The sequence below is a fragment of the Akebia trifoliata genome, chromosome 7, assembly GCF_017979445.1.
Source record: "Akebia trifoliata isolate Shusen 1 chromosome 7, ASM1797944v1, whole genome shotgun sequence".
NCBI lineage: Eukaryota > Viridiplantae > Streptophyta > Magnoliopsida > Ranunculales > Lardizabalaceae > Akebia > Akebia trifoliata.
Genome location: NC_141381.1, coordinates 3,948,381 through 4,092,559, shown reverse-complemented (window position 1 = coordinate 4,092,559; position 144,179 = coordinate 3,948,381). Strand labels below are relative to the sequence as shown.

Genomic DNA, 144,179 nt, shown 5'->3' with positions numbered 1-144,179 from the left:
ATGCATAGGGGCATGTTTTTGGCATTGATCGCAGGTCCTTACGTACTTCTTACAATCTTCCTGCATCCTGAGCCAAAAGTAGCCCTGATTAATAACTTTATTGGCGAGCGACCGTCCTCTCGAATGATTGTCATAGATTCCCTTGTGGATTTCCACCATTATGAGCTCGGATTCTTCCTTAGTAAGGCATTTGAGAAGTGGTCCCCCGAAGGACATCCTATACAGCTCCTCCCCAACGAGAGTATACTTGCCGGCCTGCCGAAGCAATTTTTTGGCTTCCCCCTTGTCTGTTAGCAGAACCTTTGAGTGTAGATACTGCGTGAACTCTTCTATCCATCCTGAGGTTCTTCCAACCTGTGCGCATTCCCTTTCCTCGTGTTCGATGCTTGCTTTAGGCAGGTATTCCATCGGTAAAGACCGTCCTTCCTTTTTCCTTAGCATTGAGGCAATGTAAGCCAACGAATCTGCATGCCTATTTTCATCACTCGGTATTTGGCATATCTCCACTTGGTCGAACTTCTTAATCTCCCGCTTTACTGAGACTAGATACTTCGCCATGCGTTCGTCCTTTGCTTCAAACTTCCCATTGTACTGGTTTGCTATAAGTTGGGAAACGGTACATAGCTTTACCCGGCTGATTTTCAACTTGCTTGCCATTCTCAGCCCGTGGATGACTGCCTCGTACTCAGCTTCATTATTTGATGCCCCATACCCAAGCTTAATTATCTTTTCCAATCTGTCGTTGCTTGGTGTTACAAGTACTATTCCCACCCCCGAGCCTGAGTAATTCGATGAACCATTGACGAGAATTCTCCAGCCTGCCTGCTTGTCCCATAACTCCACTTCTTTCACCCCTTCGTCTTCGTTCTCCAACTCTTCCCAGTTCGGATCTTCAACCGGGAAATCAACGAGGAAGTCTGCCAATACCTGTCCCTTTAATGCTGTCCGTGACTCGAATTGTAAGTCATACTCGCCAAGGATTACAGCCCATCTCGCCATCCTCCTTGACTTTTCGGATCTGTGCATCATCTCTTTCAATGGGCTGTCCGTCACAACTCGGACACGGTGTGAAAGGAAGTAAGGTCTGAGCTTGTGTGCTGAGTAGACGAGCGACAATCCCACCTTCTCCGTCCTAGTATACCTCATCTCCGATAGGCCCAACGTTTTGTTGACATAGTAGATAGCGCATTCCCGTCCCATATCGACTTTAAAGAGAACCGAGCTTACTGACGATGAACTTGTTGCCAGGTAAATTCCCAACTCTTCTCCTTCTTCCGGGGAGCTAAGGATCGGTGGCTGCCCCAAATACTTCTTTAGGTCGCTGAACGCTGCCTAGCACTCTACACGCCAGGTGAAATTCTTCTCTTTTTGCAACAACGTGAAGAGCGGACGGCATCGATCGGATACCCTGGAGATAAACCTGTTCAGCGCAGCTATTCTCCCTGCCAATTTCTGTACCTGCTTTTGGTTAGTGGGACTCGGCATTTCTACCAATGCCCGGATCTGGTCTGGGTTGGCCTCAATGCCTCTTCTGGTGATAATGTGCCCGAGGAATTTCCCAGAGGAAACCGCGAAAACACACTTCTTCGGATTCAGCTTCATTTCGAAACTCCTCAGCCGATCAAAAGTTTGCTTGAGGTCTGTCAGATGGTCTCCTGCTTTCTTGCTTTTTACCAGTAAATCGTCGATATATACCTCCACGATCTTCCCGATTAATCCTTCGAACATCTTTGTCACGCGTCTCTGGCAAGTGGCCCCGGCATTTCTCAAGCCGAACGGCATAACCTTAAAATAGAACAACCCTTGCTCGGTGATGAATGATGTTCGTTCCTGGTCCTCCACTGCTAGGGGGATTTGGTTATACCCCAAGTATATGTCCATAAATGACATTCTCTCATAACCAGCAGTGGCATCGACCAACCTATCGATCCTTGGTAGTGGGAAGCTATCCTTTGGGCATGCCTTATTTAGGTTCGTAAAGTCGATGCACACTCTCACCCTCCCGTCTTTCTTCGGTACTACCACTATATTCGCTATCCACTCTGGGTACTCTACTTCCCTGATAAACCCAGCCTTTAAAAGCTTCTCGATTTCCTCATTTATCCCCTGCCTGAGGCGCGGAGACAACCTCCTCGGCTTCTGTCTAACAGGTCGGAAGCTTTTATCGACATTTAGTCTATGGCACGCCACCAAAGGGTCTATTCCGGGCATGTCCTCCAATGACCACGCAAACACGTCCTTGTCTGCCCTCAGAAGTTGGAGCAGCGCTGCCTTCTCCTCCTGCAACATTGTGGTGCCAATACTAACTAGCTGACCTCCGTCATCGCCGAGGTCTACGGCTTCGACTTCTTCAATTGTTACCCGCTGCTCCTGTTGTGGCTGCTTCTGTAATTGCTATGAAGCTTCATTCCCAGTTGGTGGCACCTTTCTCTTCTTTTGAGGAATGGCCTCGGGGCCTCGGTCTTGTTTCAAGGTCAGGTGAAAACACCTCTGCGCTATCTCCTGGTCACCCCTGATCTCCACTATTCCTTCTTTACCTGGGAAACGAATAACTTGATGATAGGTTGACGGGACTGCTTTCATCTCGTGTATCCACCTCCGCCCCAGGATCGCGTTATAGGCTGAGTCTGCATCTATTACCACGAATCTCGTCATTACCACTTTTGACCCCGCTGTGATCGGGAGTGTGATTTCTTCTACCGAACTGCTCGTAGCACCATTGAACCCATAAACGAGGGTTGGTGTCAGTTCCAAACTCTTTGAAACCCCCATCCTCTTTGCAGCTCTCAGGAAAAGAATATCCACTGCACTTCCCGAATCCACCAGTATCCTTCGGAGCTCGACGTTTCCTACTGGGAGTGCAATCACTAGTGCGTCCTGATGGGGCCTTGCCGTTCCCCTCAGGTCATCCTCCGTGAACACAATTGCCCGAGAATCCGCTCCGTTGCACGTCGTTCCTGCTACCCGTACTCCTGATGCCACACTGTTGACCCCGACCATATGTCGGATCTTTTTTACTCTCTTCCGAATCACCTACCTAGATGGCACTTCGGCCCCCAACACCTCCGTGATGGTGTGGACTATCTTGCGCTCTTCCGTCTCTCGACGCCCTCCTTTAGTCGACCTTCTTTGTTCGGGCTTCCGTTCGGCTCTCTCGGTAGTTTCCCCTCTCCTTCTTCTTCCCGCGGAGACATAACCTTTGAGCTTCTTTGCTTCGATTATATCCTGGATGATATGGCGCAGCCTGTAACAGTCCTCAGTAGGGTGATCCTCAGCCTCATGGTACTCGCAGTATGGTTTTCCGGGTTTCCCCTTATACCCCCGTGGTGGTTGAATGAAATCGGGTTCCCCCTTTATGTGCCTCAGTATCACGGATAGTTTTTCAATGAGCGGGGTATACACCCGGCCTCTCTTCCACCATGACTGCTCGTTCGAATCTCTCCGCCTTTTCTTGCTTCCTTCCCCTCCGAGGTGGGCCGGTACCTTTGTAGCATCCATTCCCCCTTCGCTGTTGGCCACTGTCTGAGCGCTTCGTTTCCTACCTTTCACGGATTCTTCCACCAGGATGTACTTTTCCACCTTTGCATACAAATCTTCCAGACGAGTTGGGTCAGACTTGATCAAGGACTCATGCAACCGTGTTCCCGGGATGACCGCAGCGATATACGCCGCGCAGGCTGTTTCCTCATCCATGCCTTCTACATCCAGGGCTTTTGTTCGAAAATGAGTTACGAACGACCTGATACTCTCCCCGGGCTCCTGTCGAAGGTTAAATAGAGTATTAACTCTGACTTTCTTCCTTCGCAGGTGCACAAACTGCCCAACAAACATTTCCTCTAGCTCGGAAAAGTTCGTAATGGACCCAGCTGGTAAGGCCTGGAACCACATCATGGCCCCGAACCTCAAGGTTGATGGAAATAACTTGCAGAGTAATGGATCATCGTTCTGGTACAGCACCATCTGACTTCTGTAATGCAGTATATGGTCCATAGGATCTCATGTTCCGTCATAGGTTTCAAACTTCGGCATGTGGAACGATCTGTGTGGTTCTGAATTCATTATCATCGACGAGAATGGTATCCCTTTGAGTTCCCGAATTGCGTTCCGTACCTTTTGTGCGGGATCCTTCCCTCGTGCGAATTCCTCATCTCTCCTCCTGAGCATTTCCTCCACTTCCTTCCTCGTCATTGTTTCTTTAACTTCAGAGCTTCCTTGCTGCGTTTTGACTGCTGTTGAATCTTAGGTCTAGTCTTCCTCTGTCTGTGCTGCTCGGACAATATGATCACTACTTCGCTCTGCACCTGGCCCTTCTTCGGTCTCCGCACGCTCACCTAGCCTTTGCCTGAGCTCCTCATTTTCCCTCCTTATGTTCATTATTTCATCATTTTGTTTCTCCAACCCCCTGCGCATTTCCTCTCTCATCTCCGTGAGTAAGTTGTACATTGCAAGCATTGGGTCTTGCGCGTTTGGAGGCGAGTCTGCTGGTAGCAGGTTTGATGGCTCTCCACGATTTTCGCCTCTAGCCCTTTCCATCTTGGTCGTTTTTCTCCTTGTAAGTTTTCCACGGACGGCGCCAAATTGTAGATGCTAGAAATTGCTCTACACTTTCCTTCTCTCTTAGCTCGGGCGAACCTGCAAACCAGCCCACTCCGACAATCAAGTTAGACAAATTGATTAATGTAATTTAATTTTTTTTTAGAGAAGAAGAAATCCACCCCCTTTTACCCATAACCCTCTTCCTTTCATAGGCATTGATCTGGTTCGATTTCTGCGCCACCCTTTGAGGTGACCTAGGGCAGTTAGCTCACTCCCTGACATGTCAGCTGCAGGAGTTGTTGCAACTACCCTGCCACTTCTGGGATGACGTGAGTTGTTAATGCTGTCAATCAACTGTCGCATATGTCAGATTCGTACAACTGACCTATGCTGCCATTACCCGTACTATCTTACCCATCGGTGACTAGGGTCCGAGCTCGATCATCCATTTGCACCCGAGGAGTTCAATCTACCGGGCGTACATATCAGTCCATCCGAGCTTTGGAGATACTTCCGAGCTCAAATTCCTGCCACGTGTCCATAATTCAGAATTTCCCCCACAAGAAAAATGGATCTAATCTTCGAAGACGATCCTAACGCTGGTGGTATCTCCTCATTGGATCTGAAATTTTTAACATAAAGTGTCGATAAGCAGTGAAGCCTGATAAGAAGAACATGACACCAAATATATAATCTAATTAAAAAATTATAAATAAATATAAATCGAATAATTTACACATGGTATAGATGCATAGAGAATCGTTATAAAACAACTCTGTCAACACATGGAGAACATTAAAAACAAACATAGAATATTTTTTATTTCCTTCATTATTTTTTAGCCATTTTATCCTTAGTCTAGACAAACCGCAATTACCTCATTCTGATATCTTCTTCAAGTATTTACGGGTCTTGCACTCAAGGGTCTATGCCCTACTTGCTATTACACCACCGTTTTCTCATAATTAAACATATAATCTATTATCCTTTACTCAACTCAAAAAATAAAATCATGTGAAGCAAGTATCTCGATCATGACATCTACACAATTATAATAACCTCTAGCATGTAACATCACTAAATATTATAGTCATGATCATTCTTTTGCAAATAAGAAAAATAATTGATCCAAAGATTAAAGGCAGTAGAGTTTTGAGAGTATGTATTAATTAAAGATCTTTTGAAAATATTAGAAAAAGAGCCATTAGTTCATTTTCCTTTTGTTTTCAAGTGAATTATACATTTAATAGACATGTTAAAATTACCAAATAATAATCTTAATAATTCTTCGAGTTGTGATTTTCTGACTTCTCCCTCTGACATATGATCCTTTGACGTGGTGTAGGTTAGAATCATAGATTTTTCTTGGGATACACAATTACACATTCCCATAAATATGTGTAATTGTGTATCCTGAGGAAATCAATGGTTTTAGCACATGCCATATCAAGAAGCGTATGTTAGAGGAGGCGTTAGAAAATCACTATTCTAATTCTTATTATTGCAAATTATATTTCAAGATCACCATAAGTGGATACTGTGTGAGAATCAGAAGAAACGACCTGAGAAATATTTATGATTCTCCATGATTTCGATTTTTTATTATGAAAAAATCTAGGATAATTTGAATCAAACATGCATCATATTCTAGAATACAATTATGAGTCAGAATCACGTTCTCGAATCTGAACCAAACACTCTTTGTTTAATTGTTGATTTAAAAGTGATCCAACAAACTAATTGAATCCTTGTCCAAACCAATATCCTCAATCTAGAGTATAAGATGTCAAATTAAGATGGATCTGATTTTAGATACGATGCTACCCATTAATAGGCCTGCAGTTAACCCCACAAGTTTCAGACTTAACTCAGAAAATAAACTTGATGAGCTGGTTGGTTTAAATAAGTTTCACTAACGAGTCAATTCAAAACTCAAATCAATTATATTTGACTCGGCCGTGTAACGAGTAGACTAACCTGATTTCTAACATAGGTTTATACCATTGGAATATTCGGTCAAAAAGAAAAGAAAAGGTTTTGCTTTTAAAATGCGCCTTCTCTATTACTCCCAGATCTTTAACGTTGCGTCTCGGCAAAGCAAGTAGTAGGGGTGCAACTTAATTTGGTTCAAACCGAGACCCGAACCAATCCGTGACTTTTGGATTGGGTTGGTTCGGTTTTAACTGAATAACAGTTCGGTTTCGGGTTAAAAGAATTAAAAATCGATAGGTTCGGTTCGGTTTTCGGTTCAGGATATGTAAATAACCAAACCAAACCGAGAACCGAACCAAAATTCTATAAATATTTAAACCCTAACCCTCTCTACTCTCTTGTCTCTGGTTCTCTCCGGCTGCAGCAGCGGCTGCGACCTTTGACGGTCAGAGCTCCAAAAGGTGCTATCGGTCAGTCCCTCCCTCTCTCTCTCGTCTCTGGTTATCTCAGGTTGTGGCTGCGGCTGCGGCTGTGACGGTGCGATCGGTCGGTCCCTCCCCCCCTCTCTCTCACTCTCTCTCACACTCTCTCTGGTTCTCTCCAACTGTGGCTGCGGCTGCGATCTTGACCTTCGACGATGCGAGCTCCGACGGTGCAATCGGTCAGTCCCTCCCTCTCTCTCTCTCTCTCTCTCTCTCTCTCTCTCTGGTTCTCTCCAACTGTGGCTGCGGCTGCGATCTTGACCTTCGACGATGCGAGCTCCGACGGTGCAATCGGTCAGTCCCTCTCTCTCTCTGCGACATACGGTTGCAGACCATGCCTCTTCTCTCTCGTTCGTCTCTGCCACCTGCGGCTGCTGGCCCTGTGTGTGTGTCTCTCTCTCTCTCTCGTCTTTATCGTCTCTGCGACCTACGACTGTCGTCGTGCCCCTCTCTCTTTGATAAGCTGCAAACAAATTCAGAGTTCAATCGAAAAAACGAGTGAATCTCGACAATCCGTGGAACCGAACCGAACCAAACCGAGTTAAGATCGGTTTGGGTTGGTTCGGTTTTAGATCAATTCGGTTCGGTTCTGGTTCTTATATAATAGAATCGATGTTGGTCGGTTCGGTTCTAATTTTGCTCTAAACCGAACCAACCCGAACCGAGTTGCACCCCTAGCAAGTAGCATAGATATCATTCATGTTGACACGTTTGCACAGTAATACATTCACGTGGAAAGTTTTGATTTGTTTGGAAAAATTATAAATTTCCCTTAAAATTTTCGTATTAATTTATAATTTATTAGTGCGGACCATGGTATCATTACATATGATTTTTTTAAATATCACTGAGGAGAACGTCCTCCTTAGGTCTAAACATATCATTGAAGCCAAATTTCTCCACGTGTCTACAAGATTTTATTATTACTTGACAACTGGCATCTTGAGGTGTCAATAATTTTCCAAGCCCAATTTCCTACTTTTAATTGGAAAAAACTTTAAAGAATTATGCATGGCATTTTCAAGGAGGTATTCCAAATTTTGACAAAAATATAAAGATGTGAAATATATTTAAAATGTCATGTGTCTTGTAACGAAGATGGTTTCTTCAAAATTTTAAAGTCACATATCCGCTTTCAAAGTCGGGCTCCTTTCAATTCCAATTTAAATACTTTTTCTAATTAATAATGTAATAATTCTTCATTATGTCCAAACGTTCCATCGTATATATAATAACTCCAAGATAACAAGATTTGTCTCTTTGAAATATTTTTAGATTATCAATTTTAATTGATTGATTCTATTCTTGAGTGTTGGTGTAAAATTTAGGCTTCACATATAATCTTGGATTTACTTATCATAAAGTCCTTAAATAATTTTAATTTTGTGGTGATTTCCTTTTATGATCCTTCATGTAGATGCGTTTTTCTAGATGTATTTCGAAAACCTCAACACTAGCTTTAATGGTGAATTCGACATTGTTAAAGAAAAGTTTTAATAATATATAAAGTTATCCATTTAAAAAAGAATGTGATTGATACCGTCAATCAATCCTAGATTTTTGGGATACTCTCCCATGCTGACTAGAGACATGGTTGAGCTTGTCCCAACCATTTGTTCTACTCCTCCAAATAAGTAATCAACTTAGTCAAGTTGAACTCATCTAGATGGGGTGGACTGCATCGAACTATGACCTCTCTTGCCTTGCCAACCTCCTTTAAATCCAATCATATGTAGGATCAAGATTCAATCCTATATACTTTTCTAGTCTCATCTATTTCTCTCTTGACTACATAATTTTACTTCCTATTTATAAGTGTATAGTACTTATAATTATTGCATGTTTATTATCAACCATAAATCATGTGATCTAGAAGTCAAGTAACGAGGGGATAAGTGAAAATCAAATCGATTATGAGGTTGGTGATAGTAGGGAGGACTTGGGTACAAGTGCATTCTTGAATATTATAACAATCCAAGAGGATTATAGACAACCTCGAGACATTCTCCAATCGGGAATGATGCAAATAAGATTAGCCCATTGAAGTGTGTAGGATTCAGATTCTTGAGGTGAAAACAACAACTTGCAAGTACTACAAAAAGTCAATGTGAATCCAACATTGATTATTAAGCGTAAACCCCCACATGGAAGGTGTCTGGATGGTCTAACATATTGTGATATTGTTTTAATATGATAAATACGAGAATTAAAATTCTATTAAATTTTTTTAACTTGGTCATCGAAATGTAACTATAAGTGAAATCAATTCACAACAAAAAAGATAGAGACATTACTTAGCATTAATTTATTGTCACATGGCATAATATATATGTAGACACCCTAATTTGGATGGGCCCACACTCGAAAGGGTCCAAAAATACTGATTTTTCAATAGGATTCGTCAACGGACCTCAAAGGTCCAAATCACTAAAAAGTGACTTTTTAATCGAACCGATGCTCCTAAGACCTCTTAATGGTCTAGAAGACCCACCAAAAGGATTGGACTTACCCCACGTTGTCCCAACCTTCACCACTCCACGTTTGTATCCCAAAAATCAATAAAATTCTCCAACGGGCCTAAAAAGCCCAATTTGCCAACACGTGGCATTTTGATTGATCTAATAATTCCTAAAAATCCTAAAAAGATCAAAAATGAAAAAATGTGAGACTTGGGATTCCTACCCCTCCTCTACTCCCATCGCTCCACTTCCGAATTTGTAAACACCTTAAGCCCATTCAAAACCCATGAACCCTCAAATCTACAAAAACCAATTTCTCACCTTACCCCTAACCTAAAGTCAATCCCACATCACCTAAAATCAACCTACACCCTCAAAACCCATTCCAAGATAACTCCCAACCAATCCCTAAAACCCAAAACCTCTCCTAAAATTCAAGCCCAATGCCTCTAAGCCCAAACCCATATCCAATTCATATCTAACCCGCAACCCTAACCCATAAATCACAACCCACATCAACCAATCACTCTTTTATTAATAAAAGGTGACATATGTCATCACCCCCTCTCACCTCCCTCATCAAATCACTCACCCCATCACTTTTCTCCAAAAAATTAATTATCAATATCACTTTTATCTAAAAAACCATATCAATCCACATCCTCCCCTAACCTACCCTCATTACTCCCTATAAACCTTCATTCTCTCAAATCAAACACATCAACCTACACCCCCTCCTAACCTATACTCATAATTCCCTAACCCCTATTCTCTCAAATCAAAAACATCAACCCATACCTCCCCCTAACCTATCATCATCATACCTCTCTTTAATCTACCATCATCATTTCCTATAAACTCATCTCTACAACCTAAACTTACACTCATTCTCTTAAATCAAACAATCAACCTCACCCATCAATTAAATCTAAACCCCTAACATCCACACATCTTGCCACATGTCACTATCTCCCTCACCCTCCTAACCACCATCTTACACCCTTCATTCTCTTAAACCAAACACCACTCAATCAATTAATCACCCTCTTAAACACCCATCATCTCACCTCACCAAGCACTCTATCCAAATGGTTTGGGTAAAATCCAAACCATTTGGATCAAAACACAATCTATTTACCCTCATTACATATTTACCCCTCTCCCAACTCCTAATTTTATACCTTCCACCTTTAAAACATATGTCATTCTCTACTCTCCCACATTTCACCCCATTATACCCTTAAGTACCCCCCAAACATCTATAAATACCCCTCTTTCCTCCCAAAAATGGTTTTCAACTCTCAAAAAAGAAATCTCTTACAAAGTCTCACAAAAATCACTCTACTCTCAACTCTTTACTCATCTCTTCACTACTCTCTCACACTAATCTCGAAAAAGTTACATTTTCATAACTCATCAATGACTCAACTCAAGAAGACATAAAAGAAGAAGAAGAAGGAAAAGGAAGGAGAGAAATGAAAAAAAACCTTGAAGCTTTAAGGTGGGTGCAACAAGAATAACCCCCTCTCTCTCTTTACCCTTTCCTTTTCCCTTTTCTATCATCCCCACTCCTCTTCACTTTGTTTTAAATGGATTTGGAATGAATGGACCTCAATGCTAAAGGTTCGTGGTCATTTTCATCAATGAAATGACCATATGATCAAGTCGAAAATGAATCTTTATCTAGGGTACAAAATGCACACACGTGGCATTGTTATTTATTTATTTATTATTATCAAATGACCGAGTTCTTTGAGGTTACCGCCACTTGGCGGGAAAAAAAAAATGTCTAACACCTTCCCTTTTCTCCAATCGAGTCGCTTACCCGAATCTTAAAATTTGATTACCCTTTATCCATCGTGAGTCACTAAATACCAAAAATGTCATTTTTTTGGAAAATGTACACCGAGTGACTATTCACGCCCACTTACAACATGAATGGTGACGACTCCAATTTTTAGTAGATGTGGCCGTCGTAATGACGAAAATCACGTATCTACCATATATATATATACATATGGGTCCCGTTCCCCACTCTAAGCTTTACCCTACACTTGAACAAACGTGTTTTGTCCTACATGGGTTAGAAGTTTTGGAATATGCTAATTTTTGACGAGGATGATCATCCTCACCAAAAATCAGCTTATTCCAAAACTTCTAACCCCATCAAAAATGGTTTACAAAAAATGGACGGTCCACAATTTTTCAACTTGTAAACATGAGGCTAAAATTTTTGGAATGGGCTGATTTTTGGTGAAAATGATCTTCTAATCATAGAGATCATCCTCACCAAAAATCAGCCCATTCCAAAACTTCTAACCTCATCACAAATGATTTATAAAAAATGGACAGTTTATGATTTTTCAACTTGTAAACATGGGGTTAGAAGTTTTGAAATGGACTGATTTTTGGTGAGGATGATCTCTACGGTTAGAAGATCATCCTCACCAAAATTCGGCACATTCCAAAGCTTCTAACCCATGACAAAACATGTTGGGCAAATGATTGGGTAAATGGTTGGGTGCTGAACATTTCTCATATTCAATAAAACACGTTTGTTATGGTGTAGGATAAAGTTTAGGGTGTTGAACATTTCCCTATTTGGGTTCCGTTCGCCATCCTAAACTTTACCCTACACTTTAACAAATGTGTTTTGTCCTACATGGGTTAGAAGTTTTGGAATAGACTGATTTTTTGTGAGGATAATTTCTATAATAAGGAGATCATCCTCACCAAAAATCAGTCCATTCCAAAATTTCTAACCCCATAAAAAATAATTTACAAAAAATGGACGGTCAACAATTTTTTAAATTGTAAATATAATTCTAAATTTTTTGGAATGGACTGATTGTTGATGAGGATGATCTTCTAATCATAGAGATCATCCTCATAAAAAATCAGCCAATTCCTAACCTTCTATCCCACGTAGGACAAAACACGTTTGTTAAGTGTAGGGTAAAGCTTAGGGCGTTGAACATTTCGCTATTTGTAATCCGCAATTATGCACACGAACGCCTTACAAGAGCATCTGTGGTCTGATGCGCTGTGCGTGGAATCGTTCTCTCGTACGTTCTAGTAATCTACTCATTAAACGGGCGAAATTAACAAAACGTGAGGACGTCATCCCATCCCTCCTCTACTAATGACACGATAAAGACGTCGCTGTCAAAGACATAAACGTTACACATTTTTCGATCCACCATAAATATCTGGGCGTAAATTACGAATATCGTTATCAAATTTTTGATAGAGACATCTTTATCTTATAAAAATTGTTCCTTTTCCCCTTCTCGCTAAGCTCTGATTCTCACTCACACACTCGTCTCTTTATATCTCGCCACCTTCCCTATTTAGTTCTCTCTCACTCTGTGATTCTTCTTCTAAGCTTTGAAGAAATGGTGATGTTTAAGGTTTCTCGAGTTCAAACCACTCCTTATCATGATCAGAAACCAGGAACATCTGGTTTGAGGAAGAAAGTAATCCCCAAATCTCATATACAGATCTTCTCTTTGTTTTAGTATTCCAGATCTTAGATCCATTTTTCTGCAATTCTTGCTTATATTTAACGCTTTCGATCGGTTTTCGATTCTAAATCTTAGTGTTGATCTGATCGTGTTATTTGATTTGATTTGTGAAGTACGGTTGAAGTTATCATATATTGTTCGAGATCAAGCTTCTCCATTTGTAGATCTATGTTTATGAATTGTTCTAATCAGGTTGAATTTTGATTTATTTATTAGTGGTTAATTTGCATTGTATAGGAAGATTACTTAGTTACTGATTTATTGATCTGATTTCTGTGCTTAAGTGTTTGTTTCGAACCGGTTTAGATATTGTCTTTACGAGGTGGCAAAATTTCCTGGATTTATCCCTAATTTTCTTATTTCATTCCTAAATCAGTAATATCCTGTTTCCTAGAGATTAAAATTAGTTAGAATATAACCTAACAAATACAATCTAATTGGATAGCTATGAAGTCTAATCTAAATATAATTACTACTTGCTAGTTGAGATAATAACAGCATTTCACAAAGTATTCTAATAGGAACCTAACTAATACACCAAAAGCGCCTTGGTGTTAGTGATGTGGAAAGTTAAGCCCTTGTCTATTTGGGCTCTTAATACACCGTCACACTTTCGCAGCCGATGTCCTGGATAGCTCACCTATGGTCCCAGGTGGTCTACTTTGTTACCCTTCTATAATACCTATTGATAAGAACATAACCAATCTACCAAAAACAACTAGATGTTAGTGATGTGAAAAGTTAAGGCCTTACCTATTTGGGGTTGGAGCATCTTTTGATGTCTTTTTTGATTGAAAAGACAATCACATTTTAATGCAATAATATCTTGTGAATTATCGGAGAGGAGTGTGAGATTCATTTTTGGGTGGTTTTTTAAAAAATATACTTTTTAGAGCAGTCATTCTATTGTTTTATTTGTCGAAAATATTTTCAGTTTCTTCCGATCAATGTAGTTAGTGTGCGCCTCTGGTGCCAGGGAACGTTTGCGCCTTTTCCCTTAATTGCATTGCTTTTGATCGTAATCACAAAGTTAGGATTAAAACGCAAGGGAAAGCTTTGGAAAAAAGGGAAAAATGATAACATATAAAAATTAAAAATATATTGTAAATTCATTAGATATTTATTCTAAGTTTTCAATAGTTTTTTAAGTAAAACACACACACACACACACACACATTGATAACATGTTTTCACACATAATAATACATGTTATGATGCTTAAAAAAGTTTAATCATTAACATATCTTTTGAGAAAAATAACACATAATTGAAAATTTAAAAACCATAACGCTAAAACATTATCATCAAATCTCATATTAAACTACATTTATGAATCACCAATCATACGTTATGTATCAAATACCATTGTAGAGAACATTCATTATCCAAATTACAAACAATCACAAGGCCATAAAAATCAATTACAAGCCCCACAAAAAATATGTTCAAAATTTTATTTTATTTTTTTGTTTGAAAAGAACGTGTTTAAAAAGTAAAAAAAGCACCCTTTTCAATAATTCATGTTTTTTTTATACTTGTTTTAGTAGTTAGAGGTGCAAAATCTGCTTTAAATGCATCTTTTTCAAAAACAAAAAACTTGTGACCATGCTTTTGATATGCACAGGGACACCCACAAATTCAAGACATCGTAATGCCTTTAATTAATTACATATTTTGAGAAGTGTGACAAAGATAAGTAGTGTGAAACAAATTGACACCTACAAACCCAACACACCAATATGCCCTTACATAATTTATTTTGTATTTTGAGAGGGATTTTTTTAAATACTCTAGTTCATGCTGCATTATTGTCATGCAAAAAACACACATTTCATGGTTAAAAGTTTTGTTCATTTTAGTTGAGATCGTCTCATTTTTTCTCCTAACCAAAATATTGCCTTGAAATGAGATTTTAATGGTGACTCATATAAATAATTTATATAGATAATTTTTTTTTTGAGCTTGACAAGTAAAGGTTAGTGGTCATTGTGAAAGTGGGTTCAACAATTTTTTTGAACCCACACTCGACATGCCTTACCAACTTAGCTCATTAATGTAGATAATTTTTTTGGCCTAATATATAGCTAAGTTGATGTACATTGAATTTGTATGAACAATATATAAATAATGCTTTGATACTAAATCTTTTTTTTATTATAAAATAAATAAAAATCTGATCCAAAATTGTGTTATTATGCATTGGACTTGGTGACAAACATGCTGATTTTTCAAAAAAGAAAAAGAAAAAGAAAAGGAAAAAAAGAAGCGTCCTTGTTACAAAGTTTGGATCATTTGGATAGCTAGACATTTGGGTTTTGTAAAAAAACGGATGTGGCCCTTGAATTGTAACATCATTCAAACACCAGCTAACCTATTAACATCCTAAACACTCTACTTGCTTTTAGAACAATTTTTTGGGTAGAGAATTCACTTTAAAATGATAGTATTACAAGAATACAATAACATAGCTATCGATGAACATTAGAAAAGTTCGCATCACTATCTTTGTCGTCATCATTAACAATGACTTATCCGAGCTATATGTGTTGGCAACATAAATCCATTTTGCACGTGGCTATTGTCTTAGTTGGTAAAGTCTATGGATGATGATACCATAGACTTGGGTTCAATTCTCGCTTTCATGAGTTACTGAACTCGGTAAAACAAGCTTACCGATAAAGGCAAAAACATAAATCCATTCTCATCATTCAATTTGATCTTGACTCTAAAGGCACGTGCATTCAAAATTTTTATTACTACCTCAATCCATGTCATTTTCATCTCTCTCCTTTCCCTTTTTGATTCATTAGTGTTGCTTATTGATTTCCTTTGCCCAACATTATGCTCTATCAAGTATGTCTGGTCTTATTGTTTTCTTGTAGAAGTTTTCTTTTGGTTTGAGCAATACTTGTTGCTCACAATTCTCTAGAAGCATATGTCTACTTCAATTACCTTGCTCCAATACTATGAGTAACAGCCTCGTCATTCTCACTCTCTTTATGGATAATTAGACTAGATAAAGAAAATGATAGCTTTAAGGGTATTTTTATGCCATCTAACTAATGCCTCATCCCATTGCCTGTTCTTACTGAAGTATTGTTGATATTCTATGCCTTGATTCTAGTTATTATTAGTGTATTTCCATTCTCCCATCTATTATTTAGAACCTGAACTTGAGTTTCATTGAGGTTGAATCTTCTTTATCCTTTTCTGTCACTAACTGGAATGAAAAAAAGAGAGGGAATGTCAATGCACTGGGAATAAGCGATTGATCTCTATCAATAGACCCGCAAAAGATCCTATGGCCCAAACCAGAGTACCATAGGGCACTCTTGTTTCCAAGCCATCTCTGCTTAGCTCTAGTTTTTTTGCATTTTCTCCTCTTATAAAGCAACTATAATCATTTGGGGATTACACACAACATTGGACTTCCCTTGGAATATTGGTAGTTAATTTATCCATAACTAGTGTAGAAACATGAAGGCTCAGGGCTGATCCATGGTGCAAACAATCTATACCAGAAAATTCACTTGTTTCACCACTAATTGGCTACTTTAGAAATTGCTCCCTTGTACGTGTCCTCAATGATGTGCACGACTCCTTTTTTTCATGAAGATCCACCAATTTATCTTTTTAGGGACTCAACTATGAATTTGTTCTACGTCATTGAAGATCATATGAATATCCTTCTTCTTTTCTTGAAACTCCTCCATTAGTTGTCTAATTAAGAGGATGGTGTCTATGGTTGAATCTCCCTGGCACAAAGCCAACTAATTTTTTAGTATCCTTGTTATTTGAGTTGACTTAGAATTTTTTTCATCAATTGCTCCCATAGTTTCATAGCGTGGCTCAATAAGTTTGTTTCCACTGTAATTTGTGCATTTTGTATATCTTTCCTGGTCTTGTAAATAAGAATGTAGTACTGCACTTCCATCCTCTGATATTTTCTCTGTCTCATCAGTCCTAGTGAATAACAAAGCTAGCCAGACAAATGTTCACAGCCTGTGTTTTAATTTTTTTGCTTTTCTGACATTTATCTTTGATTTCCTTATTAACTTTTTTTTTTGGTTCACCGCTTTGATATATTTTTACAGTGTCTAATGACCCTACAATGTCATGGAGCTGCCTTTTTCAGGTTAAAGTGTTCAAGCAGCCTAATTATTTGCATAATTTTGTTCAGTCAACGTTCACCGCCCTTTCAGCTGATAAAGTGAAAGGTAAGTGTTACATTCTTTTTTATATGCTTTACACGTGCAACCGATATCATGTCAGTGTTGTAGAAGGTATTTAGATTTCTTCTTGTAAAATAAGCATGATTCCATTTCTGTACCTTTTGAGTTTGCATCTGGTTTAGTGAAGTGTATTTAATAGATTTGTTCAAAATGTTTGTGAGCCACTTAGCTGCTCTGTTTACTAAAAAAAATAGTAAGATGTTGTAGCTCAGAGGATTAGAGCATGTCGTTATGAACCACAGTGTCGGGGGTTCGAATCCCTCCTCGCCCACAACCGGCCCAAAAGGGAAGGACCTTTCCTTTACCTCTGGGGGTAGGGAAATCTTGATCGGGATAGCGGACCCAAAGCTTGGATGTGGGTCTTTTGTAGAAATGGAATGGTTTTACTTTATTATTAAATTCTGCAGGTTTATATTGCAAGAAGCTGCCAATTTAGCTAGGTTGGTGAGGCGTGTGGAGAGTTGATCCCATGACGTAGGTTCGAGATGTTTTGAACCCACCTTCACGCTGACCACTAGCCCCTTGGTTACCTCTCAAATAATAATAATACTAATAATAATAACAATAAATTTATATTATTCCTTAATGTGCTTTAGGTGAAATACCATTTTGTCTATGATACATTTAGCGAAATTCTTTGATCTCTTGTTTGGTGAATACTACATGCCAGTCATTAATATTTTTTTTTTTGATCGGTAAAGATGAATTTATTGAAAAACAAGGAGAAAGCAAGGGGGTCGAGAGGACTCACCAAAAACAGAAAAAACAACTACAAAAGAACAAAAGAAAACGAAACTAACTACACCACAACTATGATTCTCTGTAGAATGCATGTCTCCAGTTCTCTTCTAGAGAATGTTTTGGATCTTTCACGTACTTTAAGTCAGAAATTTATATGCAAATAAATTTGGTTAAAAATATTGGAGTGTGACCTAAATAGAAACAGTTATTATTTCTTTTGCAAAGTCCAGAAACTTGTATGGATTATATGTCATTGAGGATATAAGCACTGTTGTATCTGTGGAACTTAGCTAGTGCATTGTTCCATTTATTCTCTTTCTAGCTTTTTCGAGATTTTTCAAATTTTTTATTTCCAAATGGTAATCTGTTCATGTTATGCTACCACCCTATTTTGATTCTTACTCAAAATTTTGATTCTTCCTCAAATTTAAGGTTAGTCAAGTTATTAGACTTTAAGGTCACCACTCTTATTAGTTAGTAGGTGAAATTGCTGTGGGAATTTCTTTTTGCCACTGAATAGACTTTGGTCTCAGACTGGTTGGTTGAATTAATCTGTTGTAGTCTGACATTATGTCTGTTATCGGTTTCTGTTTTCTTCAACATCGGTTCCTTAGTCAATTTTAAGGAGGCAGGTTGAAGAGGACCTAAAAGGGCGGAAGTTTACATGTTCCTTTGCGCTTCTTGCTTAGCTGAACTACTAGTAGAGCTTTTGCTGTTTATTTTGCTTATTCTATAAGTTTTCTCAATCAATTGCTCTCATTCTAGATGGTGATCGTGAACATTCTATGGTAGTTAAGGAGCTTCATGCTTATAGAGAAGGGATATGGGAAGAGAACGTAGAGGTGGAGATATGGAAGGAATTAGGGTAGATGGTGGGTTAGGAAAGTGAGATATATGGGTATGTTGATGCATAGGTGATAGGTAGGATATGCTTAAATTTCAAAATAAAATAATGTTTAAGTTAAAATGTAGGTAAGATGTGAATGGATATGTTTATGGTATAAGGAATGGGTGAATGGATGTTGATGGATGAGGATGCTTATGACTATGATAAAGATAGTATGAATAGTGACATGAATGGTAAAATACTTGAATAGTACTAGAGGAATGATGGTATGAATGGTTGATATGGATGGATGGATAGATGGTCCTTTAGGTAATAGTAAAAAAAGGGAAAATAGAAGGTGAATATGTGAAGAGATAAGAGGCTTGCATTGTATCTCTACAATGTAATTATACAATATTTTGAGCACATGCCAAAGAAAAGTTGGAAATGTATCATTCTTGTCCCTGTCCAATTAGCCACCGCACTTACTGGTAAATTGTTCTGAAATCCAAAGAGTACAACGTGGTATAGATTCAATCATACAAAACATTGAACAAATGCATGGTTTCCAATGTGTATCCAAGTGGAGACAAATGCTAAATGGTTTGCGGATACACCACTCTTCCTTCTTCAAGAGCTCATCACTCCATGAACCAAATCCTTTAACAAAATATGCCAAAATTCTACCAAAGTTCATCCCTCTATTACTATTCACATATTTCACTATTCATACCACTATTGTCATATCCATAAGCATCCTCATCCATCAGCATCCATTCCTTATACCACAAACATTTCCATTCACATGTAACCTACATTTTAGCTTTAAATATCATATCATTTTATCTTAAAATCTAAGCATATCCTACCTATCACCTACACATCAACCCATGTATCTCACCTTTACCCACCCCTCTACCATTACCCTTCACCTTACACATCCTTATCCACCACCTACTTACTTATCTACCTTACTTATCCGTAACCTACGTGGTTTAAAGTCTCGAATTGTTTCGTACAAAACATTTCGGTATTTTCACATACCGAGACAAAACAGTTGTGAAACCGAAATTTTTGTTATTTTCGGTGATTTATCTTGAAAATCAGAGAAAAAGAAGGAAATGGGGAACAAAGAAGAAAGAAGGCCTATAGGTTCTTGCCAAATCATTACAAGTTGTAAGGCATTCAACCACTGTCCGATCCATCTCCCAAACCCTTTTTCCCCATCTTGACCATACGATCCATGGTTTGTCGAATTGTTGGGTCAACAAAGAGGAATTTTCCTCCAAATAGAGAGAGAGAGAGAGAGAGAGAGAGAGAGAGAGAGAGAGAGAGAGAGAGTACTTGGAATTGGATGAGGTCACGGATTCTTCTTCTTTAGTTTTTTTTTTTCTTAAGAAAATGAAAGCATTTTCACATATAACATACCCTTGACCTTGGTTTTCTCTGGAAAACTCGATTATCTATATAGAAAACCATGTATTTTGGAAAATATTTGAGATACCTAGTGTTTTGAAATTGATGGCATGCCCCTTGACCGTAATCTTATGTGAAAGTCTCCTTTTAAAAGTTCAATATAATGTATCCTTTGTGTTGAATGTTCCGGTTTTTCAAAAAATCGAAATGAGATTTTAAACCATGATTACCTACTTTATTATCCATCATAATACCTTTCATATCTCCATATTGTCAATATATATATATCCCTTTTGCATAAGCATAAAACTTTAGTTTTGTTTCCTATCTCCCTTCTCTATAGGCATACACCTCCATGCTAACCTCCTTCCTTCCCTTATACTTCTCTCTCCAATTTGGTATCAAAGCTAACTGGGCTTTCCATGGTGCCATTCCGCAACGAAGCATGGTGGAAATTGTTGGTGGTCTCTACACCTTTGATGTTTCCACACCCAGTTCCCTAAAATTTTCCTATCCTTAAATGACTTTTCCTATACATAGGTTTTACACATATCGTCAAGGAAATCCCATCCTTGTTGAATCAGTGAAAGACTTCTGCAAAAATGATGAGTCATGATCAACCTTTAGAACCATTTACTCTCATTTTCTAGCATATCTTTTCACTTTTTACTCTTATGATGAAGGCTGAAATTCTTGACCAATTTCAGATCATTTTGTGATATCAAACGGGTCTATTCATGAAGAAGTTCTAATGTGCCATGAAAGAATTCCCAATTACTGCACTGTTTATATATATGTTGAACTCCTAATATTTCATCATAGATTGTAAAAAATATTGGAAATTCTTTCATGGCACATTATAACTTCTTCATGAATAGACCCGTTTCAAATCACAAAATGTTTTGAAATTGGGTCTTCTTCATAAGAGTAAAATGGAAAAAAAGTTGGCTAGAAAAGAGGAGTAAATGGTTCTAAAGGTTGGGTATGACTCATCTTCTTTGCATAAATCTTTTGATTTAACAACGATGAATTTTCCTTGTCGATACTTAACACCCCTATATAAAAAAAACCATATAAGGATAGGGAATTGGGCGTGGAAGCACTAAAGGTGTATAGGGACCACCAACAATTTACACCACATTTTGTTGCGGGATGGCATTGAGGAAAGTCCGGTTTACTCTGATAACAAATTGGAGGGAGAGGGTTTTAAGGGATGGAAGGAGGTTAGGAATGAGGTCGCATATTGTACAAAATAACTTTTGATTTCAAAAAAATAAATAAAAACAGTAAAAAAAAAATGTTAAAAAAACCAGAAAACTACAAGAAAATAAACAAACCTGTTACAATAAATTTGGATAGCACTCATTTTCCAAATTTATTACATTTAGTCATTTATATTTAGTAATAAGAATAAAAGAACTTAAGAAGCTAATTAGTCAATAATATATAAACTATTCATGATACGGAGGTGGCTTACTTTAATTATCAAGTTCTAATTTTAGATAATTAAGGTGGATCATTGGATATTATGATATTATGTTAGAATGCATAAACTCATTGTTTTGAAAAAATAAAGTAAAAATGAGACTCAAAGAATATATGCGAGTGAAAGAATAAAAGAAGTAACTTAGAATAATGCAGGAATATGGGGTGGAAATAGAGTATATGTAGGAGAAGATGGTTAAAAAAACTTGAATTTAATGCTCCAATAGTCAAGTTTTTGCTCATTGGAGTAATATGTTATCACATACTGTATATGCCATCACATACTTTTGTATGCCATGGCATAATGAATAAAATAGCATATGCGATCACATTTGATAACACCGGAGGTTAGGACACGTCCATTATTTTTGACATGTTCTCTTTTTGGTAAGATGGTATAATATTCATTGTTTAATTAACCCTGTGGTAACACTTCTATAATTCTTGTTGATGGATGAGCAAATTTTTACAAAAAGATTCTGAATTTTTATTTTTCCAAGTCAATGTATATTCACCTAAATTGCATAGAACCAATTGACCTAATAATTCTGCCTATTCAATAATTCTCCCTAGTAGGCATGGAAACAAAAATTGATCTATTATGTAGGCATGGAAGCAAAAATGATCTATTATGTAGGCATGGAAACAAAATTTTTTCTTTTAATCTGTAAACTCATGTTTGCTCAATGCAGGAGCCACACTTGTTGTGTCTGGCGATGGCCGTTATTTCTCAAAAGATGCCATTCAGGTACTTTTTTTACTCGAGAGCGTTTCTGTACCTACACATTGGTATAATTTTTTTTGCTGAATGACTAGGAATTAGAATATAAGTATATAAATTTAAATTTTATGATATCCTAGCATATCTATTAGCTCTAACTCGAATAACAAGGTTCGATTGTGAAATTTTAATTTCAAAATCGAACTGCCTGAAGTATGCAGTTTATCAATGAATTAATCTGATTCTCATTTTAAAATGAAACTTGACAACTGTTTTAAGTAGCTTAAATATTATTTTCTGCTTGCATGTTTCTATTGCATATTCTTGGGCATCTTCCTCCACGGATGGTGTGTTGATTGATGTCGAACTGTTTTCCCTCTGTGTCTCTATAGAATGTTTTTCAATAATGTTTTGGTGTTTTTTTACAATTAATTGGTGAACTTGTCTAATTGTGTAGATGTCTTATTTTTTTCGTTTGCTTCAACCAGGTGTCCTTTTTTAGCTGCTATTAGAAAACCAGTTATTTGTATGCCTGTGACTCTAGATGCCATGCTTTATTATAGAGAGCGGCTATTGGCACCCCAACTAATACGTATCACACCCCAATTTCTTAATCTATTTATCACACCCTAATTAAAGATTACAACACACTCTTCAGACATTACAAAGGTTGGCTCAAATTATAATCTCAATGTCACAAAACATCATGACACTCATTCAAACAATTTCAGCATTGTTTACAATTATGAATTTATGATTAGGCTCATATAAAATCCTAAACCCAAAAAAATAGAAATCCAGCAAAAAAACGAGAGAGCTTCTATTGACACCCCCGACTTTTACATATTCCCAACCATTCACTTATTTTCTTTATTTTTAATTGGGGTGTAATAAGTAAAAGTTGGGGTGCTAATAGCAACTCTCCCTATCATATTGCATGACTAAATATTGATGCCCAATCTTTTCAGTATCTATATATTAAGGTTAAATATTTCTCAGAGGATTACAAGAACTCCATGCTGTGCCATTTAACTGCTAAATTATGTTTTCATAATTGTCAGATTATCATTAAGATGTCCGCCGGCAGCGGAGTAAGACGTGTTTGGGTAGGACAAAATGGATTATTGTCAACACCTGCTGTATCAGCTGTTATACGTGAAAGAGTTGGTGCAGATGTAGGTTCACTTTCTTGCTTCACATGGTTTTGTTCATCAAATAGCCATAATGTCTGGGATTGTGCCTCTAAACAGACATTTTATCATATTTTATTGACAATTCCTCAATATCAGGGATCCAAGGCGTCAGGAGCTTTTATACTGACAGCAAGTCACAATCCAGGTGGTCCACATGAGGTATGCACAAGATGTATTTACTTTACTACTTAAGTTGCCCATTTGGTAAGTTCTTCGGTTTAGTGATCACGCCTGATCCATTTGTAATAGATACCAGGCAAAAGATGGAACATTTCATATTCTTTTGGTTGAAAACTGCAGGAAAAAGTGGAAAATTTTGTATTCTTCTGATTGAAAATTGCATGGATCCCTTCTAGTTATTATGTTTAGACAAAAACTGCTTGTTTGAAGGTCTAGAAGGAAGTAATAGTTAAAAGTATAATGAACTCAAATTAATCGCACAGCCCGAGCAAGTATTGGTTGAGTAATATCATTTCTTTCTGCCTTATATTAGTTCATAGATCTGCATATTATGCAAGTACTTTTGACTTCCATGATTTAGTTCCCCATTGGTAAGTTTAACATGCACGATTGATGACAAATACACAAATTTTCTTGATTATGCCTATGGTTGTTTTTGTCATTCTCCATTGTAGCTCCTATTAGGTTGTTTATCCCTTCCGCCCATTGTAATGACAGGTATATTACTTTTAGGTTATTTTGCTGTGTTGGTGTGACTGAAGTCACCAAATTTTGCGACTTATTAAAGAAGTTGTGATTAAATCATGACTTTTTCGTAGACTGATTCCATCAAAATTTAATCGCAACTTTTACAAACTCTGTGGTTAAATCGTGAACTTCTTGATTAAATTGAAAAAAACCCCCAAAAAACTAAAGATGACCTTGATGCACTGATAAGAGGAGATGACCCTGACGAAGATGATGGTGACTATTTACTAACATTAGATAATGAAGATGACATTGAATTTGATGATTTTTACCAGTTAAATCTTAAGTTAGACTCATGATTATAATAGTTTTATATTTGAACAACATAAACCTTGAATATGTTGTGAATTCATTCTTACTTTTTGTGGCCATCTAGCAGATATCAATAGGGAGTTTGGTTATTTATTATTATAATTTAATTTAGGATTTGATGATGTAATTGAGAACACCACTTGGTAGGAACAATCATAGAGCCTTAACCATAGCTTGACTTTTCCCGATTTTCCCGAATTTTCTGAAAATTTTCCTTGCCTATAGTCTGAACCGGACTTGTATGCGTGGCCTGAGAAAAACATTGATTAGTGTGGCAGTGTCACACCTTAATATTTATAAATAAATGATTTCTAAAAGAGGATTTTTTTTCCATCCTCCATACACCACTTAATTAAGTTAAACACAAATGTTATTGTCTAGTATTCTTTCCTCTTATAAATCTTCTTAACATGACATAAGTCATTAGGAAACTCTATGGTGGCTATTCTTATAGCTTTATATCGCTATTTCCAGTGCTCCGTAGTAGATACATCTTGGTACCTTCACCAGATGTTGATTTTAAGAGGTATGAGTATGACTACACATCAGATGCATACATAACGAGAAAATCTTTCATGCGTATATGTACAAGTGAAGTCAGATACAGAAAAGACCCCATACAGACCAAGCAATGACTTGAAAGAACTAGATGCCTCCATTCACATATCATCAAAACTTCATGATTTGAACAACAAAAATAAAATCCAAAATAGAAAATAGAATTTGGAAAGTTTGGTGGGATTGAAAAATGATAATGAACATTTAATTTACATTTTGAACTATTGACTGAGGTATGCATTGTTGTTTAAGTTGATCATCCTTGGATTGAAATGCTCAAATATGCAACATCCTAATATTCCCAATTGAAAATTTGGTGCTGGCTTTACTGTCTTGCAAAGCCAAGTTGACATGTTTTGGAGGATTTCTAATATGAAAATACATATGGGATTTTGCATGACTTCACTAAGTTCTTATGATTTGCAAAACACCATCCAGTCGACGTGATCGATATTTCAGTAGTAACACTTCATCCATATGTATTTCTAGTTAATCTTCCATTTTTGTTGTCCTCTTTTATCTTTCTTTACAGGACTTTGGAATTAAGTACAACATGGAAAATGGTGGACCGGCTCCTGAGGCAATTACCGATAAGATTTACGAGAACACAAAAACAATAAAGGAGTATTTCATTGCTGAAGATCTACCTGATGTACTATATCTCAAAAAGAACTATTTTTTAAATTGAATAATGTGCAGTTTCTCCAATCTTGTTCTGATGTTATTATTCTCAATATATGCTCTAGGTGGATATTTCTAATATAGGTGTAACAAGCTTTAGAGGGCCTGAGGGACAATTTGACGTTGATGTTTTTGATTCAGCCAGTGATTATGTGAAATTGATGAAGTAAGCAATTCTACAGGGATCAGTATAAGTTCTTACCTTCTATTATTTTTTTTCACTGTACTATACTCTTAAATGCATATTTCCTATCCTCTTGGTTGTTTGATCGGAAAATAAGCAAGTATTGAAGTAAGGGCTGATTATGATGATGCCCTGTTCCGGCGATAAAATATTGTTTCTTATGAATGTCCTCCCACTTTGCTTTTTTGGTTAGTTGAAACCAGTAGGTATACTAAATCTTGTATTTCCATTGATCTATGATTCTAGGATGTGCGATGATGGGAACAGACCCTGCTGAAAATTTTGATAGCTAGGGAAAGGTTGAGTACTGACTGCCATACTAATTTACAAAGAAATTGTCGTTCGGGTAAACATGGTAACAATATCTACATGAGCAAAAGGAGTAACATGTGCATGAGATGTTAGAATATGCATTCAAATATTACTCGAATACATATAGGGTGAGCAAATACTGTTGTCAATCAATGTGGCGTGGAGATAAAATTAATATTCCTGAAAATGTAGGAGTAGTTTCAAGAGGTGATGAACTAGGGAAAGTCAATTGAGATGGGTTGGTCAAGTGCAACGAAGGCCTATTACAACCTAGTTAAAAAGAATATGCAAGTTGAAGGTTCTAAAGATCTAGAGGAGGCCAAAAGAAGGGGATTGAGGCAGTGAGACTGTGAGAGTGGATGCCCACTTGAACTAACATGAGACATAGCTTTAAACAGAGGTAATTCATTCATGCAATCCCAAATTGCTGGATCAACAGGATATGGGTTTGTGTACAAGGTAACTCCCCAAACCCTTTGCAGTGTGTTGGGGCATTTGGTAGTTGAAGAACTCCTGCATCTTCGATGGTCGAGAGCATTCAAGTCAAGAGAGAATTATTTCCATTATGCTATTGTTTTTACTAAGTTCTCAAAGAGTTTAAAGGGGTGTTCTTTGGAGAGTTCTTGTTCAAATGGGATCTCATTTGTAATAATTCAGTCTAGTTGTATCGTACTGATTTGGCTGATTGCTAGTACATATGTTTGGAAGGACATACCATTTCCCCATGTTCATTGTAAAAGATCAGTAGTTTTTGCCTGGCCACAGCTTCGTTTTTTTTCATTTATAAGTTTAAGTGTCTGGCTATTGTTTTTCTTCTTTTCATTAGTTTATTCTGATCTTGTTGATTTTTCCAGGTCAATTTTTGATTTTGAGTCTATCCAGAAGCTGCTTACATCTCCAAAATTCTCATTCTGGTATGTTGAGGTTTTCGCATTTTTTTTTTGTATATTATATACATATATACACACACAATATAACTTAATCCGGCATCATTATCTTAGTCTCTGTAAGATAGAATAAATCTGTTTTATTTTTCTTTTCCAGTTTTGATGGACTTCATGGAGTAGCTGGACCTTATGCCAAACGTATCTTTGTGGAGGAGCTTGGCGCACAAGAAAGTTCATTAATAAATTGCACACCGAAGGTATTTCTGACTATGTATTTCGTCATGTGTTATAAAAATGTTGGACTATAATGTTTTAAATATCATTAGGAGTCCTTTTGATACGTCGCTTTGACAAACAGGAAGACTTTGGAGGAGGGCATCCAGATCCCAACCTGACCTATGCAAAGGAGTTGGTTGCACGTATGGGATTGAATAAATCGAACCCTCAAGATAATCCACCAGAATTTGGTGCTGCTGCTGATGGTGATGCAGATCGTAATATGATTCTTGGTAAAAGGTATTATTACACTTAGTGTTTGATGAAAATGATGGCCTTCCTATCAAATTTACTTATCGAATTTCTTTTGTAATGTTAGATTTTTTGTGACCCCATCGGATTCTGTTGCCGTCATTGCCGCAAATGCAGTTCAATCCATTCCTTATTTCTCTACTGGTTTAAAGGGTGTTGCCAGGTACCTATTATGTTCTTCCTAATTATATATTCTGGAGATTTTTTAACTTTTTTTTTTTTTTTTTGGTTGAAGCTTTGAACTTGAAATAAGTGAGAATAGTGTACTATCCTTTTTTTTGGTAAGCGTGTACTGGTAGTACTGTACATGGATAATTTTATATGCATGATAGTGTTTTACTACCATTAAGTGGATGTGATCATTTTATCTTGGTGTGGAGATTCCTTTTGTGGATTAGGAGATTCCTGTTCAATATGATTAAGAAGAAAATTGCAAAGAAAATAAAGAACAAACCAAAGAACACCAAGCTTTACGTGGTTCAGCAACGATGCCTATGTCCACTGATTGATCTAATCTTCTCCCCTTAGAAAATCAAAGGAGAACAATATAAGAAATAATCACTCATGTTTAATCCCAAACCCAGGCCCTAGAACCCTTGTACACCCCTCTCCGTCTCTCTCATAACCTAGAGGAAGAAAATCCTAATCTGGTCTAAAAAAACCTTTCAATATTACTATTTATAGGTGTACAAAACAAGAACCTATACTAACTGTTTGCTTAAACCCTAATCCAACAGCTGGGATAAAAGACCCAACAAATAACAATTTCCACTTTCCATGTATATCTTTCATGCTTCTAATTTTCTTCCATTATTTTCATGTTGCTGCTTGCAGGAGCATGCCTACATCAGCTGCTCTCGATGTTGTAGCAAAACATTTAAGTCTGAAGTTCTTTGAGGTATCTTTGTGCAAAACATCAAAGCTTCTTTTCTTTAAGTCCTCTTTCTTAAGTTTGTGTGCCGTGATTTAGGTCATTCCTCTTGTTTTGATGCCAGGTACCCACGGGCTGGAAATTTTTTGGGAACTTGATGGATGCTGGACTTTGTTCAGTTTGCGGGGAAGAAAGTTTTGGAACCGGTAAGCTTGTGTTTCAGTTATTCACAAACTTCCATTATAGAAACCATGCTTCATGGTTCATAGTACATTTTGAGATGCCACTAACATCTGAAACGAGCTTGCATGGTTTTTTGCTACATCTGTTTACAGGTTCAGACCATATACGTGAGAAAGATGGAATCTGGGCAGTTTTAGCTTGGCTATCTATTCTTGCCTTCAAGAATAAGGACAATCTCAATGGGGGAACGCTTGTGACTGTTGAAGACATAGTTTGTCAGCATTGGGCTAGTTTTGGTCGCCACTATTATACCCGATATGACTACGAAGTATGATATGTGATAGCTATTTTTTTAAATCATTTTGATCCTTCCCCTCCTAGTGATGAAAACCATAAACTGGTGATGTTCTTTTAACCTGTTCAAATTGTTGCTTGAAGAATGTTGATGCAGGTGCAGCCAAGGAGCTAATGGCTTATCTGGTCAAACTGCAATCTTCCCTTCCCGAGGTTAACAAGTATGTATGTTTACTTGAGAAATTTTCCAAGCTCAGGTTCTTCTTTGAAAACACTCAAGTTTATGGCCATGTTTTTAGTTACAGAAGTTATTTCATGCTGTAGCGTCCCCTAAAGAATCTTCTTCACTCTTTTTGGTTTAAGGTTTTTGTTCTCAATGTATTTGTTATCTATAGCAACATTTGTAAGCTAGAGTAATTTGACAAAACAATAATAAAATCATACATATTTTTCTTTTATAAATCATGGCAGCATGAAGTAATGCCCTAAATTTGTTGTAATGCTTTTAACTCAAATGTTAATTTTGGATGGTTTCAAAATTGCTTTCATCATTATCGTCTATGCCTTATCCTGACTACTTGGAGTTAGAGACATGAATCTTATTTTGTCATTCAACTCCATCTGGATTTATTCCTTCTGCCAAGGCAAATGTTGTCTAACTTTTCTTCCTACCTCAAAATCACTGCCACTTCGTCCATTCTCACACCTTTTTAGAATCTTCAATTTGCGCTAAAGAACTTCTCACTAGTGTGGTTTTTCTTTATTATGCATTCCCACATTTGGTTATGTTAACCTTTTTTCCTTTATTTTTTTTCTATTGGGGTCATTCCTAAAACCCCATGTGTGTACTCATTTATGTCAACATCCTGATCTCTAGCAAGTTCATTTCATGAATATGTTATGTGTCTCAACATTCAGCTCCACAACAAAGCTGGTCCTATTGATTTTTTCCCCTCTAATTTGATTGGTATGTTCATCGGTAGCATAACTTTACAGCTTGTACTTCAGTGGTTGGATTTTTTCAAGTGTTAAAGACCCTAAAACAAATTGGGTGGATTTGGATAGATGATCCTAGTTCGGTTAAGGCATCATAGCCAGCCTTGTCTCTCCTATAAAAGGAGCATTGGAGAGAGATCAGAATTACAAGTTAAGGAGTTCTAGAGAAAGGGTTTGCAACACTTCGAGAAAACGCAAGCCTCCATAAAGCTCAATAAGCCTATAATAAGTCGAGTCCAGTAAGGTTAAATCAAGCTCAATTCCTTAAGCATCATAACCCGCATGGTAGCCCACTTTTGCTGGAATCAACTACGAAGGAGTCTTAATGGACTATATGGTATCAGCCCTCTCAGCCAAGTGTTTATCCCATAGGACTCCTATAAAGTGAACTAATTGATTGCAATAAACTAGTGAAAGTCCTTTACCCTCTTTCCTCCTGGCCTGGTCTGACCTGATTTTTGAAATATTGCTCCATGCCAAACTTAGAGATATATTTTTCTCTATTTTAGCGGTTAACTGAAGTACTTACTATTGAGAGAATAGATTTCTTTAGTTGAATTCAGTTGATATGAGTGATTAGAACTAATGTTTTCATCTTAAGGTTAGTCTGAGAACATCTCTATCAAGTATCAACTATAAAACAAAACTCATCCTTCTTAAAAACGATTTATACAATTCATGTCATTGCAGAGTATTGTGCTCTAATCCAAGCTCTCCAGTGCTTGTAGATGTCACTGTCGATTATTACTTCATCTGGAAATTAGGAAGCTACAGCTTATCAAAAAAATAAAAAATAAAATAGGAAGCTTCATAATGTTGGTCTTGTTTCAAAGACATGCATTACAACAGCATTGGGACCAAAATTGCAGAGTTTCCCAAGACACTGCAGCTTTGTATCTAGAATTCATGTGGTCTGATTTCATATAACCTTGAGCACACACTGTACTGTGCACTGCAATGATATTCGAACTGCTATATAGTTATGACTTTTGGGTTTACTTTTCTGGGAGTTCTAATGTTGCTTTATACAGGATTATAAAGGGGATACGGTCAGATGTATCAGATATCGCCCAAGCTGATGAATTCGAATACAAAGATCCTGTTGATGGCTCCATTTCAAAGCACCAGGGTATCCGATATATGTTTCAAGATGGATCACGATTGGTACGCAATCTCTCGCACTCATTATTCAAATAAGTCTTTACCTGTAAACTAATTGGTTGTGTAGTGGATGATAAGCTATCACAAATATATAACATTTTCAAAGGAAAAATGCTATTTTTGAAAATTTAGCAGGGAAAAGGTTTTCTATTGTGCTAAACCACGAAACTCATCATTGTGTAGCACAGGCTTTTCTTTCCCTGTTGAAGGTTGCGGGGCAAATACTGACTGTCCATCTGATAGACGATGATCTGGATTTTGCTACGTGGACATTGCCCTTGTCCACAACATGCCTACATTTACCCTAGTACTATATGTTGTACTCTTTGCCTACAATTGCGGCCTCTGAGTATTAAATAGAAAGTGAAAGAAAGATACCACTTTTTGCTAGTATAGTGTTATTGGGACAAACCTTACCACATGGATAAGGTGCTGAGGTAGCAAAATGAATTGGTCCTTTTGGGTCCAATACCTCGGATGTCATGTGAAGAAAACCCCGCCAACCTCTCTTCTTTCTGAACAATTTGCAAGAACTTAAATTTTTTGTGGCGATGTGTCTGTGTCTAGTTATTTTCTAACTAAAACTCTTGTTACAAGGGAATCTTAACCATATTTTTATGGTTATAATTAGGCTACATTAATCCAAAGGAAAATGCTGGAGTGACTGCGTTTCACACAGTGCTGATGTGGAGGTGTGCACAGAACCATATATTCTTCTCACCTGTATCTCGAGGAAAATCATCCATGGTTCTGTGCACACTCCACTTCAGTGCAGTGTGAAATGCAGTCCCGTCCAGCACGACTCTAGTACAAAATAATATTTAAATTTCTTCATTTCGAATAGTTCTTTCCTAAGCTCAGTAGAAACCTGAAAAAACGAAAAAATAAGCTTGAAATCTGTCAAGACTCTTCCTATTGCCATAAACTTCACGGACTTGTTAATTTGACTTCTCGAGGGAATGTTTTTTTTTTCTTCTTTGAAAACCATGATCATAAGGAATTTAATCTTTATCCACCTCTCTAAAACCCTTCTTTGTTTCACAATGCCAGGTTTTCCGCTTATCTGGAACTGGCTCGGAAGGTGCAACCATCCGTCTTTATATTGAACAGTATGAGAAGGATCCTTCAAAGACGGGGAGAGATTCTCAAGATGCACTTGGTCCTCTAGTAAGAATCTTACATATCCTCCACTAACTTTTATTCCTTAGTTTTAGTCATCTTTTCTTGTGCTTGATCGACTGATGAATCTTGGTCACAGGTGGAGGTTGCTCTTAAACTTTCTAAGATGCAGGAATTCACTGGTCGATCCGCTCCTACAGTTATTACCTAAAAATATGGTATGGCTTTTTAAGCTGTGTTTTGTCTAGAATGTTGTCGGTCTTATGTGCAGGATGTCCTGTCTTGTACTATGAGAAGTTTTCTGAGCTGCCATACTCTCCATAACAAAATTTTCAATTACTATTTATCTTTCCCGACCAAACTTGATGATGGGTGGCAGAATAATTTTTGATCATTTTGGAAGGGTTAAAACCAGAACCTCAGTTATTTTCAATGTGCTTGATAACATGGTTTTAAGTTTAAATAATAAAACTCTCTAGAAATTCTAATTTTCTTCTCCATTCTACTGGTTAACTAAATTTTCCTTAGCCTTAAGTTGGATTTTCATGGAATGGGATTGTGATTGCCTTCTTCTATCTGCCAAGTCCATGAGAGGCTTTGCATTATGGTCATGTAGCATTGCACCAAACCCGCCTCGATCTCTTAGAGATCGACCCATTAGGGTTGAGAGTTACCGTTCCAATCTGACCCATCAATGTAAGAGTTACCAACAGCTTTCTCAAGTACATCCCATATAAATCTTGGATGCGATCTTTCCACATGGCTCGCCCTGAATATGGTGTACTATTAGAGAATGCAAGTTTTTTCATCCTAGCATGAAATTCCTTTTGGGAAAGAAAAAAATTGTTGAAATTATGAAATTCAAGTTTTTCACCCAAACATGAAATTCCTTCTGGGAAAGAAAAAAAAATGTTGAAATAATGAGAGATTCATATAAAAGCTTTCTCGAAGAACAATAAATTTCGTTCTTTAGAGATTCTACACCACACCCTAAGATATTCTTCAAATTGGCACGGCTTGTTTCTTCTATCTCATATGTATCTGGTTTGCATTTGGTTCTTAATGTACAACTTGTGAAATAATGAAGAAGTAAATAGAACAAGAAAATGAAATCCCATGCGAAAAATGAGGTGTACGTTGTTTGTTCGGTAATGTGCTTACATCCACAGATGAGACTAAGAACAATCACCATTTTCTTTCCTTGGTTTTTACAGTCTATATTATCTCAAATATTGTTATCCATAGCATGAATCATATTTCACCATTCAAACCTTAAATCCCTAGGCACATCAATAAACCAAGAGAACTATGTTCTATCAAATTTTCCATTACAACATCCATTTTATTCCCAGCCTGCCTGACTGTGCAGATCATTAATCTTACTAACTTAATCAACCTGATTGATGGTCATTGATTCGAGCATTTTCCACCGTGATCTTGAAAGCTATATCTTTTTACTCGTGAGCTCAGGTTATGATAATTCTTTTCATCGAGACCAAAATACTATTCTGCTTCACAACTCGACCCATGAAATATTTTGCATCCAATATGCAACATTGGACCCCATTGTCCACAAAATATCACTATAAACCTCCCTTTTTTGTCCATAGGGTGCCAAAATCAATCCCTCAAATTGCTTTCCTAAAATGACAAAAGCTGCCAAAATCAGTCCTCAAATTGCTTCACTAAAAAGACAAAAGCATTGTAAACAGCCAAGAAAATATGTATGAATAAAAGTCCCCGTGTCTACAAATTGCCATTTGACGGTCCTTCACACTTTGTTTTTTTTCTCACTAAAAAGCCAAAACTTAAAAGAGCAAAGCTACCAAATAATATTCTCTCTATATTTGTCCACTTATAACTTAAAACGTTTAACATTACTCAAAAAACTTGTAAAGCACAGATCGAACAAATATAAGGCTAATAATTATTTGCACTTTTCTAGCCTCAACCCCCCCTCTCCATCAAACCAACTGTTAGGATTTCCTAGTGATCAGTCCTTATATTCTAGAGGTTAGTACTCTTTTTTCGAGGAACTACATTGGTGGTGAGTTTTTTCCATCATATTTAGATTAGGGCTGAGATTAAATTAGAAAATAGCTATTTCCACACCAGTTTTTTCTTATATATAGATACCAATTAGAAACTTAAAACAGATGATGTCAAGCGAAGGAGTTTTTTTTAATCACAAACCATTCTCAGCAGCTAGAAGAGAGAGAGAGAGAATGTATGATTCATAAAAATTCAGAGAGTTTGTTTTCAAGGGAATATAAATTGAGTCATGATAATCTGACTACCCCACGTGGCAAACTCAATTGACTGTCTGATGTGACAAGTTTGGGAACTATAGATCTCTGCTCATCTCCTCGGGAAACATGATTCCCTCGAGATACACTTTTTATGAGGAAGTCCACCCATGTATCCCAAGGAGCGCAGAACTATGGTTCCCAAACTTGTCATGTCAAGGTAGTCGATTGAGTTTGCCATGTGGGGTAGTCAGATTATCACGATTCATATAAATTCCATAAAAAATGTTCATACGAAAACGAATTCCACTATTTGATTTTAAAACTGGTTGACTTAAAACTTAATTGAGTCGATTTGACTTAATTGGATTTCAAGTTTACCAGCCATTTGGTTCATCATCGTGGGATGCCCTTGGCCAGATGATAATTTATTAAGAACATGAAGAATCATGAAAATAAAGAAGATAAAGTGGAAGATTGAGTTTTTGAACTTGGACATTTTTCAAAACTTAAAAAAGTTGGAGGCAAGATTTAATCATTTTGGAGGAGTTGAGTGTAACCTTGGGAATTTTGCGTTGATAATGTAAAATGAAATAATAAAAAGAATAGGAAAATGTCGAATCCACCACGCAATAAAACTCTCAAAAAGAAATTTTATTAAATCGAAGGTGATTTCTGCATTGCAGTTACAACATTTATTATATAGAAAAGTCTTCTAATCCTATTAAAACATGAAAGTAGTAAAAAATAATAAACAAACTAACATGGACCATAAGTAAAACAGAATCGACTATGTATAATTCTAACTTCTATAACTAAAGTTATTATCAAAATAATTTTTTTCTAAAATGACAAATTTGTTAAAAAAAGGTTTGAAAATGAAATGTCCATTGCATATGGATCCTAAAGATCTTAACTATCTCCATTCAAGAGTGAGTCACCTCGCATGATTTTGACTTTGGAGCATGTCCAGGCTTTTCGCTTGAGCGTTTGGCAATGCAAGCATTTCACCAATTCTCCTGCAACTTGTAACTAGAACTATAATCTGCCTTCATTGTGTTGAACTAGATCATCTCAATAAACTTTCTCTTAGTATTTGTACGTTTCCAAATAATTCATTTTCAAGGAAATATAAATTTCTTGAGAAAAATAAGTTCCACCATTTGATTGCACCAAGAAAAGTGTTAAAAATAAAGTTTGATTTTAGTTTTGGAGATGAGAGAATAACATTGGGAGGAGAGATGGAAAAACATTTTCCTACACAATATGAAAATTCACTTTGGTCGGAAAATTGAAATCTAGACAAAATCGCGTCTAAAAATCGAATTTTCCATCTTACGTCGCGAGTAGGCTATAAATAATTGTAACTTTCTTTGTAATTAGAAAAAGAGTACTTATAATGCCACACCTACATTTTTATCCTAAAAAGATTTTCTACAAAAACAATAATGAAGTGAGCAATTGCGATTCAACGACCATCAACATTTGATTTCTTAGAGAAAAACAAGAAATTAATTCAAAAACGGCCTCCACCAACGGATTACTAACCACCTTAATAATAACACTATTATATATGTGCCTCCAAACACTAAATTCAAGAGTCGTGATTTTCTGACGCCCCCTCTGACATTTGCCCCCTCACGCTCCTTAACATGACATGAGTTAGAACCATAGATTTTTCCTCGGGAAACTTTGCACATGTGTATCTCGAGTAAAAAAAATCTAGGTTCTAACACATGCCACGTCAAGGAGCATATGTCAGACGGGCAAATTAAAAGAAAATCATTGCACTAAAATTCAATTGCATAATTAGGTGTGTTATAATAATAAATTAATGGCGTGGAATTTTTTTCTTTCACATTTGTTATATATATATATGTAACAAAATATGATTAGATTTGACTACATAATTAAATCCAATGGTCAGGATTCCATCAATCAAGTTGGTTTCCGTTGTGTCTGTTTCCTTAGCGACATAGCTACTAACCAACGCGAGTCCATTGCCTGTAAATTTCATCACGTTTGAAGCTTGATCACATACATCTGACTTTATCGGACAATCAGAAACTATATCGAATCCATCCGTACACGTGTCCTCGTATGTAAGAGCGGCACTCATCTACGTCTGCAAGTTACTCATTTGTAATCGAATCGATTCGCCCGTACTGATGTTAGGCATCTCCTCTAGTGACCGTCCTATCTGATCAACAGCGTCGCGAAAGGTGCTGAAGCAGTCATGCAGCGCGGCTACAGATCTTGGCTCGGCTCCTGAGTTGAGTAGGCGCGAAGAGGTTTGAAATGTAGTAGGTGGCCATTTGCCGTGTCTTGGAGAGACTGACTTTGACGGCTCCACGAGCCAGCTGGGCTGGGTTTTGTTGAACGGTGTTGGTGTAGTGGCAGCGAAGTGTAGCAGAGGTTAGGATATAAAGTTGCTCCGCAGCTTGTAGGGCTAAAATTGGGTGCATTGGGATTTGATTTGATGGATGGACGGTTAAGATTGCTGAGAGATGGAAGAGTAAGGCTGCTGCTGGGAGCAGGGGGAGGTTGGAAAGGATTTGTTGGGGTTTGTCGGCCATATCCTCACTTTTGCAAAAAATCGTAAATTTTTTTCGACACATTTTTAAAAGATAGATATAGTAGAATATTCCTTTTCGTCATAGGTATGGATAAAGATAGTTTAATTTTTGCTCTAACATTTATAATTGTGGAATCTGAAAATAGTGAGAGTTGAAATTGACGAAAACTTCATACAAGGTCGAAAAGTCATGAAGATAATGTTGACAAACTTGACCTAAACGATTGACAAGCCTTTGATTAGTCAACGAAATTGATCTAAGAAAAAAACTTGGCCAAAACGATTAAAAAATCTTTTAAATCTCAATTAAAACTTCATTTACAAGTCGAAAATTGTTAAGATTTCTAACTAGACTATATTTAAAAAAAAATATTACTTTGATGAAAGGTTTATTATATTGTTATCTTAAATAATCATATAAAGAGTTTTGATAGTCTTAAGATCATATGAATTTTTAAACATAATAAAATATTAGTAAACCTTGCTTCAATGATTAAATTGTGAATTATTTATGAATTCATAGTATTGACATATATGTCTTTAAGTATTGATGGAACTATTACATATTGTTGACAAATCATTTTTTAAGGGTTGACAAGATTAGTAATTTTAATTTTGTCTTGACATAATTCTCAGTCATTCCGTCAAGGATCATTTTTAAACATATTTAGGACTAACATCGCTCATAATATTTTTTTAGATTTTTTTTACTAATATTTCTTAATTATTTTTTGGATGAAGGCAAAATAATATGTATCTCAATAAAATTGGATGGTTCACAAATCCAACCACAAAGTCATATCATTGTCAATTTTTTTAATAAATATTAGTAATGATAATTGCTTTTTAATAATTTTTTTCATGGTATTTTTGTAGTTTTTATTAAGTTTAAAGGTTTCTTATGTTAATTTAATTTAATTTTTTAAATTAAAAGCCCATGCATATCTTAAGAAAATCAAACGATTTTTGAAGCAAATAACATGTCACATCATCCATCAAACATCTCATTAAACATATTAAAGTGAAAAAAATTTCAGATGCTTTTTATAGTATTTCAGTGATTGTTATAGAGTGAGTATAAGGGCATTATGATCCTAAAATAATGAAATGCTAAACCCAAAAATACAGTAACCTATTTTGATAATAAACCAAAATACCAATAATTATACCTAATAAAATTCATGTACTAAAAATGGTGTCTTCGAGATATTTTTAGACTCTTCATTTTTCACTCTCTTTTTGGATGTCACTATTAAATTTTCATTATGTACACTGAGAAATTCTATTACTTAGCGTTTTAAAAATCAGATTGAGCCGTGGCCCGATTGGAGATTAGTTAAGAATCACCAATTTTTATAGAGTTGTGGCTTAATTGTCAAAACAGCCTGGTTTTTTGAGCCACATGATCTTAGAATTGAAATAGAACTTCTTAAGTAAAATTGAAACCCCGGGCCAACCAATTAAGTAAAATTTTGGTTGCATCGTTGGTTCGGTTCTTAAAACATTGCTATTACCACCCCCAACTTCTGCTTAAAGCACTCCAAGATGTGTGTTAATTAAATTCTTTGCTGCTATAATATACTTGGGGTGCTTTGAGTAAAAATTGGTGTGGCAATAGAAGCTCCTTATCATAAAATTGGTGGGCCAGATAGTGAGGCATATCCCTTTCTCTGTGGGAGGTTATGGGATTCAAATCGCCTTCAATACCTTTGTGCTTAGTTGGAGCCTTGGAGGTATCTCCTTTGTAATAAAAAACAGTTTTATATTTTCTCCCTATTTTGTTTGGGTTATTTATACATACTCCTTAACGTTTTCGTGCATATTAGAGATACATCCCTTTATTTTCAAACTGATGACATTCTCCTTGGTCTAGGCCTACTCTGGAAGACTAGTAGAATTACCTAAATACCATCAAATCCAACTTCTAGTTAAAAGCCCGTTTTCTTATATTTTTATCCCAATGGGGTCGGTCCACCCGATGGTCCTAACTTCAAGCCCAAACCAAAACATGAATGGGCACTAATTTGAACTGGTAACTAACTGGGCCCAATAACACTATTCAAATGTGGTCCATTGACAAACCTACTATCTTGCATTTGAAGTTTATTAAAGGTCGAAAGTTGTACAGTCTTGAGGTTGAAAGACATGGGTATTTATGTTATTTTCTATTAATCTCTTATAAAGGACCAAGTTCAAAAGAGGTGTTTTGTCAATTTTAAAAAAGATAGGGGTTTATCAAATATTTATGTTTACCCTTTCTTAACATAGAACACCAAACAAAGATATAGACACACCAAAGAACTTGAGAAGAATAAGAAATTAAGAAGGGTTTGTGATCATTAAAAACTAGGACTATCTACACGCCAAATACTACTATTTTTTATGGGTGATTTAGACATACTCCCCCATGTTTTTCTGAATATTAGCGATACTCCCTATATTTTGAAATTGATGACATGCATCCATTGATCTCAGTCTTCTAAATAGACCAAGGGGAAATTAAAAGAATCAAATTCACTCATCTTTAATCTCTAGCTAAAATCTCAGATTTTTCTTCTCCAAAACCAATCATCTTCAAGCTCTTCAAAGTCTAAGAAACTTTACTCTACTCAACCTTATTTTCATCCATCATTTTTTTTTTTTAAATCTTGCCTCCTTCTCTAAAATATCTTAGATTTTTCTATAAAAAATTTCATTATTTTATACTTCTTCAAAAATTGTATCTTGCCTTGAATTTTAATGATGAAGACTTGAAGTAGATACAATCTTAAAATAAATAATGAGAGTTAAATTTTTTATATTCGAAAAGGTCGGAGATGACTGGTTTGGAGAGGAAAAATTTGGATTTTTTATATTAGAGATTAAGATGAGTGCATTTGAGTCTTTTTTCCCTTAGCCTATTTAAAAAATTGAGGTCCAGCTATGCATGTCATAAGCATAGTTAGCAATTTGATGGACGGGGAATCAACGGTACGAAAATAAATCGGGTACCATTTGGAATAGCAATGCACTGGTTCGCTCAAAAATTCGATGACAAAAAAAAAACGTAGGACGGCAAAAATACAATACAGAAACAATTCGAGAATGATTCGGATCCAACAATTTTTAAAAATTTCAAAATTTTGGATATATATAACATATGATATGGCCTAAAAAATTTTAGTCTACTAATCAAATTATCAATACTTCAATTAAAAATATCTTAAGCAAATAAGTAAACAATCCACAATCACATTCATCCAATACAATATATATTCACAATTAAAGATTTAGTTTTAATCCATCTAATAATCAGTGTAAATGAAAAGTATAAAACATAATATACAAATTAATGCCAAAATCATCATGTCCCATGACTTAATTAAATTCAAAAAGAAATTTTTTGTCGTTTCTAAAAAGTTATTCAGACGAAGTAGATGGACTAAATAACTTGTCAAAAAGAATATCTTTACGATTATGTGTGATTTTATTTTCCTTTTCAAACTCTTCACGATCATCATCAACAAATTCTAGAAACTCTCCAAATTGTTAAAGATTAATTATTTTTGTGAGGACGATTTTCAACTTAGAGTTTTTTTTCCCCCTCTCTTGAGTTTTGAAGTGAGAACTGAGAACAAGGAAATATGAAATATTTTATTAAAATACTTATGGAATATACGTACAAATCGCGATCTATTTGTTGGGATTCAAAGATCCATGAATTAATCTGAATCTTTGAAACCAACGATAGTTTTGATCGAGAAAAGTATTATTCGTTTAATTTGCAAATCAATCGCAGATTTACTAATTATGGATAAGACTCCCCCACACCACATACTCATTAAACTCCCCAGATGATGTGGGGTGTGCCAAAACCATAGACTTTATGCCTCGGGATACACAACCGCACATCCTCATAAGTCATTGTAGTTGTGTATCCGTTGAAAGGAAATCTATGGTTCTTACATTCCTCACATAAGGGGAGTCGATTGAGTATGCCACGTGGTGGAGTCAGATTATCACGTCTCATCTCTAATATTCAGCAAAACATAGTGGGGTATGTCTAAATCATCCATTTTTATGAGTCATGCGTAGATAACCGTAGATTTATTTCCTTAAGATACAAGTAAGAAAATCAGCGGTTCTCCATTCCCTGCCAGATCAGATCAGTGTTGAACCCAGAATACAATACAGGCAGTCAAGCATTTTCCATTTTTTAATGATAGATCAAACATTATTATTAATCGGATGCGTTATAACAAAAAGGTGGGTGTGTCGATATAACTTATATCATATAAGCCTCTCATGAACAAGAAGGATTCATTAACACTAATTTCTGAGCTAACAAACCCACCCTTTAGACAAAAACCACCTGTCCCTTTCAAATACTATTGTCTGCACAGAAATTCCATAGCCCTGGAAATATACAATCACTCCCAACAACAAGTTTGCCCATTTTTTTTTGTGGGCCGTACTAAGTCAACGGTTAGAAAACCATCAATCAAGTGTTTGTTCCCTTAGCAACATAGTTATTAACCAACGCGAGCCCATTACTTGTAAACTTCTTCACGTTTGAGGCGCGATCACATACATCTGACTTCATTGGACCATCAGAAACTTCATCGAATCCATCCGTACACGTCTCATCATTTGTAAGAGCGGCACTCATCCACGTCTGCACGTTACTCATCTGGAATCGGAACGATTGTCCTGGACTGATTCGACTCATCTCCTTGAGTGAGCGTTTTATCTGATTAGCAGCACTGCTGAAGGTGCTGAAGCAATCGTGCAGCGCGGCTGCGGTTGTTGGCTCGGTTCCTGAGTTGGGTTGGCGCGAAAGGTTTGAAATGTAAGAGACCATGTGCCGAGTCGTGGAGAGACTGACTGAGACGGCTACACGAGCCAGCTTAGCTGGGTCTTGTTGAATGGTGTTGGCATAGCGGGAGAGCGAGGTGAAGCACAGATCAGGATATAAAGTTACGCCGCAGCTTGTACGGATGAAATCGGTGTCATTGGGATTGGGATTTGATGGATCAACGGATGAGATTGTTGGGAGATGGAAGAGTAAGGCTGCTACTGAGAGCAGGAAGAGATGGGAAAGGATTTGTTGGGTACTTGATTTCTTGGCCATATTGTGAAGGCTGAGCTAATTGCAGAAGATTTGATTGAGGGAGGTTTAAGTAGGCTCAGCTCTTGTTCCACAATTACCAATTTACCATCATAATAGATTAAATATTACTAAGATACCATTCTTCTATTATGGGTCTGTCGATGCATCTGATTCAGATTGGTTTGATACAGATCTCGATAAGAAATTTATTAGACCTGAATCCGATTTGAGTCTATCATATTAAGTCCAAACCAAATTTTGGATCGATCCTATCAAACTTGATTTGATTTAATAATTGTGCATATATAAAAATATAGGGAAATGTTCAACACCTTACTATTTATCCTATATTTTGCTGAACGTGTTTTGTCTTACATGGGTTAGAAGTTTTGGAATGGGCTGATTTTTTGTGAGGATGATCTCTATTGTTGGAAGATCTTCCTCACCAAAAATCAGCTCATTCCGAAATTTCTAACCCCATGTTTACAAGTTGAAAAATCATTGACCGTCCAGTTTTTGTAAATCATTTTTGATGGGGTTATAAGTTTTGGAATGGGCTGATTTTTGGTGAGGATGATCTCCTCACCATAGAGATCATCCTGACAAAAAATCAACCCATTCCAAAACTTCTAACCCATGTAAGACAAAACACGTAGGTAAAGTCTAGGGTAAAGCGTAGGGTGTTGAACGAGACCCAAAAATATAATGTTGATCACATATCTAAATAAAATATAAATAAGTTATATATTAATAAAGGAATTTATTGTGATTCTCACAAGTCTGACGTGGGATGTGCACATAACCATAGATGTGTTTCCTCACAATATGAGTAAAAATCATCTACGGTTATGTATGCTTCTCCACGTTAGAATTGTGAGAATCATAGTAAATCTTGTGTCACCCCAACACAAGTCATTTATAAATGCAATATCAAATCAGGAGAAGTTCAATCCGAAAAGTTATTAAATTGGATTCTTACAAATGAGGTCCATACCGAAATTCAAATCGTTGATTCTGACCCATAGTTATTGAATTAATTGGATTTTAGGTCTGAACTGATCCATTTTCAACTCTAGTTCAATAAATATAATGTAGATAGAACATAGGTGTTATTATATCATTTAGTCTAGGGGTTTAAACTCATAGTTCAGTTGGTTTTCTCATCAGAGTCATCATAAGTAATCTCGAGGCACATTGGCCCATGGCGGTACTTTGGTCCATCCAAAGTTAATGGTGTTTTCGTAGGTTGGTTGAGAAAAAGCTCCACTTTTGTTAAATAATGCTCCATTAACATTAGTAGGAGTGGCGCGTGCGTGGGAAAAAGAGAAAAAAAACGGCTACTTTTTAAGAAAGGTATTCAAATTACAAATTACAACTTACGGTTAGGCAAGGTACAGTGCACCGAGGGATTAACGGTAAGCTCTGTTAACTAGTGCGAAAGTCAATGAGTAATGATTCAATACAGCGCGTGTGTATTAAATAAAGTATTGTCGCCGTCACGATCATAATGTGAAAGTAACAGAGATGCAGGGCCCACCACTATGAAATTGATGGTGGTAGTCTTAGTTTAAACCGACCACCTTTAAAGCCCAACTGAACAGAAGGTGATAAATGTTTTGATCTGATTCTTGAGTGCTGGTACTTTAGTAGGTGGTGGGCCCGGAACCAATCACTGTCTGTCCTAATCGACAACTATAGTCAATTTTATCACCTAAGATCTATAGATGGATAGATGATTCTGGAAATTTATGTCGCATGAATCCATTTCTAGTTTAGTAGAGCAATTAATTCTCCTTCTCATGAAAATCAAAGACTTATTGGGGTGAGTCATGATTGTGCCTGTTGGCTTATTAGTTTTTAGTGGGAATTGTTTGAAAATGAGAAAAAATAAATCAAATAAGTTGATTAAATGTATCATTTTATTGATTTATACAACTTTTAATTTTGAAAATAATTATCAATGATTTATGATAAAATTGGGGGTCTAACTCAAAATCAATTGATAATGAGTGGAGAGGTTCAATAGTTTAAAAGGGAAGAGATAAGCCAATGAATGTCTAATGTGGCACTAAACCCAACATATTCCCGTACGTGTGAGTCGAACTAGGCAAAAACATATTGAAATATGAGCTAGATGACGTAAAGGAGATAAAGACACACTTTGATGCCATGATAAATTTAAGGGTTCAACTCAAAATCAAGAGGTAGATTATATGGATAACCAATTACTCAATGTACTTAAAACCGATTAGTCATTTTGGGTCTCGATTCTAAGTAGCCATCTTAAGGACTTGATAAGAATCTCCTTCAAGTATTAGACAAGAACCCACCTAGTAGATTTGTTTTATTTATAACTACGTTAGTAGTCCAATTAAATAGAAACTAAGATGTGACTTTTAGAAAATGTACTTTTAACTAAAATTAAAATATAAAGAAAAAGTGGTGGGGGTTGGTTCTGGTCCCAAGGGTTTCGTATCCAAAACCAAAATCGATAAGAACCAGAACCGATGTTTTATTTAGGTTTCGATTCTAGATGTATGAGAAGTGAGATACTGACACCCCTAGTCATATCCCTTGCAAATTGAACTCTAATGGTCAAACATGCAAAGTTACACACGTTCTTTCACTTCGATCAATGGTCATTTCAGTAAATTCATTTAAACAACCAATGGTTGAGATCACATTGTCAAATAATCAAAGATGAGTGATTGATCATAAATAAATATGTTGAAGGGAATTCATTTTCTTTGGATATGAATTCCTTCGAAAATTGGTCATGAAAAGTGAATTGTGTGGAAAAATGAATCCCAATGTTTGCTTGCACCTAGGAAAATGTCAAAAGAGAAGTTGACTCTTAGTTTTGAGGGTGAGAGTAACTGAGAGAGAATAACATTATCACGGGAAAAATCATTTTCGTGGCAGATGGTTATCCCACACGAGTTGAAAAATTACTTTTGACTATGAAAATGCACAATCAAACACTTAAAAATTGAACCCCACGAAGTTATGAATTCCTTGGAGCTACCTCCTAAGGTTTAGTTGACCCTCGACTCAACCAGTTACACGTAGAACTTTTCAAGGAGGTGATGCGTGTGATCGTGGGATTAGACTCACTCAAAGGGTGCCCCACGATAAGGGGGAAAAAAAACTAGAGCATGAGAATGAGAATCTTAACTTGCCAGCCGCCTAACCCACCAAAACAGCCCCACCATTGATGTGACATTACATGGATACCTTTCGTCCTCGAGGCATTATCACAAATATTAGAGATCCATTGAATTTAATCATGTTCATCGATTCAATTCTATCTAAAGATATTCATTTATAGTTTATAGATAATAAAGTACAGAATACAACAATTATAATAATGGCTAAAGTCATATTAAATTATAGATAATAAGATACAAAATAAGAAGAATAATTATAATAATCGATCACTTTTGATTTGTAGGACACATGTGTGGTGTACAACAAGTCTTAGGTTACGTGAGGGAAATTTTAATTGGTTGCGTTAGGAGGAAAATCGGGCACCATATTTATTTAATTTTTCCCTAATAATGGAGATCCTAAGTCCAACTATTGGTGCAAAATATTATACTTGGTATCATTGCGCATGCAAAGTGGGTCAGAAAATAATTTCTTCTAGAAAATTTGATTTTTGTTTTTTGTTTTTTTTTTTTATTTATTTATTTTTTTGAAAGGGTGGGGGGGGTTTCCACATTTCCTAATGTTATTATCTTGTCACCCTCACCTCCAAAACTAGAAAATTATGACTTGAGTGGGATGTCACTCAATTCGAGTCAAGTTGTCGATCGAGTTTCTGCCATGACTCGATCTACTTTCAAGCTGACTCAATTGAATTGATGAATTGACGTGAAGATTTCCTGAGTTGACTCAACAAGTTAGTCCCTTGATAATGAATTTCCAGCAATCGTACAAACTCTTAGGGGGGCAAATCGTTGGGGTTATATGGACTTGTGGATTTATAACTCTCTTTTTTGTCCTCGTTTGGATTGGATTGGTATCATTGATCCGAATTTGATTTATCCGATCCGACTTGGATGAGTCAATCCCTCCCAAGTCTGTTCAAATCGATTTCGATATCAAATGTTAAGTGTACGTTATATATATATATATATATATATATATATATATATAGATATATATATATATATATATATATATATATATATATATATATATATATATATATAAGATAATTAATATTTCTTGTCTAAACTTGGATTAATAGATGCAGCAATTAGAAAATCTCATTTTTCGTCATTCATAAACATCTAAAGTGGTACAGATATTGAAATAAACGAAAAAAAAAAAAAGACATTGAAACAGATCTAAATGGGTCAACTCATTTTTAATGGAGATTTCTAAGCTCGGACAAGTCTAACTCGTATTTCAGATGAATCAATGGGGTGACTGATCATAGTAGAAAATCTGTTTGATGGCATTTGAGTCCATTTGCATTCGTCCGAGTTTCAAAACCATGGTTAGAGTTGCAATTAGCCAGTAATTGGGACATTCTTGAAAGAAAAATTATGGAATCATCTCAGGTCCGTTGTTGTCGTATAAGTCTAAGGTCCAGATAGGGCTGCAACTTGGGTGGGCCAAATCCAAACCCACTGGGTTGAACCCGATATTGGGTCACGTCTTGGCATAGTTAGTTTGGATTTGGGAAACAAAAAAAATATGCCCGACTCAAATCGGATTGGGTTCGGGCATAGGCATTGGCCAACCCGATTTGCCTGAATCCAAACTTAATATGATTATAATTTAAAAGTATTTCAATACATTTCCTTTTGTTTGTCAAAATTATTTTCATTAAGTAAATAATTGCTTTGTTAGTAATGCTTTTGTTTAAGTGTAATTTTGAATTGTCATACAATGATCGTATTAAGATTTTAAGTGTTTTTCTTTTGTTGAAAATTGTTATTATCAATAAATAATGATTATTTTAGTTAATCTTATTCTTATTCTCTCTTTTTGAATTTACTTATAATTTTATGTATCGTTTTTAGGAAAAATAATTATAAATTTTAAACTCTTTCACATGCCACTTATCTTTATATAAACCCTTTTAATACTAGATTACCTAGTATTAATGAGGAATGAATTAACCCGACAACCTGAACAACTAGACTAACCTGACTTGGGTTGGGTTTGGGTTGAGCAGTTCATGCCCAAGGTCGGGTTGGTGTTTATCAAGTTAGGGTTGGGCAGGTTGATCCCCAACCCGCCCGACTTGCAACCCTAGTTCCAGACTGTTGGTATATCGAGATTTTATTTTTATATTATATCATAAATAGAGTTCATTAAACACTTGTGTAATATCTTAAAAAATAATTAAATATATAAATATAATAGCATATGCATATATGTGTGTTTTCTTAAATATAATTTATAACATATAGATATAAATATTATTTTTATCATTTTCTGTACTTATAATATATTTTTTAGGGGTAAGAATGTAATTTTACTCAAAGATAGTTTAGTCACTTTGAAAATATCATTATTAAAAAAATGTTTATCCTTTTACATGAATTTGATGAGCGTTTGAATCCATAAAATTATAATTTAATTGAAAAATAAGAATTTCTTTATATTAAGGATGTAACCGTCATTTTTCTTTGAGTAATTTATATTTTTGGACATCCAAATGTCAAAATTTTACTTCGATAAAAATATTTTATATTTTTAAAATATAATTCTACAAACATATAAGATTTTCTAAATTTTTAGAAACAGAAGATTTTTGGACTATTTTGCTTTTCACTTTTTTTTAATGATTTTATTTTTTTTTATGAGTTACCTTGTGATAATCTTATATTTTATTATGATATGTTATATAATAAAGTTTTAAAAATAATATGATAATATTTTATGGTTTTTGTAGTTAAAAGTTGATAAATTTTTGAAAAAAAAAGTATTTTGGTCTTTTTACACGAAGTCAAATGAGAAAGGATTTTTCTAAAATTTTTAGAAGTCAAAAGGTACCTCAAAATATTGAATTCTGATGGAGAAAATGAGGTGATTCATTGGTGTTTATCTTATAAATTTGAGAATTTTGAATTTGTAAAATGCTTTCATGCCACTTAGCACTTTCCTATTACACATAATTCTTTTTTTTATATCTAAAATATGACATGTATTTTAATACTATTGTTTGATTATATTTAACTTTAAGATATTTCCATGTGACTCAAAAATCAATAATCAATGCCTATGATGAGGTAGAAAGTATTTTAACCTAAACGGGTGTAACCTATACGATCAAGGCCACACCAATTTATTTTATATCCAAAATATGACATGTATTTTAATACTATTGTTTGATTATATTTAACTCTAAGATGTTTCCATGTGACTCAAAAATCAATAATCAATGCCTATGATGAGGTAGAAAGTATTTTAACCTAAATGGGTGTAATCTATACGATCAAGGCCACACCAATTTATTAAAAACTTAAACTACTATTTGAGGATGAGAAAAACAAACTTTTGAAGTTTAAAAATCCTACATTCATGTTCACCTCACTCCACTCTAAAATACTTAAAGAAACACCATTATTTATTAGAAAAATACAATTGAAAAAGTCTTTTCACTCTACTAAAGTCATTTGCTTTCAGACGAGACACGAAAGTTATTTTTCTAATTAAGGTTTAAAATATATCACCTGTACTTTTTTTGATCTTTTCGTTATAATAGTGTTATCTTATTTTTTTGAAGTTTCTTGTGCATCTTTTATTGATGTAAGAAAAATTATAAGTGTTTCTTTTTATATATTATGTATGGGAAAAGAATTTGTTAATAATAAATAAATCATAATAATGAGATTTGAAAAATGATGCTTTTGGCATTGGCATAATTGTTTGGTAAAAATATTGATTGAAAGCCCTGTGTTATGTGCATGCTTGACTTAGGACTTATAGACCTATAGAGTGAAAGCCACAAACGTCCTGTCGAAGGTCCTGTGTTATGTGGGTGAATGATTTACTACTCACATGCCCCGTGTTATGTGAGTGAGATCTTTGCATAAATTATCATTGTATGATATATTTTATTTATTTATTTATTAAATTTTTATATCAATTACATAATAGAAGATTTGCAATATTCTTCATTTACACGATATGATTATTATCTCAATTAAATCATGAGTGAGTATGGTAGTACCTATGGAGATTTTGCTTACGTTGTTATTCAAAATTTTCAGATGCTCATCTCGATAAGGCGTCTTAGTCGGATTACAAAAAAAATTTATTTTTATATTTATCTTATTTCAGTCTTTATTTGTCTCAAATAATTATACAAAACAATAAACCATGTGAGGATTTATTTATTTTAATTTAATTTTATTTTTTGAACCATATGTAATATATTATCCTTAAGAATGTCTGGGTTATTTTATTAAATTCATTGAATAATGAATTAAAGTGATGATTGATTATTCTTTTGTTTCGAACATTGAGTAGATTAAATCTTATTTATATTTTATTCAATAAATTATTATTTTAAAATATTCTACAATAGTGGTTAGATAGAGATCGAAAGTATATCTCTAAAATAGGAAAAATCATCGAAATCGGATGAGTAGTAAGATTTATATATATTGTTTAATAAGCTATGCAAATTTGGATTTCGGTTATCTTTGCAAATGGGTTCTATGTTGATCCATTTGTCTCTAAGTAATATTATTTTCTTTAAAATAGGCAAAACACGAAGCTTTTAGGTTTATGTGTTAGCTTTCCATCCCCACTGACCATTCACGAAAATATTAAGCGTGTAATCCACAACGATCATTTATTTAAAATGTGTCTATTTTGTCTACAATGGGACAACATGCAATAATTAACTTCTTTTAAAATTTTCACTCGTATTTTCTTCTGTAATGTGTAACTATTATATTTTTTATGAATAATATATTTAGTTAAAAATCTAATTGTTTAAAATCATAGTAATTGAATAAACTCATATATTTTGGATTGTCGATGTTTACTACTAATTTTGACTGTCATAAAAAGTTCTTAAGTATTAACCGTGAGATCCCTTTTACCAAAATCATTCATATTTTTATATATCTTAAACAATTTATAATTTTTTGACCTTTAATATTGGAATCTACATCCTAACTCACAGGTTACAGGTCGGGTCGTAGACTCGAATTTTGGGACGTTACAACTTGAAAGTTCCAATTCTACCCTTATGTACTTATAACATACAATATTTTGAGGTATTATTTATTTTTAATTTTTTTAATTTGCTAAGCATATTTGGAGGTATATCATGTCTATTTTGGGACAATTATACTATGTATTGATATATTTAAAAAATGTACTTTTAATTCTGACTTTTTTTGCTTAGTAACTTAAGAGTATATTTTTGGAGAGCTGATATTGCCAAACCAATTCTTACATAAATCACCTAAGAATTGCAGATAACTGGTGTGGCAATAGCAACTCTCTAATTTTATCTTTATTTCAAAATAAAAATTAATTGTATAAATTTTTTAGATATATATTTTTTCAAAATGTAATCACATCGATTTTTCAAAATCCAGAAATAATAAAATGAAACAATTAAATCTCACCATGATTGATTTATAAAATTATGATATATTTCATCTAACTGGGTTTAATTACAACTCAAGGTACAAGAAATTTTAAGGTTGAAAGTCCTAAATTACATGAAGGCCCAAAATGTTTTGGATGAAGACGTTGAAAATATCGTTTTAGCCCATCATTGACAGGAAACACCCTAAGAATAAAAAAGAATTTGTAAATATCGGTACTTTTCTACCCTCAATCGGATCCATGGAATTGAATTAGTGATTGATAAGGAAAACAAATAAATAAACAATATCGAGTTCAATTCAATTCATATCTCCAAAACAATGGGTTTCAACTCGATGCATCTCTCCATCTAGTTGAACTAACGAGCATTGTTAGTAGCCAAGACTTCCCTCCAGAAAGGGAGAGGTCTTGAGTTCAAGGCCCCTCATTGGGGACCCAATGAGGATTTATCCCTTCTAGCTTGGTACGTGTAGTTTGTGGATATTATATGTATCGGGGCGATTTAGGATGGATAGGGTGCCATAAGAGGCAAGTTGCCTCACCTCCCACGATACTACATAAAAAATCTGCCTTAATGTTATAACTCATAAGCTCTGTTACATCAATTTCTATTATATAAACTGAGAGGCTATACAGAACTTGGACCGAGGTCCTCAGGCTGTTGCATTGGCCCAAATAACACCTCAACCCTCTACTACTCCATGGTTTATATTATTTTAAGGTTCTTTTTAGCCCAATCAACTCCTAAAATTTGAATGTGTAGATGAACGATGAAAAGAAAACAAATCCTATTTTAGAGTAGTTGAGATTTTGTGCTCAATAGATCATGTTTTTGGGTGACATATGGGTACTACAATCCATATGAATGGATGGGTCCTTCAATTATGCAACCCCATCCTTTCTTACCAGTTCATTGGTTTGCTCATTCGAATTGCCTCTCTAGAATTAACCCAATTCATAGGGATAAGTAGATAAAATTTGCCCTTTGATTTGCTAAGTCTCACTTAGTTCAGTCCCTTGGGGGCATAAATGTGAAAAAAAAGGGGAAAAAGATGATAATAATTCTAGATTTGCTTCTTTTCTATGTATACAGGAAGAAAGAATAATGGATATATTGTCCTGTTCGGCAGACAGCATTAAGAAGATAACACAAAGTCAACACGTTTATCCTATATCCTCACAAAGCATAAAGATGATCCTCACAAAAAATCAACCCAATATGAAACTTCTAACCCCATAGAGATCCTCAGAAAAAATCAGTTCAATCTAAAACTTTTAAATCACATATGGTAAATTTTGTCTCCCAACATTGTATGGACATGCCCTAGATGTATATATACATGAAGAAGGAAGATTAGAAGCGTGTTTGATTGGGTCTTTGTTACTAGATTCATTCCTACTAGACCAAACTGGTACGAACTACCTGTGCATTGGTCCAGTTTCATCAACCTGTGCCAAACCCTAAGAATTGCTAACCTACTACTCATACACACCACAGCCGTCAGTATCTAAATACCATTTTCTTTCTTGCTTTCCAAGCAATCAAAAGATTTCAGAAGAAGAAGAAAGAAGAAAGAAAAAGATCTCTAGCTTCCTTCAATGCAACAACTAATTTCACCAACACTAACAACCCAGTCAAAAATAAACAATATACACAATATTCACACCAAGTCCCCAACAAGAATATAATGAAAGAAAAACTAAAAAAAATGAAGCAAAAACTAAAAACATGCACCGTTTAATTCAAAACATTTGAGGGACCCTCTACAACCCCCTATTAAAGAAACAATCGATACTACATTAAATAACCTAAAATGGACATGATGTATGACCATCTTCCAACATCAATCAATAAGTCAAGAATGTGTGGGCTCACCTACCCATAACCCAACCAAATTGGTGCACCGAAGATGGTGTATTTGATGACTAAATAGGGCTATGGGTCTTCCTCGTCCTGTTGGGAGGAGGAGCAACAGATCTCATTAATCTGTCGTACAACCTCAGACATTGAAGGACGCTTGTCAGGGTACTGAGCAGCACAATCTATAGCAAGTTGTAAGAGCTGAACCATCTCTTCCTCAACATTCTGGTACCTCAAAAGCTCAAGGTCAAACACCTCAGAAGTCCACTCTTCTCGAACCACTGACTGCACCCACCTTGGGAGGTCAACACCCTCTTCATTCGAGAGGGCTTGGGTGGGTGCCTTACCAGTCAGCAACTCCAAGAGCAGGACACCGAAACTATAAACATCGGCCTTTTGAGAAACCTTGTGGGAATCTGTGACCTCGGGTGCACGGTAACCAGAAATATGGTTGGGTGTGGAAATTGGGCCAACAAGGTTTGCGAGGCCAAAGTCGGATACACAAGCATCATATGTTCTTGTGAGGAGAACGTTGGACGATTTGATGTTACCGTGAGAAAATTTGGGGCCTTGGGAATGGAGGTATTCAATGCCACGGGCAGCTCCAAGGGCAATGCTCGACCGAGATTCCCAATTCAATGGGGTCCTACCTGCTCCTCTGTTTCCTGTCGTAAAAAATAAAGACAGATTAATAATGGGATGCAAGCCAGGAAGACATTATAAATTAAGGTTTCCTTCTGCATTTTGTTTTGGGTGATTTAGACATTATCCCTCTGGGTTTTGGAGAATATTTGAAATAACTTGTGTTCTCAAACCGATTAAAGACCCTTCAAAACACAGTTTGTACAAAAAATATTACATAAAAGTATCATTTTAACCACACGTTTGAAATTTTGCTTAAAGCAAAGCCTAGGAACTTGGATGGTCTAGGCAGCCAAAGGGGTATAAGCACCGCTTTTGACAATTGTGTGCATACCCATTGACACCTTTACTATTCAATGTCACTTTTTCCACCTCCTAGAAATTTATGGATTCTTCCTAATTATGTCTCTATTTTGTTTCTAAGTTGGCAATCCAAGATTCTAAGATCCAAAAAAGAGAAATTTTCTTCGAAAATTTCATTTATTGGTGGGATCTTATAATTAGGAAGAGTTCTTAGTTTGTAGTTTTTTTCGGTGTGTAGTGTTATTTCACTGTTTTCCCATCTTTACATCTCCTTTTGCTTTTGAATGAATGAGTACTGCACTTATTGACAAGAATAAAACTATAACAAACAACTTAAAATCCAAAAAAAAATATTTAAACAAAAAAAAAAAAAAAATTGAAAGAAGAAAGACTACTCACCATGTAAAAGCGAAGATAAACTTCCCATGGGCATGTAATCATAGACAAGAAGCTTCTCATTCCTGTTGTAATAGTACGCCCTAAGTGGAACAAGATTTCCATGATCAATCGATCCAATAATGTTGATTTTTTCCCTAAATTCCGTCTCAGGGATCGCTACATCCTTCAACCTCTTCACTGCTACAGGATTCCCAACCTCTAAAACCACCTTATAAGCCGTCCCATTCGTTCCTCTCCCCAAAACCTCGGCCGATGCCCTTAACAAATCCTCAAGATCAAAAACCCTAGCGACATTTCCAAAGAACACCAATTTCTTATCACCACCATTGTTACTCTCTGATTTTGCCGCCACAACCACCGGATTACTCGAATTTCCATTCTTTTCATACCTAATTGATTTCCCTCTAGAAACCTCTACTTCCGAATTTTGCTTCACTGATGCAATGTCCATCGATTTCGACTTTCTACTACTCTTTCTCCGACATAAAATGAAGAAAATTACAAGAAATAAAAGAAACCCGACTACGGAACCAACGATAATGCCCGCAATTGCTCCTCCAGACAACTTTTTCTTCTTGTTCTCGCTAGGGCAAGATTCAAGAGGACCTCCACAGAGAGAATTCCCTTGAAAAGCATCAGCTTTCATCCATCGAAGCTTCGATGGGATCGAACCGTTTAACCTATTAAACGAAACATTGAATTCACGAAGTTGAATATTTATCTCTGGAATTGAACCAACGAGTTGGTTGTTCTCCAAGAACAAATACAACAAGTTGGTCAGATTGTTGACCGCCGGAGAAATCTCACCAGTGAAGTTATTCCTGGAAAGATCCAAGCGAACAAGACTACGAATTCCGAACAGAAACGCCGGTATCTCACCGGAAAACTGGTTTCCAACGAAGACAATATTACGGAGGTCAGTACAAAGAGCGAGATCTGACGGGATTTGACTGGTCAACGCGTTGTGACGGAAGGAGATTATTTGAAGGTGGGTCAGATTTCCGAAGATACCCGTCGGAATTTTGCCGGAGAGACCGGAACCTGGTAGTCGGATGGAAATGACTTGATTGTCTCGGCATTTGATTCCTTTCCAATTGCAGGGTGTCAGATCTGTTTCGTTCCACCGGATAGTATTCCCGCGGACGGCTGATCGAAGAGCGAGCAGAGCAGTTTTTTCTGACGCGGTATCTGATTTTCCGAGTGGAGAAAACCAGAGAAAAACAAAGAAAACCAACGTCGGATACGAGAAACGCCAAACCATTTTTTTGCCTAAACTCTGTTTTTTCCTAAACAGCGGTTTTGTTCATCTTTCGATTACAGAATACAGAGAGAGAGAGAGAGAGCTTTAAAACCCAAATAAAACCCTAGTCGTGGACTCTTTCCTTGGACTCTTGCTTTTTTCGTCTGGTTTTGCTGTATATTTATAAATAATTATGTTCTTTTCAGGTGTGCATCCTCCCTAGAATTTATACCGCTAGATATTCTCGAGATTCCTTGAACAAAGGAGATAATGACACGTAGATAGAACTTTTATTCTTTTGGTTAGTCATTCTTCTTCTATTTGACCTAATATTCTCTCTTTCCACTATCTCTCCCATCACATTGATTTTAGGTAAAATTACTTAAGAGACTTATGGGGAGGGGCGTTTTTCTATATGCACCTTGAATTTTTTTTTTTTTTTAAGTGAAATTTGACAACAATCAAACAAGTAAAATCTTTCTTTCTTATTGTCTTCTCGTCTCGATAAAATGATGAATTAAAAATATTAATATTGACGATACAAATTATTGAGATCAACATTCATATCGTTGATCTGGATAATTGAATAATTCATCTAGATTATTCATATTTTAATGTCAAAATCAATGATTTACAATCTTTGAAGAGTTTATAACTAACTCAGATTAACTTGAGTTCGACCACTTGAGTTGAGCCTAGATTCACCCTCCAACCCACCCATGTTATTACCCTGGTTGAACGGCACAACTTTGAATAAGCATAGATACCTCATTAAAAAAGGGATTTAAACTCAACAAATAGTCTATTAGTAGGTTGATCAGTATTGCAACCAATGAATATGGATCAAAACTATGTCTAAATTTGCTTCATAAATAATAATTTTATTAAGAGTCTCGATGTCGAGAAATATAATTTATACCTAGTCTCTATAATTTCATATTATAATCAATTATTATGTTATCTTAGACGATACTTGAATGACAATTTTGACTTGAAACCCAAAGTAGAACCCATTATCCAAATCTTGGAATAAGGTAATTAATTATCAACCTTAATACAAATGTGAAAACTGTTGCAATTAATTGGGGTTAGGGTTAGGGTTGGGGTTGGGCACACCTAACATGAACAATTTGTAAAGAAAAAAGATTTTCTATAGAAAATCAACAAGTGCTTTGTCAACGATATCTTTACATGAACGTGTGGAAGAAGTACAATTAAATTGATTGGGTTTAACGGCAGGTCGCGGCAGTTTACCAACTTTATTTCTTATGGGACCCACACACCTTCTGCATGAGTTCCTATTCTAAATTCTCCTCTCATTAAAGCGACGTTAAATCAAGAGTTGCTTAAATATGGTCAACGTTAATGGTTTAAAAAAATAGGTAATTCTTAGGCACTCCTCTGGGTTTCGATGAATATTCAGAGATACCCTTAATTTTTTAAATTTATCATATACCCCTTATAACGTCTGTTTACTCTAAGAAACTTAAGTTATCCAAACAAATACCCTTGCCTTCAAACAAACTCCTATAGATATAGATAACTTAAAAAGACAGAAAGAAATTTTTTTTTTTTTTTTAACTTTGAACATTTGATTTCGTAGGGTTTGGGATATAAGAAACATTTACATTAGAGATGAAAGACAACAAGTGTTTGGAAAAAACATTTGTTACAGTCAACCAAGAAAACTCTTAGAAAGCACAGATCCATAATTGGCAGACCTCGTCAATCATACACGCTTTAAAGGGGCCTATGTTTAATGCTTGTTGAACTTTGAAACGGTTCAGGTCAAAATCTTGACCCAATGCATTAACGAAATGTCATTGTATAGCCTGTGAGCAAAGCTAATAAATACTTGAGTTATCCAGTTTTTCCAAGCAGTTGATATGCCCCTTGACCTCGGTCTTTTATAATAGACTAATGAAAATTGACCTAAATACTCCCAATTGTCAACCACTTGATTTCTCTCCCCCTCCCCAAGCTCTTCTTGTCCTTTTTTTGGGTAAACTCTTCAACCCTAGATTCTATATACTTCACAGCCCTCAACTTTTTTTTCTTTATACCTTGTCAACCTAATCTACTTCAATCATCAAACCTCAAGAACAACATGGGATTTTAAAGTAGAAGATGATGGATTTTATGGGAGAGGCTGGAGTCGATGGATTTTGGGGAAGAAAGATAATAATTACATAAAGATAAAATATTGATTGCCTTTAATTATATTGATCAACATTTCTCTTATAACCCAATAATTAGATGAGCTGATGATCTTTCAAAGGTATTACAAGTATGTTTGCATTTTCTTTTGTGAGTTCCGTGGTGAGTAGTCACAACTTCTAAGATACATTCGGGGTAAGAATAATGTTGGAGTGACGTTAAGATTGTCCTCAATTCACACTTTCCTGGTGTGGAGGTACCATAAATGTTTTTCATCGAGATACAAGTGAAAAGCATCTATGATTCTATACGAGCTTTTGCGTCAACAAAGTGTGAATCGAGGCCAATCTTGAGATCACTCCAACTTGACTCTTGAGGTAATGCTGACTTGAGTTAGACTGTTGTGATTGGCTTAAATGCCATTATGGAGGGCAATGCATTGGGTTAGAAACAGGTCAGTGTTGATCTAGGATCAATTTGATAAGAATTGGATAGGACCATTGTTGGATTGGATTTCATCGGATCAAATTAAATTTGATATATATATGCAAAATATAAAATAAATTTCAAGTATGTTTATTTGCATGGAAAGCGACTTTCCATGGAATTTGAAATCCATGAAAAAATAGTAGTGAAAATTGGGAATGGTTGAGAAACTAAATTCTATTGATGATTTCATTTAGACAAAACTATGAAATTTTTTTTTTTGAGGAAGAAGACGAATAGGAAGAGGAGGAGAGGGAGTTGGGATAGAGAGGAAGAGAGTAGGGGGTGGAGGGAGGAGAAAGAAGAAGAAGAGAGAAAGAGAGAGGTACGTGTCCGACGATGACGACAGAGATGAGATGTGAGCTGGCTATGGTGGTGGTGGTGGTGATGAAGAAGAAGTTAGAATTTTGATTTGGGGATGAATATAAGGGTGAATTTCATTTTTCCATAGGTAGAGAGATGGGAAATTGAAATCCAGGTTTTATGAGACTTTTAGAGGAGGGTGGAAAATTATTTTTCATGTAAAAATGCAATCAAACAAAATTGTCATTTTTCATGAAAAATGATTTTCCACTCTATTTTTCATGTGCAATCAAACATACCAGAATTTATTTAAACAAAATACATAATAATACTTGCGCATTTTCACAATAGGTTATTAATTCAAATCCTTATCAAATCCCAAATCTTGAATCCAAATCCAAAGTTTTTTAATCGATTTTTGAGTTTGTTCGTCACATGTGCATGCAACGAGGAACTAAGTATGTGATTTGCCTCTTGCCTCATTTAAACTCAATTTCCTTTCTAACTTCAGCATATTGTTGACCTGACTTTTTAAGGAGTCTATGGGTTTGTAATCTCAATTTAATTTAAACATTTCTGAAACGTAGTGAACATATTAACCATTAATTATGAGTCATTTTGGAGTGACCTCAACGGGAGACACCTTGACATGGTGGCCCACGCATGTTCGTAGATATATTTTACTCGTATCTTAGAGAAAACACATCTACAGGCATGTGCGTACCACCACGTCAAGATGTCCTCCGTGTGTCCCTCATTGAAGTCACTCCAGCGTTAATCTTAAATTATTGCACACCGCTTCTAAGTTTAATTATTAAAATAATAATACCTTCAATAAAATAAATTAAATATTATAATTTTAGACTAAATTCATTTTTAAAAAGTAGAACTTGGAAACATATGGGCAACATGAGACTATTGTTTTAAATTTTGTTATGAGGTAGTACAAAAAAGTGGGCCCAGATTCAAATTTGCATCCTAATAACACAACCAAGGTATCGTCATCCATCAATAAATTCAGCTTTCCTTGTAAGTGTGTTTGTTTCGGATCCTTTCTGATCTAACAACCATTGAGTTTGGATCAAGGATTTGGGATTGATAACTTATAAAATTGGTTTTGGGTAAAACATATATTCCGATTATAAATGAAATAGTGTTAGATAACATATATGGTTGATAAAATCTATAGGTGATGATACCATAAATTTATGTTTAATTCTCGTCAACACCGAGTTTATGATCTTATCTAATGCGCTAGCACCAAGTTATACATAAATGATGTATATTTATATTTTATATAGATATATAATTATATTATATTTTATACATATTTTTATTAAATTAAATTGTATTGGTTCAAAAAATTTATAAATTTTTCGGATTGAATCCAAAAATGAGATCCCAACTTAAAATGGCAAATCTAATCAGGTTCAGGTCTAATAAATTCCTTATCGGATTGATACCGATTCTTTGACAACCCTAATCTCAACCCCATTTCCTTGCTCTCAATAATATTTATAAATAATAAAAAAAAGATATTGGGCTTAATTTTCTCATCCAAAACCTTAATTTATTAGGCTTTTATAAGAACTATTACAAAGAGAAAGAGATCTGTAATTTATTAGGCTTTAAGAACTATTACAAAGGGAAAGAGATCTCTATTCTTTCATTCTCTAGTGAAAGATCACTAATATGTTATAGTTTATTAAGGACACTTGGGTCCTCCTTCTTGGTCTTCCAGTGGTTGTAGCATGGGCACACTTGCCTATTGCCAAACGTTCCAGGAGGAACACACAGGCATTTAGAGCAGCATTTGAGGCAGAAGAACATGCATGGCTTCCTATGTGATGTTGCAGAGCAACGATACGAGCATCTCGGTTGGCAATCTGTAGCAAAATAACAAAGTTGGGGTTCAGAAATAATTCACCTAGAGAAAGCTTTGGAAGAAGTCGGGAAAACATCCGATAAATTATTTAAAAAAAAAAATAAAAAAAATTAAGTACTAAAAATATATAATAAAAAAAAGTATTTTATATATTAACTTATAAAATTACACTTAAAAAGACTAAAAATAAAAGTATTTCCAACTAGATTACAACTTGCATTCTAGTATTTCCCATAGAAAAACACTTACCTTACTAAGTTAGTAAGAAAGGTTTTGTGACTACATCTCCGTGTGTCATAAAAAACATGATCAGATGCCATATGGATATATCGATATAGAGCATGAAATTTTAAGATCTGGAAAAAAAATCACTGTTATAGTTTTATTTAAAATTGAGAGGTCCATTTTCAAATCACCATCATTTTAGCCAGCATAACAGTGCTGATGGACAGAGCGACTGTGGCCTTTAATAAAATTTGAAATCTTACTAAGGTAGTCACTCTAGCCCCACTCTTTTCATACGCTGACACTTGCCCATGATGTACGGCTTCCATGCATACGAATGTTTTTTAACTTTTAAGAACCGAATCGGATGATTGGATTGCAAACTTTTTAAAGAGGGCTATTATTTCCACACCAACTTTTACTAACGCCACACCAACTATGTGCAATTCCTGGGTAATTTACATAGGACTCAGTGTGGTATTAGTAAAAGTTGGTGTGGCAATAGCAGCTCTCTTTTCTAAATCATGGTAAAATTCTAGTTCAATTTGATCGGACTAAGTTTAATTTATTTAAGAATTTTAAAAAATACAATATAATATTTTTAATTTTGAAAGAATAATATTGATTATGTAATTATTAAGGTCTGATCATTAAAGAATTTTTTTTCATAATTACAATTATAGTATTTTCCAAAAATCCTATATTGAAAATGAATTAATTCAAAATGTTTCCTTTAAAAACCATTCACAAAATAGATGGCGTGACCTATTCAGGAACTTTTAATTGATTTGTGAAATTCGTGAGGGCTCAAAATTTCAATGTCTATAGATGATTCGATCCCAATTGAACCGAACCCAATTTAGTACAAATTTCCGTAAGACAATTGGATCCATTTGAATTTTAAAATGTGATACAAACTATTAAATCAACATGTGTCGAATAAAATGCGAGTGAATCATTGAAGATTTGGATCCATCATATGCCGAAATATAAGAACATCATCGTACCTTCAAGATGGAGCTTCACATAATCATAGCTCTGTGAATAATCCAAAAAACAATGTAAGATTGAAGTAAGTGCTAATACAAGAAAATGTTAGTAGTAACAATGAGACTTTATTTTATCTTAATGCACAGTGTGAATTTAGAATTTGTGTCATTGCACATGGAAAATGATTTTTCTTGAAAAATGTAATTTTCATGTGTATGGTTACATATTTTCTTTGGAATTCACTTTTCCAACAAATCAAATTTTCAATTTCACAGGGAAAATGTTTGCCACCCCACTCGCTAGGAATAAGGCTTAAAGTGGATCGGGTCGGGTCGGGTCGTGTGAGGTCGGATATGAGTATGTCCATATCCTGATTCGTATCTAAACCCGAATCGGATCCAAGAGTTAAAATCATATCCAAACTATTTTAATTTCATTAAATCTATATTCGGATATGATCCAACCAAGTTAATTGATTTGGATCGGTCGGGTCGGATAATGTCAAAATAACCGTTCAAGGTTATTTCAAATAAAATTACTAAAATGTTGTCAAATGATGACTTAAACTCAAGGTCTCTGGAAATAGGCCTTGAACAGTACACCCATTCATTGTTGTTTGATACAAGATAACTTGAAAACTATAAAAATACAAAGTAGTATATCATTTAGATCTTGGCAGATATAGGGATGGATCCGTATTCGACTCAGGTCAAGGGATATCAACTCATATCCAAACTATATTTTAATTCAGATATATTTGAAGGAATCAAACTCGCTAAATTCATATTCGAATCACTTAGATTTCGTATAAAATCCGTCCCATTTTAAGTCCTACCTAGGAGATGATTTTATTTTCTTAAGCTAATGTCCACCCTCAAAAAATAAAACCTGTTCTAACTATGACATTTTGATAAGTACACTCATTCAACAAAAATTATTTTATCACATAATTTATTTTTTCCACACTCATTTTCACGAGAAATTCATATTTCCTTGAAAACAAATTCCTTGCAATAAAAAAAAAAAAAAGAAACCATGATGTCTTTCTTTTTTGGACAATCAGGTATCCATGTAGATAGTGGGCCAGGTCCCTATATGGGTTTCTATGGACTTGTCCAAGGACTAGTCCCGGGTCATATGTGAACACACACCACACCAGGTAGGGTGCGCCCTTGCAAGTGGCCCATGAGGAATTAATGCTCATATTAAATATCGAACTCACAACCTACGGGCACTAACTACTTATCAATTTAAAATTGCCATTGAGCCAACCCCTCAGCGTTAAAAGACACTATAATGTCAAAAGAACTTAAAGGGAGGTTTTCGAGTTGCTAAGCACCACCTCTATTGCACTTGAGAGTGCAACTAAGAGAAGAAGAAAGAGTAGAGACAAGTGAGAGTTGCAGAGACTTCTTGCCATCTATATGTCTATAGTAGCTCTACACAACTGAAAGATAAGATGAGTGAAATAAAGAAATATGATTCTCATATAGGAATTTAAAGGATTCTTCCATAAATCTTTGAAAACGGTTATTATTTGTGGCCTTAGCCACTTGGTGATGAGTCTAATTTTGATGTGAGTGGGTCACATCAAAGGGTTGAAAACCATCCTTTTAATATGCAGCATGTGTCTAAACCTTTTAAAACTTTATCGAGTCGAATCAAATTTGGACAATTCAAAAGCATTAGTGAAGCATTATCGTCAATTACTCAATTAATTGGCATATATGGTAGATAGACAATAGTTGCTCCCCCCATGTTGCACGCTCGTAAGCATTAGTCAAGATCAGGGGTGGATTTAGAGTGGGGGTTATGGGGGCATTTGCCCCTCAAGAATTTCCAAAGTCTATGAATTAATGAGTTATTGCAATTGATTTCAGTCGTGAATAAAAAATTTGTCATTGTTGCCCTCACAATTTTTTTTTCCAATCTCCACAACTATTTATTTTCACTCTTAGTTGTCCCCACACAAAAATTTCTATTCTTGATTGCCCTCCACATGGGCAGAATCTTGACTCCGGCCCTGATCAAGGTGGGAGTCTAACATGATCAGCTTAAAGTTTTTTTTACTTAATCAACCCAAATCTTCAAGATAAAACTTTGTTATTGTTGAATCATCAAATTGACTCCAGTAGATGGACCTCCAATTCCAATTGAATTTTGGAGTTTTGATGGAAATCATCTTTGTCAATCATGATTTGATTAGATTAGTTTTTTTCAGTACACGTGTCATGAAATAGAGAGGGCTGATTAATATTCTTAAAATAAACCTTTTTCATTGAAGTTTTCGACCATGAGAAGGCTAACGTTTCAGGTAGCGTGTTTGTTGAAGTTTATGGTGTGACGTTGCATGGGGCTTTTTTGCTATATGAACAAATATCAAGAGATTGATAACTTGGCATTCAGTACCTGCCACGTATTCATAGGATCACAATATCAAGAGATCATGGCCCTTGACTTACAAGAGATCACAAATTTGATCTCTCTAAAGAGATCAAAAATTTCTCAAAAGAGACACTGTGCCCTCCATGTGCCTCTTGCGTCTCTACTTTGTTTTTTTGGTTTTAGCTTTTAAATTGCTCTTTGTACCCTTTATTAAAAGGGCTTGTGTCTCTAACCTCCTAACTTCCATGACATGTTCAGAAAAAACTAACTATGAATTTGAAAGAAAAGGCATCCTTGGACGTGAGTGACCATTGGATGATCCTCAAATGTAATTTGATTTAAGCATAGTGACAAAAATATGCAAATTTTAAAAAATATCGTGAAGAAAAAAATCATAGATGATTTTTATTTTTAATATTTTTTTGTAACAGGGCGTTTGAACTTACGTCTAACTAGGGTTATTGAAAGAACCAGGGCAGGAGCCAAGGCATATGAGTCCTTCCTCAGGAATGTGCAACACCCACTCATCACATGCACCAGGTAAGTAAGGGTTACACCCTCGCGAGTGGTCCCGAGGAAATACTGAGTATCAAACTCACAACCTACGGACTCTCTCACCGCTTATTGGATCCAAAATTGTCATCGAGCCCTCCTCCCCCGAGTTTTTAATATTTTTAAGTGTTATTTTATCATTTAGTATATGAAATATATATATATATATTAGTTTATTCCATGTTTTCCCAATTTTATCCAATTAGATTTGTTCTAGATCCAAACGGGTGAATATTTGCCTCTTGGGTTTGAGAATAAAATAAATACAATTTTTAGCTTAGGTTGTTTTGCCTTGGGCTATCAATGGATCGGATCAAATCCAACAACTTCGGATTTGGATTGATGTTTTGGATTCTAATAAGAATCCGATCCGATAAGATTTCAATCCGATATCTTATTGGATCGTATCTGGATGAACCATTAGCTGATCTGATATGATATTATGTTAGAAAGTATATAAATTATATTATATAGTTGTTGAGATATATGAAGTTTATCTAATATTCTATATAAAATCAGATTTGACCCAATCTGATTGTTAATGGATTGGATCTGGATCTTAATATTGAGTTCCAATAAAAATCTAATCCAAACCAGATCCATTAACATTGCCAAAATAAATCAAGTATTAAAGACCATGGACTTTGGGGATAAGAATCATGAGATTTTGGAAGAACAAAAAAATCAACAAAGGCAAGGCTAAAAGGAGGGTATTTTGGGCATTTTATTAGTCTCCCATAGAAGACTATGGTCATGTTGGCATGTCATCAGTTTGAAAACACGGGTATCTCAAATATTCACCAAATGGACCAACTAGTTGCACATCAACATTCAAAAATTGTTTTTATAACCACTATTTTAACCTAGAGATTGCACCTCAATACATAACCCCTTTTTTAGTGCTTAAAGCTTTATTCATCATTTTACAGTTTTTTATTCTTTGCTCTTGATCTACGGTTTTATCAAAAAGAAACATGCCCCCTATATTTTGCTAAATATTAGGAATACCTCCTTATGTTTTGAAAATGATGACATGCATCCCTTGACCTCAGTCTTCTACACGGACTAAGGGGAAAAGACTTGAACACCCTTATCTTCATCCTCTTGTTAAAAATTTAGATTTTTCTTGTAAAAATCAGTTGTCCTTGGATAAACTTTTTAACCTTCATTAACTATCTTAATATATCTTCAACCTTCAAATCTCAAGACAACATAAATTTTTTGATGAGGTATAAAATAATGAAATTTTAGGTTGAAAAATCTAAGATTTTCTACAAAGAAGGCAAAGTAGAAAATGATAGATTAAGATAAGGTTGAATAGATTAAAGTTACTCTAGAGGTTGAAAAACTTTAATATATATGATTTGTTTTGAAAAGAAAAAATAAATAAGATTTTTGAAAAAATTGAAAATGATGGAATTTTGAGTAGAAAAATTTAGGGGTTTCTTGTACAGGATTAGTTCTAGGTAGAAAATAATAAATTGAGGATTAATTAAGTTGAGTAGATATACCATGAAAGTTGGAGAGCTTGAAATTAATTGACTGGAAAAAGAATATGAGTTTTTGGCTAGAAGTTAAAGATGAGGGCATTCGAGTCTTTTCTCCTTAGTGTATTTAGACGACTAAGGTCAAATGATGCATGTCATCGATTTCAAAAAATAGGGGTATCTCTAATATTTGGCAAAATTTAGGGGGGCATGTCTAAATCACCCTTAAAATAATTTCTGTGGGCATGGTTTAGGAAGAAGTGGGGAAAATGAGTAATGGAGTGCAAAGGAGAATTTTAAAGTGATGGAGTGCAATTGGTAAAGGGTGGATGAAAAATCAACAAAATGTATAAAAGAGAATTTTGTATTCATATAGTAAAGCCAAGTGTTTTAAAATCAGATCAATACCGTCCATGCTCTCAAATTGGACCAGTTTTTTAATGATCGCCTTTTTTTTTTTTTTCCAATGATCTCTTGAACATCAGCATTCCAACACCAAATTTCTAAATATGTGATTTTTATTTTTATTTTTATTTTCTCGTAGATTCCTCAAAGAACTCTAACCGATGATTTCGGCATTAAATTACACAGCTCTAATTGGAATCAATATTAATCACAAGGAAAATGCTGAAGTAACATTCCAATGTACATTGATTCTCACATCGCTGACGTGGATATTTGTACTAAATCATAGATGCTTTTTATCGAGATACAAGTGAAAAGCATCTATGATGATTATGTGTGCACCTCCATATCAGCAATGTGAGAATGGATGTACATTCTGCACAGACTCTAGCCACAATGCCGAGGCTTAATTACTATGAAAATAAATTCAGAAACTATGATTTACTATTAAGGCCCCTTTGGTAACAATTCTATTGAAATTGATTCTGGTTCCAAATTAAATTATGCCAAAAAGAAAAACAAGAGACCTTCTATTGGCACCCCAACTTTTACTTATCACATCCCCGTTCCTTTGATTATTTTATCAAAACACACTCTTCAAACGTTACAAAGGTTTGGCTCAAATTATAATCTCAACATTACAAAACCGTTCAAACAATTTCAGTAATTGTTTACAATTATGATTAGGCTCATAAAATCCTAAAACCCAAGAAAAAAAAAAAAAAAAAAAAAAAAAAAGAGCTTCTATTGATACCCCAACTTTTACTTATTTTCAACCATTCTCTTATTTTCTTTATTTTTAATTGGGGTGTAATAAGTAAAAGTTGAGTTGCCAATAGCAGCTCTAAAAAAACATTCTGACGAAAATATTTATTGAAGAAATATTACCAAACATCAAGCTTGTACATTCTCATTATGAGGAAGAGAAACATGTCTATAATATATTGCGAACAATTGAATATGTTAATTGGGACAAAACAGAATACAATGAGAGAGAAACATTGAGTGAAAACCCATGTTATCTGTCAAATTTCTATCGAGACCCAAATTATGTGACTCTGAAATTATGTCGGCAAAGTTCTAAGTAAATGAAGTGCACTCTTCCACTGTGGCCCTTGAGATAGGACAATCCTTTTCAATGCAGGAACAGCTCCAGCAGCAATGATGGCCGAATGATTTTCACTATCCATGCTTAAGTTGAATAAAATGGCTAAACTAGCTTCAATAGCTCTTCTGCTCCCCTCTTCAATTACCTTCACTAATGGAAATATCCCTCCTTGAACCGCAACAGCTCTACTGAAATCTACAACTCCTTTAGAGATTACAGTGTTAAGTTCTACGACTGCAGCTTCTTGTGATTCTGGAGAAAGAGATGTACTTATCTGTTCAATTAGTCTCGGAATTGTCTCGTAAAGGGTTACTTCGATGTTAATGAGGCTTTCGGGATGCACATGGGAGCCGGATGTAGACTCAAGTTTAACAAGGCAAGCAGCAACCCAGTCTTTATGGTGAAGAGGGATATCGGACTTCAGTACTTTACGGAGTATTTGCGTGAAGCGGACAGAATTTATTGCACGACGAAACTGCGCAAAATCTAGCAGCTTTGTCAACAACCGGGAAGCTGTAGATATTGCAAGGCCAGCTTCTTCAGCTTCTAAGGCATTTAGCTCCGGCTTCTGACTGTCTAAATCATCTTCCATGTCTGCCATAGAGACAGAAAAAGTTTTTAAAATCCATACTAATGGTATAGGCCACATGCATCTGAATGAATCTATTACAAGTTTTTTGAGGGGAAAAAAATGCAAAAGCTTCTATTGTGCTACGTGTGACCATTATGATGAATAATATGAAAAGAGGAAAAACAAGAAAGAAAATAAAAACACACAGATTTAACGTGATTCGACGGTATGCCTACATCCACAAGAGCGAGAAGCTGAATTTTCACTATATGGTAAATTAGGGTTACATCATATGTATTTATAGTAAACCCTAGTCGTACAATAGGTATTAGAATATTCTAATAATACCCCTGTACCGTACCATGGGGGTGTTGCCCCAACACCCCCAACCTATTAATTGTCCCCAACAATCCCAAAAACAAATGCCGTCGTTCTATTCCGTTCCGTTCGGTACGTTATGCGTTCTTTGCTCCGCTCGGAACGCAACACTCCCCTCTCTCCACTCTGGCATCTGCCTACTTTCTCTATATATCTGTTCCACTCAATATGAGCCACATACCACAACAGCTTCACTAGAAGTAATTGTACCGAGCACCGTAAAGGAAGTAAGTATGCAATTAAATTCCAAAATTCAAAGAATTTGTTGTCCTTGATAATTTGCAATAACATTAGTTTCAAAAAAAATAAAAAAAGGTTGAAGATGGGGTTACATAAATTTGTGGCATTCATGTCAAAAACATTAGGGTTTACCAATTTAAGATGTGGTTCGTTCCAAGTTAATGATAATTGAAAAGAAATTTCTGAATTCATATCATGAGCATTACATTTACCAATTGAAGGTAGGATTCCAAGAGTTTCAAATTTATGATTAAATGGTGATAATTATGAAATAGTATCTGGAAGACCATAAGGGAGCAAAAGAAATAGATAAGCTGAACTGACAGACATTTCATCATGATTGAAAAAGAGAGATTCTATTGCCCCACCAACTTTTACTAACACCACCCCAAGATGTGTGCTAATTCGTTAGTGATTTACATGTGAATTGGGGTGGCATTAGCAAAAGTTGGCATGTCAATAGAATCTCTCCTAAAAAATGACCTTGAAGTTTCAAACAAGGAGCTCATTTAAAATGGAAGAAAAGAGGAACGGAAGACCGATTCTTATAATAGTATAAGTTGTATGGGAAGGTGAACATGTCCCTTACCATTCAAAAATCTTTGATGGAAAACAGCATCCAATCCAGATTCAATGTCCGCTGCAACGATTGTGTCCATGCATGGTTCAATAATTGCTATATACTCGAGGATTGAAGCAGCTTTTCTTTGTAAATTTGGAGATGATGTCTTCAGAATCTCTATAAGGCGAGATATAAGACCAGAATCTAACACATATTCCCTAAAGATGGTTTGCAAGAAGATCATGAGTTCACTGTACTAATCATTTGTAACTTCATTCAAGATACTTGACTACATAGAACACATAACAAACCTGGTAGTTGCTTTTGATTCTTTTATGATATCTAGGTTTCCAGCTAATCCTGGAACATTTCCCGTTGCATTCAAAGACTTCACTGTTCCATTAACCGGTCCATCATAAAACTGGAAGAAATTAACATGACAGGTAAGTCGTTAGAAACATGGTATTTAAAATCAACTAATTCATTAAAATTTGGTCGAATTATGTTAAAACTCTTAAGATGCTGACATTTTTTTTCTTGATAAATAGCTTGAGACAAAATATCACTTATATAAAGAACTACAAACACTTGAATTAATTCCACCAATTTGATGAAATTTGGCATAATTCATTACCGCTAAAAAAATATTTACAATTAACATTAAAGCATAAACTCTGTCAAATGGAACATATAGTCTTTCTTTGAAGGTGCCAGGTAGCTTAGTTGATAAAGTATGTGGGTGATGGTACCATAGACCTGGGTTAAATTCCCACCATCACCAAGTTAATGATCTCATTAAAAACAGGCTTACCGATCAAAAAATAAAATAAAATAAAATAAATCTTTCTCTAAAGTTGAGCTTGGTTTGGGAGGTAAGCTTGTAAAAAGCTCTCCAAGGATCCAATACACATAGTTAGGGGACCCCGCTAGCACATTCGGTGGAGATGGGAGAAATTGTCCTGGTTTCTTTTGCCATTGTCATCGTTGATACAAGCAAGGTTTTAAATCTCGTTTTCGAGGAAATGTTTCATTGGGAGAAAAATGAAACAATCTCGCCCAATTCATTACTTAAGGGGGGAAAAAATCTTGCCAAATTCATTTCGAGACAATCCAAAACACTCCGGAAGCACTGAATGTTTTGGGGTTAATGCTTTACTCCAATCTCCACCAAAAATGGAATGGTACCCATGGTAACCTTCATGATAGTGTTGAGATAGATGACTGTAAGGAGAAGAGGGCATAGGTTTGTCATGAAGATGACAAAAAATAGGTGATAAAGAAGAAAAAAGAATAATGGCAAAAGAAGAAGAGCTATAAATTGTATTTAATATGAATGTTATATTGGGGACAACTTTATAGTTCTAAAGACTAAAAAAGACAGATGGAAAAAAGAATACAAAATATCCCCACAAGATGTATGCGCAATAGTCAAAAGAGCCTTTCCTTAAATCCTCAAGGCATTCTATGAAAGCCTCGCCCCAAGAAGAGCTTCAAGGCGTAAGCCCCCTACGCCTCTAAAAACATTGTGACAACCAATCCCAAGTAATGATAATTATCGAAGTCTTTGTATTTCAGATGGCAGCATCAATATACATGAATACTATTAATCTTGCATACGTCACTCCAAATGGTTGTTCTTGTGTGTGTTTCCTACATGTTCATTTTTTTTTTTCTTCTTTCTTTTTCTCTTGCTTTTTTTTTTTTTTTTTTTTTGCAATTGTCTTCATAATCCCCAATATATTTAGAATTATTTTGTCGACTTCCATAAACTTCAACTAATTAATTCCGGTTTTTTACTAACCGAAGTAAGAATAGCTCCAATGATGTGTGGCAGAAGATATCTGACTGACCTTCAATTTCATTTCTTTACCAGGGTCCAAAATCCGAGCAAGAATATCCATAATCTGCATTTCCAGGAAGTTCTCTGTCAGTTTAGCCAAACCAAACAAGAAAAACTTCTAAAAAATACATCTAGATAAACCTAAATCGTGTAACCAAGAAACCTTCTCCATAAAGCCTTCTGACGTCTCTGTGTTCTTCAGAGCATTAATCAATGGATATACAGCATCTTCTGCTTCGACTATCTGACAAACCTCATTGCTGTGGCAAGAAAGAGACAGGAAAAGTTCTTTAAGAATGTTGGAAAGTTCAATCAAATACAAGACACTATTCTATTGAGTAAATTATACAGCTACAGAAACTGAAAGAAAATAAATGCAATGTAAAAATGTGCTCCAATTGCAAATTCACATATGTCGACATGAGAACGGATTAATGACAGAATAAATTACATTTTGACCCCTGGCATAATTCCATGTTGACCCCCTAACATTGTGACAATCGCACATACCTCCCCTTTAACAGAAGGTGTTAAAGTTCAGAAGTTATTTTACTATTTTACCCTCTCATTTTATCTTTTTTTTTTTTCCACAGAAAAAATTAAATTTTAAAAGTATAAAAGTGTTCCCATCTAAGCATTCACACGCTTACGTGAGAAACCATTTTTTCACAGGGATATTTTTGTTCATAAAAAAGAATAACATTTTGAAAAGGGTATAATGGTCTTTGTAAAAAATTTAAAACCATTTTTAACTATTTGGTCTACGGAAACTAGACGGAAGTGGGTTAAGTGAGCCCGCTAGATAACTATAGGGGAGGTAAGTGTAATTGTCAAATTGACATAGAATTATGCCAAACCACGGGGGGTGAAAATGTAATTTACCCTTAATGATACACCGAGACTAGAAAATATAAATGGATAACCTGACAGAAAGCCTCTCAAGAGCATGACATACTGCAAATCTAACATTCTCGTTGTTATGGTTTAGTAGTCGGACTAGATGCTTGACTGCTCCAGCTACAACAAAAGAGCTCCGCATATGTTCATTGATGCATGCATCAGCTATAGCATGTGCAGCTCTTGAAATGGCAGAAACATCTTCAAGTTCAAGGATCAAAACTAAGCGAGCAACACCATCCACCCATGGCAATAAAGTATTTCTCTGATTCGTTGATGATTCGGATTGAGGTTTCCTACTATCTTCAACTTCTATAGCACCAATACGTGCTAGAAATTGCTGTTGTGTACGTCCAACTATTGCATTTACCTTAGCTTCCTCTAAGTTGAAGTTTTTTCCTTTGATATTCAGTCCAAGGAGAAGCTCAGAGGCACCATATCTCGAAGGAGTTGATGAACTCCGTTCCAACTCTGTTCCATCGGGTAAAGATGGCCATGAATGTGAAACCTTCCTTAAGGATTTATAGGCAGCTGCACCAATTAAGGGGACTAAAACTAGGCCCTCATCCATGATAAGAATTCTATAGAATTCATCTTTAGCGAGTTCCAACAATGCATTTTTCGCCTCTTTTCTAATTACTTTAGCTCCTTCTGGGTCACTTTTTAAAAGCTTTGCCTGATGAAATCAGTATTTAAGATAATTAGAATTCCTAGATATGCAAGTAGGTATAGTCACCAAAATCTGCGCCTTATTGAAAAATTCGCGATTAAATAGTGACATTTTCCTTCACCGATTTAATCACAATTTAATTGGGACTTTTCATTAAGTCTTGACTTTCACAAACAGCATGAACTTTGTGATTAAATCAGAAAAAATAAAAAAATGTAGTTGATGCACTAGTACGAGAAGATGACCTTGATATAGATGATATTTATCATTTTATATGAAGTGTTAGATAATGAGGATGCAAATGAAGATGACATTGATTTTGGTCAATTGATGAATCTTAATTTACACTTGTGATTGTAATCTTTTTATATTTTGAAAATATAAACCTTGATTGTGTTGTAGACCTGTAGTTCACCTACTTGTTGTAATTTAATATGGGTTTGGTGATTTGTTATTGCTATTTAACATGGTATTTGATTATATAATATGAGAACCACACCTAGTAGCAACAGTTACATGGTCCTAACCCTAGCTCAATTTTTTCACGATTTTTTCTGATTGTTTCCCAATTTTACCATATTTTTCAAAATAATTCCCTTGTCAGACTTATTCCCAAAATCCAACTTGGTGACTATGCAAGTAGGTTATACCACTTTTAATAACTTGAGAGAATCTGATCTGAGAATTAGAAGAGTTCCTCAAATATCATATGACAAAAGGACATTTGAGAAGTTATCATAACATGAGACAGTATCTTACAAATAGCTATTCACTCAGAAGATTGTAAAAAAGACAAGAAAAGAAGAAAACTGAAGGTTTTGCAGAAAATATGTGTAGATCTGATTAGAGCATCAAATGGGTTGGACTTGACCCAAAATCCAAGTGATCTGAAGACTGAATTAAAAAAAAATGGGGTCGAATATGGTTTAATGTCCCTTGAACCGACTTGGATCCAGGTCTGATACAGATCCATCCCTAGATCTGCCTGGATCTGAGTATATATTGCTTTGAAAACTACATTTTTGAACTTTCCAAAATACTCTTTTCTACTACTTTTCTAAAACATAGATTCTTATAAAATGAAATTGTATAATGGAAAAATAGAATAATATTATAAGCTTGCAAAGGAGTAAAATAGGTATAAAAAAACCGTTCCAGAATTATCCAACCCAAGTTGGATCCGGATATGTTATAAGTTAGTAGGATCTGAGAGGGATCCGGATCTGAAACAGCATAAAAGATCTTATTATATTATAATACAAACCTAAATAAAAATAATCTACACCTCCTATATCCTATGGATTCTTCTGAATGCGTAATGTACCCATGAAGGAAGGAGACAACACCACACAAAAATTTCATTGCACAACTAGTTTCCATAGAAAAACAAATCACACATATCAATTGAAAATCAATGGGGAGCATTTCTAGAGGATGAAAAGTGGAATAGGGAATGAGTGGTGAGTCTTACAAGGACTTGTATTAGAGCATTTAATAGAAGACCAATGTTGGACAATCTCTTATTTAGTAGTATCAGTTCAGAACAAACAGGGAGAAATCATTTGAAGAAAATGGGGTATGCCAAACGATCTATGAGACGAGTGGTGATAAAGCCCTGGGCGGCCCCAACAATTTTTCAAAATCTTTCTTTAAATCTTGTTGAAACACTACAAAGAACGATTTGATGTTCTTGATGACGGATTTTCAAGATAATGCCTTTTTCTATCATGGATTGAATTGTACCTTTGTTGTTGTAGTTCCAAAAAATGGTGGGAGCTGAGGAGGATATTAAAGATCTCAAACCAATTAGTTTTATGGGGGCTACCTACAAAATTTTCTCTAAGATGTTAGCATCAAAGCTTAGAGAGGTAATCGCAGTCCTGATTGGTACATAATAAAAATCAAGGTGTGTTCATTAAAGGACGCCAAATTTTGGACGGCGTTCTTATAGTCAATGAGTTGATTCATTTGATGAAATGTTAGCATCAAAATTGTCCTTATGCTTCAACCGTTATTTAAAGTTTTTGAATTTAATGGCACTAAAAAGCAATGTCACCTTAGTACATCATTGAGCTATATATTTAATGGTTGTTTTCCTTTACCGTTCTCTATTTGGTCAAACATGTCATCTGGATAAGACCTGCACCAACGGTCTAGTGGATCACATTCACAAGCTCTTTTAAGTGGCCAAGCTAGTGGTGGTGATCTAGAATGTGTGGACAACCATTACCACAAAAGACTGATTTGATGGGGAAAGTGCAACTATGAATATAAGAGGGTCATGGATCGAACTGGGGCACAATATGTGAGCACGTGACACCCAGGAGCAGAAGCAGATAACACAATACTCAACACTCCCCCTTACCCACAAGGGTGGAAAATTCCTTCAAGGAGACTCAAACCCGTGACCTATACGAATCTAGCGCTCTGATACCATGTTGACAACCATTAACCACAAAAGACCGATCTGATAAGGAAGGTGCAACTATGAATATAAGAGGGTCATGGGTCGAATTGGGGCACAATATGTGAGCACGTGCCACCTGAGAGCGGAGGCGGATAACACAACACTCAACAGGATTCCCTGTCAAAGTAGGGGAAGTATCACTATTACCATTATCATCACCACAACCACCACTTTCCATGTACTCTTCTAATATTACAGTGTTATAATGCTTTTTCTTAAAATTATGTCTATGTAATCCACGACTTCCCTTCATATTTCAGGAGTAGCATTTGGACATGCCTTGGCATTGGATCCCGCCATTTATACAAGGTGTTGTATGTACCGTTAAATGCCACCTGACTTATATTCACAAATAATGTGGGCATTCTCCATAGGAGTACGGTAATGTTTGTACTTCCAACCCATTCATAGATCAAGGCCTAAGAGAAGAAGCGGTCGAAGAAGAAGAAGAAATGATGGTGTTTACATTAATTTAAACTACATAAAAAATAAAATACTTGGTGAATAGCTAAACTTAGAGAAAAGATGATGAACCGAGAATTAGAGTGTAGGAAAAAACCTACATTTCAAATGTGAATGTCGAATCTTACTTCTTTAAATGTTTCTTGAATGAATACTTAAAATTGGAATGTTTGAATAGCTAATAATGTGTAGAAGAAGGGTTGAATAATCAGAGAGAATGAGAGTACGGTATGAAAGAAAAGGTTTAGAGTGGTGTACGAATATGGAGGGTGAGAAGGGAGTATTCTTAACTGAAGAGGAAAGAAATTAAAAAGGAAAAGAAATATAAATTAATTTCTACTTCAACGGTCAAAAGTTTGACCATTGAAGCAATATGTCGTCGCATAATGATTAGGCCACAACATGATGCAAAGCAGTATGTGATATCGTGTACCATCACATACTACATTATGCCATGGCATAACAACCCAATGGTTAGTACATTTTACATGCCATCGTGAAATATGCGATAATCTAGAAACAACATTTGACAACCATGACAACAAGATTTTTAGCGATTTCAAATTTGGACATGTTGGTTGGGTTTGTATGGACTGTGAAGTTGGATCTTTTCCCACCTCCTATTGTGGTTTGCCTCTAGGAGCGGGATATAGAAGTAAGGCAACTTGGGATATAGTCATTGAGAGAGTGGATAGGAGACTGCGCTCATGAAAGTTGAGGTTTGTTTCCAGAGAGGATAAAATGAATCTAAATAAGAGCTAGATTTTTACCACTCCTATATACTTTCTATCTCTTTTCTCCATCTCTAGGAGTGTTGAGCTTCAACTGGATAGAATGTTTCATGAGTTTAGTGAAATGATGAAGATGGTGCTAGGAAATTCCACCTTATTAAGTGAAAAGCAGTTTGTACGCCCATAAAGTTTGGGGACCTACGTTTTAGGAGGATTAGGATGATGACTTGGCCCTTTTTGGGAAATGGTTGTGAAGTTTTTGACCAAACCAAGAAGGCATGCAGAAGAGAGTTATTCAAGCTAAGTACGTGGTCCAACAAATATGGGTTGGGAGAGTAGGGATAGCAGGCTAATGTTATAGTCGTAGTATGTGGGAAAGGATTTTTAAGGTGCTTCCAAAAATTCCGAATGGGATTGCTTACAAAGTTGAGGGGAGAATAGAATTTGACTCTGGGATGATCATTAGAGGGGTACCTCTCCCTTAAAATAACAATTTTCAAATCTATTTGACATTTCATCAAAAAAGAATGCCACAAAATGATGATTTCGCATTCGGTCCCGAGTTAGATTTTCTTAGGACTTGGAATTAGAGCAACTTCAATGATTGGGAACCTGTAGCATTATTAACCAGATCTTGAGTTGTCCAATCTTTCCCATGAGTGAAGATCACCAAATGTGGCCAAGGAGTTGAAATGGGTTCTCTTTCAATACATTTAATAAATTGTTGAGTCATGTTGAGTCATGTTGAGCATAAGAATTTCCCTACTCTTACAATTTCAGAATTGTGTTCCACATAAGGTAGTGCTTTTCATTTGGTCCACTACTTCAGAGAAAATTTTGACAGTAGACAATCTTATAACTTGTGGTGTAATTTTTGTCAAATTCAGTGGTAAATCGGTCAATCACATTCTTATTCACCATCTTTTATTTTATTCACTTTTATGACTTTTCCTAGATTGGTTTTGGACCTTTTCAAAGCTCACATAATTCAGCTTTCAAGAAAAGGAAAAAAAAAAAAAAAAGGAATTTTATGAAGCTTGTGCTCTTTTGCTATTTGTTGGGGCAGTCAGAAAGAAAGATACAACAGAATTTTCTGGGAGAAGGAGCAAGGACCAATCCCTACATGAGGTAATCATTAGCATTATTGAGAATATTCATTATTGGTGCAAAGCTAATGACTTCAAGGGATTCTTTGTTGACAATTTTATTTTCATTAGGATCATGTTTGTTGTGAGAGTTTGTAGTTTATTTTATTTATCCCTTATGTAGCCGGTCTATTTTTTCTTTCCCTATACTCGGTAGGTCTCGTAAACCTCCACTTTTTTAGGTAGATTAATACATTTTCCAAATCTTTGAGGTAAGGCTTCGATGATGATTGACGATGATATCTATAAAAAATAGTATAAAACAAAAAATGCATTTACATAAAGCTAGTGTATATCAAAATCATATAAATAATGGCTGAAACCAAACTACATACATAAATTAAGATTTCTATGGTCAAATGTGTCGACGTGTCTCAGACATGTATTTCTTCTTTTTTAAGTTTATTGTTTTGAAGAAAAAAATTGCATTAACTTTCCAATGTCTCAACAAGTCACTGCTTGATTAGGACAAATTCGATACTAAATTTAATTGTTGCCATGAACAAAAGAAGTGTAAACTAGGCCTCACCAGCTTCGGAATAACACCTGCTTCAACCATGATATTGTGGTTTGACTGGCTCAAAGTCAAATTTGCTAGTACCCCCCCTACTGCCTCCTTTATTTTCATTTCCTCATCGTCAAGGAACTTAATAAGGACTGGAAGGAGATCACTATTTGCAATCTTCACTCTAATCTTCTCATCAACAGATAAGTTCCACAGAGTACATATACTTTGCTCCTTTACCTGCAAGAATATCTTTCAAAATATACCATGGCTATTTATGTTCAAAATAGTGACAAAAATCTGCAATTTTTTTGAAAAAATCATGATATTTGGAAAAAAATCTTTGATTTTTCAGAAAATCACAATTATATTGTGATTAATCAACGACTTTTTGAAAAAATCACAGATTATTTTTATTTTTAGCATTTTTAAAGTGTTATTTTATATATTTAATATATAAAATACATATTTTTTTAATATTTTTTATACTTAAAAAATTGCTTTTATCTGATGTTTTCCCGACTTTTTATGAAGCTCTCTGGCCAAATTATTCCCGAACACCGACTTTGTCACTACGAATAAGGTCCATGGATGAGATAGTATTTGCATACCTCTGCTGTTAGAGATGATCGACTCAGAAGAGCAGTTATTTCTTCAACTGCTCCACTTTCTGCTACTGAATCTCTGTATTGGTTAACTGAAGATATGTTTCGTAAAAGCCCTGCAGCTGCTTCACATGCTGAACTTGAATCTGAGTTTAGAAGATTAATGGTGAGATTGATGCAACCACGAAATTGCATAATTCCATCAATATGGTTTTTTCCTCCTAGTGAATATTTCCACAATGCAACTATTGCTTGCTCCCTGTCAAGAGGATCATTGTCTAGACCAAGCATCCGAACGAACAAAGCCACGTAACCATCTTCGGAACTAGGGGTGTTGCTAAATGTCTCAATTTCCTGAAATTAAAATTTAAAAAAAAAAAATTGAATTTTCTTATGGCCAAAATGTGAGATAAAACTAAACTTTGAGAGAGATCTATAAGTAAGTAATAATATTTCCAGAGAGCACATGATTCATAGGAGGAGAAAAAAAAAGGAAAAGAAACTACAAAATGCCTTTTCATTAGTTTTCTACAAGAGATGCTGTTTTACATTCTATTTTGAGGCATACTTTTACCTTTCAAAGATAAGGTACAAGCATGTACTTCAGAACCTTTGCGAGTGATCATCCCATGATCTATTCAGAGAGGGTGCAACAGAAAAGATTTCCCAATCAGGCATTTGTTACAGTTGCGAAAACTTAGAAGAACAATATACCTCCATAAGGATTGTGTGTGTGTGACATGTCTGTTTTGTCACACAACATTCTCAGTTCAAGACACCACACTAAGCACCTTAATGAACTTTGCCATGCTAACACTAACTATAAAATAGGTGTATGTCCAAAACACACATGCATGACTTTCTGAATAGCCGAATTTCATTGAAATTTTCTAAATATGTTTTAAAAGAAGTAGAGATTTTTGGATTTATGTTTCAAAATTGAATTCTTTTTGAGTTAAAATAATTTATTTGAAATTGATTAACAATTATCAACACCCAAGTGGCTTATTGGTTTAGAGATCTAAAAAGGTTTTGGGTTTATACTCTTTATCCCCAATTTTGACTAAAAGCTTGCGGATGAAGTGATAAAGTGAAAGTTGTTTTTTTTTTCTTTTACTCTCAAAATTTAATTCCACGTCAGATAAAGAAGTGATTGGGAAGGGAAAAAGGAAAAATTGTAACTTGCATCAATCATCGAGTGAGTTGAAGCAGGGTGCTTTGTATTGAGCATTCAGGCTTGTGTGCCCTGAGCTCTAGAGAACATTTTGAAACTTGAAATGTTCCATAAATGTGATGCCCCAATTTAATCAAATTAACTACATTACAATGCTTTGGATAAAGCTGTTTATCCAATAAAGTATGGTTAATTCATACATAAATTCTAAACAACAATATAACTCAATTCGAATTAATGAAATTTCTTCCCAAAATTTTTGAAGATGCCAACTTATCTAAGTCAGTAAGGCTTGAGGGGTGTTGATCTGACCTAGGTTCAAATCCTGTTGAACCCACATTCATTTTTTCTGACTACTAACCTCGCTTGCCATGCAAAAACAAAAATCTACCCAACAAAAAAAAAAAAACATTTTTAGTAACGATTTTTTTTTTAATTTGTCACCCCACTTTCATCAATTTTTGTTCTTGATAAACAAGCAGGTTAGTGGTTAGTAATTAGTAGATGAAGATCATCTATCAACACTAACAAAGTTTAACCAACCGAGCAAGAAGGCACCTTCACTTTTATCAAATTCACCACACTACAATGTTCTCAATAAAGAATTATCACCAACCTCTCAAACAAAAACATTCATCATTTACCCATTAAAATTTGGTTAATTTGTACATAACTCCTAAACAGGAGTACAACTCATGGTTTAAAAGCTCATCCAAGACCGAGATGACTCTCAAAGGCCTCCAAACAAGATAATCAATGTGAATTGTCCATCACATTGTCCATGTTTATAAGAACTCAACCGAGTCAACCAGGTTTTGGGCTTCTTGATATTAAATAATTATTATCTATATAAAAATAAAGTTTTGTGACTGAGAATCTACTAAAATCCATCTTATAATTAGAAGAAAAAATATATTTAATTTTTTATACCGAATTTATTCAATTTGAATAAATCAAATTTCTTCACACACAGAAACATTTTGATTATTATATTAAATAAATATGATGCCCCAATTTTACAGAATTAATCACACAACAATATTTGGATTAAAAAAACCGCTGTAAATAAAACTTCATAATTCACTCAATATAATAGGGTTAATTCATAAATAATTTCTAAACAACAAACAATTTGGAGAAATCGAACTCAAATAGAAATCATAATTGAGGAACTAACTTATAATAGTAATTTGAAACTTACAGAGGTTGAAGAGTGTTGTGAGGTGACGTCCATGGAACCTCCGCCATCACTATCGCTGCTAACGCGACTGAGGAGAAGACGAAGAGAAGAGCGAGACTTAGGATTAAGGAGAAGATGGTGGCGATAGTGGAGGAAGGTTTTGAGTGGGGTCGGATTCTTGGTGAGAGTTATCCTGGACCGTTGGATATGGGGAAGATTCAATCTGAAGATGGGTGGGATTGTTGAAGCCATCATCGTTTCCCTACTCTCGAAACTACTGAATCAAGATAGATTCCAGTGTTGAGTTTTGAGTTGAGGTCATGTATTTGGTCCTCTATTTTATATTTCTAAAGGGAAAATCTAGATTCTTATAGATGATAAATAAGATATGGTGGAGCCGACACGAATTATAGAGCTGTCATTGTCTATTAGAACTGCAACTCGGGCGGGTTGGACCGGATTTCGGGCCCAATCTACACCCCAGGCCCATGCCCATGCCCAATCCAACCTCAGGCATGAAATGCTCAACCCAAACCCAACCCAAGTCGATTTGATTGGGTTGGCCCCATTCCTAAGTAATATTAGATAATGTAGTAATGATAAAAATATTTATAAAATTTATTATTATTTATTCTAAAAATATATTTCAAAATTTACATACATGAAATTATAAGAAAATGTTATGAAAAAGATTATGATGATAACCTAAACTTTGAAATATGAATTTTGAATGAGAAAGAAATAAAGATATTTAAAAATATTTTTAAATTATAATCATATTAAGTTCGAGTTTAGGAAAATCCGATGTTTATGTCCGAACCCAACCTGATTTGGATCAGTCAAAAAACAATTTGGCCCGAACCTAGCTAATTGTGCTCAAAACTAAACCAAGGTCTGGTTCAAGTTGCAGCCCCACTATCAATCGATAGAGTTGTTAATGGATTGAATCAAAACCAATATCTAATCCATTCCAATTTGATAACTACAGATATAGGATCAAGGATTTGGGTGTCAACAACAATCGAATTTTGGAATTGATTGAATTGATTATGGATTAACCACAAGTTCTTATATTTTCCTTGGACTCATGGAAAATATATGAAAATGAATGTAAATTATATTATATATTTCATTTAAATATATGAAGATTATTTATATTAATAGAATATAATCCGATCAGAGTGTTATTGGATTGAATTTGGATGTTAATCTTGAGATCAAATAAAATATTAGGTTGTGGAGAATCCTAATGTCCCCATGAAGTTTTGGACATTAACATTTACACACACACGCAAATAGTCAGGATCACTGGAGAACCAAAATTTGACCATCTTTGTCTTAAATGGGTTAGAAGTTTCAGAATGGACTGATTTTTTGTAAGGATGATCTCTATGTTAAGAAGATCATCCTCACAAAAATTAGATCATTATGAAACTTATAACCCCATCAAAAGTGGTTTACAAGTTGAAGAATCATGGGTTGTCAACTTTTATCGTTAACTTATTATAAACCACTTTTGATGAGTTTTTTTTTTCATAATAAACGGAGTATTGTGAGGATGATCTCCTCACTATAGAGAACATCTGATCATTCTCACAAAAAATCAGCTCATTCTAAAACTTCTAACTCATGCACGACAAAGGTTATTAAATTTTGGTTGTCCCCTAATCCCAACTCTATATTTGTTTCTGTGAGTCACATTGTTGAATATGGCTCGTTAGCATGTGTTCTTTGTAGATAACCGTTACGGAAAACCCTATTCCATTGTCTCATAAAATAATTAATATAAAATTATAAAATCTGGATTATTTATGTAGTTAATACTTTAATTAATTTTTTATACTCGAAGAATAATGAGAGAATTGGACAATTTTTTTTCCTAGGGGGGATTTCTAGATTACCCTTTTTTATCTTTACATCGACGTCTAAAATACAAAATTATAGTCAAGAGCGCAAGAAAGAGAGGTTTAACCAAATCCCTACCACATAAGTAGATTTAATGGGGGCAAATAGCAAGAATATATGGATAATTACATTTAATGAGTTAGAAACACCCTATGTGTTTCTACCCACCATGGAAACTAAATTGAGGAAGTTCTCTAATTAAAATGGGAAATCATAACACGGTGACGGTATGAATAGGCCAAATACTTTATAGGTGTAGTGTAGTCATGACCTAAGTGTGTAGGAGCGCACTTACATTTTAAGAACTAGGTGGGGTCCTTAAGCGAACTACTCATGTGTTGTGTTGCCCCAACCCAGGGACGGATTTAGAGTGGGGGCAATGGGGACACTTGCCCCCATAAGAATTTTCAAACCTTCTTTGGAGTAATGAGTTATTCCTCTCCTAATTTGTTTTACACTCTTAGTTGCCCCCACAAAACAGTTTTCATTGTTACGTCGCCCTCACAAAAAAATTTACAGTCTTCGTTGCCCTCACAAAAAAACTTCCACTCTTACATTGCCCCCACATGAGAGAAATCCTGGCTCCGGCCCTGCCCCAACCCAACCCGAGGTTTCAAATTGCTTTATAATTTTCAATTCTATCTATATATTCATTCCTGGCAGATAAACATTCTGGTCATTTTGACATAATCCAATGGTTGGAAGTCATTTTGTGGATCTAAGGATAATGGTTTGTATTAACTCTCCATCTTCATGGGTACGAGGGATTGTGATTTCTTTCTCCTAGAGTAAATTTGAAATTGTAAAGAATTCTTAAGCAATTTCCAACTTTAGTAGCCTATAAATAAATAAAAAATCCTACTGTAGTACGTTTTGATTTCCCATATTGATAAGAGAGTGAAAAAAACGAGGTGTTTCTAACTTACTAAAGAAAGAAAGCCATCCATCTCCCAAACACTTCCGCTATTTTTCTCCCTTAAAATTTGGATGTGTTCTATTGAACATGGATTTGCAAGTTGAATGTCTAATTCGATGAAAGAATCTATTTATTATGTTTGAGAATTGGATATTTCGACAATAAAACATGTGGATTTACATTTGTAGATAAATATCCATGTATATATATGTTTCAATTGATTGTAAAATTCTAAATTTAGTGTATTTGTAATTGTATTTGAGATTAAATCCCAACAACTGATATCAGAACTTCGATTGAATTATATTTTTAATCATAACATAATGATCATACTACCATTAAAGAAATTCAATAAAAAAATTCATAAATTAATAAAGATAATGGAATGTTTAATAATCAAATATAGAAAGTGAATCACGTTTTAAATTGAAGTTTCCAACCAATCTTTGTTGAAACTCAATAGTCATCTTGGCCAACAACACTACCCCATTTTAATCTCACCACCCACCTAAATATATATATCTCGATTGCCATTAGAATTGAAAAACCTTAACATGATTGAGATTTCTAGTTTTAAACCCAACTCCAAGCAATGTCGAGGTAGGCCTAGATCAAATCAATGGACCAAGAGTAGGCCCTAGTCAATAGATCGATACTTGTCAATCCATGGGCCAAGACCAAGTTCAACCTAGGTCTTTGGTCAATGACAAAAGACCTAGACCTCGATCTAAATCAATGCATTTAGACCAAAACTAAGATAAATCCAACCTAAATACAGATGGTAGGGCCCATCCCATAGGATTTGAAAGTGTCTCAATCTGCGGGTGAGAATCTGCTTTAGGTTTTTGGGAAAAATTTCTTTAAGAGATTTACAAAGTTGTCACCTAGTTTTACGGTTTAGGAACCGAAATTAACTCTAATATGGGTATAAAAAAATCAGGATCTTCGAAGAGATTACATCCGAGGATCAGATTACAGGATTAAAATGTGTTAGGCATCAATCCTGATCGACAAAAGTTGATCTCTACTAAAATAAAATAAAAAATACATTGCAGAAAAAACCTATTTTCTTATGTTAGTGTGATTGATTACCTTTGGATGTAATTGACACTTGATTGTTAGCGGTGTGTTCCCTCAGAGACTGTCGGTGATCATTCCTCTTGCGAATTTCCTTGGTTCGTATTCGCTTCTGGATCCGTTCCCAAGCTCTAAGGTAAGAATTTATGGGTGTTGTTCTAACTAGATTTGTATGATTTGAAGGTTTTCTAAGTGTTTTTGGGTTGGAAATCAAGGCCTGGTGGGGTATGAGTATTGCGTTTGGGGATTCAATTTTAGAGTTTTGGCGAAATTTTAGAGAGGCTTAGACAACTTTTTCCTAAGACTTCATAAGGCACATGAGATGTGGTGGTAGGGTTACCTTTCGAAAAAGGTTTTTGATAATGTTTGTGTTGGATTAGGTCTCTTTAGATAAGGCCTATCTCTTGATCCTCCAATGGTTTTAGATAAAATTTCAGGTGGTTCTGATTTAGATTTAATTTATTTGACCTTTGAAGAATAAAATCTTTTAATTTTTTGAGACCCCCATGAAGAGTTCTTTTATAAAATATTAGGTGGACCCCACTTAAATAAATAGGCTAGCACTTGGAATTGAGCCCATAGGCTTAATTAATTGCATTTATTAGTTTAAAAATTTTTCAATTTGATTTATTAAAATTCCACTTTACATTTATTAAGATTTTTAATTATTGATTTCAGATTTTTGAATTTTATAATTGAAAATTATTGTTTTGCCCTTAAAAAAAAAAAAAATTTACTTAAAGATGTTTTTTTTATGTTATAGGATGTTTACGAATCAATTTTTCACAAGGAATTCATTGGAAATATTAGTTTTATGTCATTTGTGACTTTTTGATGTGAAACGGTTGTGAGCCCCACGAGGGGAATTTTGGAAATTTTATCAAATTGTGAAAATTGGAAAAATCATGTATTTGGTTAAAGGTTGTCATTTTATGTTTTCCTAAGAGTTGTATGGTTTAAGAGGGTATTTTGGTGTTTAGGGGTATTTTAGTGATTTAGTCAATGTTTGATAATTTTTCTCGTAAAATTTCTTTTAATTACTAAATGATGATTTCTATGCTTAGAGTCGCATTTTCCTAGCATAGTGTGATTTCTAATATTTTTTTGAACGGAATACCACATTTGAGCTTTGGAAACATATCTAAAGATGAGCAAAAACTTTTACAACATTCGTCCATCATCAAGAATTGCCGTCCTTAGGTTGACAAATCGATTAATGAAGTGAGTGCAACAATGGGATGTCTTCAAGATCATAACCAAACCATGGCCAAAGGACAAATCCAATTTGATCAAGTTGACCCAATCTGATTTTGATCAAAATTTATGTGGCCCCACTTCCAGCTCCCAGTAGAAATGAGTGATTAAAATGCATTAACAAATGCTTTTTGAATGCACATAAGCACTTCCTAGTACGAGAAGTGTAACACAGTCTCATTAAGTGAAGTGAGGAGTGATTAAAATGCATTAACAAATGCTTTTTGAATGCACATAAGCACTTCCTAGTACGAGAAGTGTAACACAGTCTCATTAAGTGAAGTGAGGAGTGATTAAAATGCATTAACAAATGCTTTTTGAACACACATAAGCACTTCTTAGTACGAGAAGTGTATCGCAATCTCATTAGCGAATGACACCTTAATTTCTTGCAACACTACTAGCTTTGGCACCCCACATCTTACCATGCTTTTATATTGTAACCCTCCCCTCCCAAAATCCCAATCCTCTAAAGCTTACAAGAGAGGAAAAAACATCATTGAAAATCTTCTTTCCTTTTTCTTGTTACTACCCTCCTCATGTTCTCTTCTTAGAACTTAAGATGACAAACATGCCCTTGAATCTCCCTAAAGATTTGAAAAAAAAAAAAAAAAAATCTCTTTTAAATATTCTACAATTCTTGTTAGATTGTGATACCAAGGGAATACATTTTTTTATCCATCCATATTTATACACTACTCCCTCTCTAAGACATTTATGCATGTTTATTAGATTTTTTTCCTTTCAATCTAATAAAGATCCTACTCCTAGATAATAATAATAATTTCTGGAGTCTCTAGGCATCCACAGCCTTTCCTAAATAAGTTAGGCCTAAAAGAGATTCAAATACCTAGACAGTAAATTTTCATGATGATCTCTTAAGAACATTAGTGGAAAGGAAGACCTCAGATTTTCACCCAGCTCTGTCTGGAAGTTTTATACTGGCATATAATATTTTAACCATAGAAATAATCCATTGATCAAACACCACCAAAAACTTTCAATCCGAAAAACCCCAAAGTTGCTAAAGAAATTTAAAAATCCTTGTCTTTCACAAAGAAAGCAAAGTTTCCTGACCCAAACCAAACAAGCTAAAAATGGAGTTGAACGAGAAAGATACCCTCACAAAGAGTAAACTCTATCTTGCACCCTAATACCACCTCCACTACGAAATCAAATACCATACCCTTACTCCACCGATAGAGTTCTAGCTTAAATTGAGTTTTGATTCTATAAGAAGAAACTGTCTAAACAGTGGGGAGTCCATAATCACCAGATTTAATAGCTGTTATCCTTCTGACTGAGTCATAAAATTTGAGGATAGGAAACTAAAGAACCCCAACAGCTCTGACTACTCCTTTGGAAATCATGACAAAGAAAATCTGCCTATCAGGTTGAACAAGGTGAATCTAACAAAATCCAGTCCGTCCACTTGATTTGGTTTCAACAGCCATTGTTCTTCCATAAGGATTTCCTCCAAAAGGGTTTCAAAAACAACACAAGAAGCCTAATTAGCACCATTTGAAGTCCATAAATTCACCAGCTCCGCCTCTTTAGTATTTCATGTACACTACATTGCTGGCCCTAAGCCTGGATAAAGTAGGAAAGTTACATCAAGTTGGTAGACGGTGTAAATACTGTACCATCTCCTAGCATTAATCCTATGAGAGGAATGAATTTTCTACTTTATCATTGCAAATGATGCTCAAAAGATTTGGATTTGCCCTCTTAATGGAGCTGCAAGGAGTGTTTATCACCTATTTCAATGGTTGTATGAATCTTCCAATCCGGGAGCATGTTTTCAGGCCAAACATGGAGTACAGGAGTTGCATTTTTGTTTCTTCTGACTCTTAAACACTACCCAAAGAACAGTGGCTGGTATTTTTGGGACACTGGACAATTTGAAATAATGTGTTTTATGTAATTATTAACAAGCATCTGTGAAGAACTGTCACCTTATGAGGTTTGAAGTGCATAGACATATAATATGTATTTTTAATTTTTTGAGTATTATTCATATGTATATAACTTGAAAAAAATAAAAAGTCCTAGGAATCATATAATCCAACAATTTGAATCTCATTTCGTTTTTATGATTTTCAGATCGAATTCAATCCAAAAAAAAAAAAAAAAAAACCTTGTTAATCTTCATTACCCTCCAACAAAGAATAGACTCTCAACTGGATTTTATCTTCCTCGACAAAGCTATCCCTAGTCCCAAAGATCTCCCTTAAACTCCATGAAGTCCACTTTTCTTCCATTTAGAATTCCCCTCATAAAACCAATACTAAATGGTTTCTTTCATAGACTTGAATACCAATTGGGGATAATAAAGCAATCAATTGACGCCATAAAAATGCTGTCAGGAAATACTAAATGATGGGGAATTAACAAGAAAGCCTACATGATAATTTTTTTTTTTTTGACGAGTACAAAATTTATTAAAACAGCAAAGAGAGTACAAGAAAAACAAGGCAGTCGAGATGACCAACCAAGAAATAAAAGCACCTAACTAGAATACATTTTCTCCCAACGGAAGACAAAGTCTTCGAAAAAGACACCCATAAAATCCGGGCAAAGCTTACACCAAAAGAATAAATGGCCTAAAATTTTCAGCAAAATATCCTGGGTTGTTGACACTTCACCCTTGAAAATTCCCCCCGTTCCTTTCTAACCATAAACCCCAACAAATGGCAAACAGAAGTATAACCTCCACAAAGAATTCAATCTCCCTGAAAACAGAGACAAATCCCAACTCTGAAATAAAGAGAAAACTGAATTTGGGAGTAGCCAAGGAATCCTGAAGAGATCAAAACAATGATGCCAAATAGGAGAGGAGCACCCAAGATGAAGAAGAATGTGATCGACTGACTCAGCACTTGATATACAAAGTCCACAAGAATTGGGCATTACAAAGCCTCTCTTGATTAAAAAAATCAAGCGTTGGTAATTTATTCAATACATAATAATTAATTCACCAACAAATTTATGTCAATGTGAAAGAAACTAAAAAGACTATCTCATGGAATTTAGAGAACCCAAAAGAAATTAAATAAAACACAATATCCAGATGAATTTTTTCCATTTTTGAAAATGAATCTATCAAATTTACAAGGTAAGATCTACTCATCGATCATGGACGATGTCCTCAAGAACCAACCTCAAGCGGCAAGCAAACACATCCAACTCTACAACACGTTGCTCCCGGCACCTCTTTAATAAATCGGCCGCTTTCTGACGTTCAGAACAGCCAGATGAAGTAGAAGTAAACCTATCATCTCGAAAAAGAAGGCCACGACTGATGAAACCCATTCTGGTTTCTTCGAGAGAAATATCAAACACATCCATAACTATCTTCGACACAATTCACCCAAGACCATCACCACCACTCAAAAAATCGATTTTTTTTCATTGCCCGACATCTCAAAATTACCACCACCTATATCATTGGGATATGACAAGATATAGGGATGGATCCGTATCTGAATCGAGGCAAGGAACATTAAAACATATCAACTGCAAATATCAAGGTGTTGGTCGAGTTTTTTCTCATGTCGTGTCTCTAAGTAAATAATGAGAAGTGTCATGTCCCAAATTGTAACATGCATCCCCGTAATTAAGTGTTAGAATATCGAGTTGTGAGAAATTTTTCATACAATGATAAACACATAATACAATGATACAATATATTGCAGCGAAAGCATAACTAAATACAATAACTAAATACAATACATAAACAAAAACAACCCTTTCAAAATCAAAGATCCCATCCCAAAATCATAGCCCTAACCCTAATCTCATCCCCAATAGAAACTCCCAACAAAGAAGCAAAATACCATGAAGATTTCAAACTACACCCCCTTTCAAATTCCATCGCATATGAACCGAATCAAACGAAATCCACTTCCTTCAAGGTCTCCTCGATTCCTCAACCGATGGTTTGATCTTACCTCGCAACCTTCCATTCATCTGCAATTGCTTCTCCAAATCGAATCCCCAAACTTACACCAAGTCCCAGCTTTCTGAAAAACTGTCACTTATGCAAGAAGAGGGTAGAGGCCAAGTAAAAAAATGCCAAACGATTCACTAAAACGTGACCTAAATCAAACAATTTAGAACGGGTTGAGTCGGATTCAATTCTAGTGAACAAAAAATGCTTCGAATGTAATTTTAGTGTATAGGATCTAAGTCTAATCAGATAAAATTTTCGGATCTGAATATGTATATCCTTAGATCTGACCTGGGCTCGACCCATTTTATACCCTAGCTTAGGTTGTGTATTAGCCCAACGAATTTATTTTGGGCTTGTCTCGATCTAGGCAATTGACTTGGACCAAGTCTAAATCTCTTAACGTGAATCAAATGCTTATGCTGGCCTCAATCTTGGTACACCAACTGATGGGTTTCGGCATATTTACGAAATCCTTATCTTGGTCCATCAACCTGGACTAAACCAAAGTCTACATTGCTTTAACTTTAAATTTTGTAACTGATGAAAACTAACTTCCAATCGTCCAATTTTCAACCCTAATTGCAAACAAGAAAAAAAATGGTGTAACGAGACGACGTCATCAACCAAGATGATCGGTAAGATCTGGTCAGAAACTTAGATTAAAAAAAACTTGATTAAATCAAGTTTCTATATTTTCAAATTGATTTTCTTCCTTTTAATTCATGGTATTTGCTTGAATCTCTTCAATGGTAGTTGATTCTCTTTATTTTGATTGAAAATAAAATTCAATCTAAAATCTGATATCAATTGTTGGGATTTGTTCCCAAATATAATTACAAAGTCACTTGATCTAGAATTTTAAAATCAATCAAAATATACAAGCACGTATTATTACCTACAAAAATAAATTCAGACCTCTTGATAAGAATCTCAAATTATCAAGCATGACAAAGAGATTCCTTATTTTTATTCGACGTCTAAAATAAAAAATTATAGTCAAGAGAAAAAGAGGTTTAACCAAATCCCTACCACATAACTAGCTTTGATAGGGGAAATAGCAAGAAAATATGGGAGGAGAACAACTATCTTTAATGAGTTAGAAATACCCTATGTAATTCTACCCACTATGAAGAGTGGATTGAGGAAGTTTTTCTCTAATCAAAATGGGAAATCAAGATTCACTAAAGTTGCAAATTGTTAAAGTTTGCTTTCTAAATTTCAATTTTACCCATATATTCATTCGTTGTAGATAAACATTATGGTCATTTTAACAGAATCCAATGCTTGGAAGTTATTGTTTACCAAACAATAATCTCGCACATCTCATTACTTCTCCAACGTGCTTACCAAACAATAATTTACCCAAACATGCTTCTCAACTTCTATTTCTAGGATTTCCTAATTGTAGATCAGTTGTATAAGTTGGCTGCAACTCCAAATAGCCCTAGGTTAGAAAATACGGAGAAACATTGATGGCAATGTTTGTGGATCAAAAGATATTGGTTTGAATAACCTTCCATCTTTATGGGTAGTATGAGGGATTATGGTTATGAAATTTTCAAAATCATAAAGTGTTTTGAAGCAATTTCCAACGTTAATACGTTTTGATTTTCCATTTTGATAGGAGAGAATCTTCCTCAACCTCACTTTTCATGATGTGAGGTGTCTCTAATTTATTAAATAAAGAAAATCATCCACCTCCTACACACTTCTATTATTTTTCTCTTATCAAATTGCCCTATTGATCATGGATTTGCAAGTTGAACATCTAATTCGGTAAAGGAATCTCTCTACTATGCTTGAGAATTGGATATTGCGATCAAGAAGCATGTGGATTTACATTTGTAGGTAATAATCCACGTACGTATGTTCCAATTGATTGTAAAGTTCTAAATTTAGTAAATTGTAATTATATATGAGATTAAATCCCAACAATTGGTATTAGAGCTTCAATTGAGTTTTATTTTCAATCAAAACATAAAGAACCTACTACCATTAAAGAAATTCAATAAAAATATTCATGGATTAAAATAAAGAAAATCAAATTTTTTGATAATCAATTTTCATTGATTATCAAATATAGAATGTTAATCAAGTTTTATATTGAAGTTTCCAACCGATTGTTGTCAAACGGAGTCATTGAACCTCGATAGCCATTACGGCCAACACTAGCCTATTACCCCCCCCCCCCCCCCCCCCCCCCTCAAAAAAAAATAAATAAAATAAAATAATAATAATAATAATAATAATTCTTGATTGCAATCAGGATTGAAAAACTTTTACATGACTAAGAATTCTAGGTAGAGGCAGGCTTAGACCACATCAATGGACCAAGGGTAGGCCCTAGTCAATAGACTGATACTTGTCAATCAATGGGCCAAGAACAAGTTCAACCCAAGTCCTTGGTCCAAAACAAAAACCTAGACCTCGATCCAAGTCAATGCACCTAGACCAAAACTAAGATAAATCCAACCTAAATACGATTGGCAAGTCTAGGACCCAACCCAAGCCCATAGGATCATAACTAGAACTAGGATCATAACTAGAACAAGGCCAACGGACAAACCAATATGATCAAGTTGACCCAATCCAATTTTGATCAAATTTCATGTGGCCTTGCTTCCAACTCCACGTAGAAATGATAAGATTAATTGAAATGCATAACAAAAGCTTTTCAGATGCACATAAGCAATTCCCAATACGAGAAGTGCAATGTGGTCTCATTAGCAAACGACACCTTAATTTCTTGCAACACTACTAGGTTGGCGTTCTTTCCTTGTTCTTGTTACTAACCTCCACTTGTTCTCTTCTTAGAACTTAAGATGGCAAACATGCCCTTGAATCTCTCTCAAGATTAAAAAAACATCCATGTTAAAGATTCTAAAATTCTCGTTAGATTGTGATACCAAAGGATTGCATTCTTATTCATCCATATTTATATACTTTTCCCCCTCCTTTTTTATGCATGTCATCCCAATTTTTTGCCTTATTGGATTAATAAGAAAAACACCACTCTGAAAACTTGGGGAAGAATAGTTGTAGTGTCTTTTCCTTTCAATCTAATAATGATCCTAGATAACAAGAATTCCAAGAGAGGAGAGGCATCCACATAATTTCCTAAATATATTAGACTTAAGAGAGATTCAAATACCTACAGAGTTAATTTTCAGGATGAACTCTTAAGAACATTAGCGGAAGGGAAGACCTCAAATTTTCACCCAGCTCTATCTAAAAGTTCTATACAGGCATAATGTGTTAAGTATAGGAATCCAATGATTAAACATCATAAAAAACATGCAATCCGAAAAACCCCAAAGTTACTAAAGAGATTTAAAATCCACCTTGTCTTCCACAAAGAGCACAAATTTTCTTAACCCAGACCGAGCAAGCTTAATGGAATTGAACGAGAATGGTATCCTCTAAACTATATCTTGCACCTTGATAACGCCCCCACTACGAAATCAAATACCCTAGCCTTACTCCAAAGACCATAGCATAAATTGAATTTTGGTTCTATAAGCAAAAATTGTCTAAACTGGAAGTCAATAATCACCGGATCTAATAGTTGGTATCCTTCAGTCAGAAAATTTGAGGATAGGGAAACTAAAGAACCCCAACAGCTTTGACTACTACCTTTGAAATCATAAACACAGAAAATCTGCCAAACAGGTTGAAGACAATGGATCTAGGGAATCCACTCCTTCCACTTGATTTGTTTCCTTTTTTGATCAATAAACATATTTTAATGAGTTTAGTAACTTGATGCTAACGGGATTTGAACCCAGGTCTTCAGTATCATCACCCAAAGACTTTACCAACGAAGCTAGTTGGCACCCCCAAAACTGAGGGGCAGCCAACTAGCTTAGTTGATAAAGTCTTTGGGTGATGATACTAGAGACCATTATTGAAATCATTAAAATAGTTTTATAGATTAGAAAAAAAAAAAAAGGCATCGTTCAATAATTCGGTGCACTTGATTTGGTTTCAATAGCCATTGTTCGTCCATAAGGATTTCATCCAAAAAGGTCTCAAAAACATGAACACCAACGACAGGTTTGAAAAAAGCAGTAGAGAAAGGTAAAGTCTGACTTCTTGTCTGCCGAGAAGAGGTGGCCTAATCATTTCCCTTAGAAGGAGCTGCAGAGGCATCCCCTTCACCAACCTACGTTTTTAGCAATCGGAGCAAAAAGCCTAGCACCTTCCGAATATGAAACTGAAATCAAGTCAACAATCAAAGGTTTCGATGGAAAATTTGTAAATCGTCTTACATCATTTTCCCTTCCATTTTTCAACAACTGGCTCGCCCATCAATTCATCCACACCCAGAATGTTGTAGTCATGTCTCCCATCTTAGAGCCAGCATCATATATCTCCCTGGTTAAATTCAAGCTGTTATTAGTCTCTACGAAATCGAAAATCTGTATCATCACCCCAAAGTAGTATGACTAGAGCTTTCTGAAAACCAAATTGATCTAAAAAAAGCTGAAATCTCTGACTTCTTTCTCAAAATTAACCCCCCCCCCCTTCCAGCTAAGTAAGAAGGAAATGAAGGTCAAAGTAGGGGGATTGGAAAGCTATAGTGGCATGGGGGTACCGCAACAAAAACCTTAATTGTTTTTCAATTGAAGGACAATGAGGCTTCAGGAGATTAAGCAGGTAGCAAACATCCCGAAAGCGTTAGGGAATCTCTAAAACCTTCACCATCAAATCTCTCATCCTTGGGGTCAAATTAAATTCATCCATTGCATGCTCCACTACAAAGGTAGGGATGAGAATGGTAAAAAACCTACCTATAATCGCCTCGAAAATCCAAGAAAACCCAAAAAAGTTCTCTTTAAGAAAATACTTGGATTCAACCTCCATCTCGATATACCGAAGCCCTTCCCTTTGGAAGGAACAATAGACCTGTACTCCCAATCCCTTGATACCCTTACAAGGTACTTGTACCATATTTTATCAATATCCTTAATACCAAGGATAAGTGATAAGGGCTTTCTGAACAAACTGAGGTAAAAACATTCCTAACCAGTGGACCTTCTTTTTAACTAATACAAGTGCCTAATGATGTCACGGCCTATACTAAGGTTATTCTTACCGTTAAGTTCTTCCACACCTAAGAAGTCTGAAAAATTCTTGTTCACCTAGGTGAAGGTCAAATTGATGGGCGAGCCAATCACCGAGAAAAGAAATGGGAAAGGTGTCGGGCCTTCTACTAAAAATCGTAGGTTAATGAAGGTTGGTACCTCTTCAATCTCTGCTAAGGGAAAGGATCAGACTACCTCTTCTCGGCAGACAATGAGTCAAAATCTACCTTCCTCTATTACTCCTCAAAATCTACCACTATGCGAAAATCACAATTCAAAACTGTCGATGGCCGATTAGAGTTGATCAGCAAATGCTTAATAAGAACTCTCTATGCTCAGTAATCGCTAATGCCATTATTCATCCTATGGATGAGACTTATTTGAAGAAATTTGATGAGAAGACTTTGCAAGAGGACATGATGGCTGACCTCATCAGTGTAAGTGTTACCATTGCTCTTTTTTTTTTTTTTTTTGCTATCTTGGTTTTTCTTTCTTTCTTTATTATTTTTAACTTCTCTTTTCCCTTTTTTTCTCCCAAGTTATCTACCGAGCATGTGAGACGTCCTCCAGAGTGATAACAAAGGGGGAGGAGGCTATGGCCGCTGTTCAAGATCTCACAATTGTAAAAATGAAAAAGTCCAAGCTCCAAAATGATCTAAACTTGATCAAAGCTACCGTTGACAAATTGAAGGTCAAGCTGACCAAAGCACGATAAAAGGATGTAGAGCTGATAGGGAAGCGGAGACCAAGAAGAAGAAACTCTTTGACAAGCTAGTAAAGTAGTCAAAATAGCATATTGAAGCCTCCAAGCTAATAATCTGGGCAGCATTCTTCAAGGAGCTCAACTTGGTTGACCTTTTGGCGAACATTTCTAAAATTATGGAGCAGGATGCCTGAACCAAGACAGACGTGGGTGGGAAGGAGGATGACAATGATGTGACAACTATCGCTAGGCACCATGGAGAGGGTAAAGCGAACCCAAAGGCCGAGATACAAACTCGATCTAATATGGTGGATGCAAAATCTTAATCATTCTTAAGTTTTAAAAAAATTGTTTATAATTGCTCTTAAGGGCTTAAGTACAATCCTACTATACGCACCGTAAAGGTGCTTTAACACGTTGGCCGTGACAAGCCTGGATACAATTTTTCTTGTGGTACCTGTCAAAGAGTCTTTGAAGGCTAAGTTAGTAAACAATGGATGAAGGGTGGAAAATCGAAAAGGATGATGACTAGTAATGTTGCAAAATGAGGAATTTCTACCTCTGAGAGAGTGGGAAAAATCAACTATGAACCCTCTCTCATTCTTTAAGAAGGGATTTTATAACTGAAATCCAGAGACGTGTCACCACACAGCCAATCTAGGTGTAATGCTTGATAAGACGTGAGCTGGATGGGAACTGTTGACTATGCCCTTGGATTTCGTGTCCATGCCTCATTAATGTTGATTATTGAGTTTGATTAATAGTGTCTCGATGCAATTAATGTTGAGTTGGTGTGATTTCAATGTTTAGGGTGGGGTGAGTCAGAAAATGTCATCTCTCTTCTTGATTGATAAGTACTTTAAGATATCTCATTAAATGCTGTGGATTTTGTATGGTGATGAGCTCAGATTGATTTGAATTTTGTCTCATTATGTATTATCTCTAGGACCGAGCTGATCATCATACCATGTTGATAATATCTTACACTAAACTGTGAGTTTGATCTAGCATTGCATGGGTGGAGCTAGGATTTGGTACTGACTGAATTTACCTAGCAATCCTTACCTTGACGATGATTCTGATCGGATTCTTCAATGTGCATGGTTCATACCGTGCTACTAGAGAATTTTGGAATGACAAAGATAAGATGGGGTGTTTTGCTCTGCCCCCATGCTCGATGGGAGTCATGAAACCATTGTGTTGAGTGACAACTCTGTGAGGCCCTTACAAATCAAGCTCAATGTTTAGAAAGTCAAATTTTGGGTACACATGTTCCATTCTAAAATAGGGACAAAAATGGTATCCACAGTAGTGCTTTTTCTAAGAAAAGTAATCCATACATCCCACTTTTCTACCATTTAAAATTCTACTCATAAAACCAATACTAAATGGTTTCTTTCATAGATTTTTTTTTTTTTTTGATAAGTAGTTTATTTCATAGGTTTGAATAACAATTATGGAGAATGAGGAAATTAATTGACATCACAAAAATGCTATCAGGAAAAACTCAATGATGACTGATTAACAAGAAACCCTATATAACAATACATCCAAATATATATATATATATATATATATATAATATATATATATATATATATATATATATATATATATGTCAAATGTAAAAAAAGCTAAAAAGGCTATCTATCTGATGGAATTTACAAAACCCAAAATAAATTAAATAAAACACGATAGCCAGATGAATTTCCTTTTTCCATTTTTTGAAAATGAATCTATTAAATTTACAAGATAAAATATACTCATCGATCATGGAAGGGCGTCTTCAAGAATCAACCTCATGCGACGAGCAAACACATCTAGTTCTGCAACACGTTGCTCCTGGCACCTCTTTAATAGATCGGCCACTTTCCCAAGTTCGGAATAGCCAGATGAAGCAGAAGTAGATCTGTCATCTGTATAAAGAAGGCCACGACGCACGAAACCCATTCTGATCTCTTTGAGAGACCTATCAAACACATCCATTATTGTCTTTGACGCACTCAAAAAACCCAATTTTTCTCCTTGCCCATCATCAAATTTACCATCACCACTCAAAAGATTCAATTTTTTAACTTGACCATCATCAAAATTAACAGCAACATTCAAAATATCCAATTTTTCTCTCTGCCCATCATCTAAATTACCACCACTACCGGTATTAATCTCGTTGTCATCATCAAGATCAAGGGAATTTTTGTGAAATTCAATCTGGGGATGAGCAGATGGAGGAGGAAGAGTAGGCAAAGAAGGGGTAAAATTGGGAGAGAAACTAACTTCAACCCTAACACAAGTAGGCTTTTTTTTCTTATTGGAATTAAAAGGAGACGAAGATGAGTACGAAGGGTGCCAGAGTTGCTTAGAGAGATCGAAAAGCGATCGATCGTGTGGAGTCGAGAGCGAGAAATCAAGACCACGAGCAAGTCGAGCAGAGATGACATGGAACTTCTTGCGTAAGCGGCGAAGCTTTTCAGAGAGTTGGGATTTGGTGTAAGGTTGGGGAATCGATTCGGAGAAGCGAGTGTAGAAGCATTGGAGGTCGCGGGGGAAGATCAAACCATCGGTTGAGGAATCGAGGAGACCTTGAAGGAATCGAATTTCGTCTGATTCGGTCCATATTCGGTGGAATTTGAAAGGGGGTTGTGGTTTGAGATCTTCGAGGTATTCTTCTTCTTCGTCTTCTTCGTTGGGAGTTTCGATTTTGGGGATGAAATTAGGGTTAGGGTTATAATCAGGTGATTTGCGTTTGATAGGTAGTTTGCGAGCAGCAGTTTTAATGGAGATGGGTTGGGGTTGGGGTTGGGGTTGGGCTGGTGTTGGTGTTGGGGTGGACGCCATGGCTTTGGAGAAGGAGAATGGAATGGTGAGGTTAGGGTTAGGGTTGAATCAAATCAAACAAGGGGACGAACCCTAGTTCGTAGGTGCAGGGGCTGTCGATTTGAGTTATGGATTTAAACCCGAGTTTCAGGATCGGATCGTTGTCCACTGAGTCCATCTTGACTCATCCGAGTCGGATACTGTATTGCTAAACCGTTTCACACCGATTTCGACTCGATAATGAAAAGTAAATTTGTTTTACCCCTGAGAAAAAGGAAAAATTAGAGTCGCCTCCTCGTGAAATGCAAGATGACGTCTGCAACGCTGGACTTCTATTGAGCTAAGCATCCTGTTCTCTAAAATGTTTTTCCATTAACGAGAAGTGTTCAAAGTCCAATTTACCCCTAAAATATTTGAAATGACAAAAATACCCTTACTTAAGGGTTCGATCGAACGACTATCTCATTCATTTTCTTCACAGTTGAAATGAAAGGACGACAAACCTTAATTCATTTAAAGCTTTTCTCTTCGATATCAATGGTAAATGAGTAGATTTTAAACTTGTTTTCAACTGAAGAGTAACCCAATACTTCGAATCTCCACATACAAAACACTCAAGTTGTATTGTTTTTAACAAAAATAATTATGATTAAATTAAAAAAAAAAATAGAAATTAGTAAAATCTTCCTTTTGTTAGTGTTATCTTCCCATTCATAACAAATTTGTTATTTCCTTCATTTTTTTTTCAAACAAAAGAGGACTAATGAACTGAAAAAAAAAGTCGAAATAACTCACTTGAATTTTCTTATTTCCACTCATTATATCAAAAGTCGCGTCTTAAACAAGACATAATGGATTAAGCCTTATCAAAATAAACATTGTTAACGAACATAATAGGTCAACGAAAGTAAAGTAACAAATTCACTAGAAAAGAATTAGTGTACCAAAATCAAAATTTAGACATAGCTTGTGCACGTTTTGAGGGAAATCCCTTTATTTTTAATTAGTGTGTAATAAGTAAAAGTTGGAGTGCCGATAGCAACTCTCTTCTATAACTAGTCAAACATTTTCCTTTCTAGAAATGGGAAAAAATATTTTAAAACCTTTAAAATTAAGTAATTAACATTACAAAAACGTTCCAGAGCAAAATCATACAGATCGATAGATTCCCATTTCATTATGCAAAACTTTTCGAGTACAAATGTTCCCAGTTATGGTAACTGAATCGATTGGTAGCACTCACTTGTAATAAATGTTCCCCAAAATCTGTCGAAAACCCTCAATCCTGAACTTTAAGATTTAGATAATCAGATATTTCTCCCCATCCTCACCATCTTCTGCACACAAACGTCAGCTCGTCTCAAAAGCCAATCAATAAGGCTTTCGCCATGACCGGGCTTCATAAATAGTCGATTCATTCTTGGGGCGGTCATGATTGCACTTCAAGCAAACTGTGTTCCTTCCATAGTTCACGAAGTCGCATCTACAAAATTTCATAAACATGTTAATTTACAAGTCTAATTGACTGGTATGCAATCAAAATAAACAGAAAAATAAGTCTTACGAGGGGCATTCCCAATCCCCCGGCTTAAGCTCTCTCTTGGGCCGTGACTCTTGGCAACGTAAGCACTTTCTATTGCGAGCAAAATTCATGAATTGACACCTGCAAGCAAAATCAGGACAATGTGAGGAAGCATTCCTCCATCAACAAATACGATTGGAAGGAGTTCTTAAACCAACATGAGGAGAAAAGCGAGCAGAATTCCTAGTAGGGCCATGGTTTTAAATCTTGTTTTGAATTCTAGTCTCGTTCATGGAAGAGACCAAGTTATTTGGGACAAGTCAACTCGTCTCAGACTAGATGAACCATTTAACTTGATTTATAATTATTGGGTATCTTATAAATACCCCCCCGGTCAAAATGGGTGATATTTTTAACCCCCTTGAACTTAAGTCAATGTAATTTTTTCTTGATGATTTAATGGTGAAATTTTGATTTTTTCCAAAATGCTTTTCAAATACTTAAATTACCAAATCAAAATTTGGAAGAGAAAAGATCAGAATTCCAATGTATAATCGCATCATTGACTTACGGTCAAGGGGGGTAAACCTAATCTTGCACTTTGCAAGGGGATAAACATAATATCACCAATTTAGCGCGTGTGGGGGGAGGGGGGGGGTTCTAAAATACCCATAACTATTTATTCATATATATATTTATATAAAATAATTATAATTCCTTAGTTAAAATAAGATTGATTAGAAGATGTTTAATCATGAAATCATATTTTATTTAGATAATAATGTGTTTAAATTCTTAAAAAATGAATTATTGTAACAAAAATATACAAAATCCCAGTTGACTCAGCCGAGTCATCTCATTTATCTTGCAAGATTCCGCGGGCTTGACACACCTTGTCTATTCGTCTCGGTGATGGATGATACTGAGATGACTCATACAAGTCATCTCGATCTCTGACGAGATTTGAAACCATGAGTAGGGCAGCTTAAGCAAGAAAGAAGTATAATTGACTTACCCCGGGCAGTTCCAATCTCCTTTCTTCATTTCAACATCATCAACACTAACTCTCTTGGGCCCATCTTCCCGGCACTGTAGGCATCGTATATTTCTAGAAAAGTTCATAAAATTACATCTGCATTCAAAGCAACAAGCCTTCCGTTAGTCTCTCGAGCATAATTGTTGCTCATATCTGAGAGATTTAGTATGCAAGTCTTTTATGTGATACCAATGAGGTAGAAGAAAGTAGTTCAAGAGACTACCATTAGATTTGCCTGCCCTAGGACTCTAAAAGAATGGAGTTTCACATCTAAACATGCAACTAAACAAAATCATCCCTAGAAGAGAAAAAAGGGCACCTAAGACAAACACCTAAAATACAATAGTGACATTAAGATGCGACCAAATTATTAATTTACAGGTTTCGATAAAAATAATGAAAAAATTAGAAGTACCATTTTACTTGATAGTTGCTTGATACAAATCAGGGAAGAGAATCTACAAGCTAATACTCTACATCTTCACAAGGAATCTAGAAAAGGACTACTAATAATTTATTTATTTTTAATAAAATAGGAGGATATCAGAAATGCCTTAATGATGGTAAAGAAAAAAGGTGAATAACTTACAGAAAAATTCTCATCAGTTCTCTACATGTATCCAAAAACTCCAAGAACCATTAAAAATCCTAACCATCTGTTTTCCTTTAAACTCTAGGATCCATGGTAAAACTAATCCAAAACTAGTGATCTTGCCATTTTACAAATCTAATAATAATAGAAAACAACTGACTAAACTACACAATTTTCTCATTTCTAATGCTTTTCAATAAATATTAGAAACAAACCCATAATTCTCAAAATAAAGTATTCTAGGGCCATATATAAGGCTTTCCAACTCTTTTAAGAAATTCCCTAGAAATTCTTCTAATTGGTACAATATTCCCTACTTATCACCAAAGTGAGCTCCACAATAGATCTCCAGACATTATTACAAACCTGGGTTTTTACCACAAAATTTTCCAGTCTATATACTATACCCACAAAACCATACCATTAACAAGACTGAAAGAAATCATCTTCATCATCTCTGTCTTCTCATAAATATTGCAATCAGGAACATGATTCCTATTTCGCCATTTAACTCTATATTGAACCATACTTTAACCACCTTCAATCAAAGCATTTCTCCCTGCCACTTTTCTATCTACCTCCATCCATGTCAATTTAGACCTTGGTTGCCATTTGGAGCCTTTTACATGCACCAAAGCATAAGACTCAGAGAAAATATGTATGTTAAACTCTATTCAATTCAAAATCTAGGCTCAAAGAAAATATGGATATATACGTATGAGAAATTCCTATGTAACGGAGAACCAAGACTCAAAAGTTCCCTCTCTTTTTTTCTTTCCCTTCATATTCTCTTAGACACAATAAAACGGATAAAATGGACTGAGATATTGAGCCTATATTCAATTAAAAAACACTTTTAGTAAGATTTTAACTCTTACTAAGGGTCATTGAGCTCAAATGGATTACCACATTGGAAATCCAACACTACTGCCCTCTAGATTTCATGGAAAAACTCATATCCCCAAATAGTAATGGGCTTGATCAAGGTTTTGAAAATGGATGGTTACCGAACTTCTATGGAACACCCAAATCTAAAATTAAAAAAATTCAACGGTGAAAAATAACATCTAAAAAAAAAAAATCAAAATTCATTGAATTTTTTCCTCTACAACCCTGTGGCATCAGATTATGTTTTTGGATGCCAGAAGGTGAGCTCAACAACCCTTAGTAAGAGTTGAAATCTTACTAAATTAGTAAGGCTAGTCAGACTCTATTTAATTTTACAAAAGTTTCCAAGATAACTTACTTGGAACATATCCAATCCCCTCTCTTCATTTCAATATTTTGTGATTCTTCACGACCAATGAACTTTTGAGATTGTCCCTTTTGATTGGCAGATTTCACTGCGGGCTTTGGAAGGGATGGATCAATGGATGTCTCACTCAGTTCAATCAGCTCAGAGAGCAGATTGCGTGCAGCTTCTTCAACACGATCTCTACCAGGAGGTTTCTCTCCTCCTGAAAGAACGGGTAGATCAAGTGCATAGATTAACAGCATGCGCACAATATCCACAGTTCGTGCAGGTGCTTCAGAATCCTTTAGTATCACGTAAGCCCTATCACAGGATCCTCGTAAATTGCAAGCACTGCATACCTGCACGTAAGATTTTTAATCACTCGCATATCACAGTTTCTGAAATTTGTATGGTAACACACCTTCTCATAGACAAAGCTGAAAAGATAATAATCTGGTTTGATGAAGCATGTCAAATTGTTGTTCTTAAGCTCTCACTGCAAATTGGTAACACCAGACAACACGGTTTATGGATAGTTTGGGATTTTTATTTGTGTGTGTGTGTGTGTGTGTGTGTGTGTGTGTGTGTGTGTGTGAAAGAGAGGTGAATACTCTCCTCTGCAATCCGTTGGACTATTTGGAAAGAAAGAAAGAAACAAAAAAGGACCATTGACGGTATCAAGGACATTATTTTGGCAGTTAAAGGCTTAATGCCATTTTTTACTTTGTGGACTTTGGATTCAGATGAGATTCGATCATGGGTGAGACAAGCTACGGGGAGGTCTGGCTGCGTGTATTTTGATGGTACTTGTAGCTTTTGTTGCAGGGCGGGGGAGTTTGACCACTTTTTACAGCCTCTCCATAGTAGGTCATTTTTTTTTTCTCGAATGCATTATGCTTATAAAAAAAGCTGGGAAAGTTTTGGTGGGGAGGGGAAGGGACTTACTTCTCCTTCATCAAGCCTTACAAATGCTCTGAGTCTTTTTGCCGAATTAACAGCTTTCCGAAACAGACTAGGACATCCGCACTCAACAACAGTTTGAATATCTTCTTTAGACAATGATCTGCAATAATAAAAAAAGAAATGAATATGCTGAAATCATGTTCAACAACAACATGAATAGGTAGTTACCACTTAAAGATAACGAATAGTATTATTCAAGCACAATTTTCTACGAGATATAAAGGACTTAAAGTATACAATTCTTAATAAACCATTACAATCAAACTATGAAAAAAACATTGTTTAAAAATATCAGAGAACATTTCTGTTTTCACAAGGTTCATGGTTCTGAAAACATCATACAGTCTACCTTAGAAATTCTAGATTCAGAAAGTAAACATTAGGAAAAAAAATAAGAAATAAAGATTGCCACTTTAGGATGGGACCTAAAATTATCAAAAGTTGGACGATTCATAAAAGAAAACATGTATGTTTTTATAGAATGAAGGCGCCAGCTTACAACATTGGTAAAGTTGGGGAGTGTTGATGACACAACATGGGTTCATACTTTATAACCCGCCTTCACCCACTAATTACCAACCACTAACCTGCTTGCATATCTAAAAAAGTTTATGCTATGCCAAAGACTAAAACACTAGAACTACCAAAACACCATCACATTGTTAGTAATACAATATCAGAAATTATAATTTTTGTTCAAATTTTATTGATGTAAATCAAGAGTCCTCCTTGAACATATCCCGAAGGGCATTAGATAGGTCAACCCAATAACCCGGAGCTTAGTCACAAAATTCTCCAAATTTTTTAAATAAACAAACATAAATTCTCTGAATAAAGGTAAACCACTTAAATCAATGAATTAAGGAATTAATTGACAATTCATCAATTGATCAAGGAAAATGGTAACATCTTTACCATCCATCTTCAATTTTTATTTTTATTTTTATTTTTATTTGCAAACATTCAAACATCGAGAAGAAGATAGGATTTTTAGCGAATTTTGCTAAAAACCCAAAAACATATTTCATATATTCTCCAAAAAATTTCAATTTTTACAAAGCTTTAACAGGATTGAATCCCCACCAAATAATTAGGATCTTTGTTACTATGGCCCAGAGAAGACAAATAATTCTAATTTGGGAAGATTTCTAGAAGATAAAGACACATGATCAAACTATAGATTATCATCAGTAAAGCGCCTAAAGAAGGAATGAAATTTTACTTACCAAAAAAATAAAAATAAAACATGGAAACCATATAGTTGGAAATTAGACAAAACTAAACAATGAAACTGATTCTGAAACAAAAACAAAAGATTTGAAACCATATACTTGAAAATGTCGAATCGGTCCCTCGCAAAGCTGAGACAAGCGTTCTTCAATTGATTCAAGTCCTTTCGAGGAGAACCCATTGTTGCAGAAGCATCATCATCATCACCAACAACATCCTCAGTTCCCTCAACCAGAGACGAAGAAGATTCATCGAAGTAACCTTTACGCTTCAAACGATCAATAAAGGTGACCCATTCGGGCCATGGGTGAGAATCAATGGTAGTTTCGCCATTTTCAGTAAAATTATCTGTAGAAACAGTAGCAGTGGAAAAGCTATTGTATCTGTTGAAGAACTGAAGCGTTGGAGAACGAGATGTTTTGGTGAAACAGAGAGGGAGACGAGGGAGAAGAGGGGGATGGGAAGAGAGATGGTGAGGGGTTTTGAGAAGGGTGTTTTGGTAAATACGGAAGAGATGGGTTCCGGAGAATAAACGCCTTGAAGCCTCCATGGCTATGGATTCTCTCCAGTGAGAGACAGAGAGACAGAGAGAGAGAGGGTTTAGCTTCTTTGCATTTTCAAGAGTGCAAGGGTTTTACATCTTGATGGTGGATCCTGTACTTCGGGAGTTGGATAAAATGGTGAAAAATCACCAATCAAACTAATCTTGATGGTATGTCCACCAAAGGGAGGTTAAATTGTAGGTTGGCTCTTACTTTTGTTCAACAATTGATTAATTCGATTAGTAAAGTTTTTTTTTTTTTAACTAGATTAGTTTAAAAGAAAGAAATAAAAGGGAAGATACTATTCTGATTGGCAATCCTAACCATCGACATTTATACATCCAAGGAAAAATTCTCTTTCATCAATGACCTGGAGTGGTGTTTCGTAAGAAGTTGTAGGCCATTCAAAAAAGCTCGAAGAGGTGGAATAAGGAGACATTTGGAAGGACCAAGGTAAAGAAGATGAAGATTATTTTGGAGTTACATCTGTTAGATGATAAAGGGGAGCTTCATCTACTATATGTACAGGAAAGAGTTGTGGGGAATAATTTCAAAGCTATGTTTCACCAATTAGCATCTATGAAAGAAGTGAGTTGGAGGTAGAAATAAGAGATGAGATGGCTAAAGAAAGGAGACAATAACTAAGTATTTTCGTTGTTGCAAATGCTCATAATAGAGTTAATCACTTTGCCAGGTTGAAGGTGAATGGAAATTGGTTTGTGGGGGGGAGGAAGAGGATGAGGAGGTTGCCGGTGGAGTGGTGGAATTTTACGTTGTCTTGTATGTCAAGGAGTATTATTCTAAGGCCTAGACTAGATCACCTTCATTTTGATAGTGTCTCTAATGATAATCGTAACTAGCTTGAGAGACTGTTTGAGGAAGATAAAGTATTCTAGGTTATCACTACTCTGAGTAGTGACAAAGCTTCAAGATCGGTTGTTTTTTTATCGGTTTCTTTTAAGGCATGTTGGGAGACAGTTAAAAAGGATCTCATGGTGGTGATTGAGAAGTTTTACTCTGATGACTTCCTAGATTCCGACTCCAATTGCTTGACACAAGGTGAACAAGGTGAAAAATATCTCGGATCTTAGGCCCTTCAATTTGGTTAGTGCATCTTACAAAATCATCTCAAAGTTGTTGGTGTCAAGAATGAAAGAGGTTATGCATGGTGTAATTTGGCCTTGCTTAGAGTACTTTTGTTACAGGAAAGGAACTTTTGGATGAGGTTCTCAAAGATAATGTGTATTTTAATTCTAGGGTGAAGGTATGGAAGGAAGGGATAGTATGTAACGTTGGCCTGGAAAAGGCTTATGAACATGGCAACTAGGATTTCTTGAGTACACGTTAGGGAGATTGAGTTTTGGGGATAAGGGGATTGGGTGGATCATGAAATGCATTCTTCTCATTCATTCTTCATATTGGTTAATGGGACTCATCATGGGCGAGACAAGGTGATACATTATCCTTGTTTTTATTTATTATTTTGGTTGAGGCTTTAAGAAGGATGTTAGTGAAAGGGGCTGAGATTGGTACCTTTGAAGGTTTCTCAGTGAGCAATGGTTTCACACCTACAATTTGTTGATGACACACTTGTTTTCTCAGTGCATAATTGGGGGCAATGAGAATGCCAAATGGGATTCTTAGTTGTTTGGATGTAGTCTCAAGGTTTCTTGTTAATTTATTTAAGAATAAAGTATTTTGGGGTGGACTGGGTACAAAATGTGTACTTGCTCGTTGTAGATTTAGGGTGTTGGGGTTGGTTATCTATCGTCAAACTTATTTTGGTATATCTTCGGGAGTTCCTTGGTAGTGTGGCGATGTGGGATCCGATGTTGGAAAAGGTGAGAAGGAGGTTGGCGTCTTGGCAAACTAAATATTTATCCAAGGGGGAAAGACGACATTGATTAAGAGTGTATTGTTGTCTATTCCAATGTACGTCCTCTCTATTTGCTCTATGCCAATTTGTGTGGAGATAATTCTTGAAAAGCTATTTTGCAACTTTCTTTGGATTGATAAAGAGGGGAAGAGGAAACATCATTTTGTTAGTTGGAAATGTATCTGTCCTCCAAGGAACAAGGGAGGCCTTAGTATTAGGAGATTGGGCTTGATGAATATGGTTTTATTAGGCAAATGACTTTGGCTTTTTGGAGTGGAGACAAAGATTTTACACCACTCTTCGAACCTTTGGTTGTGCTTGTTACCCAATGATTCGGCCCCACAATCAACACAAGCTTCAATATTGCTCCACCAAATGCATATTGATTGGATATAGTTCTATGCACTAGGGGTAAAAATGTTTTAATCCGACTACCGGCAAAATTATCATTGCACACCATGTCACATTCAATGAGACTCACTTACCATTTCGAAATATTCACTCTCATCAAACCCACATTTCACCTCACCCTTCACCCATTGAAGTCCTATTGTCACCACCCTTAATTTCACATCTTCAGGTACCAGCCTTTGCCCCATTATCTTCAGTCACCTCATACCCTTCTTCCTCTACTAATGATAGTTATAGTGCCTCCAACACCCCATCATCATATGATGCTCCTCAACTACCTCCACCCCCTCTACAATGTACCCATCACATTAGTACCTATTATAAAGGCACTCGAGTTCTCAAAACCTACTTTGCCACCACACATCCTTTACCCATTACTTTTGTATCAACCCTCTCATTTTACATTGAGCTCACGTGTTATTCACAAGCTAGCAAAATTCCTCATTGGCGGGCTACAATGGCTGATGAATTCAATGCCTTCATCCGAAATGGTATTTGGGTCCTCACCCCACAACCTCCAAATCGATACCTTGTGGGTTGTAAATGGATATTCAAATTAAACGACTTGTCGATGGAACGACATAAAACACGTCTTGTGGCCAGGTCTACAATCAAGAAGAAGGTGTTGACTACACTGAAACATTCAATCCCGTGGTAAAAAATACCACCATTCGTACAATTCTTGCACTTCCAATGTCCTATGGTTGGTCCATTCACCAACTCGATATCCATAATGCATTTCTTCATGGGAATCTTAATGAAGATATCTACATGAGTCAGCCACCTGGATTTGTTGATAATCATCCTAATTATTTATGCAAATTACAAAAATCCATTTATGGGCTTAAGCAAGCCCCATGGGTTCATCGAATTAGTTCCTTTTTTATGGGCATTGATTTTGTAGATACGTGGTCCTCGATTACGAGTATCACATCTACTAATGATTGGAGTCGCCACCATTCATATTGTAAGAGAGTGTGAATGGTCACCCAATGCACATTTTTTTTGGAAAAGTGACATTTTGGCATTTAGTAACTCATGATGGATAAGGTACTAATCAAACCTTGAGATTGGGGTAAACGACTCGTTTGGAGAAAAGGGAAGGTGTTAGGCATCTTTTTCTCCCTGCTAAGTAACGGTAACCTCAAAGAACTCGGTCATTTTTTAATAAAATTACAAACAAAATAAAGTGTCACGTGTCGATGACTTGTACCCTAAGTAGGAATTTATTTTCAACTTGATTATAGGATCATTCCATTAATGGAAATGATCCTTATAAACCTTTGCCTTAGGAACTACATGCGATTTGGAGAAATATCGGCTATGGTTACAAATCCATTCTCATGAGTTGAGAAGGATTCGGATTCCTGTTGTTTCAAAAATAGTTTGGGGATTAAAATTGATTTTGTTTTTAAAAGAGATTACAACCCCTATACTTTCAATCGAACTGAAGTCCGATCTACCAGAAATAGGGGAGGGGGATCATTGCATCTTAGAGGCTTTCTAAAATACAAATTAAAGAGAGGAGGGGGGTGATAGAAGAAAGAGGTGGAGAGGGTAGAGAGAGAGGGGGAGTTTTTTTGAACCCACCTTGTAGCTTCAATCTTCTTTTCTTCTTCTTAAATTTTTCTTCAGTTCTTGATGATTTATGAGAATGAAATTCTTTTTAAAAGATAATATGAGAGAATAATGAAGAGAAGAGTTGAGTTGAGTTCTTTTTTTTAGTGTGAGACTTATAGTTAGACTTGGTAGGAGAAAAATTAGTAACCATTTTTGGAAGGAGATGAGGGGTATTTATAGGTATTGAGAGGATATTTTAGGGGTATAATGGGGTGGATTCTTGGGAGAATAGAGAATGACATAGGTTTTAAAGGTGAGGGATATGAAATTTATGATTGAAATGAGAATAGTTATGTAATGAGGGTAAATGGATAGTGTTTGGATCCAAATGATTTTGATATTATCCAATCTATTTTGGTAGAGTGTTTGGTGAGATGAGGTAAGTGATGTGAGATGGAGAGAATGTGGGTGTAAGGTGTTAGGTGTTTGATTGAGTATTAGGTTGATTAAAGAGGTAAGGTATTTAGATTTAGGAGAATGGGTAGTGTAAGGGGTTAAGTGTGATGAGGGGAGGTGTGGGTTCTGATGTGAGCTGGTAGAGTGATTAGAGAAAGGTGATGGGTTAGGGCGTAGGGGATATGGGTTGTGATGTGGGTGATTGATGGTATTAGAAAATGTGAAGTGGGTAGGTTAGGGAAGGGTATGGGTTCAGATGATTTTTGGAGAGAGATGATGTGGGTAGATGAATGTTAGAGAAAAGTGATGGAGGTAGGTGATTAGATGAGGAAGGTGAGAAGGAAGGATGACATGTGTCATTTTTTATGAAAAAAATGGTGATTGGTTGATATGGGTTGTGGGTTATGAATTGGAGGTGGATGTGATATAGGTGATGATTTGTGGGTTTTAGCGTATTGGGCTTGGGTTTTGGTTGTAGGTTATTTTGGATTGGGTAGGGTTCGTTTTAGATTGGATTTTTGAGGGTGGGTATGTTTTAGGTTTTAGGTGGTTAATGTGAGAAATTAATTTTGTGAGTGTTGAGGATTTGTGGGCCTTAGACGGGCTCAGGATTTTTTCGGATTCGGAGGTGGAGCGGTGAAGGGTAGTGAGTATCCCAAGTCTCATTTTACATTTATTTTATAAATATTTTTAAGGATTTTTGGAATCATTGGATTGATCAAAATGCCACGTGTTGGTAAATTGGGCTTTTTAGGCCCGTTGGCGACTTTTATTGAAATTCAATATCTTTGGTTTCAAAAACAGAACGGTGAAGATGGGAGGAACACCAAATCTTTTTGAGTGGGCCCATTAGACCATCAGGGGGTCTTGGGGACCTCGGTTCGATCAAAATGTTATTTTTTTTTAATGATTTGAGCCTGTGAAGCTCATTAGCAAATTTTGTTGAAAAATCGGTGTTTTTTTGTCCTTTCGAGTAGGGGCCTGTTCAAATTGGGGTGTCTGCAGGTTCCAAGGATCCAAAACAGATGCATCTCTCTTCATTTATACAGATAATGATACTACTTTTTATCTTCTCATTTATGTCGATGATATTCTCATCATAAGCAATGATCCAAAATCTATATCTCACCTATTAACAACTTTTAGTCAGGAATTTGCTCTCAAGGATTTAGGTCCACTACACTTCTTCCTTAGAGTCAAGGATCATTATAACTCCAGAGGCATTTTTCTTTGTCAATAGAAATATATTTTGGACCTCTTATATCACACTAATATGATTGGAGAAATACCCATTAGCACACCTATCACTTCAAGCACCAAATTATCTTTACATTATGGAACTCCATTACCTGACCCAACCATTTATCGAAGCACGGTGGGTGCTTTGCAGTATGTTACCCTCACTCACCTTGACATTGCCTTTGCCGTCAACAAAGTATGTCAATTCATGGATATACCAACAGATGAGCATTGGGTAGCTATAAAACACATTCTGCGCTACTTGAAATGTACAGTCTCTCATGGTCTCCAACTCTTCAAATCATTTTCTCTTCATTTATCTGCATTCTCGGATGTTGATTGGGCTAGTTGCCTTGACGATCGCAAGTCCATCAGTGGCCATATCATCATTTTGGGACCAAACCTAATATCTTGGCAATCTAAAAAACAACAAGCGGTGGCTTGCTCTAGCATTGAAAGCGAGTATCATGCCATGCTGCCTCAAAACTCACTTGGGTTCAATCTCTCCTCTATGAACTTTGTGAATTTCTACTAGAAGCACCCCTTTTTTGGTGCGACAATTTGGTGCTACATAATTGACCACCAACCTAGTTTTCCATGCTCGAACTAAGCACATGGAGATCGACTTTCACTTTGTGCATGATAAGGTTGCTAAAAGATACCTTCAAGTTCGGTTCATCTCCACTCAGGATTAGCTTGCAGACATCCTTACCAAGGGCCTCTCATCATCTCGATTCCTCTTTCTACGATCCAAACTCAATCTCCAACCTGGCCGTTGAGTTTGCGGGGGGGCGTGTTAAGGAGATCCACGACTCTCCTCAATCCAGTCGTGATTCTCTCAAATCACCCATATCTCTAGTTGTACCAACCAAATCAAATATGCTAATTACTTGTAAATAAGAAATTTCCAATCGAGATTATTCTGTAAAATCTTTGTAAATCTGTAAACTATCTAAATACAAAGTACTTCATCTCTCCAAAGTCGAAATAGGCAACATAAAAATACCTTGCATTTATCATGGTATCAGAGTGGTCATTTCTTTCCTCCACGTCAACCAGTTCATATCTCCACGTGCTTTGATCCAATTCGGCCCATACATGAGGGGGCATGTTGAGTAATGTCCCACATCAGATACAAACTACCTTATTTATCTATTTATAAGCTATTGGGTTAAGTTTAGAGATAGATGGATGACCGAGGTGCTAACACCAAAGGTCAAAATTATTTGCGGGTAAAATTGAAAATGTAGAAGTTGAAAATAAATAGTAGAGACCATCTCTAAAATCACCTCGACCAATCTGGTTATTCATTTGTGGGTCTTGAAATACACAATGAGATGAGAAAAATAATAATTTCACAGTTATGAGATCGAGTTAATTGTGAGATAAATAATAGATTGTATCGAAAAATAGGAATATGAAATTTTTTATGAAATATCAAACTAGATAAGAATTTTATTGTGTTAATGTCATGAACTAAGGCATGAGTTCCATCTGGTAATTGAACAAAAAAAATGAGGTGGTGATTTATCATACATGTGAAAAGAAGATAAATTAAAACATATGTGATTGAAAGTACCCAAATCTATTATTCAGGAAATAGAAGAAGAAGGTGATATCATACTAGCGAGGTTTACTACCGGAACTGGTGAAATGTTTGATGAATCAGATCCCAAGAATTGTAAAAGGCGAGCTTGTTGTACCGGTATGAGATACGACATGTTGGTCGGTGGAACAAACGGCGAAATCATAACAGGAATGTGTATTTATTCTTTGGTGGGTAGCCATGAATTTTGTAGCATGTAGTCTTTAAGTGGTTGTGATGATGACGATGATCATAGAAGGGTTGCTAAATTTTAAAAGGATATGAGGTAGGATGACCAACATGAAGAGTCGTGGATTCAATACTTGGAATATAGGAATTATTGATTTCATGTTATTTTTCTTCTTGATGGATGAGAGCATAGATCCGGATTATGAAAGGGAGAGGTTTTATAAGGAGGATTTGACTATGAATGGTTGAAAATCTCTTATGAAGGCCTTGGAAAAACTCCATGGCTCGATCTTGTTGATAGAGTTCAACATATGCTTTTCCATAACCAAAAATGCAGAGTTCAATAATGTGGAAGGAATTGAGTTCGTCCCAAAAAGATTTGAGGTGGGTGAAATATGAAAAAATATATTGATTTTCTTGTTTGAGAGTAGATATGAGTGTAGACCGGGGATTAGGACACTAGACACCCTTCTTACAAAGAGTACGCTAAATCTTTCGTAAATTTCTAAAAGGAAATATCAAAAGTAGAGGTCGACTATACTCTTTACATTTTAATTACTAAAGTACCATTAAGCTAACAAATATACCTTAGCACGGGAATTGATATAACTTCATATGTGAGCCTTACATAGACTTACATGAGTACTCGCAGGTGGCTCTAAGATGAACTATACCTAACTCTAGGTGTTGAAATGCATGGCCTTCACATTTGAGCATGTACCCAATTAGTCTAAATTTGGCTTAACCATTGCAAATATTTTCTTTACTAAAATAATACGATTTTAAGTCTTACTAAGTCTTTTTTTGCACAGATGGATAACCACGTCAGCCTTCTAAGTTTCATTGAAAAACTTGATGAAAAAAAAAAAAATCAAAAAATAATTTTTTTTTTAACTTAATCCAAGGTTTGAAAATGAACAGTTAGCCAATTTCCTCATTACTTAGTAAGGATGAAATCTTTACTAATTCATCCTTACTAAGTTAGTAACGCTAGTCGGACTCTTAATCATTTTATGAGCGTACATGGGGCCACCAACAGGTAGCAGCACGGACGTACGTGGCGCTCAAAGCACCGATACTTTGGAGCCTCATCTCTCTACTGTCGAAGTAACAGAGAGAGCGAGCGAGCGAGCGAGAGAGAGAGAGAGAGAGAGGATTGTTGCGTGATGTCGAGCGCAACCATACATCCAACAGCTTTAGCTCTATCATCTACATTCAACCAAGTTCGTGGCAATCTCAGCTTCTATATAAACACTTCGAACATCCATTTGAGACGACGCCATGGATACTCAAGAGCTTTCACCACTATCACCATGTCTGCTGTCTCAGACCCTCTCCAAGTCTGCGTCAAAGCTTCTACTACATCACCTAACAAGCTTGGAGATTGTACTCTCTCTCTCTCTCTCTATCGATTCTTGGGTTCTCTGTTTTTTTCGTTAATTATTTTCATAATTCGTGCTGTTTTTTGCATATTGATTTGGGTAATTGTGCTAAAGTTTAATTTTTTAATTTTGCAAATTCTGATTCCGAAGTCTCTTGTTTTTGGGAGATTTTGATTTTTTATTAGTTTTAATTCTTAAATTGTTGTAGGTAGGAAAAGAACAAGTACGTGGATGGAGTGAATTCGTGTTAATTTCATGGATAAGATGTAGAGTTTGTTTTGGAAATTAGTAGGATTTCATTATTGCGTGCAAAATAGATGTGAGGAAAAATGTCGGAGAAACCCTTCTGAATTGGATCCCTAACAATGAGTGGAGGAGTGCGCCTATAGCTCAGTTGGTTTGACACATTGCAAAGAAGCTTTGAGGTCATGGGTTCAAGTCCAACTTACTAATCAAAAAAAAAAAAAAAAAAAGGAAAAAATAATGAGTGGAAGCCTTGAACATGGCGTGAGTTCATTTATAGGACTCATAATGGGTAAGACGTATAATTTAAGATTGAAATATAAAGTGGGCATTTCAAGATCTTGACACAAGTTGATATCTTTCTCAAATATCCATCAAACGACTCATCATTTTGATTGCTGCTTTGAATATAGATGGAGAGTTCAAATGGGCCATGGGAGGCCCTAGATTTTGATCCAAGTGGGCAGGTTCAAAACCAAGTCATCAATGGACCTAACACCAGCCATTACACGTAAAGGAGAAACAATTTCTTGAATCAAAATGGAACCCAACCCATCAAGGAACTCCAAGGCATGCATGTCTTTCATTGTGAAAACCCTCATTTAGAACCTAAGGATGTCAAAAACATCCAGTTATTCGAAGTCATAATCTCTTTCACTACCTCAGCAAGAGTTACAAACTTTTTCTACACATAATGAGGCCGCCCCCTCAAATTTTCTTCATTTTAGTCTAGTTTAGTAGAGTAGGTATTTGCTCTCTTCTCCCAGTGTCTGAGCCCTTTATTGTGTTGTTGAGACCTTCTGTTCCTCCTCATATACCTTTTTTATCTCTAATTTCTTAATGGTGAGAAAATTATCAAACCTCCTAGTGCAAGACTATTGATAGAAGGCTTCGTCTCCTTTGAGTCTAGAATAGTGCAATTCTCACATGATGAGAGAGCTTTTTTTCCATGGATACCAACCAGAGAAAATTGCTAGGAGTGGGAATATGGGACCTAGATTCAAAACCTGTTGAACCCACTTTCACACTTACCACTAACCCCCTTGCTTGCCTAGCAAGCAAAAAAGAAAAAAGAAAAAAAAAGAGTGGAAATCTGGGTTAGGCAAGTGGAACAATGAGATCTTCCAATGGGTATTTACCCCAATTTACAAAAAGAGGAGCTTACCACGCTTGATCTTTTGATTCTTAGGGTTTTCATGTCTCCAAACTTTTGTTTTCTTTGTAATTCGTCTGGGAAATCTGTGGATCACATTCTTTTACATTGTAATCTTTCTTTTGCTATTTGGACTCATTTTTTTGGTCTTTTTATAGTTTATTGGGTCCTTCCAACCCCAGTTTCCGCTTTGTTTCAACGTTGGGAATCTAACTTTCTTTCAGGGAGAATGAAAATCTTGTGGAATTTATTACCTATTGCAATCATTTGGAGGCTTTGGCTGGAAGGGAATAGGATAGTCTTCAAAGGCGAAGAAGTGCAATTTCAAGAGATAGTGATTAGTATTCTTGGGTTGCTGTTTTTTTGGAGCAAGTTAAACCCTGATTTTAAGAGGGTGTTTTTTTTATGATTTCATTTAGATGAGGCTCGTTGTATGAAACTTAGTTTGGTTGGTCATCTCGACTGGCAGTTGTATCCCTTTATCTTATTTTCAATAAATTTTATAATTATAAAAAAAAGAATAGCATTCAAAGGCCAGGGGTGGAGTCAGTATTTTTGGTCAATGGGGGCTAAGTGCTGATGGTGGTCGATCGATAATCTTGATTCCCTTTAATGCAAATGTTGGACTTGTTACAGCAAATGATGGTTAGCCAATAATTTTCATAATTAAGACAAGAGAGGTTGTCCGTTAGCTCTTTCTATAAATGCTTACTTTCGTTGTTTGAGGTACCTTTCTCAACGTCCATCATTTGGTTCGCCCATGTTTCGTCCAAGGTATCTTTCTTTTTGTGACTTGCTTTCTTGGGTAGAATTCTCACCTTGGATAATTTGATTTCTTGAGAGTGGATTACCCCAAACTATTGCTCTTTTTTTCGAAAGATGGGGAGTCTGCCAACCACATTTTAATTTATTATTCATTCTCCCAGGTTATTTGGACTTCTTGTCTCGTTTCTAGGAGGATTGGGTTTCCCCCCAATCTTTTTCGCGCTTTTGGAAGGTTGGAGTTTCAATATCTTTTCTTTTAGAAACAAACATCTTTGGGCTATCCTTCCTTTGGCCATTGCTTGGGGTCTCTAGAAAGAGAGAAACAACAAAGTGTTCCAAAGTAAAGAGAGTGCGTCTCAAGCGATGATTATGGAGATTTTGTGGTGACTTTTCTTTTGGATGAAGATGAGTAAAGACTTTGTGGGTGTGTGCTTCTAGGATTTTGTTTTCAAATGGGATTCCATTTGTGACTCTTAGCCCTCTTTCGAGTGTGTATTTTTCTTCTTGGATTGCTTGTTTTTCTTTTTGTTCTTTTCTCTCTTTATGGGGGCTACCTCAAGCTCCTTTCTTTCTTCTGGATTCTAATAAATTTTTTATAATTACCAAAAAGGGGGGGGGGGGGGTTAAATTACCATTTTTTTTTTAAAGTTAGATAGTGGTTGAAGGTAAGGGTCCTTAAATTATTTTCCATGAATCCTAGTAACAAAGCTCAAATTCGGTATCATTTGCTAGGGGTTTGATTCAGTTAATTCAGATAAGTTCGAAAAAGTTTAATTTAAAATGGGAAATTTTTGAAAAATATAGAAATGATGTTTTTGAGTTTCTTAACAAAACTCATCATCTTCAACCTCCCTCAAAAGAAAAAGAAATTTTGAGGGTAAAGGGTGAAATTTTTACCATATTCAATGATTAATTGATAAATCATTGATTAATTTTGTTCATTTTTCGATTTAATCAGCTAGTCTCTAATTTGGAGAACTTTAAAAAAATAAGAAAACTTAGGAGAATTTTAAATATGGTACAAGTTTGAGAAGACCAAGGCCTAGGAAACATGTTGTCAGTTTGAAAGCACAAGTTCTCTTTAATATCTATCAAAATTTTGGGAGCTAAATTACCTTATTTTTTTAAAATAAAGTTCAATGGGCCCAAATAAGGGATATATATGTTGTCAGTCTGAAAAAATATTGGAATGTAAATCTAATATTGATCAAAACATTTTTTTTTTGTTTTGGGGGGGGGGGGGGTGTTAAATGGGCCTTTATTTTTGGAAAATGCTCAATTGTCATTAAAATTGACATCGTTTCACACATTACTGATGTGGATGTGTGTACAAACCACAGATGCTTTTCATCGAGATACGAGTGAAAAGCATCTACGGTTTTGTGCGAACTTCCACGTTAGTAGTGTGCAAAACAATGTCAATTTTATTGTCAGCATGACTCTTTATTTTTTCAACCAAGTTCAGTGGCAGTGGGGCTATAGCATGTATGTTAGTTTGAAAAAAAATGGGTGGCTCATTTGTTTCAACAACTTGAGTGGGGCTATAACATGTCCATCTGATTGAAAAACACGGGTATATTTAATATCCATCAAAACATGAGGAAGTAAATCAGTATTTATTTTTTTCAAGCTCCCACTTGTCCCTACATAGCTCTGCCCCTGGCAAAGGCAATAGTTCTCATTTCTTCCTTCTCCTTGGTATCAATTCGGTCTTTCACATCTCGGTTGTCTCTCTTTTCCATAGACATAATTCAAAAACTTTCAACAATAGAAAGAGAATCAATCTATTCAAGAGACTCTATTGGGTATCTTAGTGTTCTTGTTTTGGTGAAAATTGTTTAGCAATTTCAAAGGTGTTTTTATTATTATTATTAAGATTTTGTGTTTAAATGGGACCTAATGTGTTTGGGGTACAGTTAATTGTTGTCTTGCATTTTTAGGTTGGTCTTCTTCATGCTTTTTATCTCTCTTCTTTTAATAGATTTATATTTATATAAAAAAAAAGGAAAATCATAAAGAGAGAATCTTGTGGAGTTTGATCATGTTTGCAATTTGTTGGGGTCTTCAGTGGAATGGATGAAAAGGGCTATTGGTACAATGGTTTTATTGAAATTGTTGATTTTCATAAAAACTTATAATTATATTATTGTGTCATTAGCCAGTAGTTAGTGGGCAGGGTAAAGGGGCTATAGGTATGTCAATGAGTCTATGCATTGTTTATCATTTTCCAAGAGTCCATCATCAACTCATAAAAGCCTTATTGCAAATTTTTGGGCTTGGTGTTTCCAAGATTTCCTTAATTTTGATATCTCTTCGATTAGGTCAAAATTGTCATTTTTTTACCCTAATAGATCTCCACACAGATGGACAAGGTCCTGGAGGAAGTTTGAATTTACTTGCCAGGACCTAGGGGTATCCTATAGGGAGTTTAGAGTAAGATAGGTCTAGATTGGATGTTTAGATGAAGACTACAGAGGCAAGTTAGATCAAGTTGAAGAAGCCGTTGATTATCAAATTACAAGATAATGCCAAAATGAGGTATCCATCATATCCTTAATGTTGTTGATATATATACTTGATACTAAATCTTCCAAAATATCCCTTTCATTATTTTTCTAGGAATTTCTTTTAAGTGCTTTCTCCAGGTTCTCTCCAAATATTTCCATCAATTGCTAAAGTAGCATTGACGAAATGGTCTCCCTGACATGATGCAAAACTAGTTTTTAGATACCCTTGCTTGTATATCACTTTGGTTCAGTCACTCCATTTATTTTGTGGCTCATAATTTGATTCCATATTAGTTAGTTTTAATCTTTTTTCTGGGTACGACAATACTTCTTCATTCATTAGTCTTCTTGGCCTACCTAGTTTTATTCTGTGCATCTCCCATTTAACTACAAAGCCTTTTCTATCTTCATCCTCGGAGTTGCTTCTTGGAACAAGTCATCCTTATCTTCATTCACTTCTTTTTGAGACATCCAAAGGAATAGAGTAGTTCCAGTAGGTGGTAAAACAAAAGAGAGTCAATTGAGAGGGTTTTGTCATGTGGAATGAAGGGAAAGAGTGCATTGTGTGCTGGTGACAGGCTCTAAAAGGAGTAGAGGATGGACAAATGGACGTGGATCGTGGTAGTGAGACATGATTTGGAGGAATTTTCTTTAACATATAAAACTTGCATAGAATGGATTGATAGATCTTGTCAAAAAAAAAAAAAAAAAGAAGAAGAAGAAGAAAGAAAATAGAATTGAATAATAGAACAAGTTTCATGCAGCCAACCCAAATAGTTGGGATATGGGTTTGGATGAGGAGAGAACAATTAATACAATCTAGTGCATGTCCTAGATGTATGTAGATAATGTGTGCCATGTACGCAGGTGTCCATGCATTGGCAATTGAATTCATTTCATTATTGATTATAGGATTTATTGTATTTTTTAGAAGATGCCGCCACTCGGACTCGAACCGAGATGCTCTAGCACTGCTTCCTAAGAGCAGCGTGTCTACCGATTTCACCATAGCGGCTTGCTCGAAATCATAATAGCCCATCCCTATTCAATCGTCGAGATTGAAGGAGTCAATTCAATACAAAATCGATGAAGAAAGACTCGTTCAAATTCCTATTTGAACGTTCAATAATCCTTAGTATTGGGGGATGGGTTAGTTTGCACAAAAGGCTTTCTCGCGGCTTAAGCTCTCCTGGATTGAGGAAAGAACTATTTATAGTTCCAACTTTCCTCAATCCAGGGATAGAACTAAAAAATGTCTTTTATACCTTATACCTTATTCTGATTTTTTTACGATTTTTTTTCTCATTTATTTGATTTCATGGATCCGAAAAAATAAAAAAAAACAAAATATATATATATATATTTTATGGCTTACAATTAATATGTACTGGTCATAACAGATGAAACATTTGAGAATCTAATTTATGATTATGAAAGGTCAAAAAATCAAATCTTAGACATAATGTAATGCTTTTGAGTACTGAATGCATGTTACATTAGTGGTTAATTGACCTTCATTTTATTTTTAGGTCCCTTCACGCAAAGGGTTTTGTTGACTCTTGAGGAAAAACATCTACCTTATGACATGAAGTTGGTAGATTTGGGCAACAAGCCAGAATGGTAATTCCTGAATCTAGCTTGAATTTGTATGTTAATGTATGTGAGTTTTCACTTCCTTTCACTCTTTACAGTTCGTGTTCACATTTTGGTTTCTGTGATTAGGTTCTTGAAAATCTGTCCAGAAGGTAAAGTTCCTGTAGTAAAACTTGATGAGAAGTGGATTGCAGATTCAGATGTTATTACCCAATCATTGGAAGAGAAGTATCCTGATCCACCTCTGGGAACTCCACCTGAGAAGTCTTCAGTGTATGTTTTGTTTGTTTGTTATTTTACATGAGCATCCATCATATGTTTTTACTCTATACCAGGAAAACATTTAGTTCACAAAAGTTGTCTATTTTTGCTCGCCTTTCACAAATTAACTGACTTTTTGTGGTTTAGCAGGGGCATACTAATTTAGTGACGTAGTATTAAATTTTGACATTAACACAAAAAATTTTCATTTCCGCATGGCTTGACAGGAAATTTAACTAACAATTATATAAAGGGCCTCTTTTGGGGGCCCTAAAGAGAGCCAAACATTGTGCCAAACTTTTTTCAATATATGGGCTAGAAGTTTCGGAATGGGCTGATTTTTTTGTGTGAAGATAATCTTATGGTGAGATCATCCTCATAAAAAACCAGCCCATTCTGAAAACTTCTAACCCCATTAAAAGTGGTTTACAAATAATTCATGGTCCACGATTCTTCAACTTGTAAACTAGGGTTAGAAGTTTTAGAATGGGCTGATTTTTGTGAGAATGATCTCCTCACCATAAAGATCATCCTCACAAAAAATCAGCCAATTCCGAAACTTCTAACCCATATATTAAAAAATGTTTGGCTCTATTTAGGGCCTCCAAATGCTCCCCATACATATAGGGTGGCATTCGGAGGCCTTAAAGAGAGCCAAACATTTTTCAATGTATGGGTTAGAAGTTTCGGAATGGGTTGATTTTTTGTGGGGATGATCTCTATGATTTCGGAATGGGCTGAATTTTGGTGAGGATGATCTCTTCCAAAACTTCTAACCCATCAAAAGTGGTTTACAAAAATCGGACGGTCCACAATTCTTCAACTTGTAAACTAGGGTTTCCTCACAAAAAATCAACCCATTCCGAAACTTCTAACCCCTATTTTGAAAAATGTTTGGTTCTCTTTAGGGCCTCCGAACACTTCCCATATATATACATATGTATTGCTTATCGCTTGGAAAACATTTAGTTAATGTACTTTAGAAAAAATTATGGAAAATTGGTTCTACCATATGTATGGAAAATGCCTAAAAGTGTTTTGTCATTTGGGCATGTTGGCACAATAAAATCTTTGAAATTATAAGTGCCAAGGTAATACAGGATGAAAGAGAGATTTTGGTGGGATTTTGTTCCCTCTGTTTTTGATGATTCATCTACCACTCATCTTGAAGACACATGATCCACTCATGAGTCATTGGGTTGTAAATTTTAATTTCTTAGTAAAAATAACTCAAAATGGCGATTTTTATAATCTTGGCCAAATTTATTTTCAAATTTTGAGGTCTAAGTCTAAGTATGAGTTTTTTTTGTTGAAATAATTGATTAGACATCCTTTTTTTTCTGACTACCAATTTGCTGTTTAGAAATTTCTGTGCTAAGCTGATGGACCAATGGCATGATGCCGTGTGTATTTAAAAACCATTCAAAATCCGAACTCCTAACTGCTCAGAAATTTTCTTCCTAAATTCTCTCCACCAACCAATCACGTTTGCTTTGTCAATGCACGTGGCTTCATGCCATTGGTTCATCAGCTTAGCACAGAAATTTCTTTATCAGCAAATTCTTACTCTTTTTTTCTCAAGGTACCTATTATATGTTAAGAGTTAATACTTCAAGGCCAAAAAACTGTTTATTCACCCATACACATCATCTCTATTATTCCGTTCACACTCATGATGTGAACCAAATAGAGCCTCGATTTAATATTTGTATGTTTCGACCCACAAAAATGTTTCCAGAAAACTACATAATGTGAACCAAATGGAGCTGAAGATGAAATATTTTGTCAACCATCCTGGCTCTCTAATATTATTTGCTTGTTCCCTGTATGGTATTAAGCCAATTATCTGTCTAATATGTTAACGTTTCTACTTATAGTGGATCGAAGATCTTCTCCACTTTTATTGGTTTTCTTAAAAGCACAGACCCCAATGATGGAACAGAGCTGGCATTGCTAAGTGAATTGGCTTCGTTCAATGATTATATCAAGGAAAATGTGAGCCTTATCATTCATTTCTCTATGATTCTTAATGCTTTCTTTTGTGGTGAGAAATAAGTAAAAATAAAGAAAAAATTCTTTAATACGACAAATTGACTTACGTTTGTGGCAGCTTTTATATCTAAGAGTTCATACAACGTGTAAGATATAGCTATTGCCTTAAGTTTTTTTTGTTGCTTAATGAAGGGTCCCTTTGTCAATGGGAAAGACATTTCTGCAGTAGACTTGGCTCTTGGACCAAAACTTTACCATATGGAGATTGCTTTGAGCCACTACAAGAATTGGTCAGTTCCGGATTCACTTCCCTATGTGAAGTCTTATATGAAGGTATGTCAAATACTTGGCATGTAATAAAGCCGCTTTTGGTATCTGCCCGTGCTGAGAACTTTTCACTTCACGTTGTTATTGTGGTTTTTTTTTTTTTGTTTTTTTACATTTTTGTCACTGAAGAACTTACAAAAAGAAAAAGAAAAATAAAATAAAGGTTACTTATTTGCCTAAAAAAAAGGAAAAACATGTTATGTTAGTGTGTGATCTATTTATTGATCAAGACATCACTGTTGATGGTCTAAAACCTAAACATCAAGCGTGGGATTTTTCTTTTTGATGATTAAGATCAAAGATTTGGATTGTTCTTAAGAAAATAAGAAACATGAGTTGTTTTATTTTATTTTTATTGGGTCTAATAATCAAGAGTAAAACTAACTACATTAGTATTTTTTATTTTTTTAGTTGATAAGTGTAAAATTTAATTGATAAAGAAAGAAACGGGAGGCCGAGGTGACCCCCAATACAAGAAAACAAAGAAACCAAAAACAGAAAAAATGAGCAAAGGCCAACGGCCACAAACAACTCTACCCAAAACCAACTACAAACCGCATAATGAGTCTTACTTGAACTTAAAATCCTCAAAAGAGACTCCTTGAAAATCTTTTCATAAATTTCTTGGTTCAAGTGGTATAGCATTGATATGTTAAATGTGTGCAGGAAAAAGTAACATTGAATTTAGATGTTTCTATTTGCCCTTTTCTATGAACAATGGGTTTTATCTCATATTTTTATGATGCTCTCTCTATGTTTCTTACAGTGTAACATTATTGATGTTTCAGACAATATTCTCTATGGACTCTTTCATTAAAACAAGAGCTCTTCCAGAGGATGTCATTGTTGGATGGCGTCCAAAAGTCATGGCTTAAAATAAAGTGAAAGATAAACTTATTTTGAGCAAATATTAAGGTCTCTTCACTTTCCTTAATGCAAAAAAGAGATGTCATTCCATTTTCTCTCTTGAGGTTAGTATGTATTTTAGCCTTGAAATCAATAGAAATATGCTTCACCTGTATTTGATTGATTTCTATGTTTTTTTTGGTTGTGTACATCTATAGTCACAGATGCATCTATGAATAATACTTCTGTTGAACACATAATCACTGGCCTAGGAAAGGAATAACAATTGCATTTGTCTTCCCTTGTAAGTGGTCTGCCTTGATTCCATTCAGAATAAGGAAACAAATACAAGGGGTAGGTCAGAGGAGGTCGATTAGACCTACAAAAGAAGCGAACACAAATGAAAACGACTATAAGCAAAGACTGCACGTGAGACATAGCCTCATTATTCCATAGCTCAACAGTGAAAATTATTTTAGTTTAAGAGAAAAAGAAAAAGAAAAAATGCATAGGATCTTTTGATGTTTTTTTTTTTTTCCTTTCAATAATATCCCTCATCGTTTTGTCTTTTAGTGAAAAAGACAAGGTTATGTTAGTCTTTTACACAGTAAATATAGTTGTTATGTTACTAATAAATGCATTTATTATGTAACCGATAAAAAAAAACATTTATTATGTAAGAGACCAATACACCATTGTCTTTTTCACTCTCTCTCTCTCTCTATCTATATATGAGTGGCGTTCGGAGGCCCTAAAGAGAGCCAAACATATGCCAAACATTTTTTCAATGTGGGTTAGAAGTTTTAGAATGGGCTGATTTTTTGTGAGGATGATCTCTATGGTGAAGAGATCATTCTCACAAAAAATCAGCTCATTTCGAAACTTCTAAGCCTGGTCTACAAGTTGAAGAATTGTTAACCGTCCGATTTTTGTAAACCAGTTTTGATGGGATTAGAAGTTTTGGAATGGGCTGATTTTTGGTGAGGGTGATCTCCTCATCATAGAGATCATCCTCACAAAAAATCAGCCCGTTCTGAAACTTCTAACCCATACATTGAAAAAATATTTGGCTCTCTTTAGGGCTACCGAACGCCTTCTATATATATATACATTCCAACTTCTTGTAAATCTTAATAAGCCTTTGAAATACAAAACTAATGCAATAGGAACAAAGACAACGAACAAGTTACCTACTCCTAATGGTTTAAGTGAGCTCTTTCATTTTGGATTAAAAAATTCAGAATGAATCAAATCTCCCCAAGTAGGATTCTAACCTATGATGAATTAGTTAACAGCTGACCGCAAGAAACAACGAGAAATTAGATCGTATAGAGTTAAATTCCCATGACCACTAACTCTTGGAACGCCTTCATAGTAGTTCTGTTCCATATCACGTGTAGTTATAAAGGAAAAGTTACCTACATTACTATAAGAAAATTCCTCTTCATTATCTAAGGGGATTAAATTTAAATACCAACTTATGTTTTATGACGGCAACTTGGTATCTTGGTAGAAGTAGCTTATGTGAACTACTAATACATAATAAATTATTCTTTCATATAAATCCAAGTAATACTTGTGGATCTACATAAATTATTAATGTCTCGGGGTATCTGTTGGATCCACCGTCGAGATCTGCATTTATGAAGTCACGTGTTTGATGTAAACTACATATGATATTTTGCTTGTACAAAGGAGAAATTAAAATGATTGTAATTAAGATCGAACAACACAAATGTCCTTTTTATTTATACATGGGAAACTTAATCCCAAAAAAAATTTCTAATACATTATTACAGGAGGAAAGTGTTCTCCAATCTTCAACTTATTTGTGACACATTCACATAAACCTTCATACTCTGCAATGGACAACAAACCAAAAGAAATTAAGACATGTTGATATTTAGTTATAGTGAACAAATACATAATTTAATTAATTAATTGTAAACGCAACTCGAATTAGCAGTATTCATAGTTGATTATTTTTCCTCGAAACTCAGATATGAGTCATCATCTTGACTGGGTCAGCTTGAAAATTCATCGAATCAAATCAGAAACTCAAGGTATTTGGTTATAAGTTATAATAAATTTGTAGAGAACAAAAAATAAAAATCTATTTATTGTAAGATAGTAAAATTTAGTCATAAATTTAATATATTTTCAATTTGACTTGTCCAAGTTGACTTGTGAGTTTTTGGCTACACTCAGTCTCGATGTCCATCAAGTTTTTGAGTTTAAAAACTAAGGATGCGAAGTCATGTGAGCATGGTTTTAAAACTTGTTTTGATGTCTCGTCTGCTGTAATCCATGACCGAGATCGAGTCGTTCAAACAAGTTTTCTGATACGTTTGAGTCGTCGTTCAACAATGGGAAAAAATGAATTGTGGTTTTAAATCTCATCCAATGCGTTCGACTTGTCTATCCATATCATTGGTGGATGATACCGTGATGTACCTGTCAGTCTCAGACAAGATTTAAAACTATGCTAAAGTAACCTCTTGATTGACCTCATTTCACACTTTTCTGATGAAAGTTGTGTTAAATTCATAGAAGCTTTTCTACGAGTGAATCATTTGTGGTTATGTGCGCACCTCCACGTCAGAAAAATGCAAAATGAGGTCACGACTCTATGATTAAATTAGGGTTGTGATATTACCACACCATTAAACCATGACTAAACCCTCAATTCATTTTAAGGACTTTATGTCATCCTATCATAAAGTCACACCATAAGTACAAATAATAATTTTTGAAGTTTATGGAACCATAATTTATTTTATGTAAGGTAATTTTGAATAAACCCCTGAAGTTCTAGTTAAAATTAGAGATTCCCGTATGTTTTTAAAGTGACGACACACCTTGATTGATCTTGATCTTCCATGAGAGACAAACACAAAATGATTGAAATGCCCCCCAAATCCTTGATTTTCTTTAGAATCCATAATCTTTAACTTCTAAGGTAAAATATTTTACCCTTCAATTAAATTTAACTTTTCGTTCAGTAGTTTTAAAATATTTTACTTTAATATTGTAAGAAAATTCTGAGATATTTAAAAGGTGGATCAAGATTTTAAAAAATGCTATGGACATAGATAAAATAATAATTATGGGACAATTTTGATATTGTTAAAAACATGCCAATTTGGAGGGCAGCCAAAGCATTTTAATTTGACTGACTAATGAGAAGTTAAATAAATGTCAAATTGGATTTGATTTGATCCAAACCTGATCCAAGTGTATCCGATAGAAAATCTGATATGGACCCGATCCAATAACTATCGGACCGATTCCTAATCAAAAGTCGAAACCGATACTTACTGGATTGATCCCAATTTGATTCAAACCCGATCCATCGACAAGGCCTTAGACCAACTTCACTAAAAATCATATATTGTTATTGAGATTTTAATGTTGAAGAAAATAAAAATTTTACGTACTGTTGGTAATCGATGTTTATCTTTCCAGCATCGGGATCCGCAATGTTGGCGAAGGCTTCTTGTGATAAGTCAATGGTGCCTCGACACCCGGCAGGACAATAGTCAATGATCTTGACCACTACTGTTCCATCCCCTCTGCATGGGTGTGGGACCCCCATGTTGGTGGCACCAAGGCACGTGACCTTGTATTTCCTTCCACAAGCCGCTCTGTTGTCCCATATTGCATCGCTTGCAGCTGCTATCATCACTCCATCATCTTCGAACCCATCACAAGAAGAAGCTACATAGGTAGAAGAAATGGAGGGCAAAGGTAGATTGATCATCAAATAATGATGCAACTACTTGTGTATTTAACTAATCCATTTTGCTCCTGTACAACTGGGAGTTATCTGTTAAATAGCTACTTGTACTGTACATATATGTTACACTCTTTTGTTCCCAATGTTCTACAAATGCTTGGCCAAACCCTTTTAGTGGATCTACACGTAAATAATGCTTTTGATTTGCCAAATTGTAGCCATTGAAATTTAGCATTTCTTCGACATGGGCTTTATGAACAATGCTGTGTGTAGTATCCAAGCCCATGATGAAAAGAATGGTTGAATCGAATGGATAGAAATCACCCGTCATTTGATCCAACCATTCTCTTCTCTCTTCTCAATAGAATTATTAATGGATCGAATGAGATCGGCAAATCAGACCCTTGCCCGATCAGAATTTTTTTGCGGAGCTCAATACTATAACTGATCCAATAACAATCGAATCGGGAGGGCTAGGATCAAAACATGATTGATAATAATAAAAAAACTGATACAGTAAATTATCAAATTGGAGCTTTATTGAAACCCAAATCCAAAAGTTTATATGATTGGATTTTGGGCCTGATCCAATCCATTGATTGTCCTACTCCCTACGTTCAACCCTTAGATATAGCTCGGGATAGAACTGAAATAAAATTCATGTTGCTGATCCCAATATTTGAGATTAGTCATAAATACTTACGAACATAGGGAGGAGTGTAGAAGGTCGCAGTTCCACTATCCGCACAAACTCGGACAGAAGAGAAGCTCAATATTGCTGCAATGGCTAGGAAGAGGAGGCAATGTAAAACTGCCATTATTATTTTATTTAGCTTTTATAAGAAAAATAGTGATTGGTGGTGGTGATGATCCGATGGTTTAGAGGGGTTATTTATAGATAATGTTTAAATGCTACGAGTAATATTTTATGGAAATTACACTCCTTAAGATGTATGCATTTTGATGCTATGTGCTTGCTTTGAAGGAAGGGGATAACAATACAAAATTTTTCTATCAGATTGCGCGTTAGAGATGTTTTGTAGGAAAATATTTGGTGGGTCTACCAAATTTTGTACGGCAATTCAACAACGTAAGAAATATGTTATAAAATTGAGATAGTGTAGATTGACATTTTAAAACTAGTAAAGTTGAATTGAAAGTCGGCTGGGCAAACTAAATTCTATTGGATTTTATGTTGCCTTTTTCGTTAAAACTTGTTTGAACTAATAAGGGCCGGCTTGATACAAGTTGAGGCCTAAGGGGAATCTTAAAATGATGCCTTTTTATATTTAATATATTAATATAAATAATAATGAATTATTTAAATAATAAAAAGTTATTTTACTTTCTTTTTGAGATTTAAAATTACTTTTATATTCAAATTTTGCTAATATATCATTTTCAAGGTTTAAAAGATTTTTTTTTTCCCTTTAAGTTACAAGTTAGGAATGGTTTAAGGACATTTAACATAAAAATTCCATAGGTTTATAGCAATGTAAAAAATGGTCACTATTTTTTTAATACTCAAAATAAGGTTATTTGCTACAGTAACTTATGTTTTTGGATAAAAATGTCCTCATCTACAATTTCTCTAAGAGTTGTGTTGGGGCAACCTCAAGCTAAAGCCTCATATGGAACTTCTTGCCCTGCATGTATATAGGAACCATAGATGTTTTTCACTCATATCTTGATGAAAGCATTTATGGTTCCCATACATTTTCACGTCAAGAAGTGCAATATGAGATTCCAGCTTGAAGTCACTTCAGTATTATTCTTTCTCTAATAAACCCTTAAAAATAATCTTTTAACTTGCAACTTCCTCTCAACATTTTATACCATCAAAATAGAGAGATCCGTTCTCTCTACCAAAAACTCATTGGAGTTCACCAAAGAGGTTATAGATTTGAGGAACAATAGTGAATCTTGTAGCTCTCTTCTATTTTTTTTTTTAAATCATGTATATATTCTTATAATCTTGATATATTTCTTGTCCATAGTTATAAAAATGAAAAATGGTAGCAAAAAAATAAATAAATAAATAAAATAAAATAAAAAAATTGATTTCACGAAAATTTTACAATTTTATTAATAAGATTTATTCAGTGTCAAACCTCAACACTGGAATGTATTATAGTGTTAACACTCAACGGTACCTATTATCGAACTTCAACAAAATTGTCCAATAGAAGTTTCTGTAAGTGAAAAATGTCCACAACATCGAACCTCAATGATAGGTACCATTAAGCCTCGAACAATAATACATTCCAGCATCGATGTTCGACACTAGCTAAATTTTTTGAACAACACCTTCAAAATTTTGTGATATTAAAAAAAAAATACTACCATTTTCCATTTAGATAACTATGGAAAATAAATATAATAAGATTATAAAAATATATAAATGATTTTTTAAAAAAATGATAAAAATAGAAGATAAATTGATTGTCTTTGGTGAAAATCTTCAATAGATCAGCAATCAAACATGAGAGTGCGTAGTTCGACAAGATTCACCAAAGTTCCACAAATCTAAAGCCTATTTGGTAGAGAACTCTCTCTCTCTCTCTCTGGTATAAACTTTTGAGAGGGGGGGGGGGGAGTTACAACTCAGAAGATTATTTTTCAAGGGTTTATTAGAGAAATTATAGGTGGGGGTATTTATGTCCAAAAATATGAGTTACTATAACAAATAGCCCCATTTTGAGTATTAAAAAAAATGGTCCTATTTTGCCATTGCCATAAACCTATGGAATTTTTATGCTAAATGTCCTTTATTGAATTACTTTTCCTATTAAAAAGGCATTTTATTGGTCTTTAGAGTCATTTATTCTTTTTAGTTATTATTTGTAAATGAGTCATGATATCGACCCTAGCCTTTGTTTAAGTAGGATGAATTCTACCTTTTTTATCTTTTTGCTATTTGCATGTGTGAAGTTCATAATCTATCATCGAGAAAACTTGAAAGAGGAATAATTACAACTTGGAGAATACATAAGGAATATACCATGGTTTTGTCCATTTTGGGTGTTGGTTTGTAATTCTACACATTGGAGTTTCCTTTTCTCTAATAAAAGATTATGAAAGATATCAACATAAAAAACAAAGCACGTAAGTTTCGAGATCCATAGATTATGAAATGAACTCATGTGTTCACACACAATCCCATTCATGTAAATATGAATTCCAATGGTTGGGATTTTTCTTAAACATATGTAATGTATTTTTGGGATATATCTTTTATCTTGATCATTTGATTATGCCTTACGAATAGGAGTTGTGTGTGAAAATATGAGTTCCTTTTCCATGATTCAACGGATTAGAACCAATAAATATAATGAAAAATTATTTAAGGGCTTAAATATTTTAATTTTTGCAACAAAAAATCTATTTTTTCAAGTAGGGAAAATTATCAAAAAAACCCAAAAAAGAATATTTATAAAAAACAATCCAAATCAGCCCTTCAAGGCGGCTTTTTTAATATATAAAAACATGACACTTAAACTTTCAAAAAAATTGTAATTTAAAAAAAAAAAAAAAATCGATAGTTCAATTGCTAAGAAAACATTTTTTTAATAATTTTCTTTAAAACTCCATCACTTTTATAGATGAAATTTATTATTATTATTATTTTTTTTAAATTCGACACTTTAAGTGTCTAATTTATTCCCTCATTTTTTGCCTCCTTCTTCTTCTTCTTCATCTTCTTCCAACAGAATCCTTCAAGTATCAAGGCACCATACTCCTACTCATTAAAAACCTTTGATCTTGATCAAAATGATCTAGATTCTTTATCAAGATCTAGATCATGATCAAGATCTTGATCTGGATGTTGATCGAGATCTTGATCGTGATCGATGTCTTAATATGAATCTTGATCGAGATTTAGAACTTCATCTAGATCGAGATCTAGATCTAGATCTAAATGAAGATCACAATCATCGAGATCTTGATCATCAAGATTATGATTAGGGTATAATCAATAATTTACTAAGTAAAATAAATATTTAAATGTTTAAATACTTTATTTATATAATTATTTTTATTGAAATAGATGGCAGCTAATGACGGACGAATTTTTAAAGGTCCGATTACAGATGATATTATAAACGATCGTTAGGATCATATATCTTGTGATATTTGGATTTAACATGTCAGAATTTTATATTTAAAAACTAATAATATTGACTGATTAGAATTATATAATTTTATAATAATGCAAATTGATTACGAGTATCCTCTACGAGTGCAATATCATTCGCAATTTTTTAGAGATTGGACATTAGTGGTCCGCAAGAAGCCACTGTTGATTTTGAGTATTAGTAGCACATTAGGTGGCTATATCACGATTAGTATCTATATTATACCTTAGCTAAGAGATTTTGACTACAGACTTACATGTTTAATCTTCCATTTAGAGAGATAACGATCACATTAGAGAATACTCTTCATTGTTTAAGACCGAAGATCAACGAGTACCATGTTATTGTGCCATGTACGAGGAGAGGGGATTATCCCAGTCTCATGTCTGAGTGTCTTGGAGTTCTACCTCATGTTGATGGAAGCTCTTACCTCAGTTCTATTAGACTTTACATATATACAAAATTAAACACAAACATTAAAAAAAATTATAATTATTTTCAAATTGAATATCTACATGTTAATCGATTATGTCTAATATTTCTGCAACGACTATAATATAATAGTCGCACATAACGGCAATCTCTAATCTGGACACACCATGGTATGTTAACATTATTAATGGTTTGGTGACATGGCAAACATTTACCTCATGGAATAAACAAGAAAGAATGAGATTTCTCCCTCAAGCTAAATGATTTTTTTGGGATTATCCGTACTTATTTGAGTACTACACAAATCAAATAATTCACTGGTGTGTTTCTGATAGTGATTAGAAAAGTATTCTCGAGTTTTTCCACAACCACTTTTGTGGTGGTCACTTTAGAAGCAAGAAAACAACAACAAAAGTACTGCAATGCGATTTCTACTGGCTAACACTTTTTCATGACGCCCATTTCTTCGCTAAATCATGTGATCAATGCCAACATTTAGGTAAGATTAGGCGAAGGAATGAAATGTCCCAACAACCAATTCTGATCATCGAAATCTTCAATGTTTGAGGAATTGACTTCATAGGACCTTTTCCATTTCACACGGATTCCAATATATCTTAGTCGTAGTTGACTACGTGTCTAAATGGGTTGAAGCAACAATAAGCCGTACCATTGACCATAAGGTTATTGTTCAATTTCTCAAGAACACTGTGTTTGCACGCTTTGGTATTCCTCGTGCTATCATTAGTGATAGAGGTAGCATTTTTACAATTGAGTCTTTGAAAGTGTAATGCGTAAATATGTTATTACTCACAAGGTCGCCACCCCGTATCACCCACAATCGAGTAGTAAGTTGAAATCTCTAATTGTGAAGTTAAAACCATTCTTGAAAAAATAATAAATCTTTCTCAAAAAGATTGATCTTTACATTTAAATGATGCCTTCTGGGCCTATATAATGGCTTTGAAAACTTCGATCGACATTTACCCCTATCGTCTCATCTTCAGAAAAGTCTGTCACCTTCTAGTTGTACTCTAACATCGAGTCTATTCGGTTGTCAAACATCTGAACTTCGATCTTGCCAAGGTAAGGGAGTACAAAAAACTTTAGCTCTTTAAGTTAGAAGAATTGCGTAACGACACATATGATAATGCTAAATTGTATAAGAATCGTACAAAAACTTGGCATGACAAGTATATTTTGAGGAAAATTTTCTATCTAGGTCAAAAGATGTTACTCTACAATTTTCCCCTTCATCTTGTCCTTGAAAAATTGAAATCTCGATGAACATGACCCTTTGTGATCCATAACATTCATCCCCATAGGAACATTGAGATTCTCAATCTTATCGATGACAATATCTTCCAACTCAACGGTCAAAGGCTTAAACATTTCCTCTATCTCCTAACACCACAAGAAAAATATTCATTTTTTAGGAATCCTGTGTACCAGTATTAGTTTCACGTCGTTGTCTAACTGAAGACAATAAACTTAGTAACCCTTGATGTAGAAGACTCGCAAAAGTGTTTTTACGGCCACATATGACCCATTTTTCACTTCCTATTCTCAATTTGAACTCACCAAAAAGTGATACAAGTGGTAAAATTTTTGCAAAGTTTCATGCGACAATTTATTTTCCATTTTGAAATTTTCTTAGAAAATTTATTTTCCAAAGATTTTCCAAGTCGTAAAATTGAGCATCTTTTAAAAGAACCCAAATAGTAAATTTTCTTTTTCATTCCTTCATCTTCTTCAGGCCTCAATCTCCATTTTCATTCCATTGTTGACGATTCGACTGACGCAAATCCAACCATCAAAAATCAAATCCAATCAGTTCAATAGTTTTCTCCACCCAAAATGACTTTCTTTAATCCACCGCACCATCATCATACACCACCCAACCATGCCACCTAAATCATTCATGGCGCCTCGATAGACTTTGGGCCTACAATCCCAATATTTTCAGCTAAGCTTCGTTTTTTTCACATCATTCGATCCATGGCCCAAAAAATCTGATCAATATTTTCTGAATAAGTATATTATGATGCATTTGACATTCCCCAAGGCTCGTGATTTTACAATGAACTCTTCACGCATGGTTGGAGTCGATTATTTTGTGAGGGGGATGAAAAATTTAACAACAACCTAATATGAAGATTCTATGGTTTGTATGTCTCCGTCGACTCTTCCATTCCTTTGATCGCCATCAATTTTAATGGTATTTTATTCATGATCGACACCTTCGATATTTAAGTGATCTTGGAAATCGAATCGATAGAAAACTATTTGTGTGAACCTGACTTTGGGTTCGATTACTACATCACATGCCTTGGCTTCTCCAAGCAAAATATTCACATCAAGGATAACAGGTTAAAATCCAAGTGTCTCTACGAAAATCAATACTTATATTGGCATTGGATTATAACCAATGTACTCGGTACACAACACTCAACGAAGATGTACACTAAGCATTTCTACATCTTGCACATGCATTCAAACACGTGACTCAACATTTTTTGTGGTCTGGTTACTTATGAAAGCATTTGTCGATGTAATGAACAATTAGAGCCAATCGTTCGCATTGCCTCATCTCGTCTGTCACATTCTCTAATGACAAATGGGTGTCTCGATGGTTGGTTTGATCACACAGGGTAGCCTAGAGTGACTTTCACCCTTTAAGGGGAAAAAATGCCTTAAAAACCTATGTGCAGGGCTTTTGGGGCCTGGGCATCAATGAGGATGAGCACGACAATCCCCATGGTTATGGGCCTTCAGGAAAAGAATTTGAGGAAAACCAACCTGAGGAGAACTGTACATTGAGTTCGAACTTTGAGGACATTTCATGGCTAGACTAGATACCCCAGAAAGGGCACCGTACTTTGAGAAAGTTTTTAAGGGACTCAAGAAAGTCAACCAACGCTACAAAATTCTACAAATCGGTCAACACTTATTGATTGAGTAGTAGAGACAAATAATGACCTATATTGAGGAACAGAAGGCACGTGCAAGTACACAAGCAACTGAGAGTTCAGATTTTGATTAGGATGTATTTTTTTTAGATTAGGATGTTTTTAATCTCTTACTTAGGATGTTTTCACTTTCAAAGGTAAGATTTCTGTTTATGTAGTTCCTTGTCGATCATTGGTATATTATAACTGTTCAATTGTAAAATCCCAAATTTTTTATTCGTATCTCAAGGAAAAATAAATAATGAAATTTTGAGAAAATCTTGAAAGTGAGACTTAGGGGTAAAACTTTAGAATATTTTTGATCATTTTTTATGAAATCTGACCTCACCATTGAATTCAAAATGATCGAAAAACATATTTTATCTTGTAAACACGCTCACATGCGAGTTCAAAAAAAAAAGTTGTAAAATCCTCGATTATTGAGTTAGATCAGATCAGACTAAAATAATGACTTTTTGATAGAACAATAATTATTAAGATTCGATTATACCATTGGATTCGTAACAAAAAATTATTGAACATGAACTATTTACTTGTCAGTTTTGGAGATCAAAAAGTCGAATTATCGTTAAGAACGAAAACGATGTCAATTTTAGGGTCCTATTAGGCCAAAAATATAAATTTTTGTTAGAGACAAAATCTATAGAAACTGACTACACCATTAGATCCAGAACGAAAATTATATGAAATAGAGTATTCATTCATCACTTTTGGAGTTCGGATGGTAAAATTATCGTCGAACGAAATAATAAGATATATACCAATCTCGCCCCAATCATTATATAAACAATATTTAAATTAAAAGTCACTATTTATCATCATTCTCAACCCAAAAACCAGCCAACGAAATAACAAATTTGTTTTTATTTCTTCCGATCTTCCACCTCAGATTCGCTACAAATGACTCGCTGTCGACTTTCAACGTAGAAGAGAGAAACATCCGCAGCCTCGTTCTCTAAGAATTCTTGTAAGAAACTCTAAATTTCTATTACTTATCGTAGATTATAAAAATTGCATTTAAGATTTTATTAAAAATTTATGGTGTGTTTCCAAAAATTTAATATTTAATTAATTTTTTTAAATTCACGCAAGAACTTGCATATTTGATATGTTTAATTGTATTTTATATGGGTAGGATATTTTACTAGGTTTTATGTTAGCCAGTTGGGTTCTGTGCACTGCTCGGACCCCATGTTGATAAAAGTTTTGTAATTTCAAGTTAATTAAAAAAAATAAATTTAAAGGTTTGAAAAATGATTTAATATTCAATGAACTCATATTGAGTTGATGAATATTAGAAAGTGGATATTTTATTTGAGAGGTTGAAAATTATAAAAATTAAAAAAATGTATGAAACGGTAAAATGTCAAAGTCACACCTGAGGGGTGATGTCTGAATTTTACATTGGTGTGTTGTGCGTAGGTTGGTGAACGGATATTTAGGAATAATGTTACTGGTTGCACGTTTATTTACTTTCTGTTAGCGCAAGATGCTGTTTACTTTTTCGTTCAGTTATTTATATTAGGCCGGGTGGCCATATTTGCATGGTAGGAAACTGGATATCCATTCTCAACCTTGTATTGTTAATTTATTTTTTATTTTTAAATAAAAATAATATATATATATATATATAGCTATTTTGTAAGCTGTTAAAGAATCTGTGAATGTCTGAAGGGATAGTGCGTCATATCATCCGGAATGGTGTACTATCTTGGGATGTACGGTAAGGACCACCAAGCTCATACGTGGTATGAGACGCTTATAAGAGTGGAGTCACAACTGGAATCCGAGTTATTCCTCTCTATCTTTACCAGTGAACTTGTAATGTAAAGGTGGTCGTATACGAATGGTTTGTATATTTGGGAATCACATACACACCTGATAAGTATAGACAAAGATGATTAGTCAGTGATTACTAACAATATATAGTAGTCGAACGTTTTCACACATTGTAAAGAGACCCATTGCTTACGGTCACGTCAAACGGTCAGCATGAGTCAGATAAATGGTCAACCAAGCGTGGTAAGTGCAATGACCGGCCACAAAATCAGGAACTAAAAGTTAATAAGGAATTGTAACATCATCTCCCGACTGGAAGTGATTTAGTTGCGAATCCTAACTCTTTAATTCCACCACTCCATCATTGTGTATTATGTATATATTGTATTTGGATATATAAAATGAAATGCATGTTTAATGTTTCCAATTGATCAATTAGATTTGTATATAAATAAAATGTTATAGTGAGTACTGTTGATTAATGTAATGTCAGTTTTAAAATATTTAGTTGCTCATCCCTGGTTATATGTATCAGTTTATCGTAATTTCTTCTATAAAACCTTGTATTGTTAAAATGATTCAGTATTCTTATTTGTTCATGTTAGGAAGGGTTATTGGTAGAAATTGTTTATTTTCCGTACTAGGTAACCATTGTTACTCACCCTTTCCTTCTTATTATTTTTTTAGTTTCAGAGCCTGGAATTGGCGTGGCAGGCGTAGAACCAGCGAGTGGGAACATCTGGTAGGTCAGATAGACGACCAGAGTCCATTACCTAGTGAGTACTGGTGTTATTACCCCTAGTGGTGTCAGTTAGACCAAAAGTATTATAGATTTTGTTATGAGTGTTAGGACTTTTGCTAGAGTGAGAAATTTTTGTATAATCCCGTGTATAAATTTCTTTTTCCGCACTCTGAACTATCGTATGTTATTAGATGTATATAGGCTTCCGTTAGTATTATATTTTGTATGTATATATGCAGGATTATATGTCATTTATTAGATGCAGGTTGAACGCCTTTGAATGCTAACATAAACAGGGGAGACCATGCCGAAATTTCAAAGTGCTACCTAGTACCTCGAGATCTGTCATAAGAATTTGTGTTAGCGTTTGGTGGGACATTATAGAGGTAGAGGCCGAAATGCAATAGAGACGAGACAAATTCTGGATCAGACCACCGACCCAATAATAAAACTAATGTCATTCATGGGATAGATGGTTGACTCTTATGTCAAGTTTAGAGAATAAATATGAATAGTACAACTACCACTATCTCGAAGCCAAATGGAAGGAATGCATTTAGTTTCTAAAAAGAGACAAATAATTACAAAACTAGCAAATTCATAGGAAAAATAACCATGCATGAAGAATGAGATTATAGAAATACCAACTCAATGGATGAAATAATTTTATAAGAAACAACAACATATACTACTAAATCAGTCGAAAGAAAAAAATTATGGTATGTTATGAGTGTGGTAAATCGGGACATAAATGAGCAATGTTTGGGTTGACGTCAATCGATTAAGGATGCGTGGCTTAAAAATATGTTAGACAAACCAATTCAGGGAACAAGAAGGTCACCAGATTTTAATAAAGTTGATAACGTACTTGTGCCACCCCGAACAGGTAAGACTAACAATCTAAAGCGGGAACTGGTACAAGACTTACCACAATTGTAATATGCACCACTAAATCCAAGAAATGAGGGAGCGCTGGACTTCTTCTCAAGAGGCAAATACTATTCCACCTCAGGGACCATTACCACAGGCCATACCTTTGAAGAATGAGAGAATTTTCTTGTCCAAAGGACAGGTAAATCCATGAATGTGGTTGTAGAATTTCCAATGATTACGTCTACCAAGATTTGGGGACTTTTTCAATCTGATTGAGGTCAATGAGTGAATTTTAAAGATCTGAAAGATTTTAAGTGTCATGTAGTGCCCGAGAAACTAGTAGATGACGGTGACTATATTCCAGTTGGACGGGGATGCCAGTCATTAGTAATGTTTTGAGAGTAATGTATTGGGAGATTAATCGTTTAAGTAGGTAGACTTACAGAAAATGTTTGTTGATAGATTTATATCCAAGACTACTAGAGACATCAAGCACTAGGAGTTTTTGTGATCAGTGCAGGGTAATCTATCAATTACAAATTATGATATGATGTTTACTAGGTTGTCATGATATGCGCCCGAACTTATCTTAATAGATCTGTAGAAGGTCGTAGATTTTTTAGAGGACTATAACCCCACCTAAGGGTCAGGAGGTCGATGATTGAGCTTAGAGGGTAGAATGAGGGGAGATGGAGTTACAGACCTCTAGAGGGAAAATTAGTCGACCTTAGACTTCTTTTCTTCCCAGAACAGATTCGACCAAGAAGCCGATGTATTCGAGGCCAATCTCTTTCGGATCAGTGTATCCACAATATAAAACTCCTCCACTACCGAGTTGTAGAGTTACCCTATCACTGAATTATAGAGCAGTTGGAGCTCCAATAATGCCAATAGGGAAAAGGGAACCAACAAGGCAGGTTCAGAGCATGCAAGTTCCAGTTTACCAACTGTCTATTCTACAAAATCTACAAAGACAAGATTGTTGAGATGTTACGCGTGTGGTCAAGTAGGACATATCAAGAGAGAGCGCCCTCTATCACAATTGCGAGCAAGGGTTGTGACCTAGAAGAAAGTACCTATCTTCGATAAAATTTTAGAAGGTACAGTTTTTAATTATAATATAGAACATGGAGTTCTATTCAATACTGGTTCCTTTGGATCATATAGTTCTATTGAGAGTTTGCATACTTGCTAGAGTTATAAACTATTAACACGAGTCAAATAATGAAATTATCTACACTATAGGGAGACTATGATTGAATAAAAATTTATTGAGGTAGTATGGGGCAAAGAATGTTGATAAAATATGCACAGTAAGGTAGAGTAAAAAAATGAAATATCGTATTGAATATAAAGATAGTGGTGTATTGGGAATGGAGATTTTATTGCAGGTTGCAAATTTAGTATTAATAGATATTTGTATTGTAGTAGAGATATATTAAGTGTGGATGTTGTGTATTATTTTACTAAAAAATATTAAATTATGTGCAAATAATAGTAGTGTGTTTGCGGTAAGTCTATGCATTGAGGAGTGATAGTCATGGCAATTATGAGTAAAACATAATAGACGGTGTAATTGGTGGGAGAAGTAAAGATAAATAATAGAGAATATGTGATTGGTGATAAGGTATTAGTAAGGAAATGATATGATTGTTGTTGATAGATATTGGTGGGGAAGTGAGATAATGTGAGTTGATTATTAACTTAGGGTTATACACATAATGGATTAATTGGAGTATAAATTTAAATTGAAGTGATTAATTAATGAATGTGTTGGGGTGACGCAATATATGTGACATAAGGTTATGAGTTATAAATGAGATTAGCTTAAAACCAAGAATAGATGATAATCGAAAAGAGGTGTTGTTTATTACACATGTTGTGTTAGTGTGGTGACGACGAAGTTAAATAAGGTATGATTTCAATTTCAAGGATGAAATTTTTATTAAGGAGGGAGAATGTAAAACCCCAAATTTTTATTCGTATCTCGAGAAAAATAAATAATTGAATTTTGAAAAAATCCTAAAAGTGGGACTTATGGGTAAAACTTTAGGATATTTTTGATCATTTTTAATAGAATCTGACCTCATCATTGGATTCAAAATGATCAAAAAACATACTTTAGCATATAAGCACGCTCAAGTGTGAATCCGAATAGAAATGTTACAAAATCCTTGATTACCGAGTTGAATCAGATCAAGCTAAAATAATGATTTTTTGATAGAGAAAGAATTGTTAAGATTCGATCATACCATTGGATTCATAATGAAAAATTATTGAACATCGATTATTTACTTATCATTTTTGAAGATAAAAAAGTCTAATTATCGTTAAAAACGAAAACGACATCAATTTTAGGGTCCCATTGGGCCAAAAATGTAAATTTTTATTAGAAATAGAATTTGTAAAAATTGACTATACAATTAGATCCGAAACGAAAAATTAGATGAAATAGAGTATTCATTCGTCACTTTTAGAGTCCAGATGGTCAAATTATCGTCGAACGAAATAATATGAGAAATATCAATATCATCCCAATCATTATATAAACATTATTTAAATTAAAAGTCACTATTCATCGTCATTCTCAACCCGAATTTTTTTTTGATTTTTTTCGATCTTCCACTTCAGATTCACTGCAAAAAGCTCACCGTCGACTTCCGACGTAGAAAGGAGAAACATCCGTAGCCTTGTTTTCTACAAAATCCACCCAATTTCCTTCAATTTTTTTGTCTTTTTCACCCTATATCATCAAAAATCAGTTGTATATATATACAATAGTTTCATAACTTCGACATCGGATTTCATCTGTTTCGGGGTCAAACCGTCTTTCACCACAGAAGGGAGAAATGACGACGACATCGAAATCTTCGAAACCACTAGGCCAGATTCAAAAATCAACCACCTCGAAGTTTGATCCGCCTTGATTTCCGCTCACGCACTTCAATCTTTTCACACAGAGATTATAAGAAAATCTCAATTCTATTAGTAATCATAGATTGTGAAAATTGCATTTATGATTTTATTAAAAATTTGTGGTGTGTTTCCAAAAATTTAGAATTTAATTGATTATTTCAAATTCATGCAAGAACTTGCATATTTGATATATTTAATTGTATTTTATAATAAGTTATACGTAGGTAGGATATTTCACCGGATTTTATGTTGGCCAATTGGGTTCTGTGTATTGCTCGGACCCCATGTTGATCAAAGTTTTGTAATTTTTTAAGTTAATTTAAAAAATGAATTTTAGGATTTTAAAAATGATTTAATATTCAATGAACTCATATTGAGTTGATGAATATCAAAAAGTGGATATTTTGTTTGAAAGATTGAAAATTGTAAAAATAAAAAAAGAGAAAAAGGGTATGAAATGGTAAAATGTCAAAGTCACACCCAAGGGGTGACGTCTGCATTTTACATTGTTGTGTTGTGTGTAGGTTGCTGAACGGGTATCAATGGATAATATTACTGGTTGCATGTTTATTTACTTTCTGTTAGCGTGAGGCGTTGTTTGCTTTTTCGGGTGGTCATAGTTGCATGGTAGGAAACTGGATGTCCATTCTCAACCTTATATTGTTAATTTCTCTTTTGTTTTTAAATGAAAATTATATATATATACATATATATATATATATATATATATATATATATATATATATATATATATATATATATATATATATATATATATATATATATATATATATGTAACTATTTTGTGAGTTGTTAAAGAGTTTGTGAATGTTTGAAGTGATAGTGCGTCATATCATCCGGAGTAGTGTAATCTTATGTACGGTAGGGACTACTGTAGACACCCCATTTTTGCATCTGCCTAATTCGACAATTCGTCACTCGGTTACCATGAATTCCTAATGATGATCGCAAAGAACTCGAAGGCTTGTGAGTACTATTTTTGACTTTTCCTATTTCCAATCTTTTCACTCCCCCTACTCGTTACAATTCGACATAGAAATTCACACATGTCTAGGATCATTCCACGTTACACCCGATTTAGCAAGCACGTACGCTTAGATTCGCTACACAGGTCGATAACTTAGAGACCTCGCCACGCTAGGAAAATACAACTTTGAAACAAAGAAATAATCACGACAAAACTAAAAGAAATCTCATGTTAAAATTCGTAAAAATTTGCAAAAATCGACAAAATGACGAAAACACCCTTTATAAATTTTAGACTTCCGAAAGACCTCGAAAGTACCTCCATTGCACTCAGAACATGATTTTGATTATAATGGGACCCAAACAAATGAAAACAGAGAAATTTAGGAAAAATCATAAAAATGACCGAAATGCCCCTCAACCTCCAAATTCAACTTAGAGATCCCGATCCTTAGGAAAATGTAATAAAAATCGAAATCCAGTTAAAAATATAATAAAAATAAAAATAAAACTCAAATTATAAATTAAAAAATTCAAATTCAAACGATCGAAATTAAAAAATAAACAATTAAAATTAAAATCAAGCAATATTTAAACATTTAAAATTAAAATCAAACAATCGATTAAAACGTAATCAACAAATTAAATCCAATCAAAATTTTTTTTTTTCAAATCGATCAATTAAAATTCCAATTAACAATCATCAAAATTAAACTCAAATTTAATCAAAGAATTTAAAATCCAAATTAATCCAATCCAAAATCAAACTCGATCAATAAAATCAAATTGAAATTAAATCTTAATTGAATAATTAAAATTAAAATCCAAAATAAAACACAAATTCAAATTTAAATTACAAGAAAAAATTAAGTACCAAATCAAAATCAAAATGTCGATGAAATCCCATTAAAAATCAACTCAAAACGAAAATCCTCAACCAATCACGATGCATTAACAAGAGACAACTAGCGCTACGAGTAGTGGGGGATCGCCCCACCATCATTCTCCCAAAGGACGTGTAAAAATAAAAAAAAGAAAAAAAAATAAAAGAATTAAAAAGAGAAAAACAAAAATAGAAACCGATTTTTATAAAAGAGAGACGTCTCTCTCTAGGAACGTCTTCTTCTCCAACGTCCTTGGGCTGGACTCTCGACTCTTTCTATGCACATCTCTCTCCCTACTACATCTTCTTCTCCAATGGCTCGCTCCTCTACAGGCTGATCCCTCTCCTCCTTGTGAACTTTCTACATCTTCTTGCTCTCCTCTCTCACTCTCAGACCTTCTTCTTCTCCCACGAAGTTGCTGCAACACATTCCTATCATCACTGCCACCTAGCCAAACTTCTTCTTCTCCACCATTAAACCTGCAATATAGTCCTCATCACCAATGTCCCACCCCTCTCTTACTCTCTAACAATCTTCCTCTATCTCGCTCTCTCACGTTCTACCCTTCATAGCCTATCTCATCTCCACCATTAAACCTACAATATAGTCGATTCCAGAACACCCTTACTACAACGCCCTAGCCCCTTTGTGAGTCTTCATCTCGTGTTCTAGCACAGCCCTCACAATGTTTCCCATTTTTTTAAGTCACTGCAACGTTTCCTGTTACACTACATTCTACCCAACTAACACCTTGCTACCCCTTTTAACTTTTCATTAAACCTGCCACGTCTTCTCTCCAGACAACCCATCTCTTCATC

The 144,179-nt window shown here is 35.1% G+C and overlaps 11 protein-coding genes and 2 pseudogenes across 12 annotated transcripts in view; 2 read left to right on the top strand and 11 right to left on the bottom strand.

The window, feature by feature from the left end:
* Positions 1-1,200, bottom strand: part of LOC147398044 (uncharacterized) — a 1,979-nt gene extending 779 nt beyond the window's left edge. The window contains exon 1 of the mRNA XM_086448905.1: positions 47-1,200. Within this exon, the coding sequence (XP_086305031.1) occupies positions 47-1,200 (1,154 nt within the window). The remainder of the gene's footprint in view (positions 1-46) is intronic.
* Positions 1,201-2,394: 1,194 nt separating this feature from the next.
* On the bottom strand, positions 2,395-3,000 carry LOC147398043 (uncharacterized). Its single transcript, XM_086448904.1, has one exon. It carries the CDS (start codon positions 2,998-3,000, stop codon positions 2,395-2,397), a length of 606 nt encoding a protein of 201 aa, XP_086305030.1.
* A 33-nt stretch (positions 3,001-3,033) lies between these two features.
* LOC147398042 (uncharacterized) lies at positions 3,034-3,960 on the bottom strand. The gene has a single exon (XM_086448903.1). It carries the CDS (start codon positions 3,958-3,960, stop codon positions 3,034-3,036), a length of 927 nt encoding a protein of 308 aa, XP_086305029.1.
* Positions 3,961-12,732: 8,772 nt separating this feature from the next.
* Positions 12,733-32,841, top strand: PGM3 (Phosphoglucomutase/phosphomannomutase family protein). The gene is made up of 18 exons (XM_086447152.1): positions 12,733-12,885; positions 17,069-17,150; positions 22,326-22,381; positions 23,416-23,529; positions 23,644-23,706; positions 25,658-25,777; positions 25,872-25,972; positions 27,157-27,216; positions 27,347-27,446; positions 27,548-27,705; positions 27,785-27,880; positions 28,552-28,615; positions 28,713-28,794; positions 28,924-29,099; positions 29,210-29,286; positions 31,093-31,225; positions 32,273-32,389; positions 32,481-32,841. Exons 1-18 carry the CDS (start codon positions 12,805-12,807, stop codon positions 32,550-32,552), a joined length of 1,752 nt encoding a protein of 583 aa, XP_086303278.1. The 5' UTR covers positions 12,733-12,804; the 3' UTR covers positions 32,553-32,841.
* A 43-nt stretch (positions 32,842-32,884) lies between these two features.
* LOC147398040 (21 kDa protein-like) lies at positions 32,885-39,571 on the bottom strand (annotated as a pseudogene).
* Positions 39,572-41,447: 1,876 nt separating this feature from the next.
* On the bottom strand, positions 41,448-42,306 carry LOC147398039 (21 kDa protein pseudogene; annotated as a pseudogene).
* Positions 42,307-52,408: 10,102 nt separating this feature from the next.
* LOC147398038 (putative inactive receptor kinase At1g48480) lies at positions 52,409-55,446 on the bottom strand. The gene is made up of 2 exons (XM_086447151.1): positions 54,046-55,446; positions 52,409-53,366 (listed from the first exon to the last, which is right to left on the bottom strand). Exons 1-2 carry the CDS (start codon positions 55,304-55,306, stop codon positions 52,777-52,779), a joined length of 1,851 nt encoding a protein of 616 aa, XP_086303277.1. The 5' UTR covers positions 55,307-55,446; the 3' UTR covers positions 52,409-52,776.
* A 4,397-nt stretch (positions 55,447-59,843) lies between these two features.
* On the bottom strand, positions 59,844-62,779 carry LOC147398037 (protein RSI-1-like). Its single transcript, XM_086448964.1, has 3 exons — positions 62,674-62,779; positions 61,349-61,379; positions 59,844-60,117 (listed from the first exon to the last, which is right to left on the bottom strand). Exons 1-3 carry the CDS (start codon positions 62,749-62,751, stop codon positions 59,927-59,929), a joined length of 300 nt encoding a protein of 99 aa, XP_086305090.1. The 5' UTR covers positions 62,752-62,779; the 3' UTR covers positions 59,844-59,926.
* Positions 62,780-67,073: 4,294 nt separating this feature from the next.
* LOC147398036 (ARM repeat superfamily protein) lies at positions 67,074-81,040 on the bottom strand. Of its 2 annotated transcripts, XM_086447150.1 has the most exons (10): positions 80,717-80,857; positions 78,916-78,975; positions 78,348-78,695; positions 77,761-77,976; positions 71,783-72,432; positions 71,023-71,119; positions 70,870-70,923; positions 69,331-69,440; positions 69,047-69,237; positions 67,074-67,862 (listed from the first exon to the last, which is right to left on the bottom strand). In XM_086447150.1, the coding sequence occupies exons 3-10, from the start codon at positions 78,630-78,632 to the stop codon at positions 67,225-67,227; spliced, it is 2,241 nt and encodes a 746-aa protein (XP_086303276.1). In that variant the 5' UTR covers positions 78,633-78,695; positions 78,916-78,975; positions 80,717-80,857; the 3' UTR covers positions 67,074-67,224. The 2 variants fall into 2 exon arrangements, with proteins under 2 accessions (XP_086303276.1, XP_086303275.1); XM_086447149.1 differs by lacking the exon at positions 78,916-78,975 and having other exon boundaries at positions 80,717-81,040.
* Positions 81,041-97,283: 16,243 nt separating this feature from the next.
* LOC147398035 (uncharacterized) lies at positions 97,284-98,525 on the bottom strand. Its single transcript, XM_086447148.1, has one exon. It carries the CDS (start codon positions 98,422-98,424, stop codon positions 97,357-97,359), a length of 1,068 nt encoding a protein of 355 aa, XP_086303274.1. The 5' UTR covers positions 98,425-98,525; the 3' UTR covers positions 97,284-97,356.
* Positions 98,526-99,544: 1,019 nt separating this feature from the next.
* Positions 99,545-105,591, bottom strand: LOC147398034 (zinc finger (Ran-binding) family protein). The gene is made up of 6 exons (XM_086447146.1): positions 105,082-105,591; positions 103,733-103,850; positions 102,800-103,146; positions 100,941-101,057; positions 99,968-100,066; positions 99,545-99,886 (listed from the first exon to the last, which is right to left on the bottom strand). The coding sequence occupies exons 1-6, from the start codon at positions 105,528-105,530 to the stop codon at positions 99,775-99,777; spliced, it is 1,242 nt and encodes a 413-aa protein (XP_086303272.1). The 5' UTR covers positions 105,531-105,591; the 3' UTR covers positions 99,545-99,774.
* An 8,303-nt stretch (positions 105,592-113,894) lies between these two features.
* On the top strand, positions 113,895-124,082 carry LOC147398033 (glutathione S-transferase DHAR3, chloroplastic-like). The gene is made up of 6 exons (XM_086447145.1): positions 113,895-114,224; positions 120,418-120,508; positions 120,611-120,754; positions 122,620-122,737; positions 122,927-123,067; positions 123,850-124,082. The coding sequence occupies exons 1-6, from the start codon at positions 114,005-114,007 to the stop codon at positions 123,934-123,936; spliced, it is 801 nt and encodes a 266-aa protein (XP_086303271.1). The 5' UTR covers positions 113,895-114,004; the 3' UTR covers positions 123,937-124,082.
* A 2,221-nt stretch (positions 124,083-126,303) lies between these two features.
* On the bottom strand, positions 126,304-128,461 carry LOC147398032 (EG45-like domain containing protein). Its single transcript, XM_086448901.1, has 3 exons — positions 128,347-128,461; positions 127,345-127,624; positions 126,304-126,361 (listed from the first exon to the last, which is right to left on the bottom strand). The coding sequence occupies exons 1-3, from the start codon at positions 128,459-128,461 to the stop codon at positions 126,304-126,306; spliced, it is 453 nt and encodes a 150-aa protein (XP_086305027.1).
* Between the last annotated feature and the right edge of the window lie 15,718 nt (positions 128,462-144,179).

Excerpts from the sequence above, each read along its gene's own strand:
- LOC147398042 (XM_086448903.1), bottom strand. The coding sequence starts at position 3,960 with ATGGTGCTGTACCAGAACGATGATCCATTACTCTGCAAGTTATTTCCA.
- LOC147398033 (XM_086447145.1), top strand. The coding sequence starts at position 114,005 with ATGTCGAGCGCAACCATACATCCAACAGCTTTAGCTCTATCATCTACA. Across the intron at positions 120,755-122,619 it reads CCACCTGAGAAGTCTTCAGT|TGGATCGAAGATCTTCTCCA; the intron begins GTATGTTTTGTT and ends TTCTACTTATAG. Across the intron at positions 123,068-123,849 it reads ATGTGAAGTCTTATATGAAG|ACAATATTCTCTATGGACTC; the intron begins GTATGTCAAATA and ends TTGATGTTTCAG.
- LOC147398035 (XM_086447148.1), bottom strand. The coding sequence starts at position 98,424 with ATGGCGTCCACCCCAACACCAACACCAGCCCAACCCCAACCCCAACCC.
- LOC147398038 (XM_086447151.1), bottom strand. The coding sequence starts at position 55,306 with ATGGTTTGGCGTTTCTCGTATCCGACGTTGGTTTTCTTTGTTTTTCTC. Across the intron at positions 53,367-54,045 it reads TTTATCTTCGCTTTTACATG|GAAACAGAGGAGCAGGTAGG; the intron begins GTGAGTAGTCTT and ends TTTTTACGACAG.
- LOC147398032 (XM_086448901.1), bottom strand. The coding sequence starts at position 128,461 with ATGGCAGTTTTACATTGCCTCCTCTTCCTAGCCATTGCAGCAATATTG. Across the intron at positions 127,625-128,346 it reads CTACACTCCTCCCTATGTTC|CTTCTTCTTGTGATGGGTTC; the intron begins GTAAGTATTTAT and ends CTACCTATGTAG. Across the intron at positions 126,362-127,344 it reads ATAAACATCGATTACCAACA|GTACATCACGGTATCATCCA; the intron begins GTACGTAAAATT and ends TGAGACTGACAG.
- LOC147398037 (XM_086448964.1), bottom strand. The coding sequence starts at position 62,751 with ATGGCAAGAAGTCTCTGCAACTCTCACTTGTCTCTACTCTTTCTTCTT. Across the intron at positions 61,380-62,673 it reads CACTCTCAAGTGCAATAGAG|AGCTATGATTATGTGAAGCT; the intron begins GTGGTGCTTAGC and ends GATTATTCACAG. Across the intron at positions 60,118-61,348 it reads TGTGAAGCTCCATCTTGAAG|ATTGCCAACCGAGATGCTCG; the intron begins GTACGATGATGT and ends ATTTTGCTACAG.
- LOC147398034 (XM_086447146.1), bottom strand. The coding sequence starts at position 105,530 with ATGGAGGCTTCAAGGCGTTTATTCTCCGGAACCCATCTCTTCCGTATT. Across the intron at positions 103,851-105,081 it reads GACCGATTCGACATTTTCAA|ATCATTGTCTAAAGAAGATA; the intron begins GTATATGGTTTC and ends TTATTATTGCAG. Across the intron at positions 100,067-100,940 it reads GGAGATTGGAACTGCCCGGG|GTGTCAATTCATGAATTTTG; the intron begins GTAAGTCAATTA and ends TTTTGCTTGCAG.
- PGM3 (XM_086447152.1), top strand. The coding sequence starts at position 12,805 with ATGGTGATGTTTAAGGTTTCTCGAGTTCAAACCACTCCTTATCATGAT. Across the intron at positions 23,707-25,657 it reads ATCCAGGTGGTCCACATGAG|GACTTTGGAATTAAGTACAA; the intron begins GTATGCACAAGA and ends CTTTCTTTACAG. Across the intron at positions 25,778-25,871 it reads TTGCTGAAGATCTACCTGAT|GTGGATATTTCTAATATAGG; the intron begins GTACTATATCTC and ends TATATGCTCTAG.
- LOC147398043 (XM_086448904.1), bottom strand. The coding sequence starts at position 3,000 with ATGGTCGGGGTCAACAGTGTGGCATCAGGAGTACGGGTAGCAGGAACG.
- LOC147398036 (XM_086447149.1), bottom strand. The coding sequence starts at position 80,950 with ATGATGGCTTCAACAATCCCACCCATCTTCAGATTGAATCTTCCCCAT. Across the intron at positions 78,696-80,716 it reads CACAACACTCTTCAACCTCT|GAAATTGAGACATTTAGCAA; the intron begins GTAAGTTTCAAA and ends TTTTAATTTCAG. Across the intron at positions 72,433-77,760 it reads CAGGTGTTATTCCGAAGCTG|GCAAAGCTTTTAAAAAGTGA; the intron begins GTGAGGCCTAGT and ends TGATTTCATCAG.